Source organism: Macrotis lagotis, chromosome 6 (genome assembly GCF_037893015.1).
Source record: "Macrotis lagotis isolate mMagLag1 chromosome 6, bilby.v1.9.chrom.fasta, whole genome shotgun sequence".
In the NCBI taxonomy this organism is placed as follows: domain Eukaryota; kingdom Metazoa; phylum Chordata; class Mammalia; order Peramelemorphia; family Peramelidae; genus Macrotis; species Macrotis lagotis.
Genome location: NC_133663.1, coordinates 153448304 through 153592482, shown reverse-complemented (window position 1 = coordinate 153592482; position 144179 = coordinate 153448304). Strand labels below are relative to the sequence as shown.

Here is a 144179-nt window from a genome sequence, read left to right as displayed (position 1 = left end):
TTTGCATTTCTCAAGTAATGATTTAGAGCAATTTTTCATATGACTATGGATTACTTTGATCTCCTCATTGGCAAATTGCCTTTGCATATCCTTTGACCATTTGTCAATTGGGGAATGGCTTTTTCAAAAAATATGATTCAATTCTCTGTATATTTTAGAAATGAATCCTTTGTCAGAAACATTAGTTGTAAAGATTGTTTCCCAGTTTACTGCATTTCTTTTGACCTTGGTTCCAGTGGTTTTGGCTGTACAAAAGCTTTTTAATTTAATGTAACCAAAATCATCAGGTTTGTTTTTAGTGATGCTCTCCATCTCTTCCTTAGTCATAAACTGCTTCGTTTTCCAGAGATCTGACAGGTAAACTGGTTCTTAATCTTCTAATTTGCTTATAGTATTTTTTTTATGTCTAAATCTTCTTTCCATTTGGATCTTATCTTGGTATAGGGTGTGAAGTGTTAGTCTAATCTAAGTTTCTTCCATACTAATTTACAATTTACCCAGCAGTTTTCATCAAAGAGAGAGTTTTTATCCCAATAACTGGACTATTTGGGTTTATCCTGTTAGTGCACCTAGTCTATTCCACTGGTTCACCAATCTATTTCTTAGCCAATACCAGACAGTTTTGATGGCTGATACTTTATAATATAATTTTGGAACAGGTAGGGCTAAGCCCCCTTCTTTTGCACTTTTTTAAATTAAATCCCTGGAAATTCTTGACTTTTTATATCTCCATATGAATTTACTCACAACTTTTTCTAACTCATTAAAGTAATTTTTTGGAATTTTGATTGGTAAGGAAGTAAACAGGTAGTTTAGTTTTGGTAGAATTTTCATTTTTATTATATTAGCTCTACCTATCCATGAGCAGTTGATATTTGCCCAGTTATTTAAATCTGATTTAATTTGTGTGAGAAGTGTTTTATAATTGTTTTCAAAAAGTTTCTGAGTCTGTCTTGGCAAATAGACTCCCAGATATTTGATATTGTCTGAGGTTACTTAGAATAGGATTTCTCTTTCTAGCTCTCCCTGTTGTATCTTGCTAGACATCTGTAGAAAAGTTGAGGATTTATGAGGCTTTATTTTATATCCTGGAACTTTGCTAAAATTGATAATTGTTTCCAGTAAGTTTTTGGAAAATTTCTTGGGAATCTTTTGGTATACCATCATGTCATCTGCAAAGAGTGAGAGTTTTGTTTCTTCCTTCACAATTCCAATTCCTTCAATTTCTTTTTCTTCTCTAATTGCTGAAGCTAATATTTCTAATATTATTGGGAATGCCTCTAGCCTCTCCCCATTGAATATAATGCTTGTTGATGGTTTCAGATAGATACTACTAATTATTCTAAGGAACAGTCCATTTATTCCTACACTCTCTAGTGTTTTTAGTAGGAATGGGTGCTGTATTTTGTCAAAAGCTTTTTCAGCATCTATTGATATGATCATATAATTTCTGATAGGTTTGTTGTTAATATAATTAATTATACTAACAGTTTTCCTAATATTGAACCAACCCTGCATTCCTGGGATGAATCCTCCTTGGTCAAAATGTATTATCCCAGTGATAACTTGTTGTAATCATTTTGCTAATGTTTTATTTAAGATTTTTGCATTTATATTTATCAGGGAGATATGTCTATAATTTTATTTCCCTGTTTTACCTCTTCCTGGTTTAGGTATCAGCACCATATTGCTTTCATAGAAAGAGTTAGGCAGAGTTCTGTCTTCCCCTATTTTTCCAAAGAGTTTATATAGAATTGGAACCAATTGTTCCTTATATGTTTGGTAGAATTCACTTGTGAATCCATCAGGCCCTTGAGATTTTTTCTTAGGGAGTTCAATAATGGCTTGCTGAATTTCTTTTTCTGAGATAGGGTTGTTTAGGTATTTAATCTACTCTTCATTTTACCTGGGCATCTTATATTTTTGTAAATAATCATCCATTTCACTTACATTGTCAAATCTATTGTCAGAGAGTTGGGCAAAATAATTTCAAATTATTACTTTAATTTCCTCCTCACTGGTGGTGAGTTCACCTTTTTCTTTTATGATACTAGCAATTTGGTTTTCTTCTTTCTTTTTTCTAATCAAATTGACCAGAGGTTTTATCACTTTTATTTGTTTTTTTAATAAAACCAACTTTTGGTTTTATTTATTGATTCAATAGTCTTTTTGATTTTGATTTTATTAATTTCTTCTTTAATTTTTAGAATGTCTAATTTGGTATTTAACTGGGGGGCTTAATTTGTTCTTTCTCTAATTCTTTTAGTTGCATATTTAGTTCATTGATTTCCTCTTTCTCTAATTTACTCATGCAAGCATCTAAAGATAGAATATATCCCCTGATAGCCACTTTGAGTGAATCTTATAGGTTTTGGTATGTTGTTTCATTATTGTCATTATCCAGGATAAAATAATTAATTCTTTCTACAATTTGATTTTTGATCCACTCATTCTTTAAAATGAGGTTATTCATTTTTCCAATTAGTTCTGAGTCTATATCTCCCTGGCCCAATATGGCATATGACTTTTATTGTATTGTAATCTGAGAAAGATGTATTCACTATTTCTACCTTTCTGCAGTTGATCATTAGGTTGTTATGCTCTAGTATATGGTATATTTTTGCATAAATGACATGTACTGCAGAGAAAAAGTTATATTCTTTCTATCCCCATTCAATTTCCTTAATAAGTCTATAATATCTAGATTTTCTAACAATCTATTTAACTCCTTAATTTCTTTCTTGTTTATTTTATGATTCTATTTATCTCGATATTCTCATATCTAGGGAGGTTGAGGTCTCCCATTAGTAGAGTTTTGCTGTCTATGTCTTCCTGTAGTTCTTTCAACTTCTCCTCTATGAATTTGGATACTGTTCCATTGGGTGCATATATATATTCAGTATTGAAATCACTTTATTGTCTATGGTACCTTTTAGGAGGACATAGTTTCCTTCCTTATCTCTTTTAATGCTATCTATTTTTGCAGCTGCTTTATCTGAGATAAGGATTGCTATGCCTGCTTTTTTCACTTCAGCTGAAGCAAAATATATTTTGCTCCAACCTTTTACCTTTACTCTATTTGTATCTCTCTGCTTCAGATGAGTTTCTTGTAAGCAGCATACTGTAGGATTCTGGTTTTTAATCCACACTGCTATTCGCTTACATTTTAAGGAAGAGTTCATCCCATTCACATTAAAAGTTATAATTACTAACTCTTTTTTGCCCTCCATTATATCTTCCCTATTTTTGTGTTTTTCCCCTTCGTCCCCTCTTATCTGTATTCCCCGGTATTTTGTTTCTGAATACCACCCCCTTCAGTGTGTATGTCCTCCTATTTCCACCCTCCTCCACTTTCCTTTCCCTTTCCCTTTCTCTTTTTCCCTCCCCTTCCTCCTGTTAGTTACCCTTTTCCCCCTCCCTTTATCCATCCCCCCCTCCTCTTTACTTCTTTTAATATTTGAAAGTTAGATGTTTTTTAAGTTAACTGAGTGTGTGTGTGTGTGTGTGTGTGTGTGTGTGTGTGTGTGTGTGTTAATTTAAGCCAAGCCTGATGAGAAGATTCAGGTGTTTCTCATCTCCCCCCCTTCTTCCCCTCTGTTACCATGGGTCTTTAATACCTCTTAATGTAATGAGATTTACTTCATTCAATCCCCTCTCTCCTCCGGTCTCCTTCCCCACCCCAACCTTTTTTCCCCTTCAATGTTTTCAGGAAGTCCAATAATTCTCAGGTTGCCCCTCCTCAATCTATTCTCGAGGTCAGTGGTTTTGCTGATGAGGTATTTTACATTTTCTTCTAATTTTTTATATATTTTGGTTCTGTTTAACAGGCTCTTGCTGTCTCATGATGTCATTAATTTCCACAGACTCCATTCTTATTTTTAGAGAGGAGTTTTCTTTACTTACCTTTTGCAACTCCTTTTCCAATTGGTCTGTTCTATTTTTGAAAGAGCTTTCCATTTGACTTGTTGAGGTTTTGAGAGAATTATTTTCTTTTTGCATTTGCCCAATTGAGGACCTGAGAGAAATATTCTCATTTTATATTTGTCCAATTCTATTTTCCAATGATTTGTTTTCTTGGTGGAAGGTGTTAATTGACTCTCCCAAATTTTCCAATTCATTTTTAAATTCCTTCCTTATTTCTTCAAGGAAGTCTTTCTGTGCTGGAGACCAGATCACATTCTCCTCAGAGGTTCTAGGTCTCTCTGAATTAGGGTCTTTTCCTTCCAAGAATGTTTCTATGGATCCACCTTTCCGCTGACCTTTCCTCATTTTGCTAATACCTTGAGTTGGGGAGGGGCTGGTTCACAGTGTTGGGATCCCTAGAGTCTTTACTCCCTGAGTGTAATATCTCCATCTGGCCAGTAGGGGGTTCTAGAGGATTTGATTACTGAGTTAATTTCTCCAGCTGGCCAGTTGGGGGTGCTCATTGCTTTCTCTGAAGTGTCTATGACCTTGATTGAGGCCTTTTCCCTTGGCCTGGAGGGAGTGATTGAAGTTGTTAAATACTTTTGTCTTCAATCAATGGTGGGCTTTACCCTGGGGTGAGGTCATCCCTCTCCCTATTGTCACCAGAGTTGTTTCTTCCTGTGTGGGGGGCAGAAGTAGTCTGTAATTGTGTTTGTTTTTGGAAGAGGCCTCAGTGCAATGGGGGCTGGACTCTGAGTTCCTCAGATCATAGGAACCCAGGTATGGTGTCTACAGCTCTCCTGCAATGGAACTCTCCCCCAGCCCTGTTAGCAAGCTCCAGAGGGTCAGTGCTATCATCAGTGCTTTTGCTCCCTAGTTGACCCAAGCCCCTTGTGGTCAACCAGGCTCTAGCCCCACTGATCAAGCAGGGCTGGTGCTCTGGACCTCAGGCTCCTGGGCTCCAGCCCCACTGCTAATCAGGCTGATCTGTGCCTGAATTGCCCTCTGTGCCCGGACTCACCCAGAACCATGGAAAACAAATCCTGAGGTAAATGTTCTTTCTCCTGGCTTTTCTTTCTGTGTTTTGTGGATAGGATTTCTGTTAAGAGGTTTGTTTCATATCATAGATGGGGAAAGATCAGGAGACATTTGAACTGTGCCTGCCTTCTCTCCATCATCTTGGCTGGAAGTCTACCCCAACCTTACTTTTAAAAGATTTTATTGGGGTGGCTAGATGGCATACTGGATAAAGCACTGGCCCTGGAGTCAGGAGTACCTGGGTTCAAATCTGGTCTCAGACATTTAATAATTACCTAGCTGTGTGGCCTTGGGCAAGCCACTTAACCTCGTTTGTCTTGCAAAAACCTAAAAAACAATAGGCAATATATTTTGATTTGCCATTTTAGTGAGAGCTCTGTGGTAACTCAACTTTGTTTACTAAAGCATTTAGTAAGCCCATAGGGGGCTGTATAAAATCACTGGTGGGTCAAGTTTTGGACAGTTCTTCCCTAAACTACACACCACAGGGAATCTTATGCTTGCCTTTGAGAAAATCAGGTCTCAATCATATAGCCCTTTTTTCCTACATAGAAAGGTCCCTTAAATTCCTAAAAAGATCAAACTTAATGAGGGAATATCTATATATTTATAGTTCTATAGATCTTTATATCTATAGTTCTAACTTACAAGGTTGTTAAAAGACTAAAAGAAGTCACCATATGAAGAATAAAGCAATATATGTCTTCTATTATTTGTAGTTAATTAAATAAATATATGCATGCATGTATATATGTATATAGAAATGTATATATTCTTGACCAGGGTTTTGTTCTTTCTAGAAGAGAAAAATGAATTGAGAAGCCATATACATTTTGCACTATCTGATTGATGCTCATCAGAGAATTTGTTCAAACAGGTTGGGGGGAAAAATTATTTGGACTGAAAAATATGCATTATCCCCATTAGCATTTGGTTTCTTCTTTCAATTCCTCCTTAAGGATCTCTCAATTCTTTCTTGGTAGAAAATGTATTGTTTTCTAACTGATATGTAAGTTATACATTCTTGATCCTTCCCTCTTTGTGTGAAAGTATTGTTTATTGTTGAAAGTTAGACTTGTGAACCTCAAGATCTGTCAGGAACCACCAAGTTTGAAAGGTCGCAGTGCTAAATTGTGCAGCATTTTTCATCATTTTGGTAATAGTAAGAAAGATCTTCAATTAAGTCTTAGAAAGATTACTAATTTTTTTGTGTGGAAGGGAGACATTGAAGATACAAGGTCATCTACAGCATCCTTGGTCACAATTAATTATCTTAAAACTTTGGTCTTGCAATTTGACTTTAATGACTCAGAAAGTTAAAGAATAAGACTTAAGACTTTCTGAAATTGACAGAATGACTTGGGGGAAGGGGCTTGCTAGATGAGGGTTCATTTTTCAGTGAGGATATCACAAACTCTGTCTCAGGAAGGTAAGAAAATTCTTTAGGGGCAGCTAGGTGGTAGCACAGTGGACAGAGTACTGGCCCTGGAGTCAGGAGTAACTGAGCTCTAATCAGGCCTCAGACATTTAATAATGACCTAGCTCTATGGCTTTGGGCAAGTCACTTAACCCCATTTGTCTTGCAAAAAAACCTAAAATAAAAACCAAAGCAAAACAGAAAAGGCTTATATTTTAATTCAGATAATCCTGCAAAAGTTCATAAGTAACTACTATAAAAATATCAGAGGTTAATTCTTTAGCAAGGTAAAGAAAGTGAGTTTTTAAGAGGATGATAAATTTAAACCAAGCAAAGAGGAAAGGATTATAAGCTGGGCTGGTGAGAATATTAAAGACAGCTAAGAAGGAGAAAAGAGAAACAGCCAGGTAATAGTGATTGGACTTATTGATCCAGCATGGAGAAGATGGGAGCCTAGCACACCTCCTGTGCAAGGGGAGTAAGTAGGAGGGGATCAAGGAAAGATCCCTCCTGGATGGGACTGGAATCAGGCATACACCTTAGAATGCTAAAAGCCAAATAGGTGGAAGAGCTATACATGGAAGAAACTGAAGTTGTTTTCAATTATCTTTGTCATTATATTTGAGAAAAGTATTAGACTGAACAATGGGGAGAAAGTCAGAAATCCACAGAAAATGCCAGACAAGCACAGAAAATAGTTCCTTAATATCACAGAAAAGGCTAGACAAGCATTTCTCTAATATTTTCCCTTCATCATTCATACAACTGTATCTCACTTAAATCCAGTTCACATGCAAGTCATCATTCAATATATCATAGATCCTCTTTGAAAATGAAGAATGAATAGCAACATATATCCTAAAACATTAGAGTTCCCCCTCCTTTTTATTTTCTGGACCAGTGTGGGTTACCCTTATATCTTCCTTAAATTGCAGAATATTAGACATAGAGCTCTAAAATCAGCATTGTAGACATTCTCAGTTAATCATCCATAAATGAATCTAGCATCTAACCATTTATGGTTAGTATGAGTCTTTAAATTATCCTGAAGTTCTTATATGATAGGTTTTAGCATATATCCATGGAATTCCCTGCAACATGGCTCTCAGGATATAAATAAATTGCAAAGAACTAGATTTATAATAATTATTAAAACTTTATTCAAATACTTTTAGGATTAATTTCAAGTATTCCTAAATACCTACACATTGTTTTAAATATTTCTACAGGTGAACTTAGGAGCAACCTTTCAAGAGTCCCTTAAAATAATTCTAATTTTAAAAAATAAAGAAGAAATGTGTGATGAGTAAAATTATAAATTCAACAATTTTAACTAAAAGAGATCAATTTTAAGAAATTAAATCTATCTATAGACATATTTATTAGAGATATGAAAATTAAAAGAACTCTGAGTACCACCTCTTGCCCATCAGACTGGCCAATATGACAAAAAAAAATTGATCAGTATTGGAGGGGATGTGGGAAAACTGGGACACTAATGTGCTGTTGGTGGAGTTGTAAACTGATCCAAAATTTCTCAAGAGAAATTTGTAACTATGCTCAAAGTTAATAAAAACATATATAACTCTGATCCAGCAATACCACAATTATATCTGTATCCCAAAAAGATCACAAGAAAGGGTAAACAAACCCACCACTAAAAAAATATTCAATGCAGCAATTTTGATAGTGGCAAATATTTGGAAATTGAGGGGATGCCCATCAACTGGGGAATAATTGAACAAATTATGAAGTGATATGGTATGATATGTTAAGGAACACTACTCTTCTATAAGAAATCATGACCATTGGGACTTCAGAAAAGCCTGGAAAGACTTGCCTTCTGATGCTGAGTGAAGTGAGCAAAACCAGAAGAACATTGTTAACAGCAACATTGTTTGATGATCAAGTATGATGGACTTACTCATCTCAGCAATACAATGATCAAAGACAATTCTAAAGGTATTGTGATGAAAAACTCCACGCTCATCTAAAGAAGGAACTATGGAGTTTGAATGCACACCAGAGCATTACTATTTTCAATTTTCAAAATTTATGTTACATTTTATGTATTTTCCCCTTTCATGTTTTTCCCCCTTGTTTATTCTGATTCTTCTTTCACATCATTATTGATATGGAAATATGTTTAACATAGTTATATATGTATAACCTATATTAGACTGTTCTCTGTCAGGGGGAGGGGGAGGAAAGGCAGGGTCAAAGAAAAATGTGCATCTCAAAAACTTACAACAAGTGATTGTTGCAAACTTTTTACATGTAGTTGAAAAAAATAAATAATTTTAAAGAGTAAAGAATTAAAAGAGAAATTAATAGCTAATCAGAAAATCAGAATTCCTGAACAATAACGTAGTATTTAAATTGGTTATTAGGACAGTCATAGAAGATTTTTGTCTTTAACCTTGATCATAGGGTTAATGGTGCTAAAGAAGTAGTGTAAGCACTTTGCTCTCATTTAGAGATGTGATTCCAGGATTTTTTTAGGCTGCCTAATTAATCCATAAATCTATTTTATCTTCTATGGTGTACTGTACTACTGTGAGTTATGTAGCTCACTTTCACTGCTCCTTTAACTACCTTCCATGTGAGGTGATGGAATGATTATTCATGCACATGAATCAGTCATTAATCCCTACCCAGCATTACTAATTTTTATTACATTCATGACCTTAAAATGTTTGTACTTTTTCCATACCTGGTCTGTGTTAATTATTCTTACATAATTAATTACATCTAAAGAGAACAGATTATGTTAGAATTTTGATTTCTTGATTTTGTTTCTGTGTTCTTTTTTCTCTAAGAATCATGTAAACAACATGGCATAAATCAGAAAGGTTTCATCTTCCCTCTTAATAATTTCTTTGTCCTTTCAATCATTACTTAAATTTGAAATGAAAGGCTACTGTTGTGATAATTTTAATCCTTTAAAATATTAAAAATACTTCTATCATCCTTAGTAATTTTTAAAATAATAGATTGAATTTAATCACCTAGCTTTCAATACTCAATGAAAGTTATACACTAACTTTCCCTGTGTGAATGCAAATTTTAGAAAACAGAACCTATTTTGAAAATGAAAAATCTTAGGTTTCTTTCTTTAGAAATTGTCCTCTACACTTAATGATCCCTTAAAAATATATATATATGTACCAGTAACTCGATCAAATGAATATAAAGTACAAAAGAAAATAAAGGTGATTATAATTTTAAATTATTTTGTAATACATTTTAATGTGTGAAATGAAATGAAATGTATATTACCAGAGATAACATGCATCCCCAGATAACCTCATTTTAGGGATTGGATTGCACAGAGAGGTCAAAGTTGCATATAACAAAGATGAATTATGGAATGATTAACAAGAGATATTAAGTGAAGAATTAATAGACTTTTCATGGTACATAGAAATATGTATCTTTGACCATCAGTTAAATAAATACTTTTTTAAAAAAAGTTCTCTTTTATTGGGTTCTGGCTTTAAAAATAATTTGAACCACTCTTCTTTATTTAGTAGCTCAGCATTTTTCATCACCCTTGCAGTCAGTGTGTGATGACCCATGTAACTGTAATTAAATCTTTCAGATGGAATAAGGACTGCTGACATTCTCAAAAGGAGAATTAAAAAATAGTATTCTGATGATTTAACACACTGAATAGAAAATTTTGAAAGAGATGATATCTCCTTGACTTTTTAAATTTTCAGTTCAATTTTGACAGATACATTTAGGATGAACAAAGAAAAATCATATTCTTATTCAAAGCTAATCTTTCATATTAGTATGTTGAGACTTTTGAATCCACCCTAAGGATTACTACTATGAGATAGGCAATGTGAGTCAAACACTTTCAATAAATATCCATTGAGCCAGGGCACTCCAATACTAAGGATCTGAGGCTTGGACAATTTACCCTTTACCTCTTCACAGTTTACCCAGTTTTATTTCAAACTTCCCAAATTGACTACCTTGCCATGATAATTCACTTGTCTGTCAAACTCTTTTACATTTTCAGTTTCATAGTCAAAAACATGTTACCAAGAGATGGAGTAGCAAAATGCATAGAAATCTGTCCTCTGGATCAAGAAAACTTTGAGTTCAGGACCTGTCTTTAAATTATAGTCTGTGCTAGCTTTGTAAAGTCATTAAAACTTTCACTCCCCTAGGTGATATTATAAGACTATAAATTCCAGTTGCAGTTTTCCATCTACATTGATTAATGGAATTTTACAAATAGTTTTCATTTAAAAAATAAAATCATAGTTCTGGTAAAAAGAAATAATTAAAAATTTAAAAAAAATCCTAAATAGAGGTGCTACCTCTTTTCACATTTTGGAATTTAATCCCCATATCTTTATTGGGGTTTTTGACCCTCACTCAGATATAGTTTTCTCCCTCTTCCCCTAGCTTCCTTGTTTAATTGACACTTCAAGCTAGGATTCATTTTTTTAAAGCAACTAGACAACATACCCTCCCCTATGCCCATCCCTATCACCAACTGATTCCAAAGTCTTCATTACTTAGACTCAGGTCAGTGATAGCAGGTAAAGGGAGGGGTAACATATCCTTTTATTTTATCTCCACCTAAATACTTAAAACTAATTTTATTAGGCCTTAATCAGTATTTTCTCAAAAATCATTTATCCTCTCATCTATTATACCCTTAGAAAGTATTTAGAATTAACCTTAAGAATGTTATATTAGAAGAGTCTAGACTTGAAGCATGTATAAGCAGACTTAAAAAAAACATAATTACTGTGATTAACTTCTTTCTCTTTAATTGGGGTTGTTCATTCTTTTTTTTAGGTTTTTGCAAGGCAAATGGGGTTAAGTGGCTTGCCCAAGGCCACACAGCTAGGTAATTATTAAGTGTCTGAGACTGGATTTGAACCCAGGTACTCCTGACTCCAGGGCTGGTGCTTTATCCACTGCACCACCTAGAAACCCCTCTTCATTCTTTGTGTAAGAAAACTTTTTCTACCTTCTTTGAATTGTAGAGCAATTGCGCAAATAGTGCAAAAATATAATGCAAACAATTTTCTGGCAAGATTATGAGCAATTCCTCTACCTTTCTGGTCTTGTGACTGTTATCCCCTATCCATTAAGGTAAACAAAGAAAAAAACATGACACAGGGGAAAGAACTCTGCATTTTAAATCAGAGGACTTCAGTTTAAACTCTTATTGTGCGATTTTGGCAAATCACTTCTCTGGTTTTCACTTCCTTCTATTTGAAATATGAAGGTTAAACTAGAATAATTCTAAGGTTCTTTTGAATTCTAAATTTTATTTTATATATATATATAAATTAACTCACAAATACACTTATTTATATTCACATATGTACATATACATGTATGTGTGTATATATAAGTATATGTGCACACATATAATATACATTTACATTAGTTAAATGTTTTCACTACCTTGCTATAATGAAATCTAGAGAAAGATGATGTACAATTAATGATCAGAAATTGTTTTTTGTGTGTTTGGTTGAATTTTGAGAACAGGATTTTGGCCATGAGATATAACTAACCATATCTTTTTATGATTTTGTTCAAATGTTGCATTTTGGTGAGAACATTGCTTTATTGAAGGCACTGCCCTTAGAAAGTCTAGTACATATACTCTTTCAAGATCCTAACAAATTGAAAAGACTTTGAATAAAGGACCAGTCTCATTATTTTTAAAGAGGCAAAAGATATGGCCAGTAGATACTAACTTAATTGACCACCAAAGTTCAGTAAACAATCCACTAAGGGGAGGCTGCAATCTATGTCAATGGGAAAGGTCCTCACATTGACAAAATAATTGATCGCATGAAGTATTAAAGAGGAAGGCACATGGCTTAAGGAAAGCAATATGTTTTAGTTTTGTTTGGTTTTGTAAGCATATATTCTAGTAATATAACTTTGAAATAATATCAAACTTTGTGACCATAGTATCTACTTATGGTGACCTATTTATGGCAGAAAGTTATAACTGGTGTTTTTATACACACACATTTATGACCACAAATTATGTACCAAAAATAGAAAATGATACAAAATGAATGTTTAACAATAGAGAATTGTACAAGTGACTTTGATGATTTAATTATTCATAATGGCTCACTGAAAACATGAACAGTAATTTAATGGAGTAGCTATTGTTGGTCAAACTATGCACATAATAAGCTTAGTATTCTGCAGCCAAGTTGTTCAGTTATAAAAATCTATTTTTTCTTAGTCAAATCATGCATTTGTTTCAATTTTTTGCAAGTCATTAAAAATACTTTTCTCATTTAATCCTATTGAAAATACATTATGAGGTGATCTAAATCTAGGTCAAACTTAAAATGATTACTGTTCCAAAATAGCATGTCACACTGAATATTGAAATAAGTCCCTTGGAAGCAGGGCAATTTGTGTTCAAGTCCTGCCTCTAATATGAATGGCCTGAACATTCCAGGCTTTTGGGGAAAATCAATACAATCACTAGAGATGTGATACTGAACACTTTCACTTATTCCACACATCCAAATCTATTGCTAATTATTGTCTTTTTTTTAACACCATCTCTCCTATAGTTTCCCTTCACTTCATTCAAAATTATAATAACTTTCTAGGACAGTTATATATTATAGTAGATATAGAACAGGACTTGGAATCAAGAAGATTCATTTTCATGAATTTAAATCTGACATTTACTACCTGCATGACCCTGTGCAAGTAATTTAACCCTCTTTGTCTCATTACTCATCTGTAAAATGTAAACCACATCATCTGTATACCACTTCAGCATATTTGCCAAGTAAATCCCAAATTAAGTCTTGAAGAATCAGACACAATTGCTTTGACTGAACAACAACAAAATAACTTTCTAAGTATTCTTCTGGTCCCAAGTCTCTCCCTCATCCAATCTTACTTCCTCTCAACTACCAAAGGACTTTTGTTAATTCTTTAGTATGATTATACCATTCCTCTTATACAATCAACTCCAGTTGTTACTAATTTCCTTAAGGATCAAATATAAAGTCCTCCATTTGACATTTAGAACTCTTCAAACCTAAACCCTTTCCCACATTTCTATTCTTCTTTCATCTTATTCCAGGTCTCTTTCACACTTCACTCTTGAATTCTATAACTAGTCACATAGGCCTACCTGTAGTTCTATAAAAAGGCTACTCCAGTTTCATCCTGGAGCCTTTGAATTGGTCGTACCCCCTTTTAAGAATACTGTCTTTCTCCAGAGAAAGAAAAACAAAACAAAACAAAACACACAAACAAAACCCTTTCTGAATCTTATAAACACTACAAAAATTATCTCTTATGTATCTCTTTCCCTTAATCCTAATTCCTCATGTCAAAAATTAATAATTTGTAAACATGTTTATCAACCTATGTGTGTAAAATGCTAACCTGACTGTTCCTTGCTGAGAGGAGGGGTGGGAAATTTTGTAACTTGGAAATATGCATGAGCAAATGGATGAAAATGAATAAATTAATTAATTAAAAAAACAATTTCCTCTTTCTTCACTTCTGCCTCTTAGTTTTCCTGGGTTAATTAATTCTCAGCTCAAATGTTACTGTCTACATTAGGACTTTATAGATCTCTATTTCTCTGTTTTATGTCTGTGTCTCTGAATGTCTCTGTCTCTAACTCCATTTTTAGTACCTTTTTAAAATAAGGATTACCTTCCATCTTCTCTGCACATATTTTACAAGTATTCTAGTTGTTTGCATGTGTGATCTCCCTCATTAAAATGTGATTTCCTTGAGGGCAGTGACAATTTTTGCCTTTCTTTTTATTATCTACATTTAGCACAATGCCTAACAATATGGCCTATAATAAGAGTTTGCTCCTGGAGAGGAAGAATATCCTAATGGAAAGAGCCTCTTATTCTAAAGTATTCTGATACTAAATTGAGAGATATAGGTTCAAAGGCAACATCAAATTTTTTTATGACCTTGGCCATAATTATCTAATCTTCTTTAACTCATGTTTCTTCCCATTTAAAATGAGGGTTTTGGTCCAGAGGACTTTATTCCTCACTTTAAATTATGATCTTTTATTTTTTTCAACCTCCATTCTCATTTCTTAACCTTCAATACTTATCCTGAAGACACTAGAATATACAGAATCATTTCTGAAATGGAATGCTTGCCTGAAAGAGTTAATCTATTTTGTAAAACTAACTACTTCTAGGGAGAAGTATAGACCTGGATATACTCATTCTATAATGACTGATAATTACAAGAAGCCCAGTATCAACAGCAATGACTTCTCCATGTCCATTAAAGCTGCTAAACTCATTGAGTAGTGAGGGAAAGGGAATGATTTTTTGATTACAATGTTTGGCAGATTTAATGTTTCTGTAGGCAGTTCTATTAAAACTGTATCATTTGAATCATTCAAGTGATGACTGATTAAAATTCTACATTATCATATGTGGCAGTCTGTTTTTATTGTTTGTTTGTTTGTTTTGTTTTTCTTTTAGTCAAGACTAAGAAGAAGAATAACCATTGCATGAAATCCCAGGTTATTCTAAAATTACCACTCATTATGTTGATGAGAACAGTTGACCACAAAGTTGAAAGAGGGGGCATGCAGAATAATTTCTGTGTAGATGTTTGAGCTGTATATTGAATAGTAGATAAAGTCAAATTTAAATACTTTATGGCTCATTATTTGATCAAAATAGGTGATTTTGTCACTAACATATATCAATTCCTTCTCTCATATCCTCACCATTATGATTAATGGATAATCATAACTAACTTTGTGAAGAACTTTGATTTGCAAAGTGCATTAAAAATGTCATTTTATTCTTATAACAGCCCTGGAAAATCTTACTACTATTATTCCCATTTGACAAATAAGGAAACTGAGACTTTTAGTGATTTTAAGTGATTTCGCCTGGGCCATAATGTTTGTAAGCATTAGAGGCCAAATATGAATTCAAGTCTCCTTCGAGGTCCATCAATCTGTCCACTGTTCAACCCTGATAATTAATCATTATGCATTTTTGTGTCTGAAAAAAATACATTACTTGGTGACCCAAAATTCTTGAGTCTCTCTCCCCGCCTTTTCATACACATAGTCAAAGACTCTGTAAGTTGCTTTAGATTATCAAAGGTAAAGAGGACCTTAGAAACTATTGAGCCCCAAATTCTCCTTTTGGATATGATGTTAACAAAGCTTATCTGAGGTGATATTTTAATTTATCTTTTTTACCTTAAATGCAGTATCATATATACTCTGCCATGTCATCACTTACAGTTTTCTATACCCTGTCTCCTTATTTCATTTCTCCTAGCTTCTGCTCTTTTTCTTTTCTCTTCATTCACTTAATGTTAACCTGGTCCTAAACCTATATTTTAGTCTCCAAATGTTTTTAGTAAGTTTGAATTTATCTTGTTAACTCCTAAAGCCCTCATCCTTGATTCTTTAAAACTTGTCAGCAACATCAACACTTTCTACACTTTCCATCTAGAGTTAGAAGTTGTCTACTTTTCATTAGGCTTTTTTCTTTTAAGTCTTCTAGAACATTTAAGTAAAAGTTATGTCCATAAATGAGAACATTTTCAATATCTTCCTCTTTATTGGCTTCTTTTCCTGTTCCCACAGAGTTCATAAAAATCTGCACAAACCCAAAGCCTTGCCTTGACATTTTTTAATCCATCTTCTTTTCTTCATCATTAGGTTTCATGCAGTAACTGTTTATAATGGACACCTCCTTTTTTTCCCCACAATTCACCATTTCATTTGAGCCTTCAGCTTTTTGCTCCTTTAATTCTACTGAAACTCTTTTAAAAAAGTTATTGATTTCTGGGAAGGCTAGGTGGCGCAATGGATAGAGCACCAGCCCTGGAGTCAGGAGTACCTGAGTTCAAATCCATCCTCAGGCACTTAATAATTACTTAGCTGTGTGGCCTTTGGCAAGCCACTTAGCCCCATTGCCTTGCAAAAACCTAAAAAAAAAAGTTATTGAATTCCTAATTGTAAATTTCAACAGCAATTTAAAGTCTCTACTTTTTTTTCCCTTTTGATATTACTGGTCACCTTCCTTCTCACTCTACCTTAAGAGACAGTGTATTCTCTTTTTGTTTCTCCAATTACCTTTCTAATTATGTTTCTCTCTTCTGCCCTGGCTCCTCATGCCTTACCTGATGTTTAAATGTGGATGATCCTCAAGGATTTGTTTTAAATCTCTTGTCAATGTCATTCCTTATCATGGTTTCCCTTAGACCTCTATGCAAATGATTCTCCAATCTATGACTTCAGATTTACCCTTTTTTTGTGTGTTCCAAGCCCTAATCTCTAGTTGCTTACAGGAAAACTACTTGGATATATATTATGCCCTCAAACCTACCATACCCAAATTGAAATTTATTATTTTCCTGTTAAATCTTCTTAATGATTTTCAACTTTCTGACTGGCAACACCATTTTAATCTAATTTTTCATGTTTGCAGTTTTGAAATGCTATTTACTCTTAATACTTCTCCAACTCTCATGTCTAATCAATTATCAAGTCGTCATTATTTATTTAATATCTTTCCCATTCATCACATCCTTCTCGTACCTACTACCATGACCATAGTATAGATCATCTTTCTCATTGTTTTTCATTACTGTAATAACTTTCTCCTTGGTCTTTCTACCTCCATATTCTCCCTTTAATCAAATTATTCTGGACTGGTCTTAACAAACCAGCCATGTGATTTGAGTTCCAGATTAGAATGCAATCAGCATTCATGCCCATAAAAAGTAAAAAAAAAATTTTTTTTCTTAAATAAGATTGAAAAAGACACAACTTAGGTTGCAATTTCCATGGTAACCAGACACAGGGCAATGGGAATTCTGCTAAAATGTTTGACATCAACCTTGCATAAGTTGGGTCTTTTATATCTCAGATGGCAAAGAAAATGAGTGAATGATGATTTAAAGATTGCCTGTTTTTAAAGGGAAACTGGCTCATTTTACATAAAATATTCCACTTGTACAACACTAACTGGATTTTATTCTAACTCCTACTATCTTTTAAAAACATTTTATTTAATCATTCAATTTCTCTTTGTATCTTTGGTGTCTACCTCTTCAAGTAATTTCCTCAGCTGAAAACTATTTATGTCTATTCTATTTTTAAAAATTCTTCCCTAGATTCCCTTGCCAGCTTTTTATACTGACATCATTTTCACGTTCCTTTGCCATTGGGTAATCTTGGTTGCTTGTAGTACCTTACCTCTTTTAAGCTGCTTTTCTCCCACTTTCTAAATCTAAATATTCTCCAAAATTTCCATTTCCTTTCCAAATTCAACTATCAGATCTGTGTGGATGACTCCCAAATCTCCACTCCCAGGTTAAACCTTTCACCTAAAGCCTGAACCCACATTTCCAGTGGTTAATTGGATGTTGCTGACTCAATATCTCAATTTTAGTTCATGGTATGGGATTTAGAATTAAAGAAAAAAATATTAAACACTTAGTACAAGTTCCTGTGATATATCCTTTCTAAACATGATGGCAAATAGTCCATTTTAGCCAGAATGTAAGAAAGATTGGGATAATGTACAAACAACTTAATAATTTCAGTTCAATTGATAAAACTATATCCCTTTCTGAAACTTAAGTATTTTGCAATGTTCAAAACTGTGGTGGGCAGGAATTGGAAAGTCAGCTCAGCAATCTCTGAGTGGAATAGAATATCCTGACATCTAAAATGGATGGCTTGAATTACTTCTTATGAGTCAGTCTGCCTTACACAGATCCATTTGTAAGAGCCAAATTCACACTATGCCCACTGCTATACTCTAAAGCAAGAGTTTATTCTGTTTCATTTTTGTATCGTTCAGGATTATCATGTGACTGGTATAACTACATGGATGTTTTTGGACTATATAAAAGAGTGAGTAAATGACAAAGTTCATACAGATTAAAACACATTTTTAACATGCTTTGCTTCTAATAAAACAACATTAATTCTGATGAAACTGGAAAATTTTATTTCAGTTAGATATTGGACAGAGTGGAAGAAACTTGGTAATAGACTATGCTGTCTTTTTGTTCTATGCACTCCTGAGTAATAGTATGTTGCTGACTATTTTCTATTATAAAACTCCATTTTGCATTTGACCATAGCATGGAAAACTGCAGTATTTAGTAAATTAGATGTTAAATTAGTGCTTTACAAGGTTCAAAGATTACAGAGATCACCCACATAGACTCTATTTAAGTTTTTCATTCTAGAATAATCTTTAAATATGGAGTATGAGCAAAGGCAGCTTCTGTAAATAAGGATTTAATAGGATGTTTATAATGAGATTTAATCACAGATTGCAAAAAACCTCAGATGATACATTTTGCAAAATAGGAATAGGGTATATACAGTCAACTTTATAAAGTGTACAAAATTAAAATTTCATATATTGCAATAGGAAACCCCTAACTAAAATTCAGCAAAGCCTAAGTCTTTTACTGCATTACAGCATATGACAATTGAAAGAAAAGCAGTTTTCTTTCAGATTGGAATACTTAGAAGAATAGTGACTTTCTACCTAGGGGCAATGAGAAGGAACAATCATCTTTCAATCATCTTTTATCAATCATCTTTCCACTGTGAATTATGCATGTGTATTTAGGAGAGCAGCATCCCCTAATCTGTGTTTTCTTCTCTTAAGATGCTTCCAAAACTCATAGTACATACAAAATAAAAGCATATCCACTTCTTGTTTTAAAAGTCCAAATATCAGATATCTAACAGTGTACGGCATTAAGCAGTAGTCAGTTAATAAATATTTCCTAATTTCTGGGAATTAAAAAAAATGTGAAAGACAATTCTGTCCTCAAGGGCTCATAAGAATGAATAAAAGAGGTGGAACGATATCTGGGAAGTGGTTCAGGGTTTCTGTCTTTTTTTTTTTTGTAATAGACCACTTAGGCTATTGAAGACAATGGATCATCAATTCTAAGGTTAGTGGTTGAAATACATCAAATTAAAGCTTAGAATTATAAAACAAATAAATTTCAATGCAACAGTTTTCAGCATAGCTATTAAAACATACAAATCAATCTATAAACATCATATTAAGAGGCAAAAGATCTAAATTTCTTACTTCTGTCATCATGAGAATCAATGCAACTTATCCTGTTGCAATGTGTTCATAAAAAAATTGGTCTCTTACATCTTTCATGTTTGCTACTTGAAAAGGAATTTCTAAATCAGCTACCCTTGTTCTGTCCAAGTTGTCAAGTAGTATTCTGTTTTAAAATAGTATTCAATGTGTTATTTATTTCATAGCTTATTCTATGATAATTTTGATCTTGGCATGATACTTTTTCATATTGTCCTATCCTATTGCTAAAAAGATGAATTTATGCTAAATAATTTGACATTCTAATAAATTTAGTCATTCTATAAATTTTAATTTAATTTCTGTGATATGATATGCTACTCTTGAGATGAGGACAAAGATAATCCCAATGATTTATAAATAATTCTATTAAAATATTATTTACTCAATAGGTGGAAAGCAAAGTTTTCACATTTAGATTCAAACCTCAAAGACCCTAATAAAATGTTTGCAAAAGTAGAAATGACACTAAAAATAACAAATATGGAAAGAGTAGACAACTAGACAAATTCTACATTGAAGCATTGAAGTCCATACTAGAGGGAATATAATTTGTTGGGTATGGGGGGATTAATTCTCCAAGATACCTAAAAATCCCCCAAAAGATAAGGCTAACAGCTTTAAAAAACTTGGACTATTATTATCAAAACAATACAAACAAGAATATAACAATCATGCTTACTCAGTATTTTTACTTTCTCATTTCTATAAAATCTGCATGAGAATAAGTTAAACAAATATCAAAACCCATCTTTGATATCCCTATAAGAAAGAAATAGAAAGGTTCTTCACAGACTTTTACACCATCACATTTTTTACAAAGACAATTGATTTAACATATATAAGTTTAAAAATCCATTCTTGTTTATTGATTATAAAATTATATCTGGTTATCATCTTAAAGTCTCTCATCCAACAAGACATCTACTATATTAATACCAAACTCATTCAAGATTGTTTGAAAAACATTCAAGCATTGAGAAAATTTTGATTCTAATTATCAATATAAAATGGGTTCATAAATCATGGAGATATAAGCTTACCAAAAGTGATTGCCATTGTAATAAAGGAGATCACAGTCCAAGAGGAAGACATAGTTCTCTAAAAGATTCTCTTTGGAATCCCTTCTCACCTCTACCTACTGACTTTCATAACTTTCTTTGAGACTCAGTTCAAAAATCTGCCTTGCATAATAAATCATTTTCTTCCTCCAGCACCTCCCAGCACTATTAATACCTTTTCTCCATGATTTCCTTTATCTTTTCTGTTTATACTTTATAAGTATGTAATTATTTGAAATGTCATCTCTCCAGTATAATCTGAGTTCTTTAAAGGCAATGATGATGTTTCATCATTTGTGTGGAGCACTCAGTACATTATCTAACACATAGAAAATGCTTATCTGAAAAAAAAAGGCCAAGAACAAAATAGAGAAATTACATTTAAAATAACTATAGACAATATTAAATACTTGATAATCTACCTTCCAAGACAGAAATACAATTATAAAGAACTTTACACTCAAATAAAGTGAGATCTAAATAATTGGAAAAATGTCAAATGCCCCTGGTTAGATCTAACTAATCTAATAAAAATGACAATTCTACCCAAATTAAATTACTTGTTCAGTTCCAAAGAACATAGACAGTTTTCAAATGAAGGAATTGAAGATATTATATATATATATATATGTATATATATATATATGTATATATATATATACATATATATATATATAAAATGAAAAAATGTTCCAAAGCATTATTGATTACAGAATTGCAAATTAAAGCAACAATGAGGTATCATCTCACACCTCTCAGATTGACCAAGATGAGAGAAAGGGAAAATGATCAATGTTGGAGAGATTATGGGAGGATTGGGACATAGATGCATTGTTGGTGGAATTATGAACCAATCCAATCTTTCTGGAGAGCAATAGGGAACTATGTCCAAAAAGCAATAAAACTGTTCATACCTATTGACCCAGCTATTCCAATTCTAGGTCTTTATCCAGAAGAAATTATAAAAAAAGGAAAGAGTCCTAGATATTCCAAAATATTCATAGCAACCCTTTTTGTAGTGGCAAATTGCAAATTGAGGGGATGCCCATCAAATGGGGAATGGCTAAACAAGTTATGGTACATGGACAATATGGAATATTATTGTTCTATAAGAAACCATAAATGGTCAGACTCTAGAGAAGCATGGAATGACTTATGGTATCTGATGCCGAGTGAAGGGAGCAGAATCAAAAGAACAATGTACACATCAACAACAACACTGTGAGTTGAACAAACTTGATGGAAGCAGCTCCTCTCAGCAGTCCAGAGAACTAAGACACCTATATTAGACAGGTTATGGACTTTGTTATCCCCATCCAGAAGAAGAAAAACAAAAACAAAACAAAACACACACACACACCAAAAAATTCAACCCTTCAGAATCCAATGAACACTTTATAAAAATTATCTCATATAACTCTTTCCCTTAATTCTAATTCCTCATAATAGAAATAACTAATACTAATTTGTAAATATGTCAAAATGTGTATGTACAATGGTAATCTGATTGTTTTTCCATGAAGGGAGGGGAGTGGCTAGGGAGGGTGGAAGAAAATTTTGTAACTTGAAAATGTTCATGCGTAAATGGATGAAAATAAATAAATTTTTAGAAAAAGAAAATGCTTTGCAATTGATTCATATTTTTTCCTGATTGCATTAAGTATGAAAACATGACAATCTCCTAAATAAGCTATATAGAACCATTCAAGAGATTGGTATATAGAATCATTCAAAAGAAATGGGTTAACCATCGATGCACTGGAGGAAAAAAAATCTAAAATGACCAAAGAATAGTGAATGGATAAAGCTTAACATCCTCAAGATATTCTCTTAATCGCAACATTTTTGCTGTGTAGCTTGTCCAACATACTTCTCTTTTTATTTCAAAACTTAAAACCTATTGGCTAGGACTTGCTCTTCTTAATTAAAATAGGACAAATTTCTTAATTTTCTGCCCACCTCAGACTAACTCTTTTAATATTATGTTCTGCCTTTAAAGGAATATCAGATGTATGACTGATTATTGACCAATCTGTCTAGTTGTGCCTAAATTACATCAAATTTAAATAAAGAATCTCTTCACATTTCATAAATTGGAAGCAAAATATCATTACACTTCTTTTGATGCTGTTACATCTTATTGTCTTTAATCTATACCCTTTATCTTCTGTGATTTGAGCCTGTACTTGGGAGGAATTTTAATCAGAATGTACTGAATAAATGTCTCACACATAGCGAAGTTGTTTTCAAAGGAATTACTAATTATTTGATCTACTTAACAATTGTTTCCTTTTGCTTTTATTTATGTACAATAGTTTTCTGAATACTTATACTACCATGTTACCTTTACATATTTTCCTGTTAATGGTTTGGTGATTTGATAATCTACAACCATGTATAAAAATATCAAATTAACCTATATTATATATAAATATGGATAATTATATATGCATGTATGTAAATCCACATATAGATGGTCCCTATAAAAAGCAGGACACACTCTTAAGGAGTACAGTCAAGACACAAAAGAGAATGTGAAACATTTCATTTTTGATCTCCTGAATCAGTTAAAGAGAAGCTGAGTTGTTACTTTTTTTTTTTAAGGTTTTTGCAAGGCAAATAGGGTTAAGTGGCTTGCCCAAGGCCACACAGCTAGGTAATTATTAAGTGTTTGAGATAGAATTTGAACCCAAGTACTCCTGACTCCAGGGCTGATGCTTTATCCACTGTGCCACCTAGCCTCCCCTGAGTTGTTACCTTTTAAGAATTGTTTTGGGGTTAAGAACATTTGAAGTGAGGAAAGGCTCAGGAGTTGAAAGTCTTTATAAACAAATGTTCAGTTTTCTTCTCTTCCCATTTCCATCTATCTGTACTTTAAGTTTCACAAAAACTTGAGGATTACTGTTCAAATAGTAAAACTTGTCTAGTTTTAGGGAAAAAAAACTCTGTTTTTCTTTGTCTGAGATGATGATTTTTATCCTTTATCTTTTTAACTTCAATTGATACATAATAGATTCTGTTAACTTGATGTATGTCTCTTTTTCAAATTTATTTTGTGAATTACATGTTGTTAGATTCTGACTTCTTATTTATTCTGCTATCTTGTTTTATATGAATTCATCCCATTTATATTCACAATTATAATTATTAACTATACATTTTCCTCCAGTTTCTTTTTATTGATCACTTTCTCTCTCTCTTTTTTCCCCTAAAGTTTGTCTAGTGTTTGGCCACTGGCTTCTTTTACCTTTCCTCCATTTTAAGCTTTTCCTTTTTTCTTATCTCATTCCCTTCCTATTTCCCTGGTGGGTAAGATAGTTTTCTATTACCAATTGAATATGTATTACTTTTTTTGATCAATTTAGATGTAAGTGAGGTTCACCCATTATTCAACTCCTTCACCATTTTCCCTTATACTTTAAAACCTCTTTTTTACATATCTCTTTTACCTGAGATAATTTTATGCATTCTTCTTCCATCCCTCATCTCCCAGGACACCCTTTCTCACCTATTCAAGTTTTTTACATCAAAGCAACACAACAGACTCACTCTCACTCTCTCATTCTATGTAGACTTTCTTACTCCCTTAATAATAATAAAATTCTAAGATGATGCATGTAACATCTTCCAGTATGAAAAGGTGACAATTTAACTTTAGTGAGTTTTTTATGATTTCTTTATGTATATATATGTATATATATATATATATATATATATATATATATATATATATATTCTTCTCTTTAATCTTGTGTTTGAGAGTCGAATTATTTATTCAGTTCTGGTCTTTTCATCAGGAAAGCTTGAAAGTTATCTAATTAAATATTCATTTTTTTCCCTTGAAAGATTATACTTAATTTAGCCTGGTGGGTTCTTGGTTCTAATCTTTCCTTTTCTATCTTTTGCAATATCATATTCAAAGACATCTACTCCATTACATGGTACCTGCTAAATCTTATATGATCGTGTCTGGAACTCCATGATATCTTAATGATTTCTTTCTGGCTACTTGAAATATTTTCCTCTTTGGACTGAGAGTTCTGGAAGTTGGTTATAATATTCCTGGGATTTTTCTTTTTAGAACTTTTTCAGGTGGTGATTGGTATATATTTTTAATTTCTATTTTGTCATTGGGTTCAAGGATATTGTGGTAGTTTTTCTTGTTAATTTCTTCTTTTTGTTTGTTTTTCTTTTGCAAGGCAATGGGGTTAAGTGGCTTGCCCAAGGCCACACAGCTAGGTAATTATTAAGTATCTGAGGCTGCATTTGAACCCAGGTACTTCTGACTTCAGGGCTGGTGCTCTATCCACTGAGCCACCTAGCCGCCCCTCTTGTTAATTTCTTGAAATATTATGTCTAGGCTTTTTCTATGATCTTGGCTTTCAGGACATACAATAATCTATCTCCCAGATTAGTTTTATAAATGAGATATTTCACAATTTCTTCTGCCCCCTCCTCCTTCTTTTAATTTTGTCTTCCTGTTTTATGCTATCTCATGGAGTCATTAGCTTCTATTTGTTTAATTCTCATTATTAATTTGCTTCTTTAGTGAACTTTTGTATCTCTTTTTTCCATTTGACCAATTCTGGTTGCTAAAGAGTTATTTTTCAAAAATTTTGTGCTTCTTTTCACAAGTTTTTTCCCTTTATAATTTTCTCCCTTTGCTTTCATTTCTGTATCTAATTTCCCTTTTTTTGGGGGGGGGGTGTCCAATCCACATTTTTCACTTCCTGAGGCTTTACTTGTAAATGTTTTGATCCAATGCCTTCTGAGTTTTTGTCTTGATCTTCTCTGTCACCAGCATGGCTTTCTATAGACAGGTTCTTTTTCTGTTTGCTTATTTTGCTACTCTTTTTTTGATTTGTACCTTTATATTACTGTTGGACTCTGTTCCCAGCAGGCAGGGAAAGAAGCTCTGTCTTAACCTTTAGGCTATTTTGCAAGGTTGTATTACAGAACTAATTCTGGGGGTTGAAAGCTTTTCTGTGCTTTCAATATTGTTTGCTCTTTGTTCTTGAAGAGGATGAATGAAATCAGAAGGAGTATGTCCTGGCTAGCAAATGGATTGGACTTAAGGAAGGAAAGTCTGTTCAAAGGGACTGATTCTTAGCAGGACAGAAGCTTCAAAATCCTTGTGAAGAATTTCCCACATATTCTTTCATTGGTAGTGTTGATTATCTGAAAAGAGGTGTAGTCACTGCTCTAGTCTTCAACCTGGTTTTTATCCAAGGGTCCCTTATTGCTTGGAATTGCAATTTATACTTCTCCTTAAGGCCCCCTTTCCCTTATAACTAGAAATAAGACTTTTTGTTAGTCAGGGTCCCAGATCCTTTGGCCCATCAGTGATAAGTAAGACAATGGGATTAAGTGACTTGACCCAGGTCACACAGCTTGTAAGGATCAAGAACCTAAGGCTGGATTTATACTCAAGTCCTCCTGACTCCAGAGACAGGGTTCTGTCCACTGTTCCACCCTAATTTTAAAAATTTCAGTAGATGTCAAAGCTAATACTATAAGAAGCAAACTTGAACACTCTTAAATCTTACTCTCTTTTGGTTTCACATATGCAGAAATTAAAATAAAGCCAAGATGAGAGCTCAAATCTAATGGAAGAAAGAATCTACTTCACTTGACACCTTTTGTGTTTAGCTAAAGCTAAGTCTATTAATGGGAGATTTAAATTAAAAGTTAATTTCCATCAACATAGTTTTTCCTAGAAGTAGTCTTAGAAGAACAAATATCTAAATTGTATTTTTCTTTACAATGAGAAAAACTATTTTATTTTGATATATTTTAATATTCTTTACTATAAATAGCAGGTATTTTAAAAAAAGTAACAGCTGTTGTGTGTGTGTCTGTGTGTATGCGTGTCTGTGTGTGTGTGTGTGTGTGTGTGTATATATATACATATATATATATATATATTGAATTTTGTTTTAGTTAATTTAATGATTCTCTTTTGTGGATTTATAAAAGGAAAGACTATTATAGTAATCCAAACTTTTTTTCCTTAAGGCACTCATCATTATTTTGAATCTGGAGAAAATTTATGTCTTGTCTGGTGGATTCTTCTATTTAACATGCATTTACCTGTACATGGCCAACATAAACAAAAAAAAGTCATAATGGGACTTTTAATTTAAAACCATTAGCTTTGCTGTTTCAATTTATCTTTTTAAATTAGCATATGTGTCATCTGAGAACACATTTAGAAGAGACCAAAATTAGGCATCTTTCCTTTTTGATACTAGACTTTTTACTTCCATATTGTCCAATGTGCAACATGAATGAAGCTGAATGTTCATGCCTGGCCTTACTCTATTTACAAATATTGATCACCAAAAATGACGGAAGTATTTTGAATCATTGTATGTACTCCCTGCCAGGAAAGGTAATGAGACCTTTTTATGACAAGAATTTTATGTACTTTCTCCTTATGGATATTCCATCCTTACTTGCCCCCACAAAGTGTTTGTATCTCGAAAGCATTGTGATTTGTGGGTAATGAGAATGGTCCAAAGGGAAAGTAAGGGGAATCTTAATGTTCTGACAAAATGTTCATTAGTAATGGTAACAGCTGATTTTAGAGTTGGCTTGTTTTTGTGAAAGCGAAGAAATATGCAATGTGTTTAAATGGTTGTGCTGCTATTCCCTGGTGACAATAATTACTAAACAATTGCAATAGAAAATTGGTTATTTACTAGCTGTAATGACAAATCTTAATCCAGTCATAACTGCAAATGTAGCCCATTACATCTGTAATTGGCAATAATACGTATCCAAGCACTGCTCGGCAACCCAACAGTTGAAGGACAAAATTCTCATTTCCATTAAATGTGATGCTTCTTGAAGTAAATAGCTTGATGATATTAGTTGTTGAACTGTACCACATGTATAGCATTGCACTGCAGCATTGGGATGATGCCTCACTGAAGTACCACCATTTGCCTTCCAATATGAGGAAATACATTAAGATAGCTTCAATTATATCAGATGTTTAATTGTCACTGATGTCAACATTTGGGGGATCTGCTATTGTATAACTTTGCCTCTGAGCTTAGGTCAACAATAGCTTTTCATTGCTAATGTTAATCCTCTCGAACATTAAAGTTCTCCTCTGTCCAGACTAGTGTTGAATAGAGACAAACTGTTCCAAGGTAGAACTGCTTCCTGTTTCATGAAAACTTAGAAACTGCTGCCTTTGACAAGCAGTTGCTTGGCAGGATAAGTACTGATGCCTAATTCAAGAAACTTTTCTAATTATTTGGAAATCTTTCTGATTCTTTCCATTTAATTTAGACATATTTTAGTCAATTCTCATGCTAACCTACATACACATAGGCATATATGCAAACACACATATAAACACATACTCTAACCTTTTTCTCTCTATATAATGGTTTTAAAACCAATGAGTCAAACTTGTCAAGCTAAGTGAGAACAGCTCTAAAATCTTGTACCAAGAACTGACATTTTCCAATAAGCTCACCAAGAATTTCAAGACAGAATGCATCTTTATAGATTATATTTTTCTGATGACATGTGAATGTTACCTTTCTATATTCTACAACAGCCTTTGTATAAATAATGCTTTCAGTCTGTATTGAACATAAATAAAAGGGATGGAAGTAGAGTTATTCTCTACTATTAATTTATTTTCTTAAATCCTCTTTGATAACATCTTTTTAATATCAGTAATGGCATAAGTAGAACAAAAGAAGACGCAGTATGTTCCTTCTATTAGGATTTCATCAAGTACTTTTTATTAGTTTATTCCTTATGATAACACAATGAAATAAATCTCTAGTATCATTACCAGGACTACTGGGTGGCTATTGCTACTGAGAAGACAAGGAATTTGCTATCCTACACTGCTTCTTTTTAAAATTTTTAAAAATGTCATCTTATATTTTTGGAAGCATGTCAACACTTTTTATGCATATACATATATAAATATACACATACCCATATATTTATAATCTATGTTTTTTCTGTTTGTAAATCTATGATTATGAGTATGGGTAAGTCCTGGGTATGGTAATTCTTCCTACTGATACAGATGAGAAAGTTAACTGTAACTATTGTACTAGAGAGTTATTTGTAGGCAGACTTATACCATCTATTAAGAGGTTAGCATTAAAAGAATGAGAATTTAAGAATAACTTAAAAGATCAAACACAGTTTTAGAATTTTCAATACTATTTGACTTACTCATTGATAGGTCATATATAAGCTAAAATCAAAATTTGAATTCAGTACTTTCTGACTCCAAGGCAAATGCCTCTTGCTATCAATTTGTACATTTCAAAATAAATACTAAAAAATTAGCTTTTGACTACTGCAATTTCCAGTTATCTTCTTTCAGTTTGAGATGCTTGACCCTGACCTTCATATCATTTCCAACTACAGGGCAATTATTGAATTAAGATAGTGATTTTTTTAAGTGATTCTATCAATCAATTTGTTTAAAACCTGGAAGGAACCAAATCAACCCTCCACTCACATATGTTTTCATCTATAGGAGATATTTTTACTGCCTTTATACATAGTTCACACTCACTGCATTTTGAATAAGTCATGAACATATTTTACTAAAGTTATAAAACAACAGAAAAAAAAGTTTCTCATGACAAAAAATAAATTTAGAGGTATCAAGGAATAACAAGAATGTGTATTTATTTATTTATTTAGTTAGGTTTTTGCAAGGCAAGTGGGGTTAAGTGGCTTGCCCAAGGCCACATAGCTAGGTAGTTATTAAGTGTCTGAAACCAGATTTGAACCCAGGTACTCCTGACTCCAAGGCAGGTGCTTTATCCACTACACCACCTAGCTGCCCCTAGGAATGTGTATTTTTAAAGTGATTGTATGTGTGTGTGCACATGGGCAGGGTTCTTTCTGTCTTGTTCTCTCTGATACAAATGTATATATACATATATAAGATAAAACTAGAATAAAATTTATTTACTTACATAAGAATTTCAATTTCAATAGATCAGGAGGGCATTTACAAAAAGTCTACTAATTCTTGGCAAAATGATAACAGTTTTGTAAATGTCTTTTCTTAAATTTCATTACAATTAATCTTCTTTACATATGTTTTCATATGTTCTAGAACTTTATCATGAAATATCCTCCTTTATAATAAAACTAAAGTCTTTCAATTTTTGTGTTCTGTTCTCTACTTCTTTTCAAACATATTCTGCTAAAATAATTTTCCTCTTTTGTCTCTAGCTATGAATTTAATATTCCTATTATGATTCTTTAAAATTTTATAACTATTATTTAACTTATAAAATGAGTTTTCCTCAAATTTTAGGTTAAATCATTTTTTAAAATGCTAAGTAATCTGTCCTTTAAAAAATTTCTATAACTTTAAATCAGAAGTTGGAATATCAAAGCATAAAGGACATTTTTTTCTAGTTTTAAGCCATTTGTGCTATATCATGTATACACACCACCTACATTTCTGAATAAGTGTAACAGAATCTATAGTGTCTGAAAACTGATGCTGGAATATCTTGCATACTTCATTAAGATGCTAGAGTCTTTGGGGAACTTCTGAGAGACTTATGTGAATTCAAAAGGTAAGAAATATTCTGTTTACTGGGAAAATCCCAGCCAGGATTCTCTATTAATAAAGTATCAAGTTGTTTCTGACAATATGTGGAAGCCCCAGTGGGGATGATTTATGCTAGAAAAGTTTTCTAAGTATTATAGAAGTGGAATAGTCTGTCATAAGGTAGTGAGTTCTCCATTATAAAAGACTCTCCACCAGAGTATGAAAAATAATTTTTCAAGGATGTTTGGAATGCTTGTTCAGTTACTGTTTGTACTAGAAAGTCTCAGAAACCTTCTAAATCTGAGAGTATGTGCTAAATAAAGTTTGTCTTTACAAATTTCTTTTCTAGTCTATATAGCACTTAATAAAACAATTAGTACAAAGCAAATTTCAATAAATTAAAATTTTAAACAAAAATATAAACAAATTAATTAAATAAGTTCCCAGACCTCAGGTTAGGAAATTCCACTTGGGGAATAATAATAGGAAATGAGGGATAATATTTCTACTCCAAGGTCTGACAAGGAAAATCTTTTTTTTCCCCTTTTAATAACTCTAATCTAACTACTAAAGTAAGTAGAAAATTTTGAAAAGATCTATTATGAAAATACTATTTTTTTGTTAAAATAAAGATAAAACCTGAATTAGATATACTGGTACTTATTGAAAACTACTCTTTATTGAAGATTGCATTAAGGACTATTTTCTTCTCCTTAAAACCTTCTTTCACTATGTACATTTGATAATGTTCTTTATATCCCTGGACCATAAAAATAGTTGCTTTTAACTCTTTTATGCATTTCTTATATACCATTCAAAACTCATCTTTGGAGGATAGAGCCAAGATGACAGAATAAAGACAGGAATTTCCACAAGCTCTCCCCCAGACCACTTCAAATTCCTTTAAATAATGACTCTAGTTAAATACTAGAGTGGTAGAACCCATGAAAGCACTGAGTAAAACAACTTTCCAGCCCAAGATAACCTGGAAGATCCATGGGAATGTTCTGTTACATTGGGGGGGGGGTGTTGGAGGAGTCTGCAGCTCAGGCCAGTCCACAAACTGTTTCAAACCATCGGGGAACAGCTTGTGGGGCATTTGGGTCCTAGGGACATCTGGGTATTAGTCACAGCAATGGCAGGTTCTAGACCTCTCGGTCCAGGGATTGCCAAGAACAATTGGAAAGCTCAGTGGGAAAGCTCTGGTACACCAGAGTGAGTATGGAGCCCAGTCCAATGCAGTCCTCAGCACATAGCCAGCCTGGGAAGCAAGAGCAGTCCTGGAGAGCCATGGGGTGGCAGGGAGCTAACTGAAAGCTGCTTCCAGAGTGCTACATTCTCAATAAGGGAGTCCAGGGAGCCCGCAAAGGGCTCTTTGTTCTCCCAGACTCAGGACTCTACAGGAAAAGAAGCTTTACTGCCATAGCAGAGAAGGGACCGTCCTCACAGCTCTGGGGCAGAGGGGTGGGTTTGTGCTCATCTACAGACCAGAGCACAGGCCAGGAGAACAGTCAAAGCCTCCATAAAACCTTAGTGGAAATAAGGACCCCCAGAGGGTATCCCTGAAATCAGCTGCAAAATCCTCAGAAACTTAGAACAGTACATCCTTGACCCTGGAAGGAGAGTCCTATGAGCAAACAACAGAAAAAAAATCTGACCATTTACTGAACATTACTTTAGTCCCATGAAGGATCAAAACATACGCTCAGAAGATAATAAAAGTCAAAGCTTCTGCATTCAAAGTCTCCAAGAAAAATATGAATTGGTCTCAGGCTTTGGAAGACCTCAAATATGATTTTGAAAATCAAATAAGTGGGGTAGAGGAAAATTGGGAAGAGAAATGAGAGTGGTGTGGGAAACTCATGAAAATCAAGTCAGCAGCTTTGTTGAGAAGATGCAAAAAATTTATGAAGAAAATAGCAACTTAAAAAAACAGTTTAGCACAAATGGAATAAGCAGTCCAAAAGGTCAATGAGGAGAAGACTACCTTAAAAAGCAGAATTGGCCAGATGGAAAAGGAGATACAAAAGCTTTCTGAAGAAAATTCCTTATGATGTAGAATGGAGATAAAGGAAACTGATGACTTTGTGATAAGTCAAGAAGCAATAAGACAAAACCAAAAGAATGAAAAACTAGAAGAAAATGTGAAATATTACATTGGAAAAAATCAGCATAGCTGCAAAACAGATCCAGAAGAGACAATTTAAAAATTAGTGGACTACCTGAAAGTCATGATCTACCCGAAAAAAGGCTAGACTTTATTTTTTCAAATAATAATCCAAGAAAACTTTCCAAATGTCCTAGAAGTGGAGAAAAAAACAGAAATTGAAAAAATCCAATGATGACCTCCTGAAAGAAATCCCAAAATAAAATCTGTAAGGAATGTTACAGCCAAATTTCAGAACTCCCAAGTCAAGAAGAAAATATTACAAGTAACTAGAATGAAACACTTCATATATTATGGAGCCAAAGTCAAGATATTACAAGACTTGTAGAAACAATGCAGTTTTTACATTAAGGTCTCATCGTGCTTAAAATATGATATTGCAGAAGGTAAAAGAATTTGGAATGGAACCAAGAATAAACTACCCAGCAAAACTGAACATCCTCTTTTAGGGGAAAATAGGGACATTCAATGTAACAGGGACTTTCAAACCATCCTGATGAAATGACCAGAACCAAACAAGAAAGTTTGATCTTCAAGATTAGGACTCAAGTGAAGCATAGAGAGGGTGGATAGGAAGAACTTATTATGAGAGATTCAAAGATGTTGAACTGTCTGCATTCCTGAATGGGAAGATGATATTGATAATACTCAGATGAACCTTCTCAGTTATTAGGACAATTAGAAGAAGTATATTTAGATAAGGCACTGGAGGGAGGTGACTTTGGGAGTATAATATATTAAAAAGAAGGTGTCAATGGGGGAGAAGGGAATATATTGGGAGAGAGGGAAAGGAGAGGTGGACTGGGGTAAGTTATTTTATATAAAAGAGACAAGAAAAATCTTTTGCAATGAAGTGGAAGAGGGGGAATGTAAGGGGGGAATGTGTGAGCCTTACACTCATAGAAATTAGCTCAGAAATAACATACACACTCGATAAAGAAATCTAACTTACCCTAAAGGAAAAAGGAGAGGAAAGGAATGGGACAAAGGGGACATGGGAAGGGGAGGGGAGTGTAGGGGATAGATGAGAAGGAAGATTGTGGGAGTTAGATATAAAACACTTTTGAGGATGAACAGGGTGAAAGGAGAGAGAGTCAAATAAAAGGGGAGGGGGGATAGGATGGAAGGAAACATATGTAACACTATTTACTATGGGGAAAAATATTGAAGCAATTTCTCTGATTGATTTATGATAAAAATGTTATCCATCCCCCACCCCCAAAAAGAAAGGGAATATCTTTTGCTTCTTTTTGTGTCCCAAGGTACTGTTTAACACAGTAGAACCTTTATGAAATAGATCCTTAATAAATGCCTAGTGATTAAAATAACAAAAAAAATCATTTGTGACTGAATATTTTGTATGATTAGTGTCTCTGAGCTACTATAATTCTGTCACAAGGATTCACTCAAATGTATTTAGGACCTGTCATTGTCTTTTGACACCACAATGTCACCAATGGGCCATGGAAATTATTGTTGTCAAACTTAAATAAAATGGCTCCCAGTGATGTACTGATTTTATTGTAGTTGCTGTTCAGTCGCTTCAGTCATGTTTGACTCTCTCTTGTATTTTTTTGGTAAGAGGTTTGCCATTTTCTTTTTCAGCTTCTTTTACACATGAAGAAACCAAGACCAGATTCGGTGATTTGCCCAGTTATATAGCTAGTATCTTAATGGCAGATTAGAATTTAGGAAGTTGAATCTTCCTGACTCCAGTCTGGTGCTCTATTCAGTCAATCATGTAGCTGCCTATGTAATATTGTGTTTTTATTTATCAATTTTTTTTGCTAAGCATTTCCCAATTATGTTTTATCTGATTCCATTGCAGGAAGAAATTCTCATATATTTGATCTGGCTGATAATTCATTAATGTGTATTCTACTCATGCAACCTCTAATCTTTCTTCTCACATATTTTTCAATGATAATCTTTATTTAAAAAATTTCTTGGATTAGTTAATCCATTAATTTTTTCCAACAAATATGCTTTAAATATCATATACAATGCATTTTGCTAAAAGTAAGGTGTTCGTGCAGTGAACAGAGCATCAGCCCTGGAGTCAGGAGGACCTGAGTTCAAATCTGGCCTCAGACACTTGGTAATTGCCAAGTTGTGTGACCATGGACAAGTTGCTTAATCTCATGCTTTGCAAAAAGCAAAAAAAAAAAATTAAAAATTAAAAAATAAAAGTAAGATGTGATATAAAGATAAAGAATACATAGACCCTGGCATTAATGAGCTTACAAACACACACACACACACACACACACACACACACACACACACACACAAACACACAAACACAGTAACTTGAAGTACTGAAGTCAATTTCACTGTAGGACATGAAAGACTAGGATCCAAGTTGAATTATTTTGTTCCTTTTCCTTTAATTACTATCATTGAAGCAGGTATGCATTAAAAAGCTAGATGATCACTTATTAAGATATGTTAAAGAGATGATTCATATATTAGGTTTGCACTTGAATTTCTATTTCTAGTTCTGGTATTTTATGATTTGGGGAAGTTATAGATATTCAAATATATTTAAAGAGGAAAAAAACAAAAATTAAAGTTGCTAACAATTGAAGTTTTTCCTAATTTGAATAGGATATTTTGGGAGGTAGTAAATGACCTTACACTGGGACACTGGGGTTCTTTAAGCAAAAACCCAAACTAGTATAGAGTTTTCTATTCTGGAAAACTAGAGTCTTTTTTTACTTATATTGCATTTCAAAGTGATCTTTATAATTTAATGCTTGACTTCATATGTATTATTCTAATCTGCAACCATAGATTACTCATTTATATGTATATGAAGCAATTAAATCTATTATTTCAGTATCTTTGCACTGTTTCTTTCCCATTCCTAGAATCTACTCCCTCCTTCATTTCCATTCCAAGGAATACATTGTTTGATTCAATACTTAGTTCAAGCACAACTTCTATATGAAAACTTTCTAAAATTTCTTATCATTGCAAATATATGGGTATATACTCAAATATGTATATGTGAATTTTTATACACACCTTATCACAATATGCTATGTGCATGAGTATATAAATATTTATTGACATTTATATCTCTTGATTGGAGAAGGTAATGATAAACCATGCTAGTATCTTTGCTAAGAAAAACCAAAATAGGGTAATAAAGAATTAGACATGACTGAAAATGACTGAATGTAATACTGATATGTATCTATTGATAAATATATAGGTATAAATACACATCAAATAACTTGATGATTCAAAAATATAGATATGAACAAAATCTGTGATTTTACTGATCTGAAGAAGTCTTGGGTGAATGTGTACATAAATATTGCTATATTGAAATATCCATATAGGTATCCAGCTAAGTATAGTCATATGGATAGCTTTAGATACATAAGACAAATATTATATAGAAAAGACTATTGTTCTTTTTTTTGTTCAGTCATGCAACTCTTCATTACCCTTTGGACTTTAGTATCTATGGGGTTTTCTTTGCAAAGAAGTGATTTGACATTTCCTTCTCTAGTGGATTAAAGCAGAGTTTAAGTGACTTGCCTAGTATATATGCATATGTGTATATGAAAGCAAGACCCACCATACCTGGGAGTTTCCTCTATCATTGAAATCACAGGTACTGTCTTTATCTGTATAATATTAAATCACAAAAATATTCATACATCATATTCATACAATCACTTTTTAGTATTTTATTCTTTTCTATGTATCTATATAGATCTGATATCTACATTGACATTATAATGTTTTATTAATATATATGTATTTGAATCTGCGTGTCACAGATGCATAACATGTTTATTCACATATATAAAACAGCAAATATATAGTCAAATAGACATAAAAACTAAAAAATGATTTTATAAATTAGTTTCATGATTCAAAATTCTATTTACAGAGATAACACCTGCAATTTCTCTGATAAAGGGAATTCCAAGGTGTATATACTTCTATCAATGCAGGTTTAATACCTTCTTTGTAATTTATGAATTTTCTATAAAATTGAAAGATTAAAAAAAATTTCCCATAGTCACAAGTCAATAGATGTCAGAGTCAGAACTTAAAAAGCTTTTTCCCTTGCTTATGAGACTGTCTCTCTATCCATTGACTTGCCATGAATTGTGGTACATGCTTGTTATCCTTGCTGGTGGATCACTTAAGTACAAGAGTTCTGAGTTGCCATAGAAATAAATCTGACTGTATGACATCAATAGGCTGAACCTTGAGAGGTGGGGCTAGCAGGCTACTTCTGGAAGAAAAAAAAAGCAGTAGGTCAGTGCAGTCATGTCAAGCACAATAATATTGAACTTATGTGTAATCACTGCACTTCCTAGCACAGATGAGCTAAGGAGACCCAATATGAAAAAAAAAAAGGAAAGAGAAAAAGATTATTGATAAGATAATGTTTATCCTTTATTCTCTAAGAGAAAACCATATATCAGGGAGATGACATCATAAGAAGCACATGAATTAGATTTGAGTGAGGGGAGACTGTGCTAAGTCACCAGTCTCACTTTCTCCTCCAGAATCATCTGGGTCCAGTGGTCAAATATGAATCAGGATGACTGGAGATGGTCCTGAATGTGAGGCAAAGTTAAGTGACTTGGCCAAGGTCACACAGCCAGTAAGTGTCAAGTGTTTTAGGTTGGATTCATGGAGCAGTTAGGTGCCACAGTGGATCGAGTACCAGAGCTGGATTAAGGAGGACCTGAGTTCAAATTTGACCTCAGACACTTAATAATTACCTAGTTGTGTGACTTTGGGCAAATCACTTAACCCCATTGCCTTAAATAAATAAAATAAAAAAAAAAAGAAATGAGGTTAGGATGGAATTCCTATTCTCCAGATTCCAAGGCTAGTGTTCTATCCACTGTACCTCCTTGCTGTCAATTGATAATAAAATCAGGAATAAAAGCACATTTTGGGATATATAATTTACTTTTACTATACAATAATTGTATAATGCAACATTGTACACTTTGGCTCATTAGGAATGGGTCCAATAATTAGTCTTAAATTTAAAATTTTAAAAACGCATAATACTTCCAGTTTATATACCTTATGAAACTAGAAAAACATCAACATTGTCCAAGGAAAAATTAAAGTTAAATCTTTTGGGTCCAGATCCATGGGAATTTAAATGCAAATATTAAATATGCTGTTTCTGCAAATAGGAATATATTCCGAAAAAGTCCTTGCTATTATTTTTTTAGGTTTCTTTTTGTAAGGTAAACGGGGTTAAGTGGCTTGCCCAAGGCTACACAGCTAGGTAATTAGTAAGTGTCTGAGACCGGATTTGAACCCAGGTACTCTTGACTCCAGGGCCGGTGCTTTATCCACTACGCCACCCAGCCACCCCAGTCCTTGCTATTATTAAATAAAACCACATTAGAAGAAATTTGGAAATTTCCAAACACTCTAATGAGTTAAATCACATTTGTTCACAATTCAATTCCACAAACTGTCCTGTGTGCATAGGGCAAGCCATCAGTGAAATTAATCTAATGATATATGATCAGATAAAGGTTTCTGACAAGAAACTGAAAATTGTTTGCCCTTTATATATTCAACATTTATAACATATTAGGAAATGAGAAAAACAGAGTATAGTGCAAAATGATTTTACTAATGGCAATAACCTCTTGTATGCTAGTTTCTCCAGAACATTTGAAATGTAGCAAGTGGGAGGAAAGAAATATGTCTGTAAACAGATTATGAGATCCATTTATTCCCACCCTTGCATAATAGAAATAAATTACATTGCTACCAATGCTTTTTTTAAAAAATGGTATGTCTGGTTCAACAGGACAAGCTTAACTTATTTTAGTGATCCTAATGTTTCAGTCTATTTATTTGTCACCTTAAGTTGGAAAGACTGAACACTGAATTTGAAAATGAAACATTTTTGATTTACTATGCTTATGACAATGAAAAAATAGTTTAAGTTAAGAGCATCATAATGTTAGGAAAAATAATTTTTTTCCACAACTACTTTTAATAGTCCTTTATATTTATTTTTACAAGGCTTATATTGAAAATCTCCTTCAATTATTCATGAATATCTTCTCCCATGTTTAGAATAGAATACAAATTCATTTTCTTCCCTGGATTGTGTGGGACAAAGATGTCATAAATATATAAATCTTTACTCATGACAACTTTGTCTGTTGTATACAAATTTACTTGATTTTTAAAATATAGGATTGAGAATTTTCTGTGTGAAAATAAATCAGTGAATGGTCATTGGAATATGAAATATTCTTTCAAAGCAATTGACTTTTCTAGGATCCAATTAATTGTTTTAAAGAAATTTTTATATATTCTTTTGCATTTTCTTTTTATTATACAATTTTAGAATCATCATTAGAAAAGGTTTCAGAAGCTACACATACCTATATAAGAATTCTCTCTAATTTTTTTCCAGTAAATGATCATTCAGTGAGGGCGGTTTCATTTTCCTAGGCATCCAGTTTTGAAACCCTAATGTCTCCATATTCTCTCCAATTCCAGTATCACATATAGCTCATTATTCCTGTCATTTCTCTGTTCACATGGTTTTTAAAAGTATATTTTATTTTTTCATGAAATTTTCCCCAAATGCATATTAATTATTCATACCTGTACATATATTGAATATAAGCCACAAAACCACCAAAGTGATTTTTCTAAAGGTAATTCTGACTCATTATCTTCCGCAGAAATCTTTTCCCAATACTATTTATCTTTTTCCTGGTGCCACCTCTCCTGCCCTCCTAAAAACATTCTTTCTTGAGGTTATATGCTCTCTCTCTCTCTCTCTCTCTCTCTCTCTCTCTCTCTATATATATATATATATATATATATATATATATATGTGTGTGTGTGTGTGTGTGTGTGTGTGTGTGTGTGTATCCTATGTATATCTATTTATTTATATGTTATCTCCTTCATTAGAATGAAATATAAACTCATTGAGGCCAAGAGTAGGGTTTTTCTTTTTTAAAATCTTTCTTTGTATTCTCATTTTGCAAAGAAATTCTGATATATTCCTTCACAGATTTATTGAGAGATTTCTAAGGTTGCATATTTATGTTCAGAATTGCTGATTGTTATTTTTTCTTTATATTAGCCTAAATATTACAAATATCTACCAACCACTGTTTGTTGCTTTGCCCTCCGGGTCCAATCAGACCAAGCAAAGTTTTCTTTCCCACATGAGAACTTGTCCACTTATTGACCATTAACATGTTTTCCTCTCATATTTTACTTTCCATGTTAAACATTTTCATTCTTTCAGTTGGTTTTTGTTTAATTTGAAATAATAATAGTGTTGGTTGTATTTAGAATATCCTGATTTATGTGTTGATGACTATGTCACTTAAATACTTTCAATTATTTTCTTCACTGAGGAAAGGAAAAATGATATATTTATTGGTCTTTAAATACTAGGTATGTGTCTAAAGTGAGTACGTTTTATATCTTTAATAAATTTAAATGCACTAAGACTTCTAGAAGTCACTATGAATTGATATTTTTTGAAATTATTATTATTATGGTCATTTGGGTGGCTAGGTGGTACAGTGGATAGAGCATTGGCCATGGAGTCAGTAGGATAGTAGTTCAAACTGACACTTGACTCTTACTAGCTGTGTATACTTGAGGAAGTCACTTAACTCTGATTGCCTCATATCCAAGGTAATCTTCAGTTGTCCTGATTTATATCTGGCCACTAGACCCAGATGACTCTGGAGAAGAAAGTTAAGTTGGTGATTTAGGATAGCATCCTCCTCATTCAAATCCAATTCATGTGCATCATCTCCTTGATGTGGCAATCTTCTTCAAAAATAAAAGACAAAAATGTGTTATTAATATGGCCATTATACTGGTTATTTTATCTGGCTATTCTCTGACTTGTCCAAAATTACAAAATCATATCAAGAATTTAATAAAAGTATATTAAATGAATAGTATACTATACCAGGAATATATATATATATATATGCATATATATATGTATATACATATATTATGTATCAAATGTAATGGGAATACAGTACTTTACAATCGTTCTGGTAAGGACAAAATATAGAGCTATCACCTCCTTCTTACACTACATTCTTCTTCTTCTAATGTAAAACATAATCACATTAACTTACCGGCTGCTGTGCCATACTGTTTAGGGACATCAAGTCTTGCTCTTTTCTTTTTTTTTTAACCACATAACCCAAAGACATAAATGTTTGATATATTTTTTCAGAGTTAACCCCCCAATGTCCAAATAAAATTTATAAAACTATAAAACACTGCTTCCTTATTTGAATGCTTACATATTTGGAGGAGGTTTTGTTGTACATGTCTGAGTTAGGCCAAAAAAAAGCCAAATATATTGTTTGGTATGAATTGGGCACAGTATTAACTCACCTCAAGCTATATTACCCTGGAGTAATAGTTATTAGAACCATTTGGAAGTAATAGATAAGCAACTGAAAACATCAGAACCATCTTTGAGAAACCTAAAAAGACAAATAATCAGGGAAAATTTCCTTATTATGAATAAGAATTGTTGAAAAACTAGAAAATTGTTGGAAATTAGATTGAGATAATCATCTTATACATTGTCTCAATAAGTTCATATGTAAACTCAGTGTAAAAATTTATTTACAAATGAATGATATTAGAAGAGAATGATATGAGTTACCTTTAATAACTATTGTTAAGAAAAGGTTTTTTAATTAAGCTAGGAAAAATATGATAATAAAATAAAAATGACTCATTAAAATTTTTATAAATCAATACAAAGGAGACAGAATAGGTATAAAAATTATCAGACATATCTGCATCAAAAATTGACAAAAATTTGATATAACATTGACTCAAATACATGGAATAAAGAGTTAATCTATAATTGATCAGTGATAAAAAGATATGAACAGTGTGTTTTCAGAAGAAAAACTGAACTATTTTGATAATTTAAAACATCTCTGTGTCAGGGTAAGAGAAACACCAACTAAAACAATTCTGAAGCTTCACTTTACATTGTGAAAATTTTCAAAAATGATGAAATCTGTAGGCTATATATATATATATATATATATATATGATCAGAGATGCTTTGGTAAGATAGACACATTGATATATGCTAGATAAACCTGTGAACTAATCCAACTATTCCTGGATTTCAATTTGTCAGACATAAAGAAAAATGACTTGTCCATCCATCCCAAAAGAGATCAAAGGCCGAAACAAAGTTCCAATAATTTTCAAACTTTCATTTTAGAACTTTTTGTGATTTTTACAAAGAACATCTTGTCTTTTCTAGGAGATTGAACCCTTTATCCTAAAACCTACTATTTCACTTATCTTCCTCTTTACTCTGTCTCCTGACTGCTTCCCTATTGTCTACAAACATGCCCATGATTCCCCATCCTCTAAAAACCTCCTGTTGATCCATTCATCCATCTCTTCTCTCCTTTTTGTCTGATCTTGAGAAGGCAACCTATATAGGCCCCATCACTTCCTTTCTTTTCAATCTCTTAATTACATACCATCTAATTTCATAATGAATAATTTCAATTGAAATTATTTTCATCAAAGTTATCATTATTTGATATATTAACTACCAAATCTACTTTTCTCAACCTTTAGTTTTCTTGACCTCTATACATCCTTTCACATGGTTGATCAACTTATCAACTTCCTTTCATCAATACTCTCCTCTTTAGGTTTTGTGGCAGTATTCTCCCTCATTTCTCCTTTTGACTACTTCTCTCTTTGTAAGATCTTCATCCAGAATCATCCGAATTAATGAGTCTTTCCTCTTAGACTCCATTTTGGACCTTCTTCTCTTCTCTCAGTTTGCTAGTTTGCTTAGTGATCTTATTGACTCCCTTGAATTTAATCAGCTTTATGGAAATGTCTCTCTCAGATTGAGTTGCACGACCCTAAACTCTTTCCTGACCATAGTCTCAAATCTCCAATTGCCTATTAGATATCTCATACTAGATTCTCATAGAAATCTTAAACTTAGTAAATCCAAAATTAAACTCATTGTATTTTTCCCTAAATACTACCCTCTACTTAACATCTCAATTATTAATGATAGCATCACCATGATCCCAGTTACACAGGATAGCAATTAAGGTCAGCAGCAGGTCCTTAGCATCATATACTTGCAATAACATGCTAATTGGTCTTCTTACCTCAAGTCTTGTCCAAGTCTTATCCATCCTCCCACTCATCTTTAAAATTGATCTTCATAAAATGGAGCTCTAATCATATTGCCTCTATCCCTGAAGCTCTCTATTTACTCCCAGGGACAAATAAAAAGTCCTCTGTTGGCCATTCAAATTTCTTAATTACCTGGTTCATATCCCTCCCTTTTTCAGTCTTCTTACACCTTATAACATCTTATGGTTCCTCACTCAAGAAACTCTATTATATGATTCTGGATCTTTTCACCAGGTGTTCACTACACTTAGAATTTTTTTTACCTTCTCTTTTCTACTTTCTTAGTATTCTTCCCCGCCCCCCCGCCATCTCAAAAAAATCCTACCCTTTGCAAGAAGTCTTCCTTGTCCTCCTGTATATAGTGCCTTCCTGCTGAGATTATCTCCAATTTAACTCCATAGGACACATATCTTACTGATGATAATGAAGTTTCTTTAATCCTCTGGCTTATAATATTACACATTATGTTGATTACTATTGAGTTACATGGCTATTCAAGGGTTTAGATATATATTCAATCTATAAAAATATAGATGGAAAAATATAGTTTGTTTTAATTATATCCTGTATATAAATAAGCTGCATATTGAGTTCATTCATCACTACATCTTGAACAGTCACTTCACAGGAATGAGCAAGAATTTTAACTGAATAAAAAAAGATTGGTCTAGATGAAATTTTGGTCCTGAGATATTTACTGCCATAAAATACATAATTTTAACTTCAATATTTTCTTCTTGAAACTATGTAGCTTGAAATCATGAAATATCATGATATCACCTACCCTCTGATGATTTAATACTCCTAATAAAGGGATGGAACAGAGTCTATTCCACATTTTTCCTGTGGTATTCATATCATTATCTTGCCATTAGTCCTCCAAAGATAATTGAGCAGATGTACTTTGGGGCTACCATAGATTACTTGAAAATGTGAAAATACTAATGAAGCATTGATTATTTGCTAGTTATTCCTCTTTCAGTATAGAATGGATTCACCTACTTTATAGCCTTATGTTTCTCTGGTCGTATCTTTTAACCTGCTCTTCATGCGCAATTATTTTCCCTTTATTCATTCTGTACTCTGGCTACACTGCTCTACTTGATTTTTTTTTTAACATAATCCTAAATCACTCATTTCCTTTCTTTTTTCATGAACTATTCCTTTCTTGAAATGGAATTCTCAGAATCCTTGGATTACTTCAAGACTGCTTAGACTGACATCATAATCTAATTGTTATGGACTATTGCTTTCTCTAAATGAATTATGTAGGTATCAAAATTTTTATGTTTTTTACTCACCAGACTACTTCAACGTTATTTTGTATCTTCAACAGTCAGTAAAGTACCTAGCACATAGTAACAGTTTAATTACTGTTCATCAATTAATTGATTGATAAATTGGCAATATGCATCAGTCTAATCAGGCTTGCATTTATCCTTTTATTTTATTTTGAGTGACTTGCAAATGTAACTCTTCAAAAATAATGACCTTATAGCAAGTAGTATAATAATAATTAGAAGAGTTCTGAATCATTAAAAGTACTGCACAATTATTCAAATGCAATCTAGTGTGTTCTCTTCTTCCTCTGTTTTAGATTCATTGTACCATCTGTCAATAGCATTTTATATATGGTTATAGATCAGAGCTATAGATTATCTTGAAACATAGATTTTTGAAACTAGATTTTTTTTATTCATGTGTGCATTCATTTTAACTTTTTTTCCCCCTATGGAATAGTTAGGTTAATTCTGTTTTAATTTTGAATTAGTGATTCCTTTTAGGACAGCATGAAATATTTAGAATTGATACCATGTAGTACATTCCTTTCTCTCCTCTTAATTCCATCTTTTTAATATATTATGCCCTCAAATTCTATTCTTCCTGTTCCTTGCCTATATATATGTATATATATATATGTATGTATATATATATATATATATATATATATATATATATATATATACACCCACTTGTTTTCTCAATGAGGGGAAATGGGGTGGGAAGAAGGGTCAGAGGGTAGGTGATACCATAATATTTTACGATTTCAAGCTACATAGTTTCAAGAAGAAAATATTGAAGTTAAAATGATGTGTTTTTATGGCAGTAAATATCTCAGGACCCAAACCTAGGAACTCAAGGTTTGGGAGGTAAATATTGAAAAAGCAGCCTGGGGTGGGGACCTTTAAAAATAAAATAACTAAGTCAGAAAAAAAGGCAACTAGGAAATGATGCAATAGGAAAAATGTCCTTTGCAAAAAAAAAATTAGAACATCTACAAGATGCCATCATACATAATTGGTCTTCTATTTTTATTTGATATTTTGCATCTTATGACACATTACTGCCTTGTTTGATGTTTATAAGCAAAAGGTTATTGAACAAAGTCATACTAGCAGTTATAGAATTCTAGGTCATTTATTTGATTTTAACCTAAACATTAATGACACTTTATTGGAGGAGAATACTACAGATAAAATTTTATATTTTGATTGTTTGCTGAGTCACATGCTTTTAAAAAAATATTAGTGAGAAATACTGCATTCTTATATATACTCTATATCTATTAATCAATTGTGGGATCATGAAAATGTTGGTTACTGAAAATTATAATTTTTGAAAACTGTGTTCTTTTAATCTTAAAGAATGGACCAAGTGATTCTACTTATTTCCTTATTAAAATGTTGGTTGAATTTTGAAAGTCCATATGAATTGGGAGTCACTGAGATTTTCTCAGTTTTTGCAGTAAACATTGTGTGTTATTTTAATTATTTGATATCTCTCTTCCATGCATCTTTCAGAAGTTTTATGAAATGATCCCTCAACAACTCCAAAGGTGTCTTGTCTTAAGCAGAGGCATCCTGTATATATCTGATTCCAAACACTTGCTGTTCAAGTCTTAGCTACCTTTAAAACCTTTTTTATTTCCTTGTGTTGTACATCATGGACTGTGAAATTAAAATCCAAATGTGGAGTAGATATTGCAATTAATATGAGAGATAGTTCTTTCTCAAAACCATGGTGGATTTTTCAACTTTGAAATTATTTCTTTTCCAAACATTTTCATTTTCAAATGCTCTAAGTATTGTTTAGATTAATTCATTCTCTCATCAAGACTTCTTTTTTTTTTTTTGCTTTTTTTCCAGGCAGTGGGTTAAATGACTTTCCCAAGGTCACAATTTAATTAATTATTAAGTGTTCCAATTTGAACTCAGGTCCTCCTGATTCCAGGACTGGTGCTCTATCCACTAGGCCACCTAGCTACCCTTCTCAACGAGACTTTTAAAAACATTTTTCCTTGTATATTTATTCCTATCATTTTCCTATGTAAAATTTTAGTAAAAGAGTTTATTTTGCATATTTTAATGACCTTGACTGCAATCCTTCCATTTGACAGGAAAATCAAGCATTTCTTGACTGAAGCAATTTAAGACTCCTTTGTAATTGAAACTGATTAATACTGGTTAGCTATCTTTTGAAAATGGGAATAATCATTCATTCAATAGATATTTATTAAATGATAAAATAATAGTTCACTAGGCACTATCACACATGTTATATATAATTAGATAAAAATAAATAATGATTGCCCTCAAGTACTGTATAGTCTGTTGGGAGAAATGATACAAATAATATCAATAGGTCAATAACAGCTAGCTAGCTAATAGTTGAATATTTGCTAAGCACTTTATGTCAATAAAAAGTACTAGATAAACAAATACAAGCTAGTAAGATATTCCCTACAATCAAAGAATTTCTATGATAATTGAAGAAAATTATAAATAATGAGGAGATGGAAGGGGGCATAGGGTTTTGTTTGAAGTACCTGGGAAGGTTCATGGAAATCTAGATTAAGACATTATAATTCAAAAATTTACCTTCAGAAAACATCATCCTAATATAGGCAAAGTAATTATAAAATTATTTTAGCAAGGAGTCCATTGTCACCTGGGAAAAATAAGAAGAGTACATATATATATATATATATATATATATATGAAATTACTTAAGTTATATAGAAGCAAATAGAATGGCAGAAATATTGATGGGAAACATTTCTAGCATTAGGGATTACCTCAACACAAAAATAGAATTTGATAAGTAAATATTGAAAGAAAAACACCATGCAGACCAGATTTGCTAAAACATAGATTATATTAAAGGAGGTAATGTGATTAGAAATATAGATTGAAGATTTATCACTAATAAGATACATAAATGTCAAGAAGAGAAGTTTGTATTTTATCACAGAAATAATGACCAATAGAAGCAGTAATGATAATCTAAAAAAAGTATGAATTGTTCACAGGACAAGAGGTCAAGGCATAGTGCATAATGAAAATGGTTTAAGGTTTTTCTATAGAATCATAAAAATTTGTGCTAATATTTGTTATTTTTCCCTACCCATTTCTTTAGTGACAAATTATTTTTTAATATATTTTATTCTATTACATATTTTCTAATAACTTGAAAAATTTTGACATTCATTTTTTCTTTATTTTTTGCAAGGTAATGGGGTTAAGTGACTTGCCCAAGGTCACAAAGCTAGGTAATTATTGTGTCTGAGACGGGATTTAAACTCAGGTCCTGCTGACTCAAGGGCAGATACTCTATTCACTACACCACCTAGTTGCCCCTGACATTCATTTTTAATATATTTGAGGTCCACATTTTTTCTCTCCCTCTCACTGGACCCTGAGTCCTTGGGAAGGAAGCAATATGGTAACATTTATATATGTCAAGTCGTGCAAAATATATCTCCATATTAAACATGTTACAAAAGAAAACATAAAAAGAAAAAGCAAGGAAAAAAGAAAGCAAAAAAATATACTTCAATCTGCTTACATAATTTTTAAGTTTTCTCTGTGGAAGTAGATAACATTTTTCACCATTGTCTCAGTCAGAGTAATTTTATCTTTCACAGATGATCATACTCAAAATGTCCTGTGAATAATATTCTACTGCTCTGATCACTTCAATTTGCAAGATTTCATATGTCTTCCCAAACTTTTCTGAAATCATACCGCTCCTCATTTCTTTTAGCACAATAGTATTCCATCACAATCACATGAAACAATTTGTTCAACCATTCCTTGATTGCCAATTCTGTGCCTATAAAGAAAGAGAGCTCCTATAAATATTTTGTACATGCAAAAATTTGTTTAAATGATTCAATTTGGAAAAGTTCTGTTGCATTCTTTATCTTCTCATTTTTATTGTGTTCCATGATATTGACTTTTTTTATCTCCACAGTAAGTTGAATGTGACTGTATAAAGAAAACTGAAGCAGAAATCATGCTCAAATAATAACAATTTTTCCTATATTTTCTGATATAACTAATTTCATTTGTTTGTTTTATTATTTGACTTTCACCATGTCCAGATTCTCTATTCTTGAAGAAAATATTAGAGATATTAATTAGATAAATAAATAAATTAATTAATTAGAGATATTTATCAAAAGAATCTGTTAGTTTCTTTTCTTTCCTACTTGCAGAGCCATATTCTCCAGCTCCTTCTCTAAGCCTACATTTGAAGTTTGTCATTAACTATTTGGTTATACATGTGTTTATTCCAGAGGGTCTTTTCATATAATTTCTCTTCTTTGCATCTGCTCTGCATAAGTTTTGTATTTTTTTTCTCTTTGAGTCCAAATATATATATATATATATATATATATATATATATATATATATATATATATATTTATATATTGGTATTTAATCTGGAAATTTTCCATAGTGCTCCATGTAAATGTTTTTCTTCAGCATTATACTGTCAAATAATCAACTGTCTGAAGCAGTGGTGTTTCTTGTCACCTTTAAATGCAAGATAATTCCCATTCCACCAACTTTGTTATCATCAAAGGGAATCTTTGAATCATTTCAATTTCACAGAAATGTTTGGGTATTTTATCCTTTCATTTATGACAACAAAATCAATATTGATGTGATTCAGTACTCCTGGTTTCTTGTCCTTTTTGATCTTAGAAAAAAATACCACATTTTGAACATGAAAAGTAAATATAATGTTTAGAGATATTCTAACTATTTTGGAATTCTTATCTTTCTGAATTGTTTGCTGCCAAACTACTGTGATCATTGCAGAAGTGGGAGAAAATGACATAGATTAGAGACCAAACATGTTTTTTTTCCTTTCATGAATTAATATAATCAAAGATTTTTTTCAGTTAGTGACAAGATTAAGTTTTTTTTTTTTTGTTTCTTAGTACTTTAGGGCAACTAGGTGGTACAGGAGATAGTTCTGATACTGGAAGAATCATCTTTATGAATTCAAATCTAATCTCAGACACCTACTAGCTACATGACCTTGGGAAAGTAACTTTACCTTGTTTATTTGTTTCCTCATCAGTAAAATGATCTAGAGAAAGAAATGACAAACATTCCAATGTATTTGCTCAAATGGAGTCAGATTTGACTAACAACAAGATTGGTCACTGGAATATGTGTCAGTTCATTGCTAGTGTTGAAGTCTTTTTAGCATGTCTGAACATAAAAATATTTATGCTTTTCTTGAAAATCATTGGAGTAGGGCTTTGTGGTAGACTGAAATCCTAGAAAAATAAAAATTCTATGTCATTCAAATTCTGTGGGAAGACACATGATAATTTCTGCTGACTTAGAGCATTCCAGCAAATTTGATTGGTGTATTAACATGAAATGGAGCAAAAACAAAGCAAACTAATAAACAAATTAGCAAGAACCTATCTGACCATAAAAAGGAGGTGAGCAGTCATTAGGAATGATCACCCAATATCCAAAGAATGAAGAGATGGAATGGTAGAGTTGCTAACAGCCACAACATATTAAAATAACTTAAGGAAAGCATCCAATTAATTTTCTAACTCTAAAAGAAAAAAGAACATAAGAACACAAATGTCACGGGATGGTGAGACTTGGCTGAATTACAGTCTTAAATATAGGAGACATGTTTTCATTCCAGACTCAGAAAACTAGGAATTTGCTATTATACAATGTCAGAGTTGAAAGGGATGTCAGTGCTCATCTATACCAATGAATTCCTGAACAACAATCAATACTCCTACAGAAAAAAAATAATTAAGTGCTAAGAACCTTTTGTCTTAATTTAAATTTGAAATATTCTTTCTGTTCTGTCATCTGAGTTAGCTTATTTAGTCCTTGTTATGCTCCAAGCATTGTGCTACATGCTACAGATACCAAAACAAACAGAAAGATGTACACTTATACATCAAGGAAAAGCATGTTCTCTTTCGTTTTTTCTGTCTCTCTGCCTCTGTCTTTATTCCTCCATCTTGCTCTATATGCCTCTCTTTATCTTTCTGTTTCTTTCTTCTTTTTCTCTCTTCCTCTGAATCTCTCTCTGTCTCTGTCTCCCAATGTCTTTTTCTGTCTCTGTCTGTGTCTGTCTTTCTGTCTTTGTCTCTGTCTCTGTCCCTGTCTCTTTCTGTATGTAACTGTCTTTCTTCCTGTCCCTGTCACTGTTTCTTTCTCTTTTACTCTCTTTCTCTTTCTCTGTCACTGTCACACACTCTCTCACAAATATATATAAACATTTATAAATTATACCATCTTCTTGAGATGTTTATTGAAACAAAGCAAAAAATTGAGTAAAATAATACTATACTAACATATCTGAGGAATCCTTCAACCTCTTTAATAAAAAATATTAAATATCAATTTTCTCTTCTTCCTACCCCAAAACCCAATGGAAAAATGTTAAATAAAAACAAATTCCTGGCAATAGATGTAAAGACTCAAACAAATAAGATCCCCTAAATTGCTTTATACAAAAGCATATGCCATTCTGTATACTAATCTATCAATTCTCTACAATAGATACCTTGTTTCCTTCACTGTGAAGGTCATTTGGGAAGTTCTCTTCTTTTTTTCATAGGAACATGCTGTTAAGGAAATCTTTGCTCCTTGGGAGGTCCAGTGCCCAAATTCTCAGGAAAAATTGTGGGATTTGTGAAATTCCTGTGAAATTTCTTTTTTTTTCCTTTAAACTGAAATCTATGATTTCATTGGTATGGATATATTCCAGTGAGGAAACGCCATTTGCCAATGCAAATCAGGACTTGTTTGTTGTGCAGCCTATAATCTTAGAACAGTGTCTGATTCACTGATATATTTAAATATATGTATATCTATATCTATTCATATGATTTATGAAATATACACAAACTCTATAATTTGTATTTCAGTATTCATGTATACTATATAATCACTTACATTGCATATCTATATATATATATATATATGCATATAAATATGCTCTTTTAATTGCAAGTTAGATGACTAAACCATGTTTTACTTAAGAATAATGTAATATTTACCTTTGGCATCCTCCCATTTCCCATACCTAGGCAGTTTTATTTTTTTTCCCCCTCTTGGGAAAGTTGCCCTTTCTTCCTCCATAAATTCATTCTACTTCTTATCTCCAACTAGGCATTTTCATTCATATCCTTAGTTCCCCATCAGGTAATCCTTACTTAGGAACTAGTAAGTTATTGGATTGAAGCATTTTAAAAGATACTTTTTAAAGATGGGAAAAGGCTTCAAGTTCCAGTTCAATGAAATTAAGATTAATCTATAGATAAAAAAGGTCTTATATTTTATTCTAGCAGATCATGCTTATAACCAAATCAGATCAGAATGTGTCCTATCTCTTTCTCTTAATAAAACATGCCTTCATTAATTCTAATGATCATAAAAAAACAGAATAAAATATCAAAGCTAGAAGATGATCCAGTTCTGCCCATACCTGAACAAGAAATCTATCTACAACATAAGTGACAAATGGGAATTTAGATTTTGCTTTAAGACCTCCAAAGAGGAGGATTGCACAAAAGAAACTCATTGTACTTTTATATGATTATAATTTACCACCTTACAGTAAGCAAGGATTTTTAAATTCCATTATGTCTATTGCCTTTTGTGGTCAAATAGATGGAGTTGATACTGTCACTCACAGGATGGCCCTTTAAGTATTTGAGGATGGATATAAGGTATTCCCAGAGACTTATTTTTCTTCTATCCTTTTTTTCCCCAAGCTGTCCTCACATATCACTACCTTATGATACTTCCTCTTTATTGATGATCTCTTCTTATACACCCTTAACTTTTTAATGTCCTTTCTAAAATGTGTCACTCACAACAAAATATAATATTTAAGACATACTCTGATCAGGTCAGATTATAAATTAAAAATACTCCCTTCTGTATTTTGGAATATTATAACTTTTTAATGCAGTCTAAGAACACTGATTGTCAAACCACACTATTAACCCATTTTAAGTTTATTCACTAAAACCTAGAGATCTTTTTCAGATTGCCAATTGTCCAGCCATGCTTCTCCCTAAATGAGACTTTATATTAATGTAAGGAATGTAAATAAGAATGTACTGGAAATACGACTTGTTTTATTTGCTGAATTTGCTAATGGGAATTACTTATTTATGAATATTGTTTAAGTTGAATAATCTTTGGGTTTGCACATATATATATTATATATATATATATATAATATATATATATATATATATATATATATATATATATATATATATAACAATGTTTAATAGAACATTGTGGAGTTACTACAGTTGTAGATAAAATAAGTTTTCTTTTCTTTTTCTCTACTTTTTTTCAAAAATAGATAAAAACCAAAAGTATAATGACTTTTACATATATAATTTAATAATATTCAGTGAATCATAATTTAATTGTATTTGATAGCTCAAAGTAAAGATTATAGGGGTTTTGTGAATTTTTTTCCTAAATTCTCATTATTAAAGACACTTGCAATTTTACCAAAATAATCATTTTCTACTTTTGTTCCTTAGAAAGTGGATAGCATAATACAACAAAAAAACAGATTTATGGTGTGGATTACTGGATAAATTGTTCATATGTTAAAATTTCATGACCCTGACATTTGGGAATATATTGTCTAAGGTCTTTATCTCTTATGAAAAAGATTAATTTGTTTGCTAAGTATAGTCAAAAGATGGTTGAATTGTACAACAGTTTCTATTTGAACTTCAATGTTGATTATATCTGGCTGATCCTATCATGACATTGAGAATTTTAATTAAATACTTAATTGTTAGGTAATATTCACAAATTGAATAGAAAAGAAATCAAGTAAAGGGTATTAAGATAGGGAATGACATTAAAAAAATCTAAGATATCCTTATATTGTGAACATCTCATATAAATGATTAAGTTCTACTTTTGAATAACTCTAAAAGGATAAAATCGAAGAACTACAACCCATCTTTAAGTCACAATTGTAAGAGCCAAGTACAATTTAAGGTGAAATATCAAGATAATTTGAACATGTATTAATTATGAAAAGATTTTTTTAAAAATATTTTTGAAATTGTTCTCTTCCACAATGTCCTATTCTATTGATTCATCATGGTACTGAAAGTTTATAATCAAAGTTTATAATCAAAGACAGAGTCTAAAACCAAAGCCAAAGCTCTAGGTGTTCTATAATTTTGAAAATGTTTTCCATATTGTCTGGCAAGGGATTGAGTCTCCTATCTGAAAGATGACTGATTTCAGAGAATATCGCTGATATATACTTGATAATGAATTATTTGATGGTGGCAATTCAAGGAATGAAGAAAAATACAAAATAACCCTGTGTAGTCCCACTTTACTTTTGTAGTGGAAATGTCGGAGTAATGGAAAAGGTGCTAAGAATCATAATTTGTGGACTTTGAAAAATTTAACTTCACTGTTGGTACTCTAAATGTGAGATTATTTTTTTGTACATTGACCAATGAATGGATATGTTTGAAATGAATTATATTTGTCTTCTGATTAAAAAAAAGTAATAAAAAATAAATTTGTAGATACAACACAAAGCCATTTCCAAGTAAATTTTATTATTAATTGTTATCATAATATTATTACTAATAATTATTTGATAATTATTATAGAAATAATAATGGTTGTTTAAGTTTGTTCATTTATTATAAAAAATTCTTTCCCAGGTCATTTGTTTAATTTGTATTTTAGGGCCCATGAAATATATTTGTGGCAAAAAAAAAGAGGCAATCACATTTAATGCACTAGTATTTATTAGTAGATATGAGGAGACAGAAATTACATGATTAACTTTTAAATACATTGCAAATTAAATAAAAAAAGTATTTTGATACTTGGCGACTTCAATGTATATATGAGGACATGGGGAGAAGTAAAGGATAGAATAGAAAATGAAAATCAAAAAAAAAATCATTGAGATCAAAAGCAGGTAGAATATGCAAAAGTCGCTAATTTCTACATCATGCATATTTCCTTTAAACACGAATTCAAAGATTGAGCATAGTGGGCAGAATGTGGCATAAAAAACTAATTTAAACATATTTTGCTATTCAGGAAATAGTTAAACAAAAATCATTTATTGAACTCTTTATTAAGACAGGTATTATGCTAAGTGCTAGATTTACAAGGATAAGTCCAGAAACTCCTGCCCTAATAGAGCTTAAGTACTAATAGATGAGATAATGTTTAAATAAATAGGCATTTATAAGATATAGATAAGGAAAATAGAAGATAGCATTAAAGGGGAAAGCACTAACATATGTAAGAATTAAAAGATGCTTTGGGAATTTGATCTAGGCCTTAAAGTAAACCAAGAATCAGAAAGATTCAAAGAGGAAGAAGTTAGGTGATACAATTATGAAGGGCAACCAGTACAAAAATGCCCAGATAAGAGATGCATTGATTTGCTTAAGGAATCGCATGTAGTCAATGGGAAAACCTGTTTCAAGTAAATGTTATGAGACTGGCGTTGTAAGAAGGGATTTTTTGAAGAGTTTAAAATGACAAATATCTAATCCTCAAGATAACAAGGAGTCACTGACCTTTACTGTATTACCAAGTTTTAGAAAAATCATTTTAGCAGCTTTGGGGGTCTCTGCTCTGTGATCTTTAAATTAAAAAGTTTCTACTGAAGGACCTCTCCTTTTCCAACTCCTTCATTTTCAGGTTCTCTGTTTATAATAGTTGATGTTATAGAAATATAAACAATTATCTCAGTGAATATTTCTAACTTTTTAAAATTGGTAATTCCTGACTATTATGTAATAAGATTCAAATGTGCAAATTTGTGTGAAATTATGGATAGTCTCATTACTTTCTATATTGGACCATTATAGTTCTAGGGGTGGATGGATGGTAAGGGAAGATAAAGTTGATCTCATGCCTTCTAAAATTATGCAAAATGAGACCTCAAAGAAAACAAATTAAATTAGCTAAGGCAATACTTAATAGTCATGCAATTTCAAAATATAAAGGGACATTCAATATTGCTAAAATTTCTTACTTAAAAAGTGATAAAAGTGAGGCTCAGAGATATTAAACTGTTTAATCAAATTCAGACTGTTAATGTCAGGATCAGATTTGAACTTTGGTCTTTTGAATGCTATTGAAGGGCTATTTTCACTCTACCTTGGGATGCTTTCACTGCTTGGTCACATTTCTCATAAGGTTCTCAGTTATGTCAGTTGTTTGACAGGCTTCATCATGTACACCCATCTCCTGTCTCCCTTAGCTTTTCTTCTCCCTTATTTTTTAATGCTGCCAGTCACCAGATATTAACAAAACAAATTTTATAAGGCATCTAAGACTGTGATCTGCAATATGCTGAATACAAAATAGAACAGAGAAACAGCAATATTCAGATTTGCTAGGGGAAAATGTGGGTTGGTGAAATATGTAAAGAATTTGAATACTTAAAATCTCCTCTCATGAATATGAGACAAAAACTGCACTGGATAAACAAATGACTGTCCAGTTATGTTATGAATATTTTTGTTCAGTCCTTCATTTTCTTCCCTCCTTGTTATGATCAATACTCTCGGGATGAATAAGATGCTACGTGGCTAAAAGTTTTGGACTTTTAGTAAGAAAGGTGCTGCTTGAAATGCAGAGCATTATCATGGTAATTATTTCTGTAACCTTCACAAAAATATTGCTTTGAACCAAGAAATAAATAGATCTGCCCCATAAACAGAAGCTTGCTCTGTGCTTACTTGCCTCTGTGCCTGGCCTTGTTGTGGGATTATCGCTTAATTACAACTTTAGCCTTGGCAGGAAGGATGAATATGAAATCATGTTGAAATTCCAATCTGCCATTTCTCATGGTCTTCTGCCAGTCGCAGCAGTTATAATTGGAAGAGTGCTTCAAATGCTTTCATGTAACTACCTTGTTGGAATAAATGTTTAAATGGGGAAGTCTACAAAGAGGCATTTGATGCCAACCCGCTAAAAGAAAATTAAGTAATTCATGTTTGGGGACTTCAGAATTAGAAATGAGACAGTTTTTTTTTAAAGCATGCATTAGTTTTTGTTCAAAACAGTTCACAGATGGCAGTTAAAAGTTGACAAATACTGATATTTGTAATCAAGATCAAGCAACACCAAGAATATGCACCCCAAACTCAGTCAAACTCTGAAGATAACTATATTTCTGAGTGATCTAAGGAAGACAAGATATGAAAACTGCAAATGATATATTTTTTCCTATAGAATTGTTACACTGTATTTATGTAGTTCCCTGAAGAGTTCAATACATTTTAGTATAAGAAATTTAAATAGCTATGTGTAATATGCATTAACTTGTTGGACTGATTAGGGTAAGATTTAATTTGTGCATAAATGATGCCAAAAGCATGAAAAATAAGATACTAATTTCATGTCTTACTGATTTTTTTTACAAAGGCTTGTATTCAAAATATTTACCCAAAATTGAGCCCAAGGCCACATAGGCAAAGATATGTGGGAGTTATGTCAGGATTTATTTTTGGTTTGCTTTTCTAATTCATTCTAAATTAGCAACTTCCTCTAGACATTTTCTTGTCAATCACAGTAGGAAAGGGAGTCAACAACCTTATTCACTGACTAATGTAATATAATTCTTGGTTGACTCATCAAAGGTTATCATTCCCATTTGAGAAAAGAGATCAATTATATTTTAATGTCTTAGGTAACTTTAGAGAAGGATAAAGGTGTGTATATATGTATGTGTTTGTGTGTATGTGTGTGTGTGTGAGAGAGAGAGAGAGTGTGTGTGTGTGAGAGAGATTGAGAGAAGGAGAGAGAGAGAGAGAGAGAGAGAGAGAGAGAGAGAGAGAGAGAGAGAGAAAGATATAGAAAAAAGAGAAAGACAGAGAGAAGTCTGTGTGGTACATGATGTGTGATGTAGGTATTTCACTCAGTGAAAACCCACAGCCATTTTGTGACAAGTTCAATGATAGTAGGACATATTCATTATACTATATCCTTAAGAGTTGGAAAGTTATCTAATCCAACAACCTACGTCATACATGAATCCCTTTTGTTATATCCTTGAAAATTGATCAATCATCCTTTCTAAGACAGTTCCATCACCATCATCCAGTGATATGGACCTAGAGGAAGTCATTCCTTTAAGTTAGCAAAATTTATTTTTCATTTTACCCTTTGAAGCTACACAGAATAAATCAAATACCATTGTGAAGTTTTATTTGTCCATACATGTTTGAAGATTGCTATTACTTTCATACCACTCCCACCCAGTCTTTTCCTGTCCAGGATAAAATTTTCTTCTTCTTCTTCTTCTTCTTCTTCTTCTTCTTCTTCTTCTTCTTCTTCTTTCTTCTTCTTCTTCTTCTTTCTTCTTCTTCTTCTTCTTCTTCTTCTTCTTCTTCTTCTTCTTCTTCTTCTTCTTCTTCTTCTTCTTCTTCTTCCTCTTTTATTTTTACAGGGCAATGATGTTAAGTGACTTGCCTAAAGACACCTAACTAGGTAATTATTAAGTGTCTGAGGACAAATTTGAACTCAAGTATTCTTGACTCCAAGACCAGCATTCTATCCACCATACCACCCAACTGCCTCTAAAGAATAAATTTTCATTTTTTGTTTTGGCCTTCAACTGTTCTAAGATAAGTATAATTTTTTTCCATATCGTGGTAACCCTGCCCTTGAGGGGACACAAGGATCTAATACTTCAGATATAATCTGATGATTATAGAATAAAATGAGACTATTATCACTCTTCTTCTGGGATATGGAATTTAAATTCCTTGAGGGCAAGAGATGCTCACTTTTATCTTTGAATGCCTAACACCTATCACAGTACCTAGAACACAGTGTTTGTCCTTTAGTCTCAAAGAAGACCCTGACTTCAGGGAGGTGATGCCATAATAAGCACATGAATTAGATTTGAGTGAGGGGGTGCTGTGCTAAATCACCAGCCTCACTTTCTCCGCCAAATTCATCTGGGTTTAGTGGCCTGATGAGAATCAGGACACTGAAACTGGCCCCAAATTCAAGGCAATCAGGGCTAAGTGACTTGCTCAAGATCACACAGCTAGTAAGTGACAAGTATCTGAGTCTGGATTTGAGCTTCCATCCTCATATGTTTAATAAATGAATGTGGATAGTTTATTTATTATTGCTGTTGAAACAATTCTATAATGAAAGTAATTATTATCCTAAGTCATCCTGTTTATTTGAGGTTATAGCATCTTTAATAGATTATGTTATTTAATCTTTAAACTCAATCCACAAAACTAATGTAACTCTTATGGTCTTCAATTTATACATGAGAAAACTTATTCAGAGAGACTGATTTACCCAAGTCACAAAAATACTGATTTGTTCCATTATTACAATAGATATTTTTGTAGGAATTTCACATGTAAACACACATTGAGGTTAAATAGACAGCTAGAATGTATATAAGAAATCTCATATGTGATTAGCTGTTTTTTGCACCAAGATATGTAACATTGTATTTATTCCTCCTAAATTTTATATTTAAAATGATCTATAAAATTAAAAACATTTCAGGATTATAAACTTTCACTATTAGTAAAAAGGTCATAGCAAAACCTTGACCACACCCCAGATGACATAGATTAATGTTCTTCAATCTATTTTAACATATATTATTGTCACATGACATTCCCAGCCCACTCTCCTATCCCTTAGTCTTTCCCCCTTAGGTATCTCTAGGATTATTCATGATATCCTATGAAAAGCCTTCTTTGACCCTTGTATCAGTGACCATCATGCAAAAGGAAGGAAGCAGGGGAGATCTCTTCAGAGTGATGGTAGCTTCTTAATCAGGAGATGATTCTTATGCTTTGTTATTAGAAGGGCAAAAAAATTAGTGAGATGGTTAATAATACATTCAAATTGGCCTGAATTTGTCAGATAAATAACTATACTTAGGAACATGGTGATGAGGTAGGCTGAATTCATACAAGCTACAGTTTCTTTAACATAAGAACAGGAACTGTGACCTCTTCTATATCTGAACTAGATAATCTCTGTGTTCCCTTCTCACCATTGAGAATTTTTTTTGGTGAAAGGTTATCTACATTTCATTAAGCAAGAAACCGAATGAAAAAATGGAAAATGACTTACTCAGAATCAAGTCTAGAATATCTTCTCTTGAATATGTCCTTCAAAATGATTTCCCTAAATGACAGAAATAATTTTACTGAGACTCAAAGTTATGACAATCATTATCCTCTTCAGAAACCTTTATATTCTAGCCATTACTTATAACAGGAGATATTTATGTTATTTAAAGCCCTTCACCATTCAGTTCCTACCTACTTCTGCAATATTTTTTCCATGCTTCTTTAATGGAAGCCCTATTACAATCATCTTCCCTAATCATCTCTGGGTCTGAGAATCTTTTCTTCCTTCAAGGTAAAAATCACTTATTATATCCTCTATGAAGGCTGTTGTTTACATTCTCCCTCATCAATTTTTCTTTCACTGTATTTATTTATGTTATTATGTACCTTCTCAGAGGTTTTGAAGACCTATATTACTTATTATCTCTTGAAAATAGACTATCCTATGGCCAAAATGAAGATCCTTTCTTTTTAAATTTATGTCTCCTTCTACATTAAACTGCCCTTTTACCTCTCTCACTCAAATGTTCTTATTTACTTGATATTTTGTTCTTGGTAGGACTAATTATTTGACATTTTTTGGAATATCTCTATTGCATAATTTTGACTTAATTTTGGCCTTCCTACAGAGTGTGGTATCCATAGTTCCATTTTATAACAATGTGTACTCTGCCTTAGCAATATTCCTTCCTTGTCCTGAGACTGCTTCTAGTTTCCTCAATTTGTTAATTTCTAGTCAGCACTAATTCCAGAAAAGCTGCGTTTTTCATTCATCCTCCTTGAACTGCTAATACTTTTCAGGAGAAGGGTATTAGGCATATTGATTAAATCTGCTAGAATATACGATTTAACATCAGTGAGAGCACCAACACTACTTGGAATTCCTTTTACTAATCTGTCATTAATGGCCTAACTAGGACTACATCATGACCATATTAAACATGTTTTTATTGATGAACAGGTCTCCTGCTGAATAGATTGAGAAGATTTGACATGAATTCTTTTAAATTTTTGTCTTCATGGTTCCAAAGCTCTTTATATCTTAAATATAGAAATTAGTTAGGATGGATGGATCAGGAGATGTTTCATAGAGAAAGTGTCCATGAGATTCTACTTGAAATATAAAAAAATTTAAGGCATGAAATTGTAAGGGATTGTGTTAGGGTATATACACACACAGTCATTAAATATATATTTTCAGAATTGTACATTGCTGAGTTTATGCTTTATTAAAATATAAATAAATATCAAAATAGAAGATTTGAATACATTGACACATATTTTCACTTCTATTCTTTCTGACTTATTCCTCCCTTTCTTAGCCCCTCAATTATAAGAATACAGAATTTAGAGATAGAGGAGAAACAAGAGAATACATAAAGCAAACACTTCACACAACAAATGAAAAAATGAGCTCAGAAAGGATTAGAGATACAAGCATCTCCTTCTATGTAATATATTATGTTTAGTAATAAAAATGTATAATATAATATACATTTTATAGGTATATATATTCATATATACATACATAGTTATACTCTAAATTCTCCTCTATTATTACTTGAAAACCTCTGATTCAGAGGAGTCTCTTATCTCTCAAGGAAGTTCAAGCCACTTTTGGATGGTCCTAATTTTTAGGTTTTCCTGACATCAGTTTTAAATATGCTTCTTCACCACTACCACACATGTAGCAATTGCTTCTACCTATTTGACTAAACTATCATATATTCCCCACCACTCAAGTTTGCTCTACTTAAGGTTATAGATTCCCATTTTATTTGAACATCCTTATATAGAATACAAACCTTTCAATCATCCTGGTTGCCTTCTTTAGAATGTTCTTCAAAGAATCAGTGTCATCCATATAATGCAGCACTAAGAAATAAGTGATATTCCAGATGTAGTCACATTAGGGCAGGATGTATCTTGGTACTGGAAACTGTCTTACTTAATACAACATGAGATATCATTGATTTTTCTTTCATTGTAATCTTGATGGTACTAAAGCAATAGAACATTATTTAACTTGTTACCTTTTTTCATAGAATCAAATAATTTATTGGGGATCTAAGATGCTAGTCCATAGTTGAAAAAGAATTCGGGCTTCCATGTGTTTGACATGGTAAAAGGTTGAAGATCTTTAATGAAATAGATTCCACTACTAATCAAATTAGCCCATTCTTCTTTAGGATTCGCTCTATTTATTAGAGAAATTCATTAAATAGTCTAATTTTTCATCTTTATAATTTTTAATCAGGACTTTCCTGTTTTGAATCTATTAAATTGATCTATTACAATCTATTGTAAATCTAGAAATTTAAATAAATCAAAATACTTATCCTTATTAAATTTTAGATAATTTGATTTGCTTCAACTCTTGAAATTGCTTTTAGAGTTTTGTTAGAGCTTTAAGAGTTATGCTATTCAAGTGATGTGTCATTTAACTGGAAGAAAGTGAAATTTTGACATATCACAAATCTTACAAAATTACATGTGTTACAGTTTTTAATATACCTTATCTTTTTGTTGTAATCACTTTCTTCTATATTTTACTGCTGTATTCACAAGTTTTAAAACATTGTTTAATTCTTTGTCATGAAATCATACTTGTTACTTATATTATTATTATTGTTATTATTATTATTATTAATTTGCCTCTTAAACTATTCATTTTTAAGTCTATCTCTTATTATTCCTCATAGGTTTTGTCTTTGTTGTTGCTGTTGTTGTTGTTTTTTACAAGGTAATGAGTTTAAGTGACTTGGCCAAGGTCACACAGCTAAGTAATTATTAAGTGTCTGAGGTCAGATTTGAACTCTGTCCTCCTGACTCCATGGCCAGTGCTCTATGGACTGAGCCACCTAGCTGCCCCGCCCCACCTTTTTTTTTTGTCTTTTCTTTGTTTTCTTTTTTACAAGGCAATGGGGTTGACTTGCCCATGGTCCACAGTCCACAGCTAGGTAATTATTAAGTGTCTGAGGCTGTTGCATAGATTTTCAATGGAATTATAACAGGTTGGTTTCTAGATCAATCAATCATGTTTATTTCCATCTGTTTGATGATTTTATTAATATTCCAGGAAATGTTGCACAGTGTAAAGAAATATTAATGTATTCTTTCGCAATTTCTTGCTTTTATAAATCCTTGAATATTTGCTTTTTGGTAAAACACACATTCTTGTATTTACTTTCACAAATCCCACTTACACTGACAAGCTGGTTCTCCAGAGGGTAGCTACTTTTCAGATCAAACTCTATGAGATAACCATGAATAGTTAAGTTCATGAGATCCCCTGGTAAAAATCACCCAAAGATTATCAGTTGATACTAATTAGTTAACCAGATAGTTATAAGAAAAGAGTATTTAAAAATGAAGAAAAATGTTTCTCACATTTGACAGAAATATGATGGGCTCATTGTACAAAACAGCACAAGAAGAGTGGGAAGAATGGAAAATAAATGTATGCTAATTGTAAATGTTTAATTTAATTCTTTTTCCCATTGAAATTTTATTTTATTTTTCCAATTACATTTCATGAAAGTTTTTCAACATTCATTCACAAGCATATGCATTTTTATGTTACATAATTTCCTTTCACCTTCCCTTCCTCCCTCCCCTCAACAATGAAGAATCTGATGAACACTGTACATATAAATTTGTGTTTTTCATGTTTGCAAATTAATCATTTTCTGTATGAAGAATTAAGATTATGGGAAAAGGAAAAAAAACCCACGAGAAATAGAAAGAAAAAAAGAGAAATTTTTAAAAAGTGAATATAGTGTTCAATTAGATTCTGTAGATTTTCTTTAGGTCTCTCAGGGTTATTCTAGCTCTCTGGACTGTAAGGAGGAGTTATGTCCATCTAGGTTGTTCAACTCAAAATGTTGTTATTAAAGTACAAAGTTCACTTGGTTCTGCTACCTTCTCTCAGATTGTAATTCAGTCCATGCTTCTCTAAAGTCTAACCATTGATGGTTTCTTATAAAACAATAGTACTCCATAACATTCACATACAAGATGTGGATCTTGTCCAGTCGTTCCCTCAATTTCCACTTCTTTGCCACTACAAAAAGACCTGCTATGAATATTTTGTAACATGTACTATTTTGTCCACTTTTTAAATGTTTTCTTCTGAATATAGACCTAGTATTGGTATTATTGAAACAAATCAGTTTTATTGCTCTTTGGGCATAGTTCTATACTGTATCCAGCATGGTTGGATCAGAACAGCTAGGTGGCCCAGTGGATGGACAATTAGGTTGCACAGTAGATAGAGTATTGGCCCTGGAGTCAGGAAGATCTGAGTTTAAAATCAGTCTCAGACACTTAATAATTACCCAGATGTGCAATCTTAGGCAAATTATTTAACACCCCTCATTACCTTTCAAAAAAGCAACCAAAAAAATATAATGGTTGTATCAATTCACAACTCCACCAATAATGTATCAATATCCCAATTGTCCCACAAATTCTCCAACATTGATTGTTTTCCCTTTTTGTCATCTTAGCCAATCTGAAACATGCCACATGGTGCTTCATAGTTGTTTTAAATTGCATTTCTCTAATAAGTAATAATTTAGTGCATTTTTTCATATGATTATATATAGCTGTAATTTCTTCATTTGAAAATTGCTGTTCACATCTTTTGAGCATTTATCAATTGAGGAATGACTTGTAACTTTATAAAATTTATTCAATTCTCTATAACTTTTAGAGAATTTTATTAGAATCTCTAGCTGTGAAAATTGTTTCCTAGTTTTCCTTCTAAACTTGGCAGCATTGATTTTATTGGGGCAAACACTTTTTTTAAATTTAATATAGTAAAAATCATCCATTTTACAATTTATAATGTACACTATTTCTTGTTTGGTCTTGAATTTGTCTTTTTCATAGATCTGTCAGAAAGATTATTCCTTTATCTGTTAATTTTTCTGTGGTATCACCCTTTATGTCTAAATCCCGGACCAATTTTGACCTTTTTGGTATGGGGTGTGAGATATAGATTTATGCCCAGTTTTTGCCTATTTTTTCCAGTTTTCCTAATAAATTTTGTCAAATAGTGAATTTTTATTTCAAAAACCAATGTTTGTCAAACAGTAGATTAGTGTAGTTGTTAACTACTACTATTAGTGCATGGAACATACACATACTCTTAGACAACACAAGATCCAATAGAATTGAAAAGGAACTGCTCTTGTTGCAAGAGAATTCAGCAGGTATGGTATCCAAATAGCAGCCCTAAGTGAAACAATGCTGACAAATGAAGGCCAGCTTACTGGAGTTGGAGCTGGATATACTTTTTTTCTGAAGTGGTCAAAGTGAAAGGGAATGCTAAGAAGTTGGGGATGGTTTTCAATCAAATCTAATGTAGGGGCAGCTAGGTGGAGTGGATAAAGCACTGGCCCTGGAGTCAGGAGTACCGGGGTTCAAATCCATGCTCAGACACAATAATTACCTAGCTGTGTGGCCTTGGGCAAGCCACTTAACCCCATTTGCTTTGTGAAATCCTAAAAACAAAAAACAAAAAACAAAAAACTAATGTAGTCAACATTCTTGAATGCCTACCAAAAGGAATGAATGATTGGCCCATCACAATGAGATTAACACTTCCATGAAAATGCCATACCACCATCATTAGTGTCTATGCTCCTACCATGATGAACTCTGATGAAGTCAAAGAAAGATTTTAAGAAGTTTTGGAAACATTATCGTTAATCTAATCAAAAAAGTATAAGCTTATAATTAATGCTAGAGTAGGCTCAGATTGCCAGCCATGGCACTGAGTCCTTGGGAGGAATGGAAGGAAACAGCAAAGCAACGGTCACCTTCTACTGAAGACTCGTGCATGTTATGACCTTCTCATCACAAACCCTGCCTTCTGTTTACCTAAATGTAATAAAAGCTCCTGGATGTAGCCTTGTAGCAAACACTGACATCTATTAGACCATGTGATTTTAAGGAGAAGAGATAGATAGGATGTGAGAGTGACAAAGATGATATGAGGTGCAGGTTGCTGAATTGATCACAGAATCATTCTAAGTTAAATATCATAGTCAACCAAAACAGTGGACCCAAGGCAAAATGAATACTAGAAAAATTAATATCAAGAGATTAGTGTGCATCTCTGAGTGGGAACAGTTATGTTGTTAACTTGAAGGGAAAAAAGTCAACGCACAGTTGGCAACAGTGGAGCAAAGAAAGTGGAGAAAAGGCGTGGGCAGTTTTCAGAGATCTAGTATACAGCATTGCATTTGCTCATCTGTACTAGAACACTCACTAACACCAAGACTGGTTTGATGAAAATGTTGAGAAAATATAGAAGCTGCTAAATGAAAAATTAAAACTCCACAAGTTTGCCAGCAGGATAGTTCATCCATTTCTAGGAAGGTAGTATTTAATTTCATCAAAAGTTAAGTCCAAGTGAAACAGAGAGATGAGGGACTCTTGAGTCAGTAAGAAGGATGATGAAATTCAATTTTATGTAGACATAATAAACCAAATTGCTTTTATGGTGTTCTGAAAAATATTTATGGGCCTATGACATATGGTACATCTCAACATCTCAGTGCTGATGAATCCACATTGATTAACAATAGGGACATGATCCTAGAGAGATGGGCTGAACACTTCCATAGTGTTCTTAACAGACCATCATCAATCAATGCAGAAACCACTGGACACTTCAAGTTGAAGTCAATCCATCCCTAGCTGAAGTTCCAACTAAAGAAGAGGTTTTGAATGTAATTAACGTCCTTTCAAGAAGCAAAGCACCTGGTACTGATTCTATTCTATCTGAGATAAACAAGGTATGTGTGTGGGGGGGTCCATTGCTCATCCAAAAACTGACTGAAATTTTTCAGGTTATATGACACGAAGAGGTTATCCCCAAAGAATTCTAGGATGCCTCCATCTTCCATCTCTATAAAGGTAAAGGGAACAGATTGACCTGTGACAATCACAAGGGTATTTCTCTTTTAATCAATGCTGGTAAGATTTTTGCCAGAATCCTTCTCAATAGGTTGATCCTTCCCCTGAAAGATGGTCAAATTCCTGAGAGCCTGTGTGACTTTAGAAAGGGTAGGGGAACAGTCAATATAGTGTTTGTTGCTTAAAAAATTCAGGAAAAATGCTAGGAACAGAACAGAGGTATATATACATTTGTAGATCCCACCAAAGCCTTTGATACCATCAGTCATCAAAGTTAATGGAAAATTATTTGGTTGCCCAGATAAGTTTATCAGTATTGTACATCAATTTCATGATTGCATGTATGCCCAGGTTCTGGTTAGTGGACAATATTCTTGAGATTTTCCCAGTCATCAATGGAATAAAACAAGGATATGTCCTTGTTCCCATACTTTCCAGCATGCTGTTTTCAGCAAGTTGTCAAAGACCTTCAGTGAGGACAAACATGGCAGCTACTGCATGAATGACAAATGCTTTAACTTGCAAAGACTACAAGCCAAAAGCAAAGTGGAGGGAGTGTTGGTGCATTATTTTCTGTTTGCAGATGATTGTGCACTCATTGCAGTCTCTGAAGCTGAGATGCAACAAAGTATAGATCAATTCTCTGCTGCTTGTGCTAATTTTGATCTAATAATTAACACCAAGAAAACAAAGGTGCTCCATCAACCAGTACCACACCATCCTTTTATGGAACCATTGGTCATGGCAAATGAAGAAAGTTTGAGTGCTGTGGACACTTACTTTGGTAGTGTCCTTTCCAAGTAGGTACACATTGACAATGAGGTTGGCACTAGCATTATCAGAACTAGCTCAGTATTTGGGAGCTTCCAAAAGAAAGTATAGGAGAGAAGAGATATTAGACTGACTATCAAACTGAAGGTCTACAGAACTATCCTGTTGACCTCATTGCTATAACTCTGTGAAACCTGGATAGTTTACCAGCACCATATCAGGAAGCCGAATCACTTCCATTTAAATTGTCTTAGGAAGATTCTAAGATCACCTGGCAGGAGAAGATACCAGTCTTTCTGAAGCTAAACTGCCTATCATTCCAATATTACCACAGAGAAGGCAACTATGGTGGGCTGGACACATTGTTAGGATGCCAGATGCACGTTTGCCAAAAAACAAAACAAAACTATTTTGTGGAGAACTCACAGAGGGCAAGTGCTCACAAGAGGGTCAGAAGAAGAGACACCCTGATGGTCTCATTGAAGTACTTTAGAATTGATTGTGTAGCATAGGAGACACCCACCTCTGGTATTCACAAGTACTATTTGTGTCCAACCTGTGGTAGAGCATTTCTGAGCTCATATTGGTCTGATCAGCCACAGTAGTACACATTGTAATTTGTCTCAAAAATGGTGATGTCATTTTGGTCTTCTTCCATAATGAAGACCAAGAACCAACCAATCAACCAACCAACCAACCAATCAACCAACCAAGCAGTTGTTTACTACCATTTCTTTTGAACCTATGCTAATCCATTGATCCATTACTCTATTTCTTGACTAGTACCAGACAGTTTTGATGACTGCTGAGTTATAATATGGGATTAGCTCTGGTAGAGCAAGGCCACTTTCCTTTAATTTTTACTTTCATCCGTTCCTTGATATTTCTGCCTTTTTGGTGCTCTGTTTGAATTCTATGCTATTTTTTTTCCTAGCACAGTAAAAAATAGCTATTTGGTTTTGATTTGTATGTTCCTGAATAAGTAATTTAAAGAATAGCATTGTTATTTTGATTATATTAGCTCTACCTAACTATAAGCAATTGACATTTTTCCAATTGTTTAAATCTGACTTTATCTGTGTGAAAAGTGATTTGTAATTGTATTCATACAGTTTCTAGGTTTGTCTTGGAAGGTCAATTCCCAAGTACTTATTCTTGTCTGTAGTTACTTTTAATGGAATTTTTCTATCTCTTGCTCTTGGGCTTGGTTGTTCTTCTATAGAAATAATTATGATTGATGTGGGTTTAATTTTTATCCTGCTTCTTTGCTGAATTTGTTGTTTCATGCTTTTTTTAGATGATTTCCTCAGTTCTCTGAGATGGAATCATCTAATCATCTGCAAAGATGGAAAGTTTAACTTTCTCATTGCCAATTCTAATTCCTTCATTTCCTTTTTCTTCTTATTGATAAAGCTAGCATTTATATTAGCATATTGAATAGTAATGGTGATAATGGTGATAATGGGTATCACCTCTTATTTTATTGGAAATGCTCTTACTTTATCCCCATTACAAATAATATTTGTTGATGTTATTAGATAGATACTGCTTATAATTTTAAGGAAAACTCCATTTATTCATATAATTACTATTGGGTTTTTTTTTAGGTTTTTGCAAGGCAAATGGGGTTAAGTGGCTTGCCCAAGGCCACATAGCTAGGTAATTATTAAGTGTGAGACCAGATTTGAACCCAGGTACTCCTGACTCCAGGGCCTGTGCTTTATCCACTGCACCACCTAGCCACCCCTTACTATTGTTTTTTAATAGGAATGAATGTTATATTTTGGCAAAGACTTTTTAAGCATCTATTTAGATAATTATATCATTTCTGTTGGTTTTATTGCTGATATATTCAATTTTGTTGAGTGTTTTCCTAATATTGAACATTCCCTGTCTACCTGGTATAAATCTTACCTGATCATGGTGCATTATCCTAGTAATAACTTGCTGTAATCTCTTTGCTAAAATTTTGTTTAAGATTTTTGCATCAATGTTCATTAGGGAGATTGGTCTATAATTTTCTTGTATATTTTGGTTCTTCTTGGTTTAGGTATCAGCACCAGGTTGGTATCATAAAAAAAACTTGTCAGAACTCCTTCTCTTATTTTTTAAAGTTTATGTACAAATAGAATTGATAGTTTGTTAAATGTTTGGTAGAATTCACTTGTAAAACCATATGAACCTGGGGACTTTTTCTTAGGGAGTTTATTAATGGTTTCTTCGATTTTTTTCTGAAATAGGGTTATTTATTTTATTTCCTCGTTTATTAATCTGGGAGTTTGTATTTTTGTAAATATTCAATCATTTCACTAAAGTTAATAAATTTATTGGTATACAGTTGGGTAAAATAGCTCTTAATTATCTCTTTAATTTCCTCCTTATTGGTGATTAGTTCACCCATTTAATTTTTGATATTGGTAATTTGGGTTTCTTCTTTCTTTTTTATAAAATCATATTAATCTCAATTTTATTTATATTTATTTTTTTCATAAAACCAACTCTGTTTTATTTTTTAGGCCAATTACTTTCTTGCTTTCAATTTTATTAATCTCTCCCTTGATTTTCAGAATTTCTAATTTGATATTTAATTAGAGAATCTTTAATTTGTTCCTTTTCTAACTTTTTAGTTGTATACCCTATTTATTAATCTCTTCTTTCTCAATTTTATTCATATAAATATTTATAGCTATAAAATGTACCCTTCTTTGACTGAATCCCAAAAATATTGGTACAATGTCTCGATGCTATCATTTTCTTGGATGAAATGACTGATTATTTCTATAATTTGTTGTTTGATCCACTCCTTGTTTAAAGTTATTTCATTCCACTTAATTTTTGGTTTATCTTTTCATGGCCCCTAGTTACATGTAAGTTTTATTGCACTGAGCTGAAAAGTATCCATTTATTATTTCTACGATTTTGCATTTGATTGTAATATATTTATGCCCCAGTACATGTCACTTTTGGTATAGGTGCCATGTATTGCAGAGAAAAAGTTATATTCTTTTTCATCCTCATTCAGTTTTCTCCAAATGTCTATCATATATCTATGTTTTCTAAAATTTTTCTCACCTTCTTATTTATTTTGTTTAGATTCATCAAGTTCTGAAAGAGGGAGTTTGAAGTCCCCCATTATTATAGTTTGCTGTCTTTGTCTCCTTGCAAATTATTCAACTTCTCTTCTATAAATTTAAACATTGTACAACTAGATGCATATATGTTCAATAATGCTAGAGCTTCATTGCCTTTGAATACATACCTATGTCTTTAAGAAGCTGTAGTTTCAGTGCAGCTAGGTGGTGCAATGAATAGAGAACCAGCCCTGGAGTCAGGAGGACCTGAGTTCAAATCCTATCTCAGCCACTTAATAATTGCCTAGCTATGTGACCCATGCCAGTCACTTAACCCCACTGTCTTAAATAAATAAAAATAATAAAAGAAGATGTGATTTCCTTCCTTATCCCTTTAAATGAAATCTACTTTTGCTTTTGCTTTGTCTGAGATCTGGGTTGCTACCCCTGATTTCTGGTTTCAAATGAAGCACTATATATTTTGTTCCTCTCTTTACCCCATGTGCATCTCTCTGCTTCAAATGGGTTTTCTATAAACAACTTATTGTAGGATTCTGGTTTTTAATTCATTCTACTATCTGCTTCCATTTTATGGGAGAATACACCCCATTCACATTTACAGTTAAGTTTACTAATTCTTTATTTCCCTCCATGTTATCTTTGCTTGAGGATACTTTTCTCTTTCCATTCCTCTTATTCCTCCTCACCATTGTTTTCCTTCCTTTACCCCTTTAACTTTTCTTTTCATGTTTAACTTTCAGTTTACTTTCACTTATAACTTTGCGTCCCCCTTTTAGCAGTCCCTTCTGCCTTTTCTCTCCCTCCATCCTTCTATCCCCACTTCCCTTTAGAGTGGGGTAGATTTTTTTTTTTAGGTTTTTGCAAGGCAATGGTGTTAAGTGGCTTGCCCAAGGCCACACAGCTAGGTAATTATTAAGTGTCTGAGGCCAGATTTTAACTCAGGTCCTCCTGACTCCAGGGCTGATGCTCTATCCACTGTGCCAGCCAGCCACCCCTTAGAGTAGGATAGATTTTTAAACCCAATTCAGAATGTATCTTTAGGCCAAATCTATTGAATAGGGTTTACTCAATATTCATACTCTTCCTTCTTCCCCTCCACTATAATAAGTCTTTGTGCCTCTTCACCTGGTGTTTGATATCCACTAATGTCTAGCTTTCTCCTTCTTTTTATGCTTTTACTATTTTCAAAGTTTTGTCATTCAATATAAAATAAATCAAAGGTTGACTGATTGATTGATTGATAAGCAGTTTTGCCTCATAGTCACTCAATACTCTCCCCTTTTCTTTCTTATTAGGAATACACTTCACAAGTCATGATCAAATCAAATTAAAATCACTTTATACTTTTACCCCCTTTTCAGGTATCCTCCCTGGACACACAACCCTCATGAGCCAAAGCATCTTGGAAAGTCAAAATCATTTCATGAACTATTTGTAACCTCTCCTGCCCCAGACATACTCTCTCTCTCGAACTCCCCTCTTGAGCTTCCCAACTATGGTTCTTAATCCTTGTTAATTAAAGTGTGGTTTAAGATAAGATTGCTTGTTCATCTCTTTATGTCCAATCCTTATAAGTAAGTTTCCACCCTCTGCCCCTCTGGTACTACAAATCTCAAAGTATCATGTAAAGTCACTTTTGATTTAATTAAGTCCTAGGATACTCTGAAGGTCTCTATAAAGAACTTTACAGTTGAATGTAAGGTATGGGAGACACTGGCACAGAATAGGCAGGATAGAATGTCCTCATCAGAGAAAGTACTGAGATCTATGAGCAAGACAGAATTAAAGAAAATCAAAGAAAAAATGAGACATATAAGTTCCGAGTAAACACCACAGCTTTTCACCTGAGCAAGTTGTATCCTACCTGTGTTAGAGCATTCTGAGCTGATCCGCCACTATTGGACACCCTGTAATTTGTCTCAAACACTAGTGATATCATTGTGATCTTCTTCAATAAAAGGTCAGGAAGCAACCATACCCATATCTTCTAAGTACAATCTCTCCAACTATATTCAACCCTTTAACTATTCTAAGAGAAATACAATTCTCAAGAGTTGCAATTATTATCTTCTCTTGTAGAGTTGTATACAATTTAAAGTTCTTGACTAACATTTGTTTATTATTTTTTCCTCTTTCTGTTTACCTTTTTATGCATCTCTTGAACTTTACATTTGCAGATTTATTTTTCTGTCCAGTGATGGTCTTTTGATCAGGAAATTTTGGAAGTTCTCTAATTTGTTAGACATCCATTTTTTCCCCTGACAGAAATGCCAAATTTTTCAGGGTAGTAAATTCTTGGTTGTAATCTAAGGCTCTTTATCCTTAGAAATATTATATTTCAGGCCCTCCAGTCCTTCAATGTTGAAGCTGATAAGTCCTGTGTAAGTCTGAGTGTGCTTCTTTTGTTTCTCTTTTTCCTACTTGTAGTACTTCCTCCTTTATTTAAGAATTCTGGAATTTGATTATGATAGTCTTTGAAGTTTTATCCTGGGGGTTTTATTCTGGAGGAGTTCTGAGTTTTCCTTCAATGGCTGTTTTTGTCTTCTTGCTCTTGCAGCTTTGAAGAGTTTTCCCTGATAATTTCCTGAAATATATTTTCCAGGCTCTTTTTTTTTGATCTAGTCTTCCTGGTAGAATGATAATTTATAAAGTAGATCTCCTGGATCTATTTTCAAGGTAATTTGCTTTTCTTAAAATGTACCTTACAATTTTTCATTTTTTTCAGTCTTTTTTCTTTGTTTAATGGAATCTTGGTGTCTCAGATTCATGAGATTTTATTTGTCCAATTCTACATTTTTAGGGTTTAATTTTCTTCAGTTAGCTTTTATATTTCCTTTTCCAATTGCTTAATTTTACTTTTTGCTGAGCTGCATTCTCTTTCTAGTGCCTTGATTTGAGTTTTAGATGTGTTGCATTCCTTTTTAGTTGGTCAATTTTACTTTTTGATGTTACATTCTTTTTCCAGTTGCTTATTTTTATTTTTAAAGGCGTTGATTTCTTTAGTCTATTTTTTATAATCTTTCTGCATTGGTCTCATTTCTTTTCCCCATTTTTCTTCTTCTTCTCTTCTTTGTTTTTTAAATTCTTTCATAAGCTTTTCTTTGAGGTTTTACATTTGAGTCCAATTCTTAAGACCTTTGAGAATTCTCATGTAGGAAATTTTTCACTGCTTTCTTCTTCTGAAGTGACATTTTTATCATCTTTCTAAGGTTAGCACTCTTTTAGGTTTTTTGCACATTTTGATTGAACTCTACTCCTTTAGTATAGGGAGTATAGACCCGAGTTTTTTTACGCTGGGACTCAGAACTGATCCCTGTCTTATCAATGGCCAGGATGTTGCCTATGTAACCCAGGTGTTGCCTATGCAGAAGTTTGTTTCCTCTTTTATATCTAGGTTCTGTCTACGTAGTGATTTGTTCCCAACCCAGTGATCTTTGCCCCAGTACTCTCAAAGTTCAGACTTTGTTTGGGATTGGAATCCTCCCTGCTGGTTTGCTATCTAGCTACCAGGATAGCTGTTGTTTAGCTGGCGGGAAGTGGACTGCCCTGTGACTAAAAGCCTTTCCTGTTTCCTTGACTAGCTGGGTACAGACCTCCACTGATGATCCTCTATGATGATTACAATTGAAAACTTTTTTTTCATCCTGTCTATTTTTGGTGGGATCTGTGCAGATGCTTCACTTAAAGTTATGTAGAAAAAAAAGCTTTGGGAGCATGCTAAATTCATGCTGTCATTTTGGCTCTGCCCTGGAAGTCTTTCAATTTAATTTTTAAAAGGAATATTAGCGAAGATGTAGTAAGAGCAGGCCATGCAAAAGCATTCCCTTCAAAGTATGCTATAAATTGTTGTATCATTACAAACATAGTTTATGAGGAAAGTGCAATCAAAATTAGAGATCACATATCACAAAAAGGTGATTGTTTCTGGTTGGTGAAATGTCTTTTGTCTATTAGATGAAACATTCATGAAGTTCTCTTTTTACTTGAGTAGATTTTCTATTGGATTTCTTGTATAGACTTTCCTCATGATCTCATCATATTCATTCTGTCCTGTACTCTAGTCTGAATAATACTATCTGATATCCTGAGGATTTTATATGGCAACCAATAAACATTTATAAGGTCCTCCTCTAGCCTAGATGAGAGAAAGGAATCTGAGAAGATCTTGAAGGTCAACACTTTTTTCTACCCCTAAATGTTTCTTTTCAGAGTCTTCTATTACTTTAATTGTAGGATGCTAATATTTCCAATTTTAAATAATCTTACAAGTTTTACATAAGCTGCACAGCCAAACCAAATACCCTCTGTGTGTCATCATTTTACTTTATCCAGTGACTTCTGAAAATTTTGTATTCATCTTGGACTTTTTATACTTAATCTGAAATCTTTGAACTTAACTTCACAATTCTGATTCATTTTTCTCTCCTAACAAAGGTACAACCATTAAATCATTTTTACTTCAGTTTAAAAGAAATGTAGTGGTTTAATCCATTGACTCACTTAATCTGACCTTTACATAAGTGTTTTATCATATTTTTCAGGGTTCAATATTTCCTTAATAAGAAAAATATTTTAAAGCTCATCCAAAATGATGAATTTTCTAACGTAATTTTAGGATACACATTTTATGGTATGATCAAGAAGTCCAGATATTGCAAGATCATGAGATTTTGTTTTTGACAATAGTTTTTATATGGCCTTTAATGAAAAAAATGTTTCATTAGCAAAATTAATTTTATTCAATATTAAGTACACCTGTTGTTTTACATTCTCTTGATCATAATGTATTTCTTTTTTCTTCATAGCAATGGTTAGTAGAAAAATGAGTTGTCAAGATAATTTCATCTATAAGATCAGTGTAATAATAGCTGTTCTCTCTTAGAAATGATTCTTATAAAGTTTAAAAAGAAAATGTAGGTAAAGTGCTTTGCAAACTCTGCAGGCCATATAAGCATATATTTGCAAATTATTATTATTGTTGTTGCATAATTCATCATGATTATTGTTGTTACTATGAACATCACCATTATTATCTTAGTTTATTTTTGATTTACCCTTTCTCTTCAAGTTGAGAAAGTCATATTCTGAGGATACCAATTCTTAGATATATTAGTTTCTGGAAGAGGACATTAGTCATGGTAAAAAATAAGATATAATGCATGAAAATTGACCTGGATATTCTTGGGTAGAGTATTTGGAATGACTTCCTTGAGGGAATCCTATGGATGGTAGAAGCATGGTTGTATCAGTGGTTAGAAGTGGACATTGATTATCAACTTCTTGGATAGTTCTATAGTTTCAAGTGAATTGGCCATTCTTCATGACAATTAAAAACTAAAAGAGGGGATTTGAACTCAGGTCTTTCTGACTCCAGGACTGGTACTCTATCTACTGCGTCACCTAATTGATCCTAGTGACTTAACTGGTCTTTTCACCGTTTCTCCAAATTCAGAAGCCTACAAACCATTTATTGAAGAATCATTTACTATCCCATTCAGCCTCCAGATCCTTCTGAATATTTTCTAATAATAAATTATACTATTTTTCAATAATGATTTGTCGGTCCTTGGACATATTTTTATTTATTTTGTTTTCAGTTTTGACCACATTCTTTTTTGCTATTCAGTGTTTTGAACCTGTTTTAACATGGGTTTGAATGATCCTTATTATTTCCCACCTATTTTCCAAACACCATTAGTTGATGCAATATCTCTAACAGTCATTGAAATGTGCTCTTTACGATATATATATATATATATATATATATATATATATGTTTTGCATGTTTCCTTTGAATAATATTCATTTAAAAATACCATAGTGATGATTACAATAAAGAATGCAAAAATGTAGCTGTGGCATAAAATCTAGCCCTTACCTTACCTTATAGAGAATTAATTAAAGGAAGGTAACAAACGCAATACTATTTTTATGTATTATTGGTCAGAAAAAGCCATCCTAGTTTCAGCATTAGCATAGAAGAATGATCATTGCTGACATAAAATGAAACAACATCAAAAGTATTACTTGTCTAAAATAATTTCTTCACTAATGTACTTATTTCTCCTAGTTATGTGTTATTTTAAAATTTATATTTACATGTCCTCTATCCCTTTGTATAAGTCATTTCTTAAATCTTAAACACAACAGATCTGAGCTAACATCCTTAGAGTTCTGTACTAGAAACCTTATTCTAATCAATATGGAATAATTTCTGACCACTTTGTGGGCCTAATCATTCAATCAATTCAATTTTTATGAATTGCATGAGAATAAATTATTTGCTGTTTTTAGTCAAGTGATTCTGTCATCAAAAAGAAATAGTTCTGATAAAATATAGCATTTTTTGAATATGTGAATATTCTTAATCTTATATTTGAAATACAATTCTCAAAAGCATATTGAATATATGTATCAAGAAGTACATGAATTAAGTATCTCATATTTTGGTCAGATAGTTTATTTTGACAATATAAAAGAGAAATGATTATTTGTTTTTATACCTCATTTATTCTCTTTGGAAGAACTTTTAATCCCTACCTTTCTTTTGGTATGTATATTGAAAAAACACACTCAACATTTGTTTAAATCCCATAACAAAATATATGAAGGTAAAATTTCAGAAAATAGTTTTTTTTTCCATTTAAGAAAAGAAGCTATTTTTTTCTCTAAATAAAATCATTTTTTAAAAATGTGTCGAGTAGACATTAGATGTTTCTGAAAATTTAGGACTGGATATGATTTATTTGGAATATCACCTATCAAATTCCTATACAGCAGGTAAAATATCTGTTTATACTATCACTGATTTCATCTTCCAACTAATTTGTTTGAATAATTGATTATTCATTTCAATCACATTAAACCATATAACAATGACCCAAATTCATTATGTCTCCTTGAAATATTAACATTTGTATACTAAGTAATTCAAACTTTCTTTGAAGCCAAGACATTTCCACTGGGAGAAAAGGCATTTACAAATCAAAATGACATAATTGTTTTCATTTCATTTGGATACTTACATAAATAAGATTTTAGTGAATTTTTGTGTCTAGTTTACAAAGAAAGTTCAATAATTACTTCTTTTTACATTCAATACTGTTTATGTGGAGAAATTTCTATATTAAAGAACTCATTTTATGTGACAAATAACATTGTTTTGTTACAATTTATATGTTCACATATGTCACTGTGTTTAAAGTTGTTCAAACTTTTCTCTATTATTCAGAGGTTGTCACGATTTTCCTTTGCAATTTTATATTCCATTCACATTCTTGAAATATGGCTTCAAATATCATAATTCTGCTAAAATTGCCCTTTCCAAGGTCAGAATCATCTATTTATTGTTCAATTCATTGATTTTTTTCTCAGTTTTTAATTCCACTTAACCTCTATGCAACAATTGGTATTATGATCATCCTTTATTCCTCCATATTCTCTGTTCTTTGGCTTTTCTAATTATGTGTTCTTGGTCTCATCCTACCTGACATTGTTCTCAGTTTTGATTGCTGGCTCATCATTCATATATCTTTTCTTTTTCTGTTTTGACATACCTTGGGGCTTTTTTTCTGGGACAATTAAACTTTCTCTCTCTCTCTCTCTCTCTCTCTCTCTCTCTCAACAATCTTATGTAGATTTATTTATTTTATGCAGATATCTTCTAAGTCTATACATTTAACTTTTTTTCCTCCTAAGTTTTAGTCATACCTCTCAAGCTTTTTTGTTGGAATATTGGACATTTGTACCTGCGTATACCAATCAGATTAATTCATTATGTACAAAATAGAATCCTTTTTATACCTGTGTTTTCTTCTAATCCCCTACTTCTCTAATCCTGGCATGGATATCTTCCAGTAACATAGTTTACCCTCCATCTCCTGGCACCCAGTATATTTTCAAGTCTATTCCTCGAGGTTCTATTTCCTTAAGTCAATTCCTCAAGATTCTATTTCCTCAAGAACTTTCATATCTCTCCCCTTTCCACCCTCCCTATAACAACCCTGCTTCAAGTCCTTATATTCTCTCATCTTTTATTCTGAAATTGACTTCTAATGGTTTATTTTCATTTAATTTCTCTGCTCATAAACCCATTTTCCTTATAACTACTAAATTGATATTCTTATAGCATAGATTCATGTCACTCCATATTCAAGAAATTCAAGGGACCCTCTATTGCTCCAAGTATACAGTGCAAATTCCCTTTTCTGGCATTTGTAATCCTGAAAATAATGTATATTCAGAAATCTGTCTTCAGGTTTTATTTTAAACTTTCCTTAAGAACCCTACATTCCAGCCAAACTGACTTACTTGATCTGATTGCACATGACTTTTCTTCATCTTCCCTCTACTTTGCGTAATATACCTCTATCTCCTTCTTACCTCCCTTCACTAATTCTTCTCTTGTATGCCCCTTGGTTCACTAACAGAGTCAATACTTAAAGTCTCCTTCAGGAAGGTTCTTCCTGTTTCCTTTAGTTCTTAGGGAATCCCATCAAATAAACTTGAATGTATTTTGAATGCATCAAATGTAAATTTACTTATCTGTAAGCATATTGTATCTTCCTAAGAGAATATAAACTCCTTGAATGCTGGCAATGTTTAACTTTTGTTATTGTATGTATTTGTATGCCCAGAATGAAAAATAGTTATTGACACATCACAGATACTGTATATATGGATTTTAATGGATCAAAAAGTGATTTTAGTTGCTTTATAAAGGAAAATATTTTTCTCACATAAATTATCAGCATTTCTATATATGAACAATAAAGCCAAAGAGCAAGATAGGAAGAAAAATTCCATTTAAGTAACTATAAACAAAATTAAATACTTGGGAATCTACCTCCCAAGACACACTTAGAAATTCTATGAACACAATTATAAAGCACTTCTCAAGCACTTCCCAAATAAAGTCAGATCAAAATATCTGGGAAAATGTCAATTGCTCATGGTTACATTGAGCTTATGTAATAAAAATGAAAATTCTACCCAAATTAAATCACTTATTCAGCGCCATGCTAACAAAACTACCAAATAACTAGTAACAAAATTCATCTGGAGCAACAAAAGGTCAAGAATAGCAAGAGAGCTGATAAAAAAATGTAAAGGAAAGTGGTCTAGCTTTACCAGATCTAAAACTATACTATAAAGTAGCAGTCATCAAAACTGCCTAATACTGGTTGAGAAATTGAGTAGTGGGGACAGCTAGGTGGCATAGTGGATAGAGCACTGGCCCTGGAGTCAGGACAATCTAGGTTCAAATCTGATCTCAAACACTTAATAATTGCCTAGCTGTGTGACCTTCAAAAAGTCACTTAACCCCATTGCCTTGCAAAAACAAAAACAAAAAAAAGAAATAGAATAATGGATCAGTGGATCAAAATAACCTACAGTAAATGACTATAGCAATCTACTATTTGACAAAGCCAAATACATCAGCTTCTGGGATAAGAACTCACTATTTGACAAAAAATTGTCGGGAAAACTGAAAAATAGTATGGCAAAAACTAGGCATAGTCTCATATCTCATACTCTCTACCAAAATAAGGTCAAAATGGATTCAGGATTTAGACATAAAGGGTGACACTATAGATAAATTAATAGACCAAGGCATACTCTATAAGATCTATGGAAAAGAGATAAATTTATGACCAAACAAGAATGAGTACATTAAAAAATGCAAAATGAATGATTCTGACTATATTAAATTAGCAAGTTTTTTTTTTGCACTAAGAAAATTAATGCTGCCAAAATCAGAAGGAAAGCAGAAAACTGGGAAACAATCTTCACAACTAGAAATTGTGATAAAGGTCTCATTTCTAAAATAAATAGAGAATTACATCAAATTTATAAGGCTACAAGTCATTCCCTAATTGATAGATGGTCAAAGGATATGAATAGACAATTTTCAAATGAAAAAACTTAAAGATATATGTGTATATATAATCATATTTAGAAATGCTCCAAATCATTATTGATTAGAGAAATGCAAATTTAAACAACTATGAGGTATTACCTCACACCTATCAGATTGGCCAAGATGAGGAAAAAGCAAAATAATCAATGTTGGAGAGGTTGAGGGAGCATGGGGACATTAATGCATTGCTGGTTCAGTTGTGAATGGACCCACCATTTGGGTGAGCAACATGGAACTATGTCCAAAGAGCAGTAAAAATGTTCATTCTTTTTGACCCAGAAATTCCAATTCTAGGGCTATATCCAGAAGAAATCATAAAAAATAGGAAAAAGTTCCACATGTTCCAAAAAATTCATAGAAGCTTTTTGTGGTGGCAAAGAATTGGAAATTGAGGGGATGTTCATTAATTGGGGAATGGCTAAATAAGTTATGTAGCATGAATACTATGGAATATTATTGTTCTATAAGAAACTATAAATGATTGGACTCTAGAGAGGCATGGAATGACTTATGGGATCTGATGCTGAGCAAAGGGAGCAGAACCAAGTGAACAATGTACATATTAACAACAGCATTATAAGATAACAATCTAATGGAAGAGTTCCTCTCAGCAGTTCAGAGATCAAGGCCAACCATATGAGATTGACTATGGACAATGTTATCCCCATCCAGAGGAAGAAAAACAAAATAAAACAAAAATAAAAACAACACTTCAGAATCTGATGAACACTTCATAAAAATTATCTCTTATGTATAACTTTTCCTTAATCCCAATTACTCATACCAAAAATGACTGATTTGTAAATATTTTTATCAAAAATTTGTATATACAATGCTAACCTGACTGTTAGTTACTGAGCAGCGGGTGGGAAAGGGAGTGTGAAAGGAAATTTTATAATTTAAAAATATACTCATGCATATTGCTGATAAAAATAAAAATGGAAAATATTTTCAAAAGAGGTTAATAAGGCTAATGTCAGTAATTTCTGGTGAAAACATGCTCAATAGTCTTCCCTAAAAATCAATAAGGATGGGGTTGGAATATATATTAAATGTATTACTCCAGGAAAAGTACTGTCATAAATACTAAAGTGGATAGTAATTGAGCAAGTTAAGAAATATTTATATGTTGCTTATTATTTCTAGGTTTTGCCATTAAGGAAAAAAGAATGAAAGAAAAACAAATTTTTTTTATTTTTTTCAGTAAATTAATGTTATTCAGTCACATGTTCAATTATTCAAGTGATACATATTAAGTACTATTATGTACTGATCATATATGAAGTAATATGGAAACCCGAAGCAATAATGGCCTGTACTCTTATTTTTTTCCAGAGAATTAATGATCCTAAAACTGTAATTTTTTTTTTTAGGATTTTGCAAGGCAACTAGGGTTGACTTGTCCAAGGTCACACAGCTAGGTAATTATTAAGTGTCTGAGGCCGAATTTGAACTCAGGTACTCCTGACTCCAGGGCCAGTGCTCTATTCACTGAGCCACCTAGCTGCCCCATAAAACTGTAATTATTTATAGAATAAATATAGACAACTGGAAACAAAAAAAAGAATGCCTATTAGAATTATAATTTCAATCAACCTTTTGGTCAGAAAATTGAACAGAGGTAAATGGTTAAATATTGTTTAGCTGAAAGAGAACTTACCTAAAGTCAGATTGACTAGGGTTCTTCTTTCAATTCTATAACCCTAATAATTTTCACTTAATCTCTTATTCAAAATATGAGAATGCAGACCTAGATAACAATAATAATAATGCTCTTCCATCTTTAACATATTAGGGGTTTATTATTATAAGGTATAGTGTGAAAGAGTTGTAAAGGGGAACTATGTTTAAATATTAGAAAAAAATCTTTCGCTGGGAACAGAACAAAGGAAATAGTACTTCATGCAGAAGGCAGAATTTGAAATAGACCTTGAAGAATAGGTAGGAATTAGAAAGGAATTATTGGAGGACAAAAACTTTTCTAGATGAAGTGAACAATAGGATCATAGAGATAGGATATTATAGAATATATTCATTTATTAGCAAATAGTTCTAAGAGAATAGAATGAAGGGAGAGGAATACAGAGGACTAAAAAAGGAAGAATGAGAGTTACCACAATCTTCAGAGTTCTCCTTAGGATTTCATATCTAGAAAATGACAATTATGTTTAGTAGGCAATATGGAAATATTTAATATTTTAGAATAAGTTGGTGATATGGTTTTTAGAAAAATTGATTTAGCTTTATTTTTAAAGATCAAATTAGAATGCTGTGTAATTTCAATCTAGGCCACAGAAAATTGTTGGAGTTGGAAGGATAGATTTGAGTCATGTGTGCAAATAGAAATATATAGATATAGATATAGATATAGATTAGATATAGATGTACATATATGAGTCCATATATATGTGTGTGTGTATTTATGTGAGTTAAAGAGTTGCAAAAGGAAATTAAGTAAAGACTGAAGAGAAGACAAAAACTAAACTCTGAACAGAAAGACATTCAAGATTAGAGTCAGGAATACTTGAATTGGAAGTCAGTCTCACATCCATCTGTGACCCTAATCAAGTTTCTTTAGCATTATTTCTCATTTGTAAAATGGGAATAATAAGTTGTGAGTATCCCATAAGATGGCATTGTCAAAGTACTATAAATGCTATTTATTATTATTATTATTATTTGCAAGGGAGAAGGAAGAGGAGAAAGAGAGGGAAAAGGGTGAAATGGAGAGAGATAAAAAAATCAGACTTGAAAAGAGCATCACCAGGAAAACTGGAAATCAGAAAGTTTTTAAAAGGTGTTTTCAACAGTGTGAGATGCTTCAAAGATCAAGTAGGTTGAGTGCTGAGAAAAATCCCAGTTCATTTAATGATTATGCTAGCAGTTTCAGTGAAATGACAGGTACTAAAACCAGATTACAAGTTAGGATAGAATCAGAAGAGTGAACAAGAGAAGAAGTGCTGCCTTATCACTTCATCACCTATCAACACCTGTATTAGCAGGAAAGAGAGGGAGGGGGAAAGAGAGGATGGAAATGAAAACAGGTGAGTTAGAGAGATAAACATACAGAGATACCAAGAGACAGAGGACAGAGAAATAGAGAGACAGATGAACACAGAGAAAGACAGAAAGACAGAGTTAGAGCCAGAGAGGCAATGAGAAAGAGTCAAAGTCAGAGTTATTGTTCAGATGCAGTTCTACTTTACTCTCTGTGACCTCATGGACCAAGCACACTATATCCTTCAATCTTTCCTTATCTTTCAAAATTTAAGCTTATGTTAATTGTTACCATGATTTAGGGGAAGCTAGGTGGTACAGTGGATAGAGCACTGGCCCTGGAGTCAGGAGTATCTGAGTTCAAATCAGACCTCAGACACTGAGTAATTACCTAGCTGTGTGGTCTTGGGCAAGCCACTTAATCCCATTGCCTTGCAAAAACTAAAAAAAAAAAAGAAAAGGAAGTTGTTGCCATGATTTCATCTCTTCATCTCACTCTTTGCTGTCCCCTTTCCTTTTTATCTTCAATCTTTCCCAAAATCAAGGTATTTTTCAATAAGCCCCATTTCCTCATTATGTAACCCGATTATTTAAGCTTTAACTTTAGTATTTGACCTTCCTGAGTAATCTGAATTAATTTCTTTAATTAATGACTGATTTGACTTTCTTGTTGTCTGAGGGACTCTCAAAAGTCTTCAGTATCACCATTTGAAAACATCATGAAGCACTCAGTTTTCCTTACAGTCCAGCTCTCATTCACTGCTTTTTGAAAGCCATACTTGGACTATATAGACGTTTGACAGAAAGATTATGTCTATGCTATTCAGATTTGCTGTGTTTCCTTTCTAAGAACAAGCATCTTTTAATTTCATGGCTACTGTTGCCATTTGCTTTGATCTTTGAACCCAAGAATATTAAACCTGACACTGTTTCAGATCTTCTCCCTCTATTTGCCAGGAAATGATAGGGCAGGCTGCCTAGATCTTAGTCTTTTTTTGTTGTTGTTGATGTTGTTAAGCTTTAAACTAGATCTCATAATTTTTTCTTCACTCTCAAGACTCTTAATTCTTCTTCCTTTTCTCCTATCAGAATGGTATAGTCTACTGTCTTCATATCCGAGATTCCTGATAGTTTTCCTGGCAATCTTAATTCTGGTTTTGCTTCATCCTGCCTGGAATTTTGCATGATGTACTCTAAGGTCAAGATGTACAGTCATTTTGTACTCCTTTTCCAATCTTAATCCAATCAGTTGTTCTACGTTTGGCTCTAACTATTGCTTTTTTGGACTCCATACAGTTTCATCAAGATACAAGGAAGATGATCTGGTACAACCATCTCTCTGATGACTTGCCACATTTTGTTGTGATCTACACAGTTAAAAACTTTTGTTTAAAGAAGTTTTTTTTTTTTTTTCCAACAAATGTTGGCAATTCAGTCTCTAGTTCCTTTGCCTCTTTGAAAATCAGCCTGCTCTTCTGGTAAATCTTAGTTCATACATTGCTGAAACCTCACTTACAGAATCTTAAGCATAAATTTGCTGATGTGTGAAATGAGTGCAATTATTTGTTAATTTGAACATTCTTTGGCATTACCCTTCTTTAGGATTGGAACATAAAATGATCTTTTCCAATCTAGAGATGACTGTTGTACTTTCCAAATTTTCTGGCATACTGAGTGTAACACTTTAAGGACATAGCAAAAGAGACAGACTGAGGGTGACACAGACAGAAACACAGAGAGACAGTGGCCAAAGAAGACAGAGTGACAGTTGGCAGAAACAAACAATGAAAGAGAGAAAAAGGCAGCGAGGCAAAGAATGAGAATGAAGGAGAAAAAGGGACAGACAAATGAAAGAGATAAAGACTCTTCAAGAATCACAGAGTTAGAGAGATAAACACAAGAACAGAGCAAGAAAGGTAGAGATATAGAGGCAGAGACCAGGGATGGAGGAGAAAAATAAAAAAAGAGAATCTCAGACAGAGACAGAATGACAGAGATGGACAAAGAGAGGGACAGAAACAGAGGAAAAGACAGAGAAAGTAAAAGAGACACATAAAGAGAATGAGAACTAGAGGTAGTGAAATTTTTAAAAAATGCTTGCAGAATTTGTAAGAAAATCACTTGTTTAACTACAAAGTATTATTATTATCAGTGCTGCTATAAGCTAATCAAAAAGTATCAACACTTAATATAGCACTAATTGCTAAAACTACATGAACAGTTAGACCAGAAAGCAAAAATGTCAGGGTTATATCAATGTGCTCAAGTTTGGAAGATTCAGAAAAAAAAAGTAAGGAATTAGCACTCTAAAGGTAAATAGAGTAGCTAATAGATAAAGGTAAATAGGAAGAGTTAATAAAATTAACAATAATACGAAAATTAACATTTACATAGAACTTTAAGAGGTGGTGAAGTTCATTGCTCATAATAACGCTTGAGAGTACATATAATACTTATATTACAAGTGAGAGAATAAGGACTCTGAAAGGTTAAAATGATTTGTTATGATCACACAGCTTTGTCTGAGGCAGGATTTCAATGCAGATTTCAAAATCTATTGGTCTCTCCACTTTTCTAGGTGCAATAATTTTCTTGGTGCAGCAATAAGCAACTCACATTCAAAGAGTTTTTTAAGGTTCACAAAATATTATTATTCATATCAACTCTGTGTGCTATGTATTCTTATTATTGTTTTCCCTTTTTACCCTTGTTGAAATTACTTAGTGGGGGAGTCTTAATAATTTACCCCAGGTGCCCCACAAGAACTGTATTTAAACCCCACTTTTCTGATTCCAAATCTGGTGTTCTTCTTACTCAGCAATGCTACTTCTTCATGTAATATTATGACAATGTAAGTTAGTTAAATGCATCTTCAAAATGATGAAAACATTGATTTTACTTATTTCTTGTTTAATAAAATTTAAAAAACACCTTTTATAGCATTTATTTTACTAATTTTTATGTAAGATTGCAATTATATAGATCTAGAGCATGTGTTTATGAAAGTTCTACCTATTTTGTCTTTAATACAGTGGAAAACTTGTCCATGTTTCTTGATAAATAATTCATAAAAATATTATATACTTTCCTTTCATTCTGTTGATGTGTGAGAGGTACAAATGTGCCATTTAAGAGAATCCATTTGTTGCCTCTCATTCTTACTATGGGCAGGCTAACAGTTCAGAACCTGATATATACCTTGTTAAAAGGTATGCATTTTAAATCAAACTTGAAAAAAGAAATCATTTGCACAACATACACAGAAGTGGCCATCTGGTCTTTGCTTGAAAACTGTTGCAAAAGATAGATTTATCTCCAAGAAAGCACAATTAACTTCAAGATTAATCTAATTGTTAAGAATATTTTCCTTATGCCATACCAAAATGAACCACTTTTAAATACTACTAGTTTTTCCTCCCAAGTGCCAAATGAAACAAACTGAATCCCACTTCCATTTGAGAGTTTGCTCTTCAAGTACATTAAGAAGCTATCTTGACTCCAACTAAGTCTACACATCTTTAATCAAGTCATTGTCAGTTTCTTCAAATGATTCACATAAACTTCAGCATTAAAAAATTCTGATTAAAAAAAGCAGTTTCTTGAACTAAATACAGTATTACAAGTGTGAGGTACTGACAATAGAGTAAAATAACTTTATTACATTTTTATTCCTTTTATATCCTGAGATCACATTAGTCTTTTATGTTGTCACATCCAAAGAGTACTCATTAAATGTCTTGTCTACTTGATTCTTATTTTTTTTCCTATTCAAAAGAGTTTTTCCATAGTTCCTGGTCATTATCAAATTCATTGCTTCTTACAGTCCAATGACATTCCATTATATTCATTCAATCATCAGAAATTTACTTTTTTCCTAGATTTTTGCTATCACAAGAAGTACTACTATAAATATGTTCGGTATATATGAGAACTTTCCTCTCAGTGAGTTCCACAGATTATGTGTAGTATAAAGGAATTTCTGGGTTAAATAATATGAATGTTTTATTCATATAATTCCAAATTGCTTTCCAAAACAATTGTAGCAATTCACAAATTGACCAATAATGCATCCTCCTACTTGATAGAGACTTGGTATAAATTATTTTGGGTAGAGTTTAATAAAAATGACAGCAACAGTTTATTCATAATTTTGGGGAAAGGTTTTTGGTGGTATCAAGATTCTTGATTTATGGTCTTCCTAACAGACTATAATTTTTAAGTCATTTCTACAAGTGAGTGCTGTTCTTCCATACATATGTATTTATACATACAAATATGTAGATATGCATATATTAATTTTTGTTTTTTTTCCCAAACTGTTTCTTCTTTCATGATATTTGTATCCCCAATCAGAATCAGTGTTTCAATTAAACAAATTTATCTTTTAAAAGAGAAATAATGCTAGGAATGTAGTGAAGTTCACTTTCTGTTGGGTTTTAGCTTTGTGGAATATATATGTATGTAAATATGTATGTAAATCTATATTCATATGTATATATGAGAAATAGATTTATTGAATTTAATTATGGTAAAGCCTGCTAAAATACATTTACAACAAAGTATTCTTTTTTTTTTTTAAGAATTTTTGTAAGGCAAATGGGGTTAAATGGCTTGCCCAAGGCCAAACAGCTAGGTAATTATTAAGTGCCCGAGTTCAGATTTGAACTCAGGTACTCTTTACTCCAGGGCTAGTGCCCTATCCCCTCGCCACCTAGCCATCCCCAAAAACAAAGCATTCTTAAAATGTATTCATGTTCCATAGATTGCTATATTTTATTTCTAATCTATATATCAGCTTAGATACTGTTTCTCATTGCCAACATGGATTTCTTTTCTTTTTTTTCCCTGCTAATTGTTTAATCTGTGTGGTTCCTGGATTCTGCCATTTGTTCCCTGTGAACTTTTTTTAAGACTGTTTTTTCTCTTGAATCATTCAGGAATATCCTGTTGTGGTTATATGCTTTCCAATCCACAAGTTTTTCTTTCATCAGAATCAAGTTCAATTTTCTTTGTTTTAAAATATTTATTTAGGATCTTTTATACTCATTTGGATCTTTTTTTTCTTTGTTTTGTTTTATTTTTGCAAGGCAATGGGGTTAAGTGACTTGTCTAAGGTCACGCAGCTAGGTAATCAATAAGTGTCTGAAGTCGGACAAGAACTCAGTTTCTCCTGACTCTAGGGCTGGTGCTCTATCCACTGTGCCACCTTGCCGCCCCACTAATTTGAATCTTTTGAAAGAAAATTCCCCTTTTATTTTACTATCTCCACTACTTATTTATCTATGTGTGCTCTAAGTTGCTCATTGAGTTTTCATTCTTTTCAGGTCATTGGTGGTTTTTTTTTTTTAACTTCTTTTCTGTTTGTTAAGGGCTGAGAAAAGTCCCCAATTACGGAACAGAGGCACTCGACACGATGGAGATGCAATAGCAAGGGTTTATTAAAACTAGCTCGAGCTAGGGTTCTGTCCTAGGACAGGGCTAGAATCCTGGAACCCCGAGTAAAGTGAGGAGAGACCTTATATATGGTTCAGTAGGGTATTTCCAAGCATCTGCTGGTTGTCTTGAGATAGCGTGGTGTGTTATCATTGAATGCAGGTCCTCGGGGAGGTTCCCCTGTTGCATGGTCCGATAGATGACCAGCCAGAAACTTAGGAGCAGAATTTAGGCAAAAGTTCATAGGTTTCAAAACTCAGGGTCTTACATGTTATTGTTCACTTTCTTACTTCCTTTTGATATAGTTTTCTATCCCAAGGATGACTCTCAAAAAGGTATCAGTATTCTCTCATGAATTGTGTAATTCACTTATTTTTTAGCAGCCTTAATCTCAACCTCACATATCTTCTGAAGGTATAGGACTGAGCTCAGCTTTGAGCTATTCTGCTTTCAATCATACTGAAGGCAATCCCACATACATCTTATTCTCTCTCTGCTTTTCTGGTTGAGTGGTGCTGCTTCTGGCAGAGCACAGCCCTTTCCCACTAGAACTCCCCTTCTTCTAACAGTGGCTAGGCAGAAATGAGTTTTGTTAGTCCTTATCATAGAATTATGGTATAAAAGCTGGGTTAATATATCCTGACAGAAAATCCAACAGTAACAACAGGAAAAATGCTGAGTAGATTTTGGAATACAAGCTTCTAAGTCAAGCTACATGATTTACCAGAAAATGAGGGTGAGTGGGGAGAGGGAGTGCAAAGTAAATTAGTTAGGAATTAACAGCCTCCAATCTTAGTAACTAAAGCTACTAGCTTGTTAGATTTCTTAGTGTCTTGGTCTACAGAGGTTTCATTGATAATCCCCAGATATACACAGAGGATGGGGGTCAGAGAATAAGTGATAAGAAAATATAAGGAAAATAGTTTAAGCCACCAAATACTTTAAGGAATAATATTCACTTTAAAATGTAGGTGAACATAGAACTAGATGATTCTTTACCAAAACAAAGAGAATACTGAATATGGAGGATGAGATGAAGTGCATTCAAATTTGTCTTGGCTACATAATAGGTGCTTTACCTGAGCATGTCCCTGAAACTTTAGGCCTCAGTTTTCCCCATTATAAAATGAACAAATTATACTCGATGACTTCTGATTTCCTTCCAGCTCTAAATCTATGATACTTTTATCCTATTACATTCAGTCCTTGGTACTTCATTTTAGGAAGAACACTGATCATCTAGACTAGAGAGCAAACAGAAAAAGACAGGTTGATGAAAGAAAGGCTTTGAAACATATGAGAATCATTTTAATTAACCGATTCTTGGAGAAGAGAAACTTCAGGAAGAACATAAAAATGCTTTCATTTCAACAACTAGATGAGCTGATCTGAGTCTTAGTAATATTTACCTTTTGGGAGTTCTCAAAAAATCCTGAATGACTAATTGTAATGTGTATTATTAAGAAATTCAACTTTTGGTATGGGTTGGACTGTTAACCCATGACTGCTCCCAAATCTGAATTTCTCTGATTCTTCAAATGCCACAGAGTAAAGAGACAGAGTGACACATGTCACATTGGTTATATTCTCGAATTTTAAAGGTTTAGCTTAATTGTTTTGAGCATTGTAGCATGATCTCTTTGTAAAGTCAAACTGAAAAACTGTTTAAACCTCCAAACATTAGTAGTGGGAATAATTATATGGGAGTTCTGAGATTATAGATTTGAAGGTGGAATATAGAAATTTTGTAGAACTGAGCTTCCAGATAAATTAGTGACTATGAAAAGATAACAGTCTTTTTTTGCAGTAAAAATCAGAATCCTGCCACATCCTCTTTGTGTATATGATCACAGATTCAGAATTTTAATTTTTTAAAAATAGGGTATCTAGTTCAAACTTCTCATTTTAAAAGATAAAAAACAAGTCAGTAAAATTAAGGAAAACCCAAGGTCATTTATTATTAAGTCTGAGAATTGGAATTTGAACTCAAGTCTTTTAACTCTAGAATCTGATACACTTTTACTTTACCATAGTGATAGAATTAAGGAAATAGAAATAGATTGAAACCTCCTACCTAATCAGCAGTGTTAAAAAAGCTTTATTAAAGCCTTTCCCCTCATTAGTTAAAAGATGATTAATTATCTCACATTCTAGGGAGATCAAATACTGAAGGGAAACTTCATCTAATACTTTTGATTCGCAATTGAAGAGGCTAATATTGGGGTATTGCAGATAAACTGACACATTAGGAACTGGGTTAGTATGATAGATCCTTTATAGCAAACTGGTGATTGGGTCCAGTTCTCAGAAGATGTGAAAAGGTCTCAGATGTGTGATGATACAATGCATGAATGAGCAGTATTTGATAATGTTTTCCTATATCAGTTCATAGTAAAGAAAAAAAGTCTTTTAATTGGTTGCAGAGATAAAATGAGTGCACATACAAAAGGCTCCAAAATATGCTCTCCATCTCTTTCTCCTTTTCTGGCAAGTTTGGCAAGAACTACTATTTACCTTTGGATAGGGAGACATAAGTGCCAGTTGCCTATGCTCCTCATCTGGGCTGACTTATACCTATGAATGCCTAGTGCCTGTTTCTTTGCTTCTACATTTGTTCTTGCTTGCTTTTAGCTGATTGAAAATAAGAGACAGAATGGACCTGGCTATAATCTAGTGAGTATTCAAAGATCAGAAAAATGACAAGAGGCCCAGTGACTAATTCCTGGCAAGAATCTCAAACCTTGAAGTTAGTTGACCTAGCAGATGAGACAAGTGTTCTGAAAGCAGGAGATTTCCCTGCCTCTATAAGTGAATTCCCTTATGGTAAGTGCTTAATAGGTGACAGTTTAAATTTGAGTTTATCCTAAAAAAGATAGGAAATAATGTAGAGGATAGAAAGTACTGTCTATTTTAGAGATGGTTATATTTGGTTGCTACATCTTTTCAATATATAAGTTTGTAAAAGCTAAATATTTTGGTTGATTATCAATATATTGGAAAATACAGAGTATTAATTATACTGTTGCTAGGGAAAATTGTAGCTGTCTAAAGGGTTGATTAGGAACATGAAAGAAAAAAAATATATATGAATACTGACTTCAACCCAGAAGGAATTTTAGGGACAAAATTATTTAAATTATGCTGGATGTTAAAGGGAAAGAGAGATTAAGGGGCAGGAAATCACTGATTGCTAAACAACCTAAACATCCAAAGCCATTGTGAAAGTTGAAAGTGAGGAAAGGAATGGGTTATGAGATTATTTGGTGCATGATACTCCCCAAAGGGGGCTAATTTATCATCCACAATAGCTCTGGTGTGGCTCTGGACATGAACTTCTGAGAGTCAGGTCAGGTAGAAAAACATACCCAAACATGCAAGGTTGGGAAGTGAAAGTCTACTAACTTTATTTTTGGAAACTCAGACTTTTTATAGCAAAAACTTATCTCAGGAATGAACAGTTAAAGGAGACCTAGTTTCACAATTTCCTGGGTAAATTTACAATATTTGTTCTTAGAAATCTGCATACTTCTCTATCAGAAAATCCCTTTACAACCACCTCCACAGATTATTCCAGGTCAGGGTTCACTGATGAGCTAATGGATCCATACAATGAATGATAATCCATACATATCTTTGATGGAAAAAATTCACCAAGGATATGTTAATATCACTCCTAGGGTCTGGCTCTCTACACTATATTCCCAATGGTAAAAAGTCATCAGTGTATAAAGAGGAGGGAAGGGAATAGGAGTGAGAGAGTTGCAGGCTCTCTCTCCCCCCCAGAGCTTGCTGTTGGAGGATTCTCTAGTTTCTGTGAAGAACTTATAATTGACCCCAGAGTGCAGATTCAAAAACCTCCTACAGATTTATTAAAAGTTATTAGAACACAAATGAAAGTGAGAGATAGCTAAAAGTTCCCCAAATTCCATGTGGTTTGGAGGTATAGCTGATTCAATTTGTGCATTTGGTGGTTAGAGATTGTAAGATTAAGAGAATTAAAGTTCTTCAATTTAGAGGCCATAAGATTAAGAGAATTAAAGTTCTTTAAGTTAAAGACCATATGATTAAGGGAGTTAAGATTCCTCAAGCTAGAGACCATAAGATTAAGAGAGTTAAAGTTCTTCAAGTTGGAGATCATAAGATTAAGGGAGTTAAATTTCTTAAAAGACTATGTGGTTTTGGGCACAGTAGCCTAACCAGGCCGACCAGTAGCTGATTAACCCAAGTATTCAGAAGTCAGAGAGATAAAAGCTGTAAGAGAGAGCCAGAAACACTCCAGTTCCTCTTAAAAATCCCACCAGGATCTATGGGACAGGGTAGCTGTAGGATGAGACCCTACTTGGTTTAATGTAGTATGTCATTGATCACTTACATAATCTAGCATCTAACTTGATTGCCAGGATCAAAGGAAAGGTCACCTGCAGCAAAAGATTACGAACTTTGTTTCCAATGACAATATTCCTCTATGCCTATAATTCTCTGCATCAAGGAGGTTGCCCTCCAAAGGAAGGAGGAGAGAGCATGCTTTTTAAGGAGGATGTAGGGAGATATAGGAAGACTTAGGTGGGCGCTAGTAGCTTTGACTACAGACTTAATTCTTTCAAGTATGGGTAAGGATCATTATTTTGTTGCTGGAATTTGGGGGAGGGGCAAGATACTTTAAAAAAAATTCATTGACTCATTTCAATAACTTGGACAAAGGGATGGGAATTGAAAAAGATACCTGGTCAGTACAGAGGGTACAGATTAATAATTATAAAACGTTTCTTGCTCTCTCTCCTAATTATAAAACATTCCTTCAATATTAGAGCTCTAATCATTAGAGATGCTAATATAGAGAAAGGAAGAGGAGACCTCATTCAATAATGTTAGGATATGTTCTCCCATTCCCTATTGGAGAAAAGCCTAGAATTTATGGGTAAGATAGAGTTGTAGCCTTGCCCTAGGAACCCACATGCTAACGTTAGTGTGGGCAAAGACAGTAGCTCCAGTCTTGCAAATCTTGATAGTAAAGTCAAATTTTGCTATAAGATTGTTTTGGTTTATTAGTCATACAAATGTCCAATTGAAACTGTGCTCATATTAATATTTTACTTAATTAATGATATCTGGTTGCATGTACCTATGATATCTATTACATTTCCTCCTCAACTTCATCAACAATGTTTATTATTAGATACATAAGGAGCATTAATATAATATATAGTTATATTTTAACAAAATGAGAGAAGGCTTATAATAAAAAGTTGTATTTTGGTACAGTGAAATAAATACACTAATTGGAGTCAGACAAATATGATTAAAACCTAGTTTTAGCAATTTTCACTTTGAAGTCAAGTATCCAAATCTCTTTGACCCTCATTTTTCTCATTTGTTACATGGAAGTGCTAGATGAGATGACCTCAATGGTAAATGAGTACATTAAAATTAAGATCTGATGATATTTTCTGAGATGCTAGTTTGTCAGTGCATATTTTGGTTTTGGTTCATAGAAGTTCAGCTGTCAATTATAATTCATATTACAGAAGGACACTGAAGAGAATACCAGGAGACTTAGTTTCAGATAATCTCATAGTTGAGCACTGGAAAGGACTTTAGACTTATAAGGACCCAAACTCATACAAGAAAGAAATTCCCATCAAATCACACCTTAAAAATGATTTCTAAAGCTCTGTTTGAAGAAAATTTGAAGCAAGGGGAACCTCTTGAGGTAGATTGCTTCATTTTGTTATTTTTTTTTCCTAACATTGGGCCTAAATTCTCCTCTTTGCAACTTTTTTCCCCCTAATTCTACTTTCTCAATTTAAAGGAAACAAATATATTTCGTCTTTCAAATGACAGCCTTGAAGATTGCTACCATGTCTCCCTATTATCTATTCTTCCATTCTCAAGGCTGAACATAGCCAGTTCTGTAAACAGATCTCACATTACCTGACTTTGAGACCCTTTACCATCTTGAATATTCTCCTTTGGACTTTTCAGTTTAGCAATCCTCTTTTTTCAATCATGTCATCAAGGACTAAAAAATTATACTCTAGAGGAAGTGTGATAATTTCTAGATATAAAGTAACTATCATTGCCCCTTTTCTGGGAGTGATGCCCCTTTCAGTGTATCCAAGGTTATATTGGTTTCCTTATAAGACTAGTGAGTTATTGAGCTTTTAGTGTCTTAAAATTTCTGGAAGAAAAGAAGAGGGAGAGAAGGAGGGAAAGAGGGGGAGAAAGGAGAGAGGAGTAAGAAAATAAAGAAAAAAAGAAAGGAAAAAAGAAATAAGTATTTATTAAGTTCTTACTATATATTAAGCATTGTCGTTAATGAGTTTACATTTTAATGGGTGACAATAACACAAAATCCTTGAAAAGTTGGGGGGAGAAAATAAATAGGAATGGAGGAAAGCATGAAGGCATCAAGATGTCAGAATAATTTTAATTCAGGAAGCAAAAAAAAAGACTAGGGCAGGGGGAAAGAAAATTTAAACCCCTCCACAAAATAGTTTCCAAGAGGAACTAATGAATGGGAGAAAATTCTGACTCTTACAGAGAAATGTTCATGAGATGATTGGAGTGACAATTGAATGTTTTAAAGTTCCAAGACTCTTGATTCATTTAAATCACTGCAGAAGCAAGGAGACCCCAAGGTGCTGATGGAAGTATTACCATGAAATTTAATAGCTTAGAAATCCAGAAGTCAGGAATAGGACCTGAAAGATCTATTCAAAACTTCCCTATATTTTATTGTTTATTCTATCTAATATCTATCTATCTACTTATCTATCTATATATTTATTTATTTGCTAGTATGTTATTTATACATCAATTTATCTATTAATTTATATTAAAATCAGTAAATTGAAATTTATTATTTCTATTGAGTTTCCTCTTATTAGGTTTTGGTTATGTTTTAACATATCAAATCCTTTTGAATCCTGACTTTCTTATATTAACTTCAGTAGTGATTCCCAAAATTGATGAGCATACCATCCAAACCTTAATCCAAATTATATATGAAAATAGTATTAGTTATAGCATCCTCACTGATTCCTGATATGATTTTGGATTTCAGTTTCCTTCCTAATTTAGGAAATGTAAGGAATATATACCAAATGACACTAAGCACCTTACAGGTTTGTGAGAATTTTCTGGACCACTCATTTTGATACTTATATTGTCTAACCCAAAGTTTCTCACCAATGGAGAAAAGTTTAAAAGTTTCAATTCAAAGAATAGATATTTATTGGATATGTACAATGAGAAAGGAACAATAAATTATAAATATTAGTGACAGGAATGAATGTCACCCTGAGGAATTTTGGTTAATATGTTGACCTACCCTCATTTCAAATAATGGTGTTAGAAGTAATAATAATATTTCCACATCACTTTCTGGTAAATCTTTTATTCATCTAATCCAGTATAAAATCAATCTCTGTTCACTCTATGAGGCAATGATGTACTCTAATCTGATTCTAAAGAATATGACAATTCCAGAAAATTTGAAAAGTCAGTTTATGATTTTTACTTAAGCATAGTATTTTCAACTAATAATTATTTATTATTTATAGTTTTTCCCCAAAATGGCATTAAAATTCAAGTTGCAAATGAGACATCAGAGATTCATCGACTTTAGTATTCCAAGACATGGCAGGATTTTTAAAAAATCAGGAAATCTTTATGAACTGTAAGTTTCAAGCTCCAAATGTAGCAAAGAATTTATAGCAGCAAGCCAAAGAATAGAATTTACACTATTGTTAATTTTTTTTCTTCCTCATGTGTTTTCCCTTTTATTTTGATGCTTTTTTCACACCATAACTGACATGGAGTTATGTTTAACATTATTGTACATGTATATCCTATATCAGATCACTTGCTGTCTTGGGGAGGGGGAAAATGGAGGAAGAGAAAAAAATTTGGTACTCAGAATCTTGAAAAAATTACTGCTTTACATTTACAAAATTATCTTTACATTGTAATTGGAAAAAAAAGAAAAAAACTCAAAGAATTTATGGTGGCACTTTTTGTGATATAAAAGACTTGGAAAGAAAGTATTTGCCCATAAATTTGAAAGTAGCCAAACAAATTGTGGTAAATAATAATAAATATGTTGAAAATAAAGAACCTTAAAAAGATTTAAATTGCCTGATCAAATGAAATAAGTAAAGAGAACAAAATGCACAATGATTGACTTTCATCCAATCACTAATAATAGGTCCAACCCAAGTGTCAGTAGATCATTGTTCAGTTTTTTTTCCCACTCAAACAAAACAAAAACAATCTTTGCTACTTTCAGGGCCATGCAATATATATGACAATTGGATGCTGTCTCAGATATTGTGTAAATCCTATTCCACAAAGTATCTTATTTCTGCCAGCCTTAGTGATTGCTTTTGCTTCCATTCCTATTTCAAGGATAGACTACTCCTTGGGGTACCATAGGTAAATTCACCCTAGAGACACTGCTACCTCAGTCACTCTGATAAAAAGGGGAGGGGTGTCTACCTCAATGACTCCATGCACCTGAGGGAGTTCAAAGTTGTCTTTAGCTACCATTGATCTGGTCACAAGGACATGAATGTAAAATTTGCAGTTTTATTGCCCTTAATGTCTCTAATACTGAGAAACTTGGAGTAACCAAAAACTCTTGGATTGACCTTTTCGGAACACTCCTTTTGTCTCAGTACTTATTTAAGCCTTAGTCATAGAATGAACATGACCTTAGACAAACTGAGGCCTGGGAAAAACATTTCTTTAGAAAGTCTAAAGTCATGAAATTGTTCTCTTGATCTACTATTCTTTTATGCTTGTGGAGGAGAGAGCCAGGTTCAACTCTACCTCATTTAACGCCATTTCATTTGCAAGTAAGGACATCCCACTCATGATGTCATTGGTGCCTTTTGAGAATATAGGATGGACAACACTAACAACAAAGGCCAATCAGAACTACGAAAATGATAATATAGCAACTAAAAAGTTTTCAAAGTGAGTATTGAAAAATTACCAAGGTCCCAAGGAAGATTTATGATAATATAGCTCTCCCTAGCTCTTTGGTGAAGAATGTCTATATGTGGGGTGGGGGAAAGAGTCACATGAATTGGTAATATTGTTAAAAATTTTTGCGGTTTATTAGTTGATTAGAAATATAGATAAAATAATTATTAATAAAAATTTTTAAAATAAAATACAAGTTTCAGTCATGTGTTATCTTTATTTATTTTTATTGTATCAGATGTGTCTCATAAACACCATGATCACCTCTAGATCTTGAAGTCGAGGTCTAAAATTGTAATTGTCATACCTTAACCAGATTATCTTGAAGATGTCTTTAAAGATAGTTGCCAAAAGAACAATTTTCCTTCCTATTCTTACTATAGGTTGTTCTATTTTGTCAGTGAATTACTATTTATAGATTCTATCAGTGTATATACATTTATTCTATGTATTTCCCAAGGAAAAACACATAACCACCTCACTATACTCATGAAGTCATTTTAACTCCAAGAACATCCCTTTTGATTTGAGTCCTTCCTAATATTTTGCAGTATATCCTATCAAATACAAGGAGTATATAGTGTCTGAAATAACAATTTGATGTTACTTCCTATTGATAAATGTTAAATTTAATAAAATAAGGACAAACTGGTGTATTCATTTTTTTATAATATTGTTTATCAACTCAGAATCTAGTATTAGAAATTCATGAATACCCCCTTCGCTCAAATATACCTTTCTCTCTGGTTTGCTAGAAGTTAAAATGTTCAATTAATAAGAGAAAAGTATTTGAATATATTTTCTCTCTCTTCCCCTTTAACAAAAAATACCCTAATTCCCTTAAGATTAAGCCTATATTGAATACTTTCTATACACTAGCAACTGTGCTATATAATTGGGATTATTATCATTATTATTATCATCATTATTATATCACCCTTCTGCAGCTTAAACTCTATTAGAGAGTAATGACAAATACACATATACATAAGAGAAAATGTGTATATTTCTACTTCATATCTTCATAGATATAGATACACACACATATATATGGATTTTTGAATTGTGTGTATACATACAGTATAATGGGGGAAACTAATAATTGGGGAATTAAGAAAGGCCTCATATAGGAAATGCCACACTGAGCTTTGTAGGAAGCTAGTTTTTCTCAGAGGCAGAAACCAGGAAGAAGTACATTTCAGGAATGGGAGAAAGTATACAAAATCATGAAAGATTGGAGATGGAAGTCAGTGTATGAGAAATAAGGAGTAAATTAACTTAGCTAGAACTTCTAGTATGCATGAAAGAGAGGAGTATTTAATAAGTTTGAAAAAACAGATTGGATCCACAATGTGAAAGATAAATGTCAAATAGAAAATTATATATTTTATCCTAGAGACAGCATAAAGCCATTGGAGCTTTTTTGGCAAAGAACTTACATGATCAGATTTGGGTTTTAGACATTTGGCAGTTATGTAGAGGATGGATTTTAAAGATCTTTAGAGGTAAGAGAGATTGGGTTCTGGGAAACAAATTAGGAGGATGAATACAAAAATACATATAAAAAAGATGAACAGAAAGCCATCTGTTTAGAAGTAGTGAAACATCTCTTCTTCTGAGAAGTTGCCCTTAAAATATTATCTCTGAGAATTTAGGAATAGAGACCATGTTTTATTGATAGTTCACGCACAAATAATATTGTGTGGCTATGACATCACTAGAAGAGATAATTCTTTTAGTACTATCAGACAGAAAAGCAAAGACTGAACTATTAGCTAAAAGAAAAAGCTCTGTGAATTCCCTGGGAAAAGGGGGAGGATATTCATTTTTTAAATATTTGGTAAATTCCTTGTTTTCATTTACATATATGTAAGCTTATACTTTGTTGAATAGTGATTTAACAGTTAGTAATAAAATAAAATAAAATAATAACTTTACTCATCAGCAAGATCTTTGAATTTTAACAAGAAAAGGAATACAAAGATTATATTACTGGTGACCAGGAAATTTTTTTTTTTTTGATATCCACCCATGCTTTAAAAATCAATTACTCAAAAAAAAATCTAAAAGTTCAAAGGACTTTTTCAGTTATATTTTCTTTCTATAAATATATAAGATGCATTTTTGCACACATGAATGAACATATAAACGCGATATAATATGGGTTTAAGTATGCATACACATATCTACATGAAGACTATAGTTTTAAAAATTATTTAATTTTTCCAATTACATGCTGTTTATCAACATTCACCCACATGCATATTTATAAGTTACATGATTTTCTATCTCCTTCCTTTCCCAAACCTTTCCCCTTAGTAGTAGTCTAGTGAATATTGTACATGTACATTTGTGTTTAACATGTTTATATATTAGTCATTTTCTGTATGATAAGTAGGACTAAGGGAAAAGAAAGAAAACCATGGGATAGAAAGGAAAAAACATAAGAGAAATTTTAAAAAAAGAGAATGTAGTGTTGTTTCAGATTCTATAGTTGGTTCTTTGTTTTGCTTTGTTTTGTTTTCTTTTTCTGGATGTGGGTAGTAAAGTCCATAACTGATTGTCCCAGCTCTATGAATTGCTGAGAGGAGCTGCCTCCATCAAAGTTGATCAACTCACAGTGTTGTTAATGTGTACAATGTTCTCTTGGTTCTGTTTCCTTCACTTAGCATCAGTTCCAATAGTTCTTTCCATGCTTCTCTAGAGTCTGAACATTCATGGTTTTTTTTTTTTGCAAGGCAAATGGGGTTAAGTGGCTTGCCCAAGGCCACACAGGTAGGTAATTATTAAGTATCTGAGACCGGGTTGCATTCATGGTTTCTTATAGAGAATAGTACTCCATAATTTTCATGCATCATAACTTGTTTAGCCATTACCCTATTGATAGGCATGCCTTCAATTTTCATTTCTTTACCACTACAAAAAGTGCTGCTATGAATATTGTGAAACATGTGTGATTTTTCCCATTTTTAAATGATTATTTCTGTATATAGGCCTAGTGTTGGTACTGCTGGATCAAAGGGCATGATTAGTTTTATTGTTCTTTGGGTATAGTTCCATATTGCTCTCCTGAATGACTGGATGAGTTCCATATCTGTACCAACAATGTATTAAGATCCTCTCCATAATCTTCTTTCATATTGAAAGACAAAGACAATAACTTCCAGATTACTTTTACTTCTTCCCTTTTCTATCCCTTCCACTCCTTCCTCCCACTTCCTCGTATAGCAGCATAGATTTTTAAACTCAATTGAGAATGCATATTATTCCCTCTCTGGGCCAAATCTATTGAGTAGGATTTACTTAGTGTTTACACCCTCCCTTCTTTCCCTCTTCTATGATAGGTCTTTGTGCCTTTTCACCTGGTGCTGTTTATTCACTAATGCCTAGCCTTCTCCTAATACAGTGCTTCTTTTTATGTTTTTATTGTTTTAACCCTGTCTTGTACTTGCTTCCCCCTTTGGTAATAATACTTCTTTTATTTGATCTGTTAGAAGCACTATTCTCAAAAATTGATTGCTTTATTGATTCAGAAGCAGCATTAACTTATGTCACTAAGTTCCCTTTCTGTCTCATTAGAAATACACTTCTTAAGAGCCATGAATCACTTCAAATTATAGTCACTTTATACCTAATTTCTTTTCAAGTGTCCTCCATGGATGCACAATGCTCATGAGTCAAAGGATCAGTGGAAAACCAAAAGATTTCATGAACCATTTACCCCTCACCCCCCCCCAGCCCCCACCCCCCAAAGCATACTCCACCTAATTGTGGCCAGTACCTCAAGGAAAGTAAATCTCTTCATTATGTTCCCATGTCCAGGTCCTCTAAGTGCTCCCTCCATCTCTCTAATTCTCCAACTCTAGTCCTGCAGTCCTCCACAAAGTTTGAAGTACTCTCTCTCACTGTCCCTTTAAGACCCCAACCACAGTACTAAAGCTCTCTTTAACTGAAGTATGTATTAAGATAAGATCACTTCCTAATTTCTTTTTGACTAACCCTTCTACATATGTTCCTCTCCACTGCCTCTATTATACCATAAAATCCTAAGTATCTAGTAAAGTCAAGTCACTTCTGATTTAATTGTGTACTCAAAGTACTGTAACACCCTGATGGTCTCTCATAAGAACTTTAGAATTGATTGTAAGGCAAGGGCGACACTGGTACAGGACCATCCAGCATAGGGTACCCTCATCTGAGAAAAGGTAGAACTCTATGAGAAAGGCAAAATTAAAATAACTCAAAAGAAATGTGAGATAAATACATTTTAAGTAACCCCTCCCCCCCCCCCAGGTGTTCACCTGGACTATTTGTACTTGACCTGTGGTAAAGCATTCTGAACTCTCAGTGGTCTCTTCAGTCACAATGGACCCACTGTAGTTTGTCATTATGGTCCCTTAATGTTGAAGTTGATAAGCCTTGTATAATTCTGATTGTTTCCTTTGCATTTAAATTATTTCTTTTTTCACTGCTTGAAATATTTTCTTTGATTTGAGATTTCTGTAATTTGACTATGACAGTCCTTAGAGTTTTTATCCTAAGGACACATTATGAATATGTTCTGTATATTTTTTCAAGGGCTATTTTGTCTTCTTGATCTAGTATATTTCAACAGTTTCCTCTGATTATTTCCTGAAAGATATTTTATAAGCTCCTTTTTTTTAATCTAGGTTTTTTTGGTAGACCAATAATTCATAAATTATATCTTCTGGATCTATTTTCTATGTCATTTGTTTTTCTGAAAAGGTACTTTATGTCTCTTTTAAAAAATTTTTCTTTTGATTTTGCTTGATGTCTCAAAGATTCATTCATTTCTACTTTTGTCCAATTCTACTTTTGGGGGTTTTATTTTCTTCTAGTTAATTTTTCGATTTCCTTTTCCGGTTGGTTAATTTTATTTGTTGCTGAGATGCATTACCTTTTTAGCTGACCAATTTGAATTTTGGATGAATTGCATTTCTTTTCCAGTTGCATGATTTTTTTTTTGATGAGTTAACTTTTTTTCCCAGCTGGTTATTTTTATTTTATTTTCCCAGTGTTACCAGCCATTATTACAACTCTCAGATGAAACTTGGACTCAGATGTCCCCAAGACAAAAAGAAAATTGCATCCATTATAACATGCTAGTTCTCTACAGTGATGCATCCCAATTTGGTTATCCACTGGGTGTTTCTATTGCTTCTATTTAATCCATTTATCTGTCTATCTAAATCTCTCTCTCTGTCTGTCTCTACACATATAAATATATATATGTATACACAGATACACAGATTTTTTGTGTGTATGAGTATATATGTGTGTGTGTGTATGTGTGTATATATACATATATATATATATATATATATATAAACACATTACTGGGGAAATCTTTGATGAGCTAGTTCTATTTCTATTGTTGAATTACACTATTGTCCCTTGAATGCAATTGTTGGTCAGAATGATTTTTGTGACTTGTAGAAAATTACCATATTGCCTTTCAAAAAGATTCTGCAAGTTTAAAAGTCTACCAGCATAAATTTCAACCAGCACAGCTTCCGGTAACTTCTGAATTCATTACTTACATTTAATTTTGCCATTTTGATGGATAGTAGGGTACTTCAAAGTTGCTTTCATTAATCTCTTTGGTTATTTATTATTTTAGCATTATTTAAAATCTTTTTCAACAATTATTTTTATATTATTTTTTAAAATTAATTGTTCATACTCTTTAATGGCATGTCCTCTGTGTTCTCAGTTACCAATGAAATTTTACATATTACTGAGGTCAAGTTTTTATGTTTTAGTTAGTGACTATTCCATTTTATTGTCTTTTTAATTATGCTATTTTTATTGTATAGAAGTGTTAAAACCTTCTTTTATTTCACACTTTTACCTATCCTAAGTAATTCTTTCTATCTCTTTAATTAGTATAAATATTCTCTCCTCTAAAACTGAAAAGAAATTTCTCACCACTTTCCTTTCTTTTTTTTAGTTTTTTTTCTTCTCTTTCAATTTCATTTCTTTTCCATTCTTTTCTTTCCATATTCAAGTGCCTTGTTTAACTAAGAATAAATACATATGTGTAGTGTAAGATCTGAATCCAAACCACTTTCCATGGTAGTGTTAATCAACTATTTTAAATATTTTTTAAAAGGATAAATTCATTCTTTAGGTTTTCTCTTTTAAACTGTGTCAAACTTTTTAAAAATCTATTTGTTTGCATGCCTGAAATATCCATTTTATTTCATCCAGGTTTTATATAGCAGATGGTATTTCTTTTTCCTCAGATTTGTAGAAGGCAAGGGAAGCTAAGAAACAGAACTGAGGAAGAGAGCATTCCAAGAATGGCAGCAGCCAGTGAAAATGCTGGAGTTGGAAGATAGAGTGTTTTGTTGCAAGAAGAGGAAGGAGGCCAGTGTACCTGTATTTTAAAGTATGGGGGTTGTTTAGAGAACTGGAAAAGGGGAAAAGGGATGAAAGGATTCAAATGCTAAAGGATTTTAAATTTGATCCTGTAGTTAATGGGAATGATGGATTAGAGTGTGGAGAGACTTGTTCTAGGAAGACCAATCAAAAGGCTATTGCAATAATTCAGGTGTAAGATGTGGGCTTGTGCCAAGGTCATACCAGAGTCACACAAGAGAAGGAGTTATGTGACAGATATTTTGAAAATATAAATGTTGCCTTGGCAACAGATTGGCTATGAGGAATAAGGGAGAATAAGGAGTTGAAGATGAAAGCTGGATCATGAGCCTTGGTAACTGAGAGGATAATGGTACCCTAGTAAATAAAAAGGGAAGTTAAGAAAAATGGAATGTTTATTCTTGCCTATTTGTTTTTCCATGTTAATGTTTTTATGATTTTTATTTCTACAAGGAAGTAAATAAATTTGGAATTTTTAATATTCCATGAAATAAATTTATTTAGGGAATAGTGACATTTTATTTTTTATTTTTAGGTTTTTAGGTTTTTGCAAGGCAAATGGGGTTAAGTGGCTTGCCCAAGGCTACACGGTTAGGTAATTATGAAGTGTCTGAGGCTAGATTTGAACTCAGGTACTCCTGACTCCAGGGCCAGTGCTCTATATACTGAGCCACCTAGCTGCCACTATGGTGACATTTTAATGATACTATTGCCTCCCTTATAAGCGCTGAATGTCTCTTAAATTGCTTAGTCCTTTCTTTATTTTGATTATTACAATTTTGAAATTATCCTTATATTAAATACTGTATGTTCTTTAGATAATTTCTACATTATTTGAGATCTAAGAAGCAACACACCAAAACCAAGAAGGAAATCTCAATACTCTATTTTCAGGATATGAAAACAAACAGATTAGGGTCAGTATTAAAGAACAGATTTTTTTTGGTACAGGGAAGTCGTAGGTGAGAAACTCACTTTACCAATGTAAGTAGGTGTTCTCCCCTGCCCCCCCGCTGTATATCTTTGTCTCTCTTTGTGTCTGTCTCTCTCTGTCTCTCTTTCAGTATGTGTATATCCAGGATTTACCAAAATGTCTGCCACATAGTAACTACTAAATAAATACTTGTCTGCTAACTAGACTGACTAACCCTTTGAAATAACTGCGCAACCCTACTCCCTAAGGATGATGACCTATAATAATTGATGTTGTACTGATCTGGCAAGAGGACTAAATAGATATTGATTGAGAATGTGGGATTGCAGTTTACCATCACATTTCATTTTGGTATTCTATGTAAAATTAGGTAGTCAACCTACATTGGAGCAGTCCCTGAAATTATCGAAATCATTAGCAAGCTGATGCTTAATATATTGTAAGAAGAAGAAGAATTAGGCTAGTAGTTAATCTTTCCTAAATTCAATGCTACTTGAGTAAGTACAATTGAATGGCAAATTGGTTGCTGTAGGAATGTGAAAGATTGCAATGATTTATTCATGGGGAGTTTACAAAACAATTTGTAGATATTATCAATTGGAAAATGAATGCAATATCCCTTTTCAATACTTATAAGTATATATATTTCCACAGATATGGATTCTTTCTCCCTATATGTAGGTTCTAACTATTCCTTACTTTTGTAGATAATTTTCATAAGTACCTAGACATTTGTTTAATATCAAGATACATACCTAACATTTGAAGTTGAGAAGGAAGTAGTTCATTTATTACATTTTACCAGTGTGTGATATGATGCCCAGAGATTTTGTGTGATTTGGTCAAAATCATGTTAACCAGAACAGTTGATTTATACTTTTGGTGAAGGCAACAAGATGGTGTTTGTACAGAAAAATATTTTGTAGTCATGAACTATTTTTTTCAATTTTATCAGCATAGACATGTGAGCAAAGATGAATTGGAATTTCAAAGGTTTGAGTTAATTAAATTTACTTAACTAATTTATTCTAGGGGTGCCAAAATGAATATTAATGATGCTCCTAAGATACATTTCAACTTCTTTGGTTTTGTTAAGAAAGCCTCTAAGAATGACAGCTAGATGATGCAGTGACTAGAGTACCAGCCCTGCATGACCTGGGTTCAAATCCAACCTGAGAAACTTACTATTTACTAAGTGTGTGACCTTAGGCAAATCTTACCTCCGATGCCTTACCCCCCCAAAAAGGCTCTAACAGTGAACTGAAAGATTTTATTCTCTAGGAACTAAACTCATGCTGATTGCAAATAGTTTTCTATGTTAAATTATCCAAATGGTTCTGTAGATGGGGGGGTAGATAGTCAATAAATATTGAATTGAGAATATTAAAATTCTTTTTCCATTTCTTACTTTTCAAAAATCACTTCTATTCTAAGGAAGAATATGCAACTAGCAATGTCTCTGAATAAAGCATTTAATCAAAGATATAATACAGATTTATATTGGTTTCTACCTATCTTCAAATTCATTAGCTAGTTATCAGTTCATGAAGAACTATAAATATTTATAATCATGATGATGATATTCTCAGTACTTTAATTATCAAAAAATATTGTGTGAACCTCTTCAAGAGTAGACAAAATATTAGGTATAAAAGCAAAATAGGACAAAAGCTTATCCCAGGACTACTTTTATATGAACTCCATTTAAAAATATGGAAAGAAATAGTAACAACAATAGGAATGAACTCCATAATAGTGTATTAGGAAGAATATATTTAGAACAATGAACATTTCCCCAATATCAGTCTTAAGTTGAATTTTGAAAGAGTAAAAGTATGTCAATGAGTTAAGATAGTAGTCAAGTAAAACTAGGCACAAAATTAATGAAACAATCTATCATGTCAAATTAGCATTTTAAAAATTAAGGAAGAAGGGGTCTGATACATATTCTATAACTCTTTAAATATTTAGATTTTGGGGTGGGGGAGAGAAGAACCAGACACTTTCCAAGAACCTTGCAAAACATTAACAATGAATTTAACTTATAGATGTAATCTATTAGTGAGATCTAAGAGTAGCACCAAAATGGGTGGCTAGGTGGCATAGGTAGATAGAGCACTGGCCCTGGAGTCAGGAGTACCTGAGTTCAAATCCAACCTCAGACACTTGGTAATTACCTAGTTGTGTGGCCTTGGGCAAACCACTTAACCCCATTTGCCTTGCAAAAGCCTAAAAAAAAAAAGAATGAAAGAGTAGCACCAAAAAAAGAATATTCACAGGAAGTCAACTAACCAGGTGCTTCCAAGGAGGGAATGGATAATACAAACTTACTTACAGATAGGTAGCATCACCATTCTCCAAACACTTAGATTCATAACATAGGAAAAACCGTCAATTCCTCACTCTCTTTTAAACCTCAAATACAATTTTTGTCACCAAGTTCTACTGATTCTCATGTCTCCCATGGAAGCCTTTTAACTTATGGTAGTACCGCAATCGTGTTGCACACTTCCATCATCTTATACCTGGAAGAGAGTAATAATCTTTTGGGTGCTTTCCCCATTGTCCATCTTTCAATCCTCTGTCAAATTGATTTTCCTAAAATAGCAAGTCTGATTATGTCACTTGCCTGGTGAATTAATTCCAATTGTTCCCTATTACCTCCAGGATTAAATCTAAAAACATGTTTGGCTTTTAAAGCCCCTCATAACTGGACCCCTTCCTCCCTTTGCAGTCTTCTTATACCTTCCTCCCTTTCTGGTACTCTATCTTTCAGTAGCAAAGTCTTCCTCACAGTAAGACACTCATCTCCCTTTCTGGGCATATTCACTGTCTATTCCTCATCCTTGGAATTTGTTTTTTCTCCATTTATTCCTCTTAGCTTGTTTGGTTTCTTTCAAGTCTCAACTAAAATTCCACCATAGGTAAGATGCCATCCAACTTCACTCTGAAATGATCTCCATTTATCTGCATGTTTCTCTTTTGTTCAAATTTATTTAGACATTGCACCCCAGAAAATTCTGTCGGTTCCTTGACAGTAGAAACTAATTTTGACTTACTTTGAATCCTTGGACTTCAATACAATGTCTGACACATAAGTACTTTAAAAATTCTTGCTGATTTTTGACTCACAGAAATGGAGTATATGATGAGGGTGATAGGAGAACAGTTTACCAGAAATTACAAAAAGCTAAATTTAAAAAGCCCAAAGTGATTGATAAGTACAATATTATAAAAAAACATTAATTTCCTTTTATATCAATGAAAATTATCACATAGCAAAAACAATATACAAGAACTCCTCTTTTCAAATTAATGACTACAAATATGTCTCAATATACCTTTGACAATGAAGAAAATCGTCATAGACTAGCTCCCTCACAGACAAAACTGTTGTCCTTGACTTCCCAAACAGAAGACATATTCAAAAGTTTAAGACTCTCACTTAAATTAGTTTCATTATTTTGAATACTCATAACCATCTTAACTGGAAAGATTTCAAGTTAGAGATGTAGTGGAAGAAATAAAAATCATATGGGGCCTGCATAAATTATATATCATTCCTGTCAATTTGTCTTCTACTGGAACTGTTTCAAGAATACTTTCAATGAGCCTACAGAAAATGAACTTAAATCCTAATATTTTTATTCATGTATAAAAAAGCAAAACTTAATTTTCCTGAGCAATATTTCATTGAACATCAAACTTAATAGGAGAGAATAAGAACAGTAGTAGGAAAGCAGCCTGCCTCAGCACCATTTCTGTCTGAAATTTAAAAAAAGATAATATGATAAAAATGACACTGATAAAAATGTATATGTAAAGGTAATAAATCGCCTATCATATAATTAAAAATATTTTCTAAAAATAAAAAAATGGGTAGTTATGTGGTATGATGCATAGAATGCTAGACCTGAAGTAAGGAAGATCCAAATTCAAATCACCCCTCAGACTCCTACAACATATGTAAACCAGAGTAATCAATATAATTGCTGTCTGTTTAAGTTTCCTCCTCTGTAAAATTGGGGACAAAATTTGCACCCATGTCACAGATTTATAATTAGGAACAAATGATGAGATGCTGTAAAGTGATTTGACAAGCTTATGATATTATAAAAAAAATTGACTGCTATTGTTGTTATATTCATTGTTTTAATTCAGGAAATGTACATGATCTTTTTTTTCCTTACAGTGAACTATAGTTAGCCCATTTTGTCAACAACTGAAATATGAGTAATTTCTTACTTCTATCAGATTCTATCTGTCACTCAGTCTCATCTTTTGTATTTTTCTTTTGATGTATTTTTTATAGAAATGGTCAGGATTTAGAAAGAAAATAAGTTAATCTTTTCTAATCCTCACATCCTGATGATAATCATCTTTAAGTATGGAAATGAATACTGCAAGCATTTTAACTCCTTTGCAAAATCTAGGAGAATATTATAAATTAGTTTTATTACTTTTATTTTATTTGATCCATATATTAAACAGAATCATATACTTTATCAGCACTTTCCCATTTTTGTCTTTTATACAGTAAGTGAATAATATATCTTGATAATTAAATATCATAAAATCAGTCATGTCCTGGGAAAATTATGAGATAAGAAAGCAAATTATAATAAAAGATTTTTAAAAAGCAACAAAATCTAAGATTCATAGTCAGTCTGAAATTCAATAAGCATTTATGAGGAAAATATCCTGTGTTTCTAGGAAATCTGCTAAATGTGATAATACAAAGTTTGGTAAAAACAGAGTATTTGTTCCAAAGGAGCTCACATTTTGATAGAAGAGACTATGTAAATGACCTTTACATGTATACAGAATATTTGGGAGGAAAGACATAAACAGTGGGATGGGCTTCTGGGACTGGATCAGGCTTCCATTATAAAATGAGATTTTTTTTCTGAATCTTGAAGAAAATCAAATACAGTAGTGATGAGTCTTAGCATTGTAGGCATGAGTAGCAACCACCCAAAAAGGCAGAGAGCTGAAATTTTGATGGACTTTTTTGTACAAGGTACAGTAATTAAGCCAGGGCAACTATATTATAGAGTCCCTTGGTAGGTGTAAAGTATAAAAACACTGGAAAGGTATTCTAATACCATGTAATAAAAATTATGTCATTTTTTGACCTAGAGACAACATAGCAGTTTCCTTCTACGTTGCTTTAGGGTATTTATGTTGAATTTTTTAAAAGATAAGCATGGCTAATAAATTATTCCACTCATTACAGATATGCCCAATTAGCTTTCATACACATGTGAGATATATTTGTGTATGAATGTTTACATACTAAAAATGCATATAAGTTTCTCTATATATAAATTTGTGAATATGCATATATGTATATAGACACATAAACACATGTGCATAGGTGTCTATAAGTGATTAGGAAGGACTAGAACCTGTGGTGTGAGGGCTTGTCAAATTTTTTCAGGGCTATTTATCCACCTTTGCTCTCCACATTCACCCAGTTTTCACCTATGACTCCAAAAAGCTATAGCATGCTAAATTGTCTCAGCTGATGAGTTGAGCTAGGCTGAGGGTGACTAGCAGGAATCAAACCTATCAATGGGTTAAGGGGATGTCTACCCCAAGTATGTGAAGATTTTCTCTGGTGGAATGGACAGATGAGAATAATTTCTCCCAATGGCTGTGAAGGCAGAGGAAGCAGGAAGAGCACTTAGAGCTCAGTGAGACATTGAAGATGCCAAGGTCCTCACTGAATCCTGAGTCATAAGCAGCAATCTTGACTTTTGTCTTGTTATTGAACCTCAATGACCCCAGAAGAGTGAGAGCAGTTGATTACTGCACAACTCCACCTCATTTAAATCTACTCTATGCACAAATCAAAACATCACCCCTGATACCATTGATCCTCTTTGAAAATGGAGGATGAAAAAGGAAACATAATATTCAGCACAATGCCTCACATATAAATATATGGCATGCATCTTCTCATATGCATATCACTTTAAGATCTGCCAAACCACTTTATGTTATTTTATCCTTACAATAATACAAAGAATATTACCCCATTTCATATAAGAGGAAGCTGAAAAACATGACTTGCCCAGTGTCATTTCTAGTAAGTGTCTGAAGCAGGATTAACATATTTTTGACTCCAAAATCTATGATCTATCAACTGTACTATATAGCTGTTATGCTCACTCTGAGTATCTCAGCAAAATTCCCAAAATTTATACAGAGGTTTGGTTCTCTGCTTTGATTTATATTTAAATTTATCTCCATTTTTATCTAGTCTCATTTTCCATTTAGGAAAAATATGTCTAAATGTCTGTTGATAGAAAATGACAAGCCTCTTTCTTGAAACTTTCATCTTTGAAAAGACTGTAATAATTGTGGACATTAACCCAAGTCTTCTCTTTTGAAATAACTGCCTGGTGGATTGTCTATGTAAAAAATCCTACTATATCAACAGCCTTCTTTGACTTTCATTTTTCCACTTCCCTGCTATCTGCTGGCCTACTAAGTCTTTCTAGTTTTTCTCTGACCCTAATTCTTATTCTCTTCTGACAGATCCTAAAAATGTTTCTGAGGGTCTGAACTTGATTCTCATGTCCTTTTTCAGAAATTACAAATTCTCCTCAGCCATTCTAAATAAATTTTCCATGTGACATAAGTTAGATCAGTTAAGTGATAAGGTTTTTGGACTTTGTTTTTGTTGCTGTTTTTTCACTTACCCTAAAATTGTTCAACAGTGTTGAGAAGATGGTATGGTCAGGTTTATACTTCATGAAAATTTCTGGAAACAAACCAGACTGTGAAAGAGAAGTTAAATTGGTAGATGAAGTACTAGAAGAAGGCAGTATCAGAAATTCTTATTTAAAAAAGGAAAGACTATTTAGGAGAAATTTCTATTTGAAATTTTGAAAGGGTCAGAGGCTTGAGAGAGATCCAGGATGATTGAGCAAAAATCCAGTTAGTTTACCAGTTAAAGGATCAAAAATAACATTGGAGAGGGAAATTTAAGTTTAGTGGGAGAGCGGTTCCTAGAAGTCATATTGCAAAAGTTTCAGTGAAAAGAGAGAGGAAAATATGTGAATACAACTTACCTTGTTAGGGTCTGTTGTGTGTGGGAGTACCTTAAATGTTCATTACCAGGTGCCCTTGAGCACCAGAGCATTATTTTGCTAAGTACCTCAGGAGTGGGAGGGGACCAGGGACTGGGGAAGATATTTAAGCACTTGTATTTTAGTAAATAAAAAGGGATCTTGGTGTACTGGGAGAACTAGTCTCTCTTATCTCTTTTGTCTACCTCCCCTTCAACAATTTGCCTGGGCAAAGGTTAAGTGAGTCCCAAAAGGGACTCAGCATTATAAATGATTTTTTTTCCAGAAGTTTAGCTAAGAAAAGGAAGAAATCTACAGAATGATGGTGGGATTAAATGAAGATCTTTTTTTTTAAAATATAGAAGGGGTATATTTGTAGGTATTCAGGAAAGAGTCAATACTTAGGGAGGAAGATTGAAGAATAAAAAGAGGGTGGATAACAATATACTGAGAAAGTGTAGGATATGGATCAAGTGAATAGTGACATGGAAAGGGACCATTTCTTCTCATGCAACAGAAGTGAAGGATAAGATATTAGGAAAAGCTGCTAGAGAGATGAGGTTAAAAGGGGGAAAAAATTAAACAGATTAAGATGGTTAATGGTTTCTGTTCTTAGGGAAAGGAGGGAATATGGCAGAGATCCTCAGCTAAGAGGTAGCCATAAGAAAAGGGGTAATGAGGAATGAAAAGGTTTGAGATAAGCTGATGTGATGAATGGTATAATTAATCAATTTAAGAATAAAAATAAATATTTCCTTGTTTCAGTGAAGACCTGGTAAAGATTATGTTAAATTTTTAAGACTCATGTAACAAAATTTCAAGATTTTCTCTAGCTCTGTTTGGCAGTGTAGAGTTAAGAGCAAATGACTCTAATGGTGGAAATGATCAAAGATTGTGGTTTGGGAAAATGAGATTGCTGATAGACAAGAGGAGTCAAGAGATTCATGTAAAGAGTACAATGTAGATTTTAACAGATTCATTGAAGGATCACATGAGGGAAGTGAAGTAATTTTAGCTATTGTAGAGCAGATGACCTAAGAAAGAACTAATAGAGGAATTCAAGGTTACTCTGAGGATGAAAAGCAAGGGTGAGGGTATAACACGTGTTGAAAGATGGTTTGAAAAGAGCATATTAAGTGTATTTCCTTCTAACAGATATGGTAGATATTGACATCTCTTTTATTCTTCTCTTCTACTTATAAAAATTTCTAGGAGAGACTGTTTTCAAATAACCAGTTCTATTGTCTTAGCTCTTTAGTTCTTTCAGCTGAGACTTCCAATCCTCTCTTCTCCTTTTTACTTGCTTGGCAATCCTAATGATAATGTATACTTTTATTAACTTTCATTATAAATTCAGTGATAGCTTACTCTGGGGGAGGCAATATTCATTTCAAGATGTACTAAAATCACAATCACCATGAAGGAAGTGTTATCTAAACAACATTTACAATTAAAAAATATATGTCATGATAACAATTGTGATTCATCATTTACATTGTGCTTTGAGAATTATAATTCCTTACAATATTCTTATGAGATGTCACAATAATTATAATACTTTAAATCATTGGTAAAATATTATTTAAAAACTGTGAAAGTCATTTAAATACCGCAGTGAAAATACCTTGATATTTAAATGAGACAGAGACTTTACTAAAGTGCAAATTTACCCTGTTCTATCAAATATATTGACTATCTTTTTTTTAAATGAAACTTCCCTTTTCCCTAGTTATTTGAAAAAGTTTAAAATATTAATGAACCAGATAATCTGAACTGAAACAAATTGATGATGTGGAATCACAGCAGAGACATGAATCTAAATGCACAATTGGGAACACTCATATAGGAGTAAAGAATTGGTTGAGGAGAGAGGATAATTACTGAAGCATAGATCTAAGCATAGGTGTTCTATAAATAATGGTGGTAGCTTTTGACAAAAGGTATTACATCTATGTCAATATAGATGTCATCTATATCTATATTATCTATTTGTATCTTTACCTCCATTTTTCATTTCTACCTCAATCGCCATTCCAACTCTTTTTTTTTTTTGCAGGACAAGTGTCTAAGACAGGATTTGAAGTCAAGTCTTTCTGACTCATGGGCTGGTGTTCTATCCACTGCACCATCTAGCTGCCCCCGTCTCAACTCTTAATACCTTTATAAACAGTTCATATATACACACACATGTGTATGTTGGTATATACAAATGCATATTCATATAAACATGTATACAAACCTATTATATTTGTGTACAGATATGCATGCATGTGTATAAGTGGGTAATGTGTTTCTATACATATACAGAAGTATTTAGCATCACTTATTTCAGTCTTTGCAGATGACATATAAAGGAATGAGAATTGACCTTAAACTTGGAAAGCCTGGGTTCAAACCTTGTTTCAATATCAATTAGATGTATGACATAGATGTCTCTTTTATTTCTTTAGCTTTAATGAAATTTAAATAATGTTAAATCACATGGCAATTTTGATGAGAATGATTTATAAAAAATAATTCTATGTACACTAGAACTGTCAAACATATTCCAATTTTTCGATTCATAGAAGCATTAATTCAATAGGGATATAGGTTATGAAATTAGTTATTTCTGAATGAAATGTATTGGTTGTTTAAGTAAAAAAAGTGGTTTGATTGCTTTTTTTTGAAATTATTTATATGCACATTAATAGTTTCATTGTGTGGTAGGACTACAACCCATTGATGGGTTATTTTGATGAAGTCATAAATAAGCTGTGTTTTCTTATATTTTGTGTTTTAGAAATGTAAATCAAATGGAATTTTACCAATCACCTAATTCTATCTCATAATTTTACAGATGAACAGACTGAGGTTTTATATGATAGAATGATTTGCCTAAGGTTATATCTTTATTATGACAGGGTTAGACCAAAATGGAGGTCTCATATTTTCTACCATTTCACATTGTACTTTTTAATACAATCTAAATGTTTTTTATATGCAGATCTGATTTTAATTTAATTCCCTTCAAATAAATTTCTATAAGGAATTAGCCATTGAATTTTATTGCTCTCAATGATTTTATTTGGGGGAGTCATGGGAGTCATGATTCTTTGTTCCTGTTTGCAGTTTTATCTTTTCCTTGGGTTGTTAGTCATGAGTGATTTGTATTTGTAATGATCTGCCTGACCTCTTTTATATGCCTCATTTTCTCTCCTTTACTGAAGGCACATAATTGTTAGTTTCAATGCTCTGTGTTTCCTTGGATTTTGCAAATTAGCAAAATAATTAACCTGCCTTTGTAAGCAGATTCACTACCATGTAAGATTGTAACAGAGTCATACAGAGAAGTCTCAAAAATTTTGAGGAGATATGCAATATTTTATGCTTGACTCATACAAGAATCCCCTTTTAATTCCCAAAATACAGTTGAATAGAGCTATTTTTCTTTTTGCCAGAGACCATAAAAGGATTAAAAGGAAGTCTAAAATCATTCTGTATGGTTAATATATTGATACAATTAAAATTTATAGCTTCTAGTAATAGTTGGGGAATAGTTGCTTTGAGGCAAAGAATAGAAAAGAGGTTTTATGTATGTATTTATATACACACACACACACATATATGTATGTATATTTTATTGCAAAGATATAACTTGAAATATAATTATACATATTCAGCAGGTATTTGTTGAAATTAATGTTGACAAGAGTTTCATTAGATCTTAGGTTGAAAAAAATTAGAAGTAAATGAATAGATTTCAAGTTCAACTCAATAAAGCTTAATGAATGCTGTTTGACTCTTGCAAAAGCTTATTCATTGTGAAGAAAATAGTTGAGAAGAAAGAAACTATTTTCCAATGAGAGTCTAATGAAAAATATAGTGAGACCCAGGAAAAAATAAGGTTTCAAGAAAAGAGCAATTAGTTATATAAAATTTAAAAATGTATTTCTGACTTATATGCTTATTAATGCCTTCTGAAAGAGAGTTTTCCAGGTGGATAGGTAGCCTTAATATTGTTTTGTATTAGGTTGGGACTCCTTAGAATAATGGCTTTTAATGTTAAAAGAAAATGAATATGATTATGAGCCCAATTAAATTGAAATAGCTATTAAAACAGTACAAATAAGAGCAATAATATAAGTCTATACCAACATGTTAAAAATTTCTAATTAAGAGTTTTGGAGATGGAAATCACAGGTCAAAGGGTACAGATAGTATGGCCAGATAAGAAAAAAAGCATTGGGTATAGAAAATTAAGTTAAGATGATTGTGAGTGAAGTACCAGTGCACTATGGAAAGATAGCAAGAGGATTAAGTTCCTACTATGTGCCAAGCACTATGATAAGTCCTGGTAATACAAAGGTCAAAATTACACAATTTTCAAGGAGTTACAAGAACATTTTTATTGAATGTAGGGGAATTGCATGTGATCAGAGTATAATGAAATTATTTTGGCATGTAAATGAGTAGTTATTTTATCTTAGGATCATGTTTGGTATTCTTCAAAATACAAGTTTTTGTAGAGTGGAAACATAAAATTTTGAGCAGAAAGGAACCTGAAACAAAACAAACATAGAAGCAAACAAAAACCATAAATGGTTTGGATAATAAACTACTAATTAAATATCTTCTGAAGCATGAAGTGCTGACATAGAAGATACTGAAGTTTTGCTATTAACTTAACCTTGAATAAACACTTGGATTGCTCTTTGTTAAAAAAAATAGTGATCATGGAAATGGTAATCACAGTATCTATCAATATATTTGTCTCTTTTTTGACAATTGCATGAACTTGTTAGGTCCTTGTGCAAAGAAAAAGCATTTAGTTATCAAGTTAAAGAAAAGGGGGATAGTTGTGCATCTTGTAAAGACTTCTTGTGTCTTCCAGTCCTAGTAATAACCTGTCTTTTGGGGGAGGCTAGGTGGTATAGTGGATAAAGCACCAGCCTTGGAGTCAGGAGTACCTGGGTTCAAATCCAACCTCAGACACTTAATAATTACCTAGCTTTGTGGCCTTAGGCAAGCCACTTAACCCCATTGCCTTGAAAAATCTTAAAAGAAAATCTGTCTTTTTATCCCTGAGTATCTGTTGAGCTTGGATCCCAGGGTTTTTCTCAATTGTCTTCAACTTTTATAGATTGCTTTCTTTTAAGTTTCTTTTTATTTTTAAATTTTATTTAGCATCTTATTTTCCCTCATTACATGTAAAAATAATTTTTAACATTTGTTTTTAAAAGTTTGAGATTCAAATTCTCTCCCTTCCTTCCTCCTCAACCTCATCATTGAAAAGTCAAGCAAGTCAATATAAATTATACATGTGTAGTCCTGCAAAACATATTTCCTCATTAATCATGTCATGAAAGAAAATGTAGACCAAAACAATCCTCTAGGAAAAATAAAGAAAGTTCAAAAAGTTATGCTTCAATCTGTATTCAAACACCATTCATTCTTTGAATGGGGATGGAGAACATTTATCATCACAAGTCTTTCAAAGTTGTCTTGGTTAATTGTAGTTGAGAAGATCAGCTGATAATCTTATAATACTGCCATTCCTTTCTTCATTTTACATCAACTCATGTAAGTCTTTCAGGTTTTTTCTGAGTATTTCTCAGAAATTCTCAGTATTTCTTATAACACAATAATATTCTACCATAATGGTATGCCATAATTTGTTCAGTCATTCCCCAACTTATGAGTATGTTCCCAGTTCCCAACTTCCTGCTCTCAGTAAAGAGTTGCTATAAATATTTCTGTACATATGAGTCTTTTCCCTTGTTTTTTTAAATCTCTTTTTGGCTGCAAACTTAATAATGGCACTATAGTTCAAAGAATATGCATGATTTTGTAGTTCTTTGGGCATAATTTCCAATTTTTCTAAAATGGGGCATAGAGCTCTTCTGGTCTGCACTGCCCAACTACAAGAGCAGCATACAGAATCCAATATCCATTCATGAATACAATCAACATCACCACCAGTTGCACAGCAACAAATGAGGACCACAGGAAAGGTGTAGCCTGTAGGTTAAAGGTTCCACACATGTTCTAAAGAATGATTGAATCAGGTCACAACTCCCAATGTATTAATATCTTATTTTTTCCACATTTATCATTTTGCTTTTCTGTTCTAATACCCAATCTAATAAGTTTAATGTATTACCTCAGAATTGTTTCAGTTTACATTCCTCCTATTAATAGTGATTTGGATTATTTTCTCATATGACTATACCCTTTTATGCTTTTTTTTTGAGTCAAATTTGGCTCAAATTTTGAAAATCAAATTTTCTATTCAGCTCTGGTCTTTTCAACAAGAATAGCTAAGTCTTCTATTTCATCAAATATCCATTTTTTCCTCTGAAGGACTATATTAACTTCTGCTGAGTAGGTGATTCTTGGTTTTAATCTTAACTCCTTTGTCCAATGGTGTATCATATTTATGCTTTCCTATTCTTTAATTTGAGCGCTGCTAAATCTTGTTATCCAGACTGTGGCTTCACATTACATCAGTTATTTCTTTCCAGATGTTTATAATGTTTTCTGCTTTACCTGAGGGGGTTTGTAATTTGACTGTTTTATTCTCAGGAGTTTTCATTTTGGAATCTCTTTCAGGTGGTGATTGGTGGATTCTTTCAATTACTGTTCTACACTCTGGTTCTAGAAAATTAGGACAATTTTTCTTCATAATTTCTTAAAAAATGATGTGTAGACTCTTTTTTTGATCATGACAACTAATTTTTAAATTATCTTTCATATATATATATATATATATATATATATATATATATATATACATTTATATTTCCAAGATAGTCATTTTTCCATTGAGTTAGTTCACATTGATTTCTATTTTTTCCATTATTTTGATTTTGTTTTAGTCTTTCTTGATTTCTAATAAAGTCATTAGCTTTCATTTAATCAATTCTAATTGTTAAGGATTATTTTCTTCATTGAGTTTTTGGGTCTCTTTCTCTGATCAATTTTGCTTTTCAAGGCAGTCTTGAAATGTACTTCTTTTACCATTTGACCTATTTCTGTTTTGTAAGTTATTATTTTCTTCAATGTGTGTGTGTGTTTGTGAACCTAACTAAGCTCATGACTCTTTTTTCATGATATTCTTGCATCACTCCCATTTTTCTCCTCCCTTTCTTACTTGATTTTTGAGTTCTTCTATGGACTGAGACCACATTTTAATTGAAGGCTTTGGATATTGGAGTTTTGGATTTGTGAGCTTTTCTCTTGAGGCTGTGTTTTGATACTCCTCATCATAGTAACTGTCTTTGGTCAGAATTTTTATTTCTGTTGTTAATTTTCTAGTCCATTTCTTGATTTCTAGGACTTCATTAAAAAAGTAATTCTACTTCCAGATTGCAGAGTACACTGTCCCAGGCTATAGAGGTTATGTTCAGTTGTTTTCAGAGATGCTTTTGGGGACTTCAAAGTTTTTGGTTCTTCTGAGGTAGTAAGATCCAAGGAATAATGAGTTTACTACACTTCTGGCCTGTGTTCTGGTCAGGTAGTGACAACAAACACTCTTTTCTGTCCTGAAATTGTAATGAGGATTTCTTCTCCCCTACCATGGCAAGCTTTGGTGTGCTAGTGCTCCTCATTCTTGGACTGCCATCTAGACCTCTGAACAAGATCTGAGTATGGGCACAGCAACACCCCCCAGGGTTAGGAAGGAGAGTAATCTCCTTTTGATCAATTTTTCAACTCCCTTACCATCTGTAGATTGAGAACTCTGGAAGTAGTCATTGGGCCTGCTAATACAGCAGGACTGTTCCTGGTTTGCTGGGGTCTGGCCTCCACTTGAAGTGGTCTGCTCTTGTTTGTGCTCCACTGTCACTCAGGTGCAAAAGACCTTTCTTGCCGAACTTCTAAGTTTTCTTTGGCTGGAAAATTATTTCACTTTGTCCTGTTGTGGATTCTGTCACATTAGAAATTGTTTTATAGCATTATTTATAGGTGTTCAGAGGGAACTGGCAGAGAATTTAGGAGAGTTGTTGCTTTTTCTTTGCCATCTTGGTTCTACCTCCTCTTACAGATTTTTTGACATGGTTGGGCAGTATAACTTTTGTCTTTTTGTGTCCTAAATATATATTTAGCTATTGATTAGCATAGTGTATTCCATCATATTTTAATTCCTATTGTTACAGTGAAGAATCAAAGAATCTCCCACAAATTAATATCTATATCTTTATCTCTCTATATATGTATATACACATATATGTATATATACATATTTATACATATACATATATATATATATATATATATATATATATATATTTACAGTTGGAAAACATTCAATTTGGATAGAATTTTAAGACTGCCAGGATGAAAGTTTCCTAAGTAACCTATAGTATATAATATATAGAATTTGGCAAAATATTTTATCTATGTGATTTCATTTGAACCTCACTATACCCCAATCATATAGATTTTAAATGGTATTACTATTTCATTTCAAAGATGAGACAACCTGATATAGTATATCAACTAATGGACTTGGAATTATAAAGATGCTCCAGCTGTTTCAGGTCTTGTTTTTGATACTAGTCCTGTGATCCAGGATAAGACATTCAATTTCTATATTCCTCAAGCAGTTACCAATATTTATATATGGATTGAAATATAAGTTTCATTTTTAATAGACAATATTGCATATTGGTAAATGTCTTCCTAGATGAAGTTACCCGGTTTACATAGTTAGAAATAAGAAAACTGAAGCTCTAAGAATCAGATGGTTTCTTAGTCACCCATAATTACCAGATTCAAAGTTCAAAGATTACATATTGTTTCAGTTGCCCAGTCACGTATTGCACCTGACCCTTCTTCATATTCTTGTAATTGCTATCTTTTTATTTAAGATCCGTATCCTCATCTCCTTTTCTTTTGACTACTGCAACAGTCTCTTTGTCGATTTTCTTGCTTAATATCTATCTTCAGACTATTCTCTACATAGCTTCCAAAGTGATTTTCCTAATGAAATGATATGATCTTGTCATTTCTCTGCTCAATAAACTCCAATGACTCACTATTGTTTTGAAGAAAAAATATAAATTCCTCTGTTAGCATTGGAAGCTTTTCACAACTTCACTTTAACCTTAATTTCAATTGCAATTATGCAGTGGAATTGTGCATTGCTCCAAGTTCATAGTATAAAAAAATACAATCATCCTGCTGTTCTCCATATATAGCACTTCATCTTCCATCTCCATGCCTTTGCATTTTCTATAATCCATCCTGTAAGAAACTTCCTTCTCATATCTATGCTTTACAATTCCTAATTTCTTTTAAGACATTTAAGATACAATCTTTTACCTGAGTTACTTTCTGATCTTCTTCTTCCCATACTCATTAACTTCTAATATGTTCCCTTTCAAAATTGGGCCTATGTGTGTACATTTTAGGTATATATATATATATATATATATATATATATATATATATATATATACACATATACATATACATATACATATGTGTATATATATGCATATCAACTTATAAATATATGGTAGGTTATATAAGTGTGTATTTGTGTATTTCATGTGTGTATCTTCCTCTGATCGATCATAAATTCTTTAGGAAAAGAACTTTTAATTTTTCTTTGTAACTGTAACTGTAGCATGTCTGACACACAATAGATTGTAATAAATACATATTGAAGATTTGATTGTTTTCCTCCTCTCTGTTCTTTACTCTCACTAAATATATATCAAAGAAAAAAAAGCATACATTTTCATTGTCTCCATTATTGGATTTTCTCATTTACAGACCACTAAAGAATAAAGATATTTATTGCAAGATACAGTTTCAAGAGAAGTGTGTGTGTGTGTGTGTGTGTGTGTGTGTGTTAATATATTCACTATTTCAGTTGCATTATAATAAGCACAGTACTCTGGAAAAACATGCTGAAATATGAAATCCATGGACAGAAAATTATAAAATGCATTTAGCCTCTTGAAAACAAATATCATTGAATTTATCTGAACATTCTAAATTATAACAGTTACTGAGTATTAAATAAAACTATAAAGAACAATATACATTTATTTCAGTGTTGGAGATATGAAACCATAAGTAAATAATCTTAATGGTAAAAGAGAAATAAAGTGATAAAGAGAAGAAAAGGATTATCCACAACAAAGAAAAAACAAGACAAAATAAATTAAATATAAGGATAAGAACAAGAACTGAATCTGTGATTTCATCGGTAGAGGGAACTTCCATTAGGAACATACTTACTCTTTCAAAGCACGTTGGTATCTTCTCTGTTACTTAGTCTCAGAGAGTTGTTTATGATTGTGAAAGTAAAGTGTTGCCTAGTCACACAGCCAGTACATATCAGAGGACTTCCTGGTTATAAGAACAATTCTCTTTCCATTATACATCTAGAAAAAAAATACACACATAAACTTTCTTTTTTAATTAGATAATTGAAAACATCATGATTAAAAAAAAGTTTTAATGATGCACTGAATCAGTCATTATAAAATTTGTCATTTTGAGACCAAACCAAGATTGCAATATAAAATGAAGCAGAATATTTTAGCTGCTTCAGCAATCATTTAAAAGAATGTCAGATCGAGTAATGATTAAAACATCAAAGAAAAAAATAAAATTGGTCATCTTTCCAACCCCAGGTCACAAAACTAATTTATGGGCCAGTTATCAGGGCAGAGACTAGGAACTGTGGTAGTCTGGGTTCATAAGCTCAGTCCCCAGATATTGAAACTAGGCCAGTAGTATAAGAGAGCCCAAAGTTGATCATGGTCTCGGACTCTGGCTCAGACTATTGTAAAGAGTTCCAAACTAGGCCGTTGTCTCAAGGTCACTTTGAATTGATAAACTCAGTCTCCCACTGAGACCAGTATTGAACTGCTTCAAAGAGATGGGGATTTGTACCCAGGGTCCAGAGTACCAACAAAGCCCAGAGCAATTTCCCATTCATAGCAGCAGTCCTGAATTCTCCCGTAGAGCACCACAAACATAGACTCAGGGTTCAAAACAATCAGCAGATAGATGGAAGAATAGATTTAAAAAAGATAAATAGATCTTGCAATTTCAGGGATGCTCAAAGAATAACCTCAGAAGAAAATAACTCACAAATCTACAAGCAAAATATCAAAGAAAAAAACAACTTACCCAAATGATAATTAAAGAATTCTCTAAAAGAAATGAGGAAAAATAAAAAAAATATATACATGAAATGAGAATAGAGAAAAAACTGAATAAAAATTAAAACTATGGAGGAAAAACTTGGAAAGATAATTAAACACTAATGAAAGAACAGAAAACCTTGCCCAAGGTAACCAACTCTATGAATATTAGAATGGACTAAACAGAAGTCAATGAGCCCTCAAGAAATTAGAAGATAATAAATGATCAGAATATTGGGGAAATAGTAAGAAGGTATCATATTAAAGCACAACAATATTTTACCTGGAAGGGACATCAAAGAAATATAATTTAAGGATCATGGGAGTATCTGAAAGCCATGATTAAAAAAAATAACCTTGATATCTTATTTCAACAACTGTGAAATAAACTGTCCATATCTCTTGGAATGAGGACAAAATCCAGCATAGCCAAGAAGCTGGAATAGAGGCAACAACTCCATTGAACTCTCCCAACTTTTCCCTCCAAATACCCTTATTATAATTCATCAAATAAAAATTTGGAGTGGAAAAGCCAACAAAGATTAAAGCAAGACAGTTTTCCAGCTTATCACAAATTAGGAGGTCTATAGAAGAGGTTTGTGACATCAGTGTAGAAGCAGACTTTGAGATTGGGTGAAGCTGGAGGTTTAGGGAGGAGAAATGGGTGGAAAGTTAAAGAAGAGAAGGGTCTTTGAAAAGCTTAGGGGGAGAGAATGATTTTATCCACCCTCTTAAAGTAGCCAAGTTAAGAACACAAAGGAATTGATTTGTCACATTGAGTTATTTTAAAGGAACCCAAAAACTTTTATGGGGAGTGAGAGTGTTCCAATATATGTGTGTTTATGTAGGTATGCATGAAAGTATATATATTTATATAGGCATCTGTATGTATGTGTATACATATATACATACATATCCAAACCCACACATAAACATATCACATATATATATTTACATATACATACACACCTACATACATACACATATGCACACGTTCATATATAAGGAAAACTGTGAGCTCTGAAATGCAAATTGCTGGTTCCTAGTAAGCCTGGGAAAATTGAGATTTTAGATATTTTTTATGATTGTATTCAGATTTCAATTGATGGAGGTATATCTAGAAATTAAATTACATTTCAGTCTCATTAGAGTGGAATGTTATATCAGTGGAATAATATATCAGATACTTAATGCAAAATACATTTGATTTTTTATATTAATACAATATACTGGGAAAAGATATTGTAGTGGAAAATTGTGTTCAAATATGATGTAGAAACTTATCAACTATGTGATTTTAAGCAAGTTACTTCATCTGTGTTTATTGCAGTTTCTTAATCTTTAAAAATGATAGCAGTAGGACACAATTCCTAGAGTTAATGTGAAGATAAAAATAACATAATAATCATAAAGTAGTTCAGTGCCTGGATCATGGCAAGCACTATATAAATGTTAGTAAATATAACTATTCCATATTAGTCTTGAATCCAAATGGTATACAATGCCAAAAATGATAACATGAATGAATAAGAAAGAGAATTTGGAAATGCATTCTACTGAATTGATATAATCTGACTGGTGCTTATTTTTTTTAATATTTAATGCAATATAGTATATATGCTATTATTTTGTTTCTAAAATTTTCTTATGTTATGAAATTTAAGAAACTGCTGTATCAAAAATACTGTGAGAAAGGTAAATTCTCTTTTTATCTAAAAGCTGTTAAATTAGGAATTGGGTAGTTAAAAGAATGTAAACTAAATGTTAGAAAAATGTTAAATGTGGAATGCAGTATATTTTGTTCTAAAATGATAATAATAACTTACTATTGGAACAAAAGTTTTCTTATTTGTGAGGCTCCTTTGGTCAAGGTCATAAGAGCAAATCAAGCCTGCTGACATGTAAAATTCTGAAATACTGCTAAATTTAGTAATTACCACAGTAAGCATGTAAGTAATAGGAAGTAGGATATTTTATAGTCTTACAACCAAGAAAAATCAACCTAGCAAACTGGAGTATGGTTCTTTTTGGGGAAAAGATAGACTTTTAAGTGCAATAGAAGACTTCCAATTACTCCTGATAAAAATATCAGATTTGAATGTCAAATGTAAACTACATTGTGAGAAATCAAAAAAAGACTTTATAAAAATGAAATGTTATCATTTTAATGTTGGTCTTCATTGTAAAGTGTGTGTTAAAAGTATCTCCTGAGAACTATATTATTATTATCAGGTGTTATAGGGAGTCAAATAAAATGGAAAACTAATAAATTATTTTTGTTTTGCTTTGATATATTAAAGAACAAAGGAAAGGATGGAGAAAAGAGTGAGGAAAGGAAAGGAATTTATAGTCTAATAATTAGGAACAATACTCTAAATCTCTACAAGTGATGAAATGTTGGGAGTGGCAGGAATCACTTTAACTTCACTTTCATCTGAACCAATTAAAGGGAGGTAGAAAAATATAGAATAGGAGAAATGCATTCCATTCCAAAGAAAATGAGGACTAAGAAAACTCTAGGAAGATATTAGCCATAAACAAAACCAACCCTAATTTCAGAGTAGGAGAGGAGGATGAAGTATGATTTAAAAGGAAAGAAAAAAAAAGAAAAGGTTAAGATCTCATTAATGTGATCTGAGGGATCTGAGTCCCCTAAGTGCAGCAAAGGGCTGTAAGCTATTGTATTGAGCAATGTAGAAACAATGTTCAGTCCAATCCTGTTTCACAATCCTCTCCTATTTAAAGAGGGGACAGGGAGAAAATACAGGGAGAAAACATAAAAGGTAATAGAAAGGTTAAAAATACATAGAATGAAAAATTTTCCACAAAGAAAATTAATTTTAGATTTAAATTGAAGCAATTAAATGTGGACGGGGGTGGGAAATGCTGCAAATTTCTCTGCTGAAGTTCTTGGTACTAAGATATATATAAATATATATATATATATATATATATATATATATATATATATACACATATATATATATACACATATATATATTAGTTGTACTTTTTTCATCCATATGCATATATATTTTTAAAATACATAATTTCCTTCCCCCTTCCCTTCCCATTCCCCTCTCCTTAAAGGCAAACAGTTAGGTTAGATTTGGAAATACATATTTTTGACAAACTGTTTACAGATTAGACATTTTTGATATGAGGATTTAGGATTAAGGGAAAGATACATAAGAGATAATTTTTAAAAAATGCTCATCAGATTCTGAAGATTTGGTTTTTTTGTTTTGTTTTATTTTGTTTTTTCTTCCTCTGGATGAGGATAACATTGTCCATAGCCAGTCTAATATGGTTGCCCTAGCTCTCTGAACTGCTGAAAGGAGCTGCTTGCATCAAAGTTGATCATCTCACAATGGTGTTGTTAATGTATGCATTATTCTATTCATTCTTCTCCCTTAGCTCAGCATTAGATCCTGTATGTAATTCCATGCTTTTCTTGAGTCCAACTATTCATGGTTTCTTATAGAACAATAATATTCCATAGTATTCATGTACCATAACTTAGTAGTCATTTGCAATTTGATGGGCATCCCCTCAATTTCCAATTCTTCATCACTACCAAAAGAGCTGCTGTGAATATTTTGGAACATGTGAGATTTTTCCTATTTTTTTTTTTATAATTTCTTCTGGTTGGGTCAAGGGATTTGAACAGTTTTATTGCTTTTTGAGCATAGTTCCATATTGCTCTCCAGAATGGTTTGGATCCATTAACAACTCTATCAACAATTGTTTAATGTCCCAATCATTCTACAACCTTTCCAGCGTTGGTCATTTTCCCTTTTCCTTATCTTGGCCAAATGATAGGTGTGAAGTGTTAACTTGTTGTTTTAATTTGTATTTCTCTAATCAATAATGATTTGGAGCATTTTTTCATATGATTATATATATATATATATATGGTTTAAATTTCTTCATTTGAAAATGGTCCATTCATATCCTTTGATAATTTAATAAGACATAAAGGATGACATAATAGATAAATTAATAAATCCAAGAAATACTCTATCCATCAGATCTATGGAAAAGGGATAAATTTATGACCAAAAAACAATTATAGTGCATTATAAACTGCAAAATAAATGATTTTGACTATATTAATTTAAAAAGGGTTTGCATTAATAAAATCAATGCTGTCAAAATTAGAAGGAAAGCAAAAACTTTCAAAATATATAAGAAATTGATTCAAATTTATGAAAATAAAATTAATTCCCCAATGATAAATGGAAATAATCTGAATAGTTATTTAAGCTACCTATATTAATATTTTAAGAAATCATTCAAATTGGCTAGGTGGCACAGTAGATAGAGGATCTCCCTGGAGTCATGAGGACCCCAGTTCAAATCCAGCCTCAGACATTTACTAATTACCTGTGCGAACTTGGGTAAATCACTTCTGTGCAAAAACAAAACAAACAAAATCATCCAGGTCATTAAAAAGTAGAAAATTAATTTTATAGAAACTCATTCCAAATTAAGAAATTTGGTAAAGAGAAAAATGACAAATTATGGGCAGCTAGGTGGTGTAGTGGATAGAGCACCTGTCCTGGAGTCAGGAGTAGCTGAATTCAAATCCAGCCTCAGAAACCTAATAATTACCTAGCTGTGTATTTGGGCAAGCCACTTAACCCCATTGCCTTGAAAAAACTAAAAAAAATATTAAGAAAGTAGACTTCAAAGAATTCTGGGAAGATGTCTATGACTAGGGCAGATTACAAAAAAAAAGTATAATCTATAATATAATACTGACTTGCAAAAACAAACAATTTTGAAAGAACTCTGATCAACACAGTGATCAATCTAAATTCCAAAGGACTACTTAGGGAAGATGGTAATCAGCTCCTGAAAGAGCATTTATGGATTAATATACAGTAGAAATTAGACAACAAATCTTATATGGAATTTTTTTTGTCCTTGGATATCTTTATTTTGTAATAAAAACTTTGCTTTCCATTTTTCTTCTACCTTGAGGGGAGTGGGGATATGGGAGAAGCAGAAAAATTGTTTTGTATTAAAAAATAGCATTGTATTTAAAAATGTTGAAATATATAAAAATATATTTAGACCTTTTCAACCAATCAAAAGTATCAGATAAAAAGAAGAGTAAGATAGAACTTTCCTTGGAAGCCCAGATGAGAAACATCATTTTAGAAATCCAGGAACCATGAAGGTACACTCATCTACACAGACATAGAAAATTAATTTTAAAATCCCAAACCAAAACCTTTTTAAAAGATTTATTGAATGACTCTTTTTAAGAACATCTGAATTAAAAAAAAAATAACTTATGTGAAGATGTAAGAGGTTAATGAGAAAATATGTTGTACTTCTATATAGAAAGGGGAAAATAAATGAAAAAGTATCTAGAAAATCTAAAGCAATCTAAAGATCCATTTATAAAATAAGAATGCTGATTTTCTCTATAGCTATTGGCATAGTCATTCTCGAAAGCAATTTAGAACTAGTAGGTACATTTCGGCTTTGTGATACTACTCCTAATTTTCTCATCACTTGCTTTAATATTTAATGTCTTCTCTATAAGTGATGGTTAAATGGTTAAGTTCATTTATGTTTTTGAAAGTTCCTTTCTTACTGCTATGACTCAGCTATATTCTGAGACAAGAAAAATTCCATTGAACAAAAACAAAAGGAAACCAAGGACAGATTTGCTGTTCATCTCTATTCCAAATGCTCATTATATAATTCTGTTTCTGAGTTTGTAATTTGGAAAAGCTTGTGTTTCCTGTCAGGCATGACCAAATACTTCTGTACCAGAAGGACGAAGGAAAAGGCAGAAATCAAGATGCTAACTATAGTGCCCACCTATTACTATCAATGCTTTTATCTCTGGTAGTAAATTATTAGAAAGAAAGGCATCTTATGAAGATTATTTTTTTTGTACTTCTTATCATAAGATTCCTGTATGAAAAGTAAATTATTATAATGAAGTTTTCTAATGAATGTCTTACTATTGTGTTAGCATCATATTAATTTAAGTAATAAAATCAATGTAAATTTGTATATAATCTTCATTGAAGCTCAGTGTGGTAGTTCTTAATATACAAGTCACATCATCATATTTTGGTCACTAGAGTACTCTTTAGCAAAATAAAGTAAATGCAATTGTTTTTGCATTGCATGTCCTCATTAAATCCTTGTTGAATGACCAAATTGAGTATGAATCATATCAGGATGCTCTATTAAAAATTAGGTGTGTTTCAGAATTCCAAATAAAACAGTTTCAGAATTTCACTAAGGCAAACCAGATAGTAACTGTTGTATAAAAAGGGTGTTTTTTAGAGGCAGGTTTGTAAATTTGATAGAAAAAAATTCAGTTATAATTCATTCTACAAACTGGTAAATGTTCTCTTATTCTGGCATAGGCTTAGGTGTGATTCCAGATGGTGACAGAAGAGATGATTTGATTTTTCTGCCAATGAAGGCCATCCCTATTTTGATGATGTTGTGTTCCTGGAAACCTCCACAGTAAGGCGGAACATCCTAAATCGGGTTTAACATTTGCTGTTGCATTCATCTGTTTAAACCTCAACAAAAACATCAAATGAGTGGGTAATGCAGTGAAAAGTGAAGTATGGGTTCTTAAGAGATGTAGGCATAAGAGGAAAGTTGCAAAATGCAAAGTAGCACAAAGCAAAGAGTTACAATTGAAGTGAATCTCTAAATTAAGATGCACTTTTCTTAAAGGAAGATTTCATTTTGTTTTAACACCTATGATACATTCCCAGAAAAATCCCCAAATTTCTGAATCTTTATGCTTTCCACTTCTTGAGTATGACAATGATCTAATACATGTATGAATTCCTTCATGCACCCTTTCATATGATACTTTGAGGTCTGGGCTTCTACTAGAATACTATGTAGAGTTAGATAGGCTATTTACCTCATAAGCTTTCATGATTACTCATTCTAAAAAGCCTGGTTCCATGAGTAAATTCATATAATAGACTTCAGGACTTTCAACATTTATGTAGGATAATAGAAAAATTAAATATACTTTGGTTTCCTATGGCATAGGTACTGGGTCCAATCTTCACCCTGCCAATTACTGTGGGACCATAAGTAAAACTATGTTTCAGTTTCTTCCTGTGTAAATTAATTTGTTTGGACCAGATGGTTTCTTGAGTTCCATTATTCTAGAACTAAAATTATGAATGTGTACATAGAGTTTTTATTCATTTTTCTCATTCCTGAAAGAAGATATAAAAATTGTTATAGTGAGCATTTTTCAAGAGGAATAGTATGTTTATATTCTCTTAAATGATTGAGGACATAATTTTTCTATACTATCTACTAAGACATTATTACTTAACTAAAAGCTCCACGAGATAGCTAGATCACATAGTATTTCCTACCCTTCCCCTTTCTGCATCAGTTTGCATATGCACCTTTCTTTAAGTTCTAATAGAGAGCTCTATACTTAGGTGCTTAAAGTCTAATCATGTAATGTTGAATTATAACAACAATATTCATTAATAAAGTATTTTTCAATATGTTTCCAAATATGTAACTAATTATTAGCATTTAATGTAATTCTAGAAAATATTATGTAAAATTATATGTCAAACATTCAAAAATATTTAAATGCATGGCAAATTTAATTTTAGCAGTGAGGTATTCCTTAGGGGAATAAAATAAATCAGATGGGATAAAAATAGAAAGATGGAATGTGAGGAGTGATTTAGAAAATAACATTTACATAGAAACTTTATCTTCATTTAATGCAATTATTAAATAAGATATGTATTCCTTAAAAACAATCAAAAGGTAAAATGATCAGCCTTTTTGCAATTTTTCTATTTGTCAAAGTCTTGATAGGTTTGGCTAACATTGTGTATTCCATCAAGAAATGTCCTGTGAAATATTTTTTCTTTTGATCTATTCTTAATCAAGGAATTTTCCAAACTGCTACCCCAAATTTGTAACTAGGAATTTTGAATAAATATATAATATTGTCCTTTGATCTATTACTTTCTATCACAATAAAATTATGAAAAATGAATTGCTTTAGACTGAAGCATACATGGATTAAATATTAAAATAAATATTTGTGCTATTTTGGAATCTTTTAGATTATCAAGATACTGTCATACACATTTACTTCTGCTAATAGTGCTTCAGATTTATCACTTGGAAGCTCCTTGAGGGTAGGGTTTGCCTTTAGCTTTTCTCTAGTGCTTAGCAAAGTGTCTGACACATAATAGATGTGTAGAAAATACTGACTTATTAGATGTTTAATATTTCTTTAAATAAAGATAACTTGCTACAATAAATATGCCCCTAGTAAATTGTCAGAGCCATATTATTAACACTGACAGAGATAAGGTAGTGAAAAGTAGTAGACAAAGTTATTGGTGTCAAAGAGACCAGTATTCAAAATCTGCCTTTGACCATAGTGGTAGCAACAGCAGCAGTAGTAGCAGTAGCAGTAGCAGTAGCAGTAGCAGTAGCAGTAGCACTAGTAGTAGCAGCAGTAGCAAATGTAGTAGTATCAGTTGTGGTGGTGGTAGGATAGTAAAAATAATAATTTATTAAAGATCAGGAAAAGTATCAATATTTAACTTCCTATTAGAATGCCAGGCATTTTCATCCTCATCATCATTATAATAGCCTAAATTTACATAAGCTTTATATTTTGCTCAGTACTTTGTATACATACTTTGTGTGCAAATTACATAACCTAATAGTACCCCTGGGGAGCTCCCTAATACTCTAAGTGGAGCTAACAGTTGCCAATCTGCATCAGTGGAAAAAGTTTTCACACAGAGAATTTTCCAAAGGGATGAAATTTCAAGTACACCCCACCCAAACCCTTATAAAAGGAAAACAATTGATAATATGGATAAGCTAACATTCTTGCATATTTGGCTCCTGAAGGTGATTGTGTTCATTTCCTAAATTCCAAGATTGTTATAATTGGAAGGGACCTTAGAGATCATCTAATTAACATCCTCCCTTATTTCATGGATAAAGGGAACTAAGGTTTAAAAGAGGTAGAGTGACTTGCCTGAGGACATAAAACTAATTAGCAGTAGAGCTAGGATTGCAATTTGATATGGATATTTCTGATGCTCAGGGAACTCACTTAAAAGAAAACAAGGAAGTCACTCTGTGAAGACCTGATTCAGGATTTATAAAACAATTTCTCTGATCCCCATTTTTTGACTCAACTGCACCATCTCATGCAATTTAGATTCTATTTATATTTCCACATCACATAGGAAATGAGACAATTTTTTTCAGACTGAGACAGGTTTTTCTTTAGTTCAAGCTTTCCTTATAGCAAGGAAGTTGGTTTAATTACAAAGAACTTCTCTACTCATAAATTAAACAAAGAAAGTACAATAGACTAAGAAGTTGTGCTATTAATCAGATTAGATGCTAATTGTCAAAGAAAATGACAGCTCCAATTATCTTAAAGGTGAATGATCTCTAAAATTGAATATTGCAAAATTTTTGAATGCTCTTTAAGAAACAAGTAATTTAGAGGCAACCTCAAAAGATGCAACAAGCAAATGAATTATTGGGATATCATCTAATGAGAAATGATCCCAGAATTTAGAGGAAACAAAAGAGAAGCCAAAACTTAAGTCTGTTGTAGCTTTTTCAAAGGTAGTTTGCTTCAATTACTGAATCAATAGATGTCTTTATAAAGGTCCACCAGCAGGGCTCTCCCTTGCATTGTAATTGGGAAGAACAGTGCTGATTTTGTTTCTTTTTTATTCTTTTGGAATTAAAAATAAATTAACCCCGTAATGTCAAGCACTGCAAAACATTTCAAAAGCATTTTGATGTATATTAGCTTATATTTACTAGTATTTCTTATTTTATTTTTTCAATTTAATATTTAATATTAGAGTTGGATGATTTATAACATTTTAGATGCAGAGGTCTGTAAAGTATACAATAAATTAAAAATGGTTTCATTTACTATGTATTAGTGAAGAAAAATATGCTATTATTTACAAGAACATTATAGAAAGTGTTCTGATTTATTTTAGACACCAGACATTTGAGCAAGAATTTATTTTCAGAATTAGATATGAATATTTTTCTTTCATTTCATGGTAATTAAGTCCATTTTATTTCTTCTAGCTTCTAGGTAGATGCTTTTCTACATGAAATTTTAATAGATATTCCCCAGAAACATAACTATTTCTGAAAAAAATTATTAGAAATGGTCATTGTTTTTTTCTTAAAGTTAAATATGATACCATAATGGACACAAAATGTTGATCACATTATCAGGAACATAAACAGAATAATAAAAGTTAAGCAAACTTAGTAAAGATTAAATTTAACTCATTTTTTGAAAGGGTTCATCATCCTAGTAGAAATAGCAAATCAGTAACTATAAGTGATCTAGGTTTTTTAAAAAAAGGGGTTGCAAAATCCTACTAATAAGATATTAAAGGCAAAAATCATACTAGAATGAGAGAAAATATTATATAACAGTTAATAAGTAGGATAAGCTAAGTTTAGAGATAGGAATCTTAAGGTACATTTCATTTGGATACCTCCCTGTGAAAAATATGAGAAAAGAAAAACCAAAATAGTGACCCAAGTATTGTTTTCAACTTTGGCAAAATAATAAATTATCTGAAAAAGAAATAATACCGTAAGATCTTGATTTTTTTTTATTTGACAAAAAATTCATCCAGGAAATGAAATGCCAAGCAGATGGAGATAAAGTAAACTCTGTGAATAGGTAGGAAAGCAGCAGATGAGGTTTAATATAGCCGAACACAAGGTAATGAATTAAGAGAAAAAAGAATCCAAATAATAGAAATTCAAGAGTGTAATCATGGCTTGGTAGAAAATCAGGAAATGGAGTGTTCAGATTTTGCCTCTGATATATGCTTGTCTGTGTGAGCAGGGGCAAATCACTTAATTATTGCATTAATTTCCTTAGCTTCATTAGAACCAATTACCTAGTACAGTGGATGAATATGAATTCAAATTATTCTTCAGGTACTTATTATCTTTGGGACCTTGAGCAAGTCATTTAACCAGTCTGCTTCAGTTTCCTCAATTGTAAAATGAAGACAATAATAGCATCTATCTCCAGGGTTGTTGAAAAGATTAATGAGATGAAATACATGTAAAAGCAATGAGCAAAATGTCTAGCATTTATAGGTTCTTAAATGATTGTTTTCTTCCTTTCTTTTCCATTTCCCAGATAATAATCTAAGTTGTATGTGATCTACACATCCAAATGGGTACATTTCTCTGTGACATATAATCTCAAAGAGTTATTTGAACAATGAGATTTTAAATGATTTGTCCAAGGTTACACAGCCAGTGATTCAAAGGCCAAACTTAGGCCTTCTTGACCAACTGGTTTTAAGGTCAATTCTTTATCTACTGCACCCTGCTGTCTCACTTGCTAATGCTATTGCTATGTAATTCTAACTGTACTGTATTTTTGGTTTGAAAATATAGGGGTGGGTGACTAGATGGCTCAGTGGATAGAGCATGGGCCCTGGAGTCAGGAGGACCTGAGTTCAAATTGGACCTCACATATTTAATAATTGCCTAGCTGTGTTACCTTGGGCAAGTTACTTAACCCCATTGCTTTTTAAGTCATTTAACCCCATTGCCTTGCAAAAAACCTAAAAAAAATAATAGAGTAGGCTCTACTTCAACATATTAGCACTTATGTAATGCCTTTCTATGATCTATTAAATTATTATTTCTTATGTTTGTCCCACATGTACTTGGAAAGGCGCTAGAGGAATCCATTAATTTGTTACTTCTCAAAGTCACACAATTGTTATAAATTCGAGACAGTTTGGGAACCTAGCTCTTCCTGCTTCTAATCCTTTGTATAAGATAATAATATAATCATTTGAGAGGAGAATTTGCCATAATATGCTTCAATGCTCATGATAAGTAAAAGCAAAAAGAATACTATTAATATAATTGCAACTTTTGCACCATAGCATATTTAATTGTATTCTTTTATATTAAGGCTTCTTTGGTGAGGGTAATAAATAACTTTCTAAGTGTTCTTGTTTTGAGGGCAGGATGAAGGAGCATATATAATTGTTTAATATTTTCTATTAACAAAAATGGGTTTGGCTTAAAGGAAGTAGAAAACATTTATCTTATTGCCTGAAAATCACCAGATTTTTCTCTTTTCTCTGAGCTGCAGTTTTGTAATCACTGGATGTCATTTTTTTTTTTTTTTTTAGGTTTTTGCAAGGCAAATGGGGTTAAGTGGCTTAGGTAAGTGTTTGAGACTGGATTTGAACCCAGCTACTCCTGACTCCAGGGCCAGTGTTTTATCCACTAAGCCACCTAGCCGCCCCTGGATGTCATTTTTTTAGTGACCTTACTATCATCACTAACCACTTTTTCATTATCTTGCTTATAGCTCTATGAAAAAATTTTACCAAAGTTCAGCTTCCCTTTGCAGGGAAATAGATTTTATGCAACCAAAAAAAGAGAGAGAAGAAATAAAAGGTCTGGTAGACATATTTTTTGAAACCTTATATACCTTTCAAAGTCAAGTTCTACCATCACCTCCTTAATGAAGCATCCATTGGTTTTCAATTAGAAATAATCTCCATTTTCTTGACTAATTCACAAACCATTATTAATATTCCTGCTTGGCATATATTTTATTCTATTTTGCAATAGTTCTATTTATAAACAGGTAGTTCAATGAACAGAGTCCTAGACCAGGAGTCAGGAAGATCTGAATTGAGATTTGGCTGCAGACACCTGATAGTCAATTTGAACAAGTCTCTTAATCACTGCCTTTATCCAGTGGATAAAGAAATGGTAAACTATTCTAATATCTTTGCCCATAAAAGTCCATAGCCCATGGTCATGACTGAAGGACAATAACAACAGCAACAATAATCCATGTCTATCTGCACATGTTTTATCTTCTGTACTAAATTATAAGCTCCCTGAGGCAGAGACTATCTTAAAAATCTTATCTCTCAACAATTAGCCTGATTTACTGCATTTGCAAGTCACATGTGGATTTTAATTGAATAAAACTGACCATAATGCTAAAAGTTTTAAAGTCTTGTATTAAAAATGAACATATGCTGTAAAGAGAAATCAAACAATTATGTCTCTAGATTTGTCAGACTTTCTTTTGGATTATCATGCTATTTTTAAAAATCATTTGTGGAGCATATTTTCTTAGTTTAAAAATGCAAAGTTTGATAAAAACTTTTAAATAGCCATGAAAAGGAATCTTTTATAAAAAGTTAATTTGCTCAATTATGAAAAATATGAGAAACATTTGATTTCAATTAGTTTTAGATTTTCAATCATTAGCTGCCACTTGAAATCTTCAAAAAATAATTTTTTTTCTAGCTTTAAAAAATAACTTTCCTGTACAAAAGCAATTTGATGTCATCCAACTTTCAAATTGAAAAAAATACCAAAAAATGTGTTGGATGATCTTAATTATTCTGATTAAAACTTAGGAAATTAGTTCAAATCACTAGTTTATACACCTGTAAGTATTCAATCTATTATTAAACATTGGTCATCATCTTAATGAATAATTGATCACATGACAATATTAAAATTTATGGAAGTTTATTAAATGAATTTTTTTATGAAAAACAAAAACCCAAGGCAACCTTTCTTTATTGAAATTATCTTTTCAGATTTCAAATCTAAAGATTTCGAAATATAGGACATTAGCAAATCAATAGAAATTTTTGACAAAAATATAGATTCTCCTAGTTTTATTTCTGTTTTTAGGAGAGGAGAGTATCAATTCCAGAACTCTCTGTGTGGATAATCCTTGAACTAGTGCTATTTTTCAATTTATCAACTCAACTTAGAGAATCTCTAGAGACATTAAGAGTTTATGTGACTTAGTCAAACATCTTGTAATTGTCTAAGGCAGAAATTGAACCCAAATCTTACTGACTCCAAGACTGGTTCTATATATTATGCTATACTGCCTCTCCAAATCATGTGAACCTTAAAATTTTACTTTAAAGACAATTATTTCTTCTGCAAAAATGAAATTAGCTATTTAATGCTGAAGAAATTTGCAGTGATGTATCTAGCCATATTTGATACCTAAAGGAATAATATATATATATATATATATATATATATATATATATACATATATATATAATACATTTTCTTCCAAACATTTTTGTGTAGTTTTATGTATATTGCAGCAATATAATATTCCTGAAGAGAGTTTCTCCTTTCCAAATTTTTAAGAGAAGAAATTTTGACAGCACTGTTTCAATTCATCAGCAGAATTTTACATGGTTCTTTGCATCATTGGAGCTTAATAAATGCTTGTGAATTTGATATTATGAGGTTTTAAAAATTGATAAAAGTTTTTTTGCTCCATATGACATCAAGCATTAAGGTTTTTTTAACTGAGCCAAGAGGAAATAGCTTTTTGAACTGACCAAACAAGCACATTATGGCTTTAAATAGAGAAAGAAATTTCAGCATTTGTTGAGTCCAAAGCCCCAAGGACTTTGAAAGCAACAAGGGGAAAGAGGAATAAAACTAGAGGAAGTGTTCTACTTTTTCCTCTAATCAACAGACTAGCTTCCACAGAGATTGGGCCATTGGAAAACTGACTCAAGCATAAGTAGAAAGATAAATATATATACCACAGGTAAAACACAAAAGTTCCCAAGAAAAAAAGAAATGAGGGTGCATTTCTGTTCTCTTTTCTCCTGTCCAATAAATAAAGTGACAAACCTCAGGGTTAATATCCTGAGAGGTTTGAAAGGGAAGGGCAGTTGTCTCATACCTAGTCAAAGAGGCTACAATCATATGGTCACTTTAGTCTTTACTTTTATTGTTTTCCTGATCTTTGACAAATGAAAACTCTGGTTAATTCTGAATAATCATTTAATGAGTTTTGGAGATCTAAGTTTCCCATCAAAGGTCTTAGCAGATATGACAATTACTTGCTGAGTTAAAAAAAAAACATAAACAAAACCAAAAAAACTGTTAGTAAATAGAAGTGTCTGGAACAGACCAGAGTAGTACATCTTCAAAATGAACATGACCAAGCAGTAATCTTTGGAGCATTGTGAGGAATGGAGGAATTACAAGGTAATAGCTGATTGGCTTATCCCACTTTTTTTTTTTAGGTTTTTGCAAGGCAAATGGGGTTAAGTGGCTTGCCCAAGGCCACACAGCTAGGTAATTATTAAGTGTCTGAGACCTGATTTGAACCCACGTACTCCTGACTCCAGGGCTGGTGCTTTATCCACTGTACCACCTAGCTGCCCCCAAGCTTATCCCACTTTTAAAACAATAAATTATAGCAAGAGATTTTCCATCCAACAAATAGATAAAAGCCTTGAGAAGAAACACCCAAAAAGGACATTTCATATGATTATTTATAACCTATGTTGAATTCCACATAAAGTGGGGAAAGTTCCAGGTTTCATGAGGCTCTTCTTTTCCCACAAAAGCTCTCTATACATGTTTCTTACTCTCCTTATATCTTTAATTCTAATTTATTCTTCCCAAGGACATTATGTATTCAAGGGTATTGGATGTTCCAAATTAAGGAGAATGTTTTATACCAAATGTTCATGTATACCATCAAAGAAAATTCCTATTTAAAATAAAAACAACAACAGAATAACAACATAATAAAAAAAAAAAACCGAGCAATCTGGTTGACTCTTGTTGAGAAGCATATAAATGGTGACTTATAAGTCAGAATTAGAAATCTATAGTTATGCCTAGAACTCTGAGAGAAATGGAAGCTATTCTCAAATACCTGGCCTACCAATGTAAGGGGGAGCAAGGGAAATGGAATCAATGTAGCACAAAGATCAGGATTATTAGTAGAGAGAAACTGAATATAAGCAAACCGATTCTGTAACAATTAATTCTTTGCCTATGGTAACCTGAGACAAAACCCACAAAACAATTTGCAACTAATCTTCATCGAAAAGACTGTTTATAGGTAATAACTTAAGAGTCTAGAAAATTTAATTGCCAGAGCAAAGAGTTTTGAATGTATCCAGTGGCTAATAAGGAACCTTCGTGATTTGGGAACAGGTGGATAATGTGGTTAACATAAGTTGAAGGAAGCTTAGTGTGATTCTACAGAATAGCATGGTACCTGATATATAATCAGAATTAATTAATAATTACTTGTAGATTGACTGATCACTGAACCGGATCAATTGGAAAAAGTCTTTGTGTAAGAAGAGTTCAATAGCTCAAGAATGAGGTAGTTAAAAGTCTGACCTAGGACCCTTCAATGATTTAGGAAAGGAAGATTCAGAACATGAATGAAAAAAACAGGACTTGGTGGTTTTGGAAATAATTGTCATGAATTAAGGGAATTTAACACAACTCCAATTTATATTACTCAAATAACTGAAAGAATTTTGTTCCAAATTAATCATAGTGCTGAAAAATGGAGATTAGATAATTTAGGGTTTAATGGTAGATTTGGGAATCATTCAAAAATGTGAGAATGGTTAAATCATGAGAGTTAATAAATTTTTTCTGGAGGATTGTATGCAGGGATATAAAATCATAGCCATATAAGGAAAGTTAGAGCAAAAAGTGGAAGCATTAAAGAAAACAGAGGAAGGACTTTCAAAGAACAAAATAGAGAAGTAGGACACTTGCTATCATTAAAGATAGTGGAGAAGAGTTGTAAGAAAGATAAAGTTGCTAATAAAGTAGAAGAAGTACAGATTAGGGAAAAAACTTTGAAAAAAAGACAGAATTTGAATTAGAAAAATAAATTTGGAAGCTTATTTCTTGTAAAGTGGAAGAAAACAACAAAAAATTGCAGTGAAATAAAAAGGGATAGACAATAAGGGAACAAATACTACAAACAGGTTATTAAAAACCCTATAAAATGCTTCCCTAAAAAGTTTTAAAAATAATTTTTATGAGAATTTGTCTTCAATAAATTTAGATTACCTGTCAGTGGTAAGTATACTCTTCTATAAAAACTTGAATTTGCTTCCAGAGCTATGAAACATTAAAAATAATTAGAAATTTCAAAAGAATTTAAAAAAACTAAATGTAAAATTTTATATACATGCCAGTTTATTCAATTCAAAAGTTTGTGTCCTTTTATCAGAAAGTTATATTTCATAATATTTGTTTCTTAAGGTGGTACATGCAAAAAACATTAAAATGTTTTTATTCATTTGTGCATTGTGTTTATTTATGTATCTATATATTTAGATTTTTATAATATGTGACATGATAAATCTTGATGACTAAATTGATTTTGATCAACAGTGTTCCTGATATTCTAGACTGAGGTAAAATGAATATGATATATTTAGGATGACTTCTCTGAGTAGAACATTAATTATCATAGCAAACTGAAGATCATTTCATGTAATATAGTTCTAACTTCAATTGTTAGAAATTAATTTTCTTACTACTTAAAACACTTTATTATTCACTCAGTTAAGTTTTTGTCATAAAAATGTAAAGGTAAGAGTACAAAGAAAACTTAAACATTTTCTTCCTAGCTAAATTGGATTTGGAGTTTCAGAATTTGTGTTTGAATACTAAATTCACTACTTCCATATGTGGCATGTTGAATTGTATTAGTAAAATCGCATGACCCCTAAAACAATTTCAATGTGCTTCCCAATATAAAACTCTTTCTTTTTTTATTTCTTGTAATCTCATAAATAATTGGTTATCAAAACATCAGAATATTCAAAATTGAGTTTTACACCTTAGAGGCCTGTGGTGAATGGGTATATTGCTACATAGGATTAGAATTCTGTGAAATATAATGGCCAAAAACCAAATCCTTTGTGGACAGGAGTAAAGAAACATTAATGAAGGAGAAGACACTTTGATAAAAAAAAACTGCTTTTTACCCCTTTCTTTTATTTTTCTTTCTCTTTTCCTTCTCTTCTTTATTCTTACTTTGTTTCTAATTCTCTATGTATATTTTTGTTGACTAAGAAGATTTTTTTCTGACATTGGAGTGTCCAGTAGGGAATATGGAAGACAATTTTGGAAACCACACTTGAGGTCCCTAAAAGTCAATCTAAAAGTTTTTATTATCAGTATCCTATCTGTCATCGAAATTCAATATGTTCCAAAGAGAACTCATTATCTTTTCTCCAAGGCAATCTCTTTTCTTAAACTGCCTTATTTCCTACGAAATACCATCATTTTTTTGTTACCTAAGTTGGCTATCTTTCTCTTATTCTTGACTCCTTCCTCTCTTCATCCTATATAGAAAAGTAGTTGTCAGAACTTGTCCACAACATCTACCCGCAACATCTTTCAAATATATAACCATTTCTTCACCCATAATTTTTACTTTTATACCCTCAATCCCTTTTGCATGAATGATTGAAATTACTTTTTCCTTATTTATCTTGTCTTCCATTTTCTCTCTACTTCACTTGATCCTACATATAAGTTTCATAGTTATTTTCCTAATATTCATTTCATGCCCATACCTCCATAAATTTCAGATTTAAAAAGTATATGATCAGATATAAACTCCTTTGTTAATCATTTATAGGCATTCACAGTCTCTCCTCATCCTAACTTTCTAGGATAACTACATTTGATTCTTCTCTCTTCCAATTAAACTAATATGCTTGTACATCTTTGCATTTGACATTCCAATTCTATATGTCTGCACAAGGTGCTTTCTGTGCATGGAAGGCAATAGAAAGACAGAAGAAAGAAATAAAGGAGAAATAAGCAGTGATTGAATCATTTTACTATACAAAAGAACCAAGAAAGTCCACCAAGAAGTTCAGAGGTCTACTTTGAGGGTTAGGTTAGATTTATTCTATACTTAAGTGGAAAATCAAGTTAAAGTCAAGGAATCCGCACAGTATCATATAGAATCATTTCATTTTGTACACTGTCACATTTTTGTGCGCTGTCAAATATGGTGATTAGATAAGTTGAAGTTTTTTTTGTTTTTAATAATAAAAAAGATATTTTTAAAAAGGCATTTCTCTGACTCAAGGACAGAAATACTTTAATATGGAGGTGAAGTAAAAGCAAAGAACATTTTTTAAAAAGAAACTAGTGATGTCAGAAAGTTTATAGAGATGATAGAGGAACATATGGACACAAAAGCAAGAGAAATATTTTAAGTGGGGAGCATTTCTGAAAGTGGCAAATGAAACAGAGAGTTTAAGACACATGAATATTGAGATAAGGACCTCTGAAAATAGTTTCCATAAGGAATTTGGTGATGTAGAGTTCACCAGGGACCTAATGAGGCCATTTTCTCACATAGTGAAGGGAAAAGAAGGTTAATGTTCAAGATATATAGGTTTAAATTAATCCAGAAAAGAGTAGAGAAGAAGTTTGAATAAATGCAATAGATAAATATCGTTCTGGAAATTATTCAACTAATGTAGTTCTTCTGAAACATTTTCAAATGCAATTAAAAGTGTAAGTTTGATCAGATTTTGACTTGCCTTATCTAACTAATTGCTTTGATTATCTACATTATTTTCTCTATAAATATTATGACACTTGACAAATATGTTATCTTATGAATTTTAAAGCTAAACCAATCAAATATGCATTTATACATTTTTACTCTTACCAAAGTTATCTATTTAGCCCCTTGATATGAATCAATTTAACTAAAGAATTGCCTGAGCTTTACAGGTATAACATTGCAAATTTAAGGAGATCATGAATATTGAAAGGAGTAACTCATAAAAAAAACAGTATTATGTAACCTATATTTTAATTCAAATAATACAAACTGTTCAAGTAGATTATGATCTTAATCTTAATCATGTCAATGAAGGCAGAAACCAAATCTTAATTATGTTAGAGGTTTTTTAGCCTCAAAACATGCTAAATAAATTTTCTGTCAGAATAATTTCAATCTTGCCTTACCACAATTCAGCCTCTTAGAAGTGTATAAAAAGATCTTTGTGAAAAGTGTTGGGGTCATTTTTATAAATTTCATATATTAAACTGTATCATGTCTTACATTTCAAACTGTTATCAAAAACGTGTTATACTTACAGAGAAATTAAATGTACTGGAAAATAGTGATTTGATGAAGTTATTAAAAAAATTCGGTAAGTCAGCTTGAAAGGACCATTCTTTCAAACATTTAAATTATTGCCACCACTATAAAAAGTAATTACCAAATGCGATGTTTTAAAATGAATATCCCATACTATCACATCATTCAATTCATTTTTATCAGAATATAGTTTGAATATCAGAATATAGTGCTATTTTCTTCAGTGTTTCTAAACTGCTTCCTCAGCCAAGGAAAAAGATGTTTTATGCTGGACCAAGAGAAAAATATTGATTATATTTATTCACTTTTTCAACAAATATTTATTAAACCTATTCTCAACACATCATTGTACTAGATCTGAGAAGGATAAAAAAAGAGTCGGATTTGATTTCTGCCCTCCAGGTATTTGCCATCTAGTCTAGGTGAGAAGACATGTAAACAATGAGTACAAACAAGGCAGTATGTGATAAATGTTTTAAGAGTGGTAGAAGGAAAGAGCAATTGAATTTCAAAAGAGATACATATCTCAAGTCTTCATGGAATGAAGATATAGCATGGGAAAATTTACACTTGATTTTGATCTTAAGGATAGAAATTATTTTCCAAGGAAGAAATAAAAAGGGTATTTTAGAAAGAAGGGGTCTCTTGAGGAATATAATATGGAAAAATTGTTTTCTTTACCCAAACTATCTTTCTTCTTGTATCACATTTGTCCCAATCAACAATGAGAAAAAAATGAATCCACTCAAAAATATCCCATTCCTTCTATATCTTATTTCTTTCAGTAGGACTTAACATTTCAGCTTCCAGTATTGATATTCTTGATACTGATTTCCAATTTTCACTTTTCCTTACTTCCTAAATCTATGAGGTGTTAAATCCTATTAATTCTCCTCTTGTAGTGTTTCTTTCATCTCTGTTCCTCTTCTTATGCACCAGCCTAATAGATGTGTTTGTTACAATTGCTTAGGTTATTTGAAAAATTTCCTATCATTTTTGCAGGCTCTTATTTCTACCCACTTCAATCAATCCTTCACATTGAAAACAATCTTCCTTGTACACTGATGTCCCATGTCCACTTAAAATTCTTCCGTACTTTCCAATAATGTACCACTATGAACATCATGTTATTGAAAATGAAAGGATCAGAATATAACTGAAAATCATCCGTTTCTTATCTCTAAGATAGCCAATTGATTTTCATTTTTTTAAGGTTTTGCAAGGCATATGGGGTTAAGTGATTTGCCCAAGGTCACACAGCTAGGCAATTATTAAGTGTCTGAGGTCAGATTTGAACTCAGGTACTCCTGACTCCAGGGCTGGTGCTCTATCCACTGCATCACCTAGCCACCCCTGCCAATTGATTTTCATTTACTGAATTAGCTACTTGTCTCACTCAGCATTTTGTTTCTTTTCTTTAAGAAAATTTCTATCATATACAAGCATGTCATTGGAAAATGAAAACTTCCAGAAATTACTTCCCCAGGATTTAGAATAATTTCTGGTCTTTAGTAAGGTATTTTAGTTTTTTCAAAGAATTTGTAAATTTTTTAG

At 32.4% G+C, this 144179-nt stretch overlaps 1 long non-coding RNA gene across 1 annotated transcript; it reads right to left on the bottom strand.

The window, feature by feature from the left end:
* Positions 1-58931: 58931 nt before the first annotated feature.
* On the bottom strand, positions 58932-121823 carry LOC141491897 (uncharacterized). Its single transcript, XR_012469798.1, has 3 exons — positions 121692-121823; positions 60731-60800; positions 58932-58980 (listed from the first exon to the last, which is right to left on the bottom strand). It is a non-coding gene; the product is annotated as an uncharacterized LOC141491897 (long non-coding RNA).
* Between the last annotated feature and the right edge of the window lie 22356 nt (positions 121824-144179).